The following is a 144,179-nucleotide window of genomic DNA, read 5'->3' as shown; positions in this document are numbered from 1 at the left end:
GTGGCCGTCAGCTGGGCAATCAGTTGGGGCTATTGCTGGGGGCCCACATCTTGTCCGTACGGGCTTCTCCATGGTACTGCCTTTACTTTCTCAACACATGGATGCAAAAGTAAGTGTTCAAGAGACAGAAAGTAGAAGTTGACAGTCTCTTATGGACCTAGCAATTGGTACACACCAACTTTTGGCATATTCCTATTGACCAAGCATTTCTGCACCCACTCAGATTCAAGAGGTAGGAACATTGATGCTACCACTGTTTGGGAAAGGTATAAAATATTTTTGACCTCCCTTAATCTATCACATATATATTTCTCACCTTGGTGTCTCAGAATGTTAAATGCTTCTGCCTGTAGATGAAGACACAGTAGGTGACCAACTATACTGTTATTTTTCTGCATTCAAGTTAATTTTCCCAACAGCTTCCTGAGGTCCCTACAGTCTGGTTACTTAATTTGAGAGCTGAAATTTGTCTTAGTATAATTCTCTCATTTTAATAGTAAGAAGAAAGGAAAAAATAATAGTTGTTTGATGGCAAAATTCAGATGGAACCTAGATTTCTAAGAGTTCCCTTTCCTCCATTTAGATTATGCATTTTCTTCAGAAAGTTTTCATTAACCTATACCTAGAAAACCTAGAATGTTTCAACATCATCACAATGTAAATTTACCAGATTGGCCAGCTGTCTCCCAACGAAGCTCTGAGTGAATCAAAGTATATGTACTTGGAAGGTTAAAGAGAAAGAGTGAACTGAATCCTAATCACTAGATCACCATGGGAAAAAGGTGAAATAAATCTTAGAATGATTGAAGACATATGTAAATAATTTGTGGCTAAGGATTGGAGTAGTTGGTGAATAGAATCAGTGAGGTAACAGTAGAAGGAAACATACAAACATTGGGTGATTTAAATGCATGGAGGGGAGAAGTGAAAAATGAATTTTGAGGGAAATTTCTGTTTTACCCTGAGGACAAAAAGAAAAGATTTAACAGGGCTTAGTTTAGTTTAATTCAAGCACTAACCAGAATGAAAGTATAATTATGATATTTTGATCTGTAAATATATAGGATTGAAAGCTCTTTTGCATATGAAATGAAAATGATATGCACTATGCTTTGTTGAAGAATCGTAAGAGATGTCTTAAGTATCACATAAGCCCATCTAAATGTCTTTTACGTAGTACCTTCCTTTATTCAATTCTAGAAGATTTTAAAAACTGCTTGAAATTGATTAGGCCATCTTGGTTCCCTAACCTAATAAAGCTTAGAAAATAGCTTTCACTGTGCTGCAGTATATTGTAATTTAAATTGAGTGATTTTCTAGCCACCACAGGTAAATTATGAGCCAAACCACAGTATGGCCTTAGGTGAACCTATTTGAGAAACGAGTAACTTACATGTTAACTTGTTTTAGCAGAGAAAGCACAGGAGATGCTATTTATTAACCTTGTTCTCTGCAGGTAGAGAATGTATGTTACAGTGCATCTGAGTGGTTGGACTGAACTGACCAATTTGGAAAAACTGACCAGTCACCTCAGAGCTAGGGATACACAAGCAGGTTTAATTATAATTTAGATGTCAATATCAGCCTTTTCCCCAGAATAGTAGAGGTGGTTTGTCGCTGTGTTATATTAAACTAGAATAAGAGTCAACTAAAGCATTCAGCTATTTTTTTTTTTCCTGTGAGTAGCACAAAAATAACCTACCTATAATAGTTGTATACTCACTGCAAGTAATAATATTTTAAAATTAGCAGCTGACATATGTCAGGATCTTTAGCTGAAAGCAGTAGACATTGTGGCTGATTTTAGAAAATGTTGGGGTTATGCAAAGGCAGGTCTGAAAAAATGCCAGACATCCAGGCTCAGGTGTTTGTGATAAAGCCCCAAACCTTACCATGGATCTGGTTCAGTGATGATACCAGGGGACTCACCTCTAAGCAGACACATCTTCCACAGCTTTTACCATGGGCACGCTAACGTGGAACTTGGAACTCTGCAGCTATGAAGGCTGCCATGGCTTCCCACATATCACCCGGATGAATGCTGATGGGTGCCAGCTTTTGTCTAGACTAGTACAAATCATGGGTGGAGCCAAAGTGTCTTGGTCAGCCAATGCTGCCATAGCAAAATGTCATAGACCAGGGGCTTAAACAACCAACATTTTTATTATCTCACAGTTCTGGAGGTTGAAATTTGGAAATTTGAGGACATAATCTTGGAGTGTTCTTGATGGAGACAATTCTTTATGCCAGTTAAGACTGGAATTCTCTCTGTGAGTGGTTTTGAAAAGTAACATAAGTATTTACAGCAATCAAGAGTTCAGCTCAGACATAAATAGACTGATACGAAACAACATTTTTGCAATCATTCTGTCCCATTGGCTTGGATCAGGCCTGTCACTCAGTAGGTAAACAATGGCAGGGGATCCAATGCCTGCTTGTGTACAGTAAAACTAATCCTTAGTTCATAATTGTGCCATGTAATCAGAAGTCACTTGACATTGGCACGAAATAGTGAAAGAAAATGATTTGAACCTAGAATTCTATAATTGGCTCTACTCACATTCTAACAAAAGGGATAAATGAGATTTTTCCAAACAGGTATACACCACAGAAAGAAGAAGTAAATCCATGGGGAAAAAAGTGTGAGTGAATCATTTAGTAAATCTTATATTCAACTCTAAACTTTTTTTGCTTTACGTTTAAAAATATTGTTGTCTATTTTCTACTAAAAACCTAAGACATAATCAAAATAAGAAGAAGCTTCAGTGAATGAATGCTTATATTTTTATTTTCTGGTTGGGAAATAATACAGTGTATCAATATTTATTAGGTCTTGTTTAATAAATGTGTTAGAAATGTGAAAGTAGTCACTAGATTACAATACTGTTTCTACATGTCAGATCATTAGAAGAAAATGTTAGAATTAAGAAAACACAGTTGGCCGGGTGCGGTGGCTCAAGCCTGTAATCCCAGCACTTTGGGAGGCCGAGACGGGCGGATCACGAGGTCAGGAGATCCAGACCATCCTGGCTAACACGGGGAAACCCCGTCTCTACTAAAAAAATACAAAAATCTAGCCGGGCGAGGTGGCGGGCGCCTGTATTCCCAGCTACTCCGGAGAGCTTGCAGTGAGCTGAGATCCGGCCACTGTACTCCAGCCAGGGCGACAGAGCGAGACTCCGTCTCAAAAAAAAAAAAAAAAAAAAAAAAAAAAAAAGAAAGAAAAAGAAAACAGAAAACACAGTCAAAGAAAAAGGCAGAAAGGTAAGAAAAGGAATAAGAAAATGGAGTGAAAAATGTAAGATATCAGAAATATGTAAAATATGTAAAATATCAGGAATAATGCAAAAAGAATCAATAATCACACTAAAGTAGGATGAATTACATCTTTCATTAAGAAGTAAATTCTCATTTGAATTTTGATTAAAAAATAAACACCACATGAAAGAGACAAAGGTTGACAATAACACAAAATTTGAATATAATGCAAGGTTAACAAGTTAGAAGGAAGATGTTAAATAAAATTACAGAGATGTAGCAATACTAAAATTAGATTGAACATTTCTCATTATGTAATATTCAAATGGAATTTTAAAGAAGGATAAAAAGAGGTAGTTAATAATAAATGTTATCTACTCAAAACATATTTGTCACAAATATTTATGTACCCAATAAAAATAGTATTGAAATATATTAATAGCTTTGATTTTTTTTTTTAAGACTGTGTCTTGCTTTGTCACCCAGGCTGGAGTGCAGTGGTGCCACCTTGGATCATTGCAACCTCTGCCTCCAGGGTTCAAGCGATTCTCCCACCTCAACATCCTGAGTAGCTGGGATTACAGGAGTGCAACACTACACTTGGCTAATTTTTGTAATTTTAGTAAAGATGGGGTTTCACCATGTTGGTCAGGTTGATCTGGAACTCCCCACCCCATGACCTGCCTGCCTAAGCCTCCCAAAGTGCTAGGATTACAGGCTTGAGTCCCTGCACCTGGCCAATAGCTTTGAATTTAAAACACCTAGTGAAACATGAAAATATTTGACATATCGCAATCATTGTGGCAGATTTCAACAAATTTTTCTCAGCAATTTTAAAATCAACAAACTATACTGAAGGTTGACTAATAGGAATAAAGTCTGATATGATAAAAAAATTTCCTTCATAGAGTGAAAATTTCTAAAACACAGCTCAATGTAGGAAGGATAGAGACAGTTCATAAAAGAATACAAGTTAAACAGTAAGCATTTAAATAGATATACAAAAGCATTAATAGCTAGGGAAATGCATGTGTAAACACTTTTTTAACTCTATCAGACTTTAAAGAGTGTGGCCGGGCGCACTGGCTCACGCCTGTAATCCCAGCACTTTGGGAGGCCAAGGTGGGCGGATCACGAGGTCAGGAGATCTAGACCATCCTGGCTAACACAGTGAAACCCCATCCTACCAAAAATACAAAAAATTATCCGGGAGCGGTGGCGGCGCCTGTAGTCCCAGCTACTCGGGAGGCTGAGGCAGGAGAATGGCGCGAACCTGGGAGGCGGAGCTTGCAGTGAGCCGAGATCGCGCCACTGCACTCCAGCCTGGGCGACAGAGCAAGACTCCGTCTCAAAAAAAAAGCAAAAACAAAAACAAAACAAAACAAAACAAAAACAGAAAAACAAAAAACTTTAAAGAGTGTGGTAATATCCAGTGTTGGCATGGATACAGAAAGAAGTGATCTCATAGAGTGAGATCATGATTGATTTAGCATGGGAGCAATTTGCCAGCACGAGTCAAAATTAAAAACCTAAAAGAAAACACCTAATCTTTGATCCAGCAATTTCAATGCTATGACTCTATCTTAATGAAATATTTGTGTGTTTAAGAATGCTACTGTAACATTGTTTATATGAATGAAAAATTGTAACTATTCTAAACATCTATCAATTAGGAAACCGGTTGAATAAAACTACAATATATTCACAAAGAATTACATATAGTAGCATGTAAATACTAGAAAAATTACTAGATATCTCTTGATGTCAAACTCTTTAGGAATTGCTGGGACAGGTGGTGGAAAGCAATAAGAAAAAGCATAAGGAGTAATGTTCATGTTTTTCTCGAAATATATATTTGAATTTTTTCAGAAAGGAAATATTAATGTGTCCTATATGTGAAATTAAAAATAACCACAGCAGGCTGAATAGATGTTTACCCCATATTACAATTAAGTGAATTGAATTATTAGGGTAGGTATTAAACCAGTAAGTTGAATGGCTGTGATATGAATTTAGGAAGGTTCTTTTCAAGACCAGTTTAACTGTCTTTTATTAAAAATAGTTAAAAGCCTTAAAGATATTAGTTTTTAGTCATTTATATTCTTTCTCACACTTTGTCATTAACTGGATGCCTGTGCTTTAGCAGATTCCAAAGTATCAATGCGCCTGATTGAAGTTTGACGAACTGGTACATGTCAGTGCATTTCCAGGGTTTTCTCTATGTTGAATTAAATATGATAGCAAGTTGTCATTCTGCCTTATGGTCCATGTCATTTGCATTTGGGGGAAATATAATTTTTCCTGGTAAGCGTAAGTTTAAAAGAAAACATTGAATTGTTTTTAGCTTCTTTCCTGTAAAATGCTACATGTTAAAATATGTCAATCATGTGCATTTTTTTTTTTAGCTTTACAAATGTTACATAATCTGAACAGTTTATTCTGCCAATAAGTTTAGGTAATGGGAATTTTATTGTATATTAGTTGAAATCAATCAAGTTTATAAGGCACATGATAAAAATGGAAAATAATCCAGTCATGTAACTGTAAAACGTAAATGCTGTTTTGCCTGCAGAATTGTTTGGAAATAGGTTTATTATTGCCTTATAAAAGTCAGGAGGTATCCATGATTGATGAAGAGAAAAAAAATCACTACCTTAGTTAGGGATATGTAACATAAACCTGAGGTTCTGACAGAACCTGAATAGTATTTATGGCATATAGCCTAGAGTCTTTTCCCTGGCAGTTTTACAGCTTGGGCTTTATTGTTGAACTACATCATTAGCTAACTATATCATTAGAATTGGGAGTATTTAGCAATTTAGCAAATCCTAGACTGATTGCTTAGGTGCAAACCTAGATTTGTCGCAAAAAGGAATTATTCATTTTTGAGTCACCTAAACAAATCCTGCCCATCATGGCAACTTTAGGTGTTATATCTGGATATAAAGAAAACTACAGACCATTATACCTAATGAAATTGATGCAAAAATCCTTAACAAAATACTAGCTAACTGAATCCAACAACATATCAAAAAGATCATCAAGTGGGTTTCATACCAGGTATGCAGGGATGGCTTAACACACTCAAGTCAATAAATGCAATACACTACATAAACGTAATTAAAAATAAAAATCACATGATCATCTCAATAGATGCAGAAAAAGCATTTGACAAAATCTAGCATCGCTTTATGATTAAAACCTTCAACAAAATCAGCATAGGAAGAACATATCTTAATGTAATAAAAGTCATTCATGACTAACCCACAGCCAATATAACACTCAACAGGGAAAAGTTGAAACATATCCCCCTGAGAAATGGAACAAGGAAGGGATGCCTACTCTCACCACTTCTATTTAACACAGCACTGGAATTTCTAGCCAGAGCAATCAGACAAGAGAAAGAAGTAAAGGGCATCCAAATCAATAAAGAAGTTTAACTTTCAGTGTTTGCTGATGATATAATCATCCATATACCTAGAAAACCCTAAAGACTCCTCAAAAAAGCTCCTAGAACTGATAAATGAATTCAGCAAAGTTTCAGGACAAAAAATTAACATACACAAATCAGTAGCTCTGCTATATGCCACCAGCAACCAAACTGAGAATCAAGCTAAGAACTCAACCACTTTTACAATGGCTGAAAAAAAAAAAAAAAAAAACCCTTAAGAACATACCTAACCAAGTACGTGAAAGACCCCTACAAGGAAAACTACAAAACATTGCTGAAAGAAGTCATAGACAACACAAACAATTGGAAACACATCCCATGTTCATGGATGTGTAACATCAATATTGTGAAAATGACCATACTGCCAAAAGCAATCTACAAATTCAATGTAATTCCCATCAAAATGCCACCATCATTCTTAACAGAACTAGAAGAAAACATTCCTAAAATTTATATGGAACCAGAAAAGACCCTACATAGCCAAAGCAAGAATAAGCAAAAGGAACAAATCTGAATGCATTATGTTACCTGATTTAAACTATACTATAAGACCATAGTCTCCAAAATAGCATGGTACTGGTATAAAAATAGGCACATAGACCAATGGAACGCAATAGATAACCCAGAAATAAAACAATTACAGTCAACTGATCTTTGCCAAAGCAAACAAAAACATAAAGTGGGGAAAGGACACCATATTCAACAAATGGTGCTGGGATAATTGGCAAGCCACATGTAGAAAAATGGAACTGAATCCTCATCTCTCGCCTTATAAAAAATCAACTCAAGATGGATCAAGGTGGGTGCAGCACACCAACATGGCACAAATATACATATGTAACAAACCCGCACGTTATGTACATGTACCCTAGAACTGAAAGTATAATAAAAAGAAAAAAAAGATGGATCAAGGACTTACATCCAAGACATGAAACCATTAAAATTCTAGAAAATAACATCAGGGAAACCTTTCTAAACATTGGCTTGGGTAAAGACTTCATGACCAAGAACCCAAAAGCAAATGCAACAAAAACAAAGATAAATAGATGGAACTGAATTGAACTAAAAAGCTTCTGCACAGCAAAAGAAACAATCAGTACAGTAAACAGACAACCCACTGAGTTAGAGAAAATCTGCACGATCTATGTATCCAGCAATGAACTAATATCCAAAATCTACAAGGAACTTAAACAAATCAGCAAGACATGATGGACATGAATAGACAATACTCAAAAGAAGATATAAAAATGGCCAATGGGGTCAGGCAGGGTGGCTCACCCCTGTAATCCCAGCACTTTGGGAGGCCAAGACCGGCCGATCGGTAGATCAGGAGACCGAGACCATCTTGGTTAACACGGTGAAGCCCCGTCTCTACTAAAAATATGAAAAATTAGCTGGGCATGGTGGCGGCGCCTGTAGTCCCAGCTACTTGGGAGGCTGAGGCAAGAGAATGACATGAACCCGGAAGAAGGAGCTTCCAGTGAGCCTAGATCATGCCACTGCACTCCAGTCTGGATGACAGAGCAAGATCCCATCTTAAAAAAAAAAAAATTAAAAAACGGCCAACGAACATATGAAAAAATGCTCAACATCGCTAATGATCAGGGAACTGCAGATCAAAACCACAATGCAATACCACCTTTTTCCTGCAACAATGGCCATAATCAAAAAGCAAAGAATAATAGATGCGGTGAAAAGAGAACACTATTATTCTTTACACAGAGGTAAGGAAGTCATAATACAAAAAATATATTTGCACACACATGTTTACAGCAGCACAATTTGGAATTGCAAAAATAAGGAAGCAGCCCAAATGCCCGTCAATCAACAAGTGGATAAATTAATTGTGATACACACACATACACACACACATGCACGCACACCATGGAATACTACTCAGCCCTAAAAAGAAATGAAATAATGGCATTCACAGCAACCTGGATGGAATTAGAGACCATTATTCTAAGTGAAGTAACTCAGGAATGGAAAACCAAACACTGTATGTTCTCACTCATAAGTGGGAGCTAAGCTACGAGGTTGCAAAGGCATAAGAATGATACAATAGACTTTGGGGACTCAGGAGAAAGAGTAGAAGGGTGATGAGGGATAAAAAAACTACACATTGGGTACAGTGTACACTGTTCATGTGATGGGTGCACCAAAAGTTCAGAAATCAACACTAGAGACCTTATTCAGGTAACCAAACACCACCTGTTCCCCAAAAATCTACTGGAAAAAAAAAAAAAGCAAAACAGTATAGGAATTAAGAGCCAAATTCTGGTGCCAGAGTCTGATGCAAATTCTAGGCTGTGTGACTTATCATCTGTGTGATCTTAGACATGTTATTAATTTTAAACCTATGTTTGTCCCAGTTTCTCTATGTGTAAAACAAGTATAACAGCACCTAATTCAAAGAAATGGTTATAGAATCAAATGTAATAACAGATACAAGATTCTTGAAAGTGTGTCTGGCACTTTGTATATAAGATGTAAGCATTGTGTGTAAGCCATTCTTATTCTTATTATTCTTCCCAGAGGCAGAAATGCAGCAAAGCTGCAGCAGAGTGTGGAGCTTGGACTGATGCTTTTAAATGGGCCAGATGCCTCTGCTCTAATGTGATTAGTAATTGGTCAGAACAGACATTTCTCTTCTCATTAATTCCCATTCCTGGGTGAACAGTTTGTTTCAGCAACTCCCATTCTGTGCTATTATACAATTCCTAAGCCTGGCTCACCTCTCTGGCTTTTGAAAACTGAACTGTTTTTCTTTTTATGGATTTTATTCAGTAGATTATACTTTTGGGATTGATCTATATTTTACTTTCTTGACCGTATCTACTAGACTTTTAAGCTCCATTAGGGCAGGAGCTACATCTGTCTTCACCAGTCTGTATTTAGTATTGAACAAAGCACCTGGAACATAGTTTAAAGAAAGAAGGACTTACCCTTACCACATGGACTTGGTATTTGATTCTTCTGCTTTGATAATAACTTTTGGCTTCCTTCTTTGACACCATTCATGACTCACATTTTTGCTGGCTCTATACTCACTTCTGTAGGTTAGTATCTTACTCCAATTCAGTCCTTAGAACTCAATCACCTATTAGAATTTCACCATTTGTGACCCCTGAATGAGTCCTGGGCCTGAGGAGTATTGACATGTCAGTATGAGAATCAAGGAAAGTTATTGCACCAATAACTTCAGAATGCACTGCATATGCAAAAAATAAATCACAATAACTTATCCCAGTATGCCAGTTTTGTGCATTGTGGTCATGTCAACATTCATCCCTACTAAAAAATAGTTATTTGGAAAACAATCTTGTCACAGAGTAATGGAATATGTAATAGACAATACCATCAAGCTATATCTAAATGACTTAAAGTCTTATTTTGTCTTCTTTCATTCTCACCAAGTATGTTTTACTCTCCCTAACCCATCTCAATAGTAACTACAAGGTTGAGAATATGCTATCACTGACTCATAATGATATGCTGCTAAGGGTGTTCTCTAAGATGATTTGGTAGGTATGAAAACTGGCCCTGTAAAGATGGTAACTTGCTCTAAGTCGTATTACAATATAGATATAGACTGTATTCCTTCTATTATATTAGAATTCCTCCCTGTGGACCTGCCATAATAAAATGAAAAATTAGTCATTGGAATATATAGTGTACATCTCCATCAGGGTATATTAGATATTATATAGTGATAATTGGCTACATACCTTGGCAATAAGCTTGTCCTTTCACGTGGGGTGCACCTTTATGCTTGGTGCTTCAGCTATTACTGATTATATTTGATCAATTTATTTTTTTTCTCCAAAGTAAGGGCACATAATTATTAGCACTGATGTCGGATGGTATTAAATTAGTTGCAGTTTTGAATTAAAAAATTGCTTTCCAAGCAGGATGGATTGTTTACTTATTTCATCAGGCAGTTGTAGCAGTGAAGATTGAGAAGGCTTTAATGACTTGGAATTTTCTTTTTATTATACTATTGAACAAATTACAGAACTAATGAGATTTACACTAAATGGAAAATCTCTGCATCACCTGCTGTTTTATGAGTCTTAGAAAAAATTATTGATAATTCTTCTCTTTCTACAATTAAACAAAGTTTTGTTTTTAAACAATATTTTCTCTGAATGTAAAATGTAAAATATAAGCTCACATTCTTTCCTTGTGGAAATTAAATTTGATATGAAAAATAAAACACAGAGTCCACATCAAGGATCTCTTTGTACACTAAAATACTTAATCAAAATAATGCAATCATAGGAACTAAGTTTGATATCATGAAACCTGAGTTCAACTCCCAGCTCTTATACATTTAGTTTTTAAATAGAAAAAATTACTATCTCAGCCTCAATTTTCTCAGGTAAAAAATGTCAGTATTTATGTGAACTACAAGTCAAAGTATACCTGTAAAGAATGAGACAAATTGCCTAAAACATTATAAAACCTCAGTAAATAGTAGTGTTGTTAAAGTTGTCATTGACATTGAAAACCATCACTATATATTATTTTTAGGACATTTTATTTCATTTATTTATTTATTATTATTATTATTTTGAGAAGGATTTTTGTTCTTGTTGCCCCAGCTGGAGTGCAGTGGCACTATCTTGGCTCACTGCAACTTCTGCCCCCAGGATCAAACGATTCTCCTGCCTCAGCCTCCCAAATAGCTGGGATTACATGTGTGCACTACCATGTACAGCTAATTTTGTATTTTAGTAGAGATGGGGTTTCACCATGTCGATCAGGCTGGTCTCGAACTCCTGACCTCAAGTGATTCACCCACCTCGGCCTCCCAAAGTGCTGGGATTACAAGTGTGAACCACCACATCTGGCCTACAGGACACTTTAAATAGTTGGTTTGGGTGGAGATGAGCAACTCTACAATATTGTAAGAAAATACACTAAATTACCTTTAATCTTTCATTAGTGACTATTACAAGACATGAAGGTTTAAGAAGAAAAGAAAATTAGAATTAAAAGGAAAATAGATTAGATGAAAACAGCAAATCAGAAACCATTACCATGACAGGTCAATACTTTCACAGGGACTTAATAAATAGGAATAGGACCTTTCTAAATTTGATTGGGCAATAGTCTAGAGCAAAGGAAAAGAAAGAGATTAAATTAGATGATGTTCATTGGTCATCATTCATATGGAGACTTTATTTTATGTGGAAGTTTATGGGGTTTTTTTTTCCTATTGTCTCTTACTTACCCAAGCCTTTTTGTTCCATGTTGCTAAAATACCTCTGCCGCCCTGAAAGAAATTAGCAAAGCAGGCCCACAATCCAACTCTGATCTCAAAAGAGATGACTCCCCCTCTATCCTAGGTACAGTGTTTTTTTGTTTGTTTGTTTGTTTGTTTTGTTTTTTTTTTTCAAGATTCTAAACAATAATGGAAACTACTTTCTTATTACCTTGATAGATATTTCTGTAGAGCTGTATGAGGGCACCCGGGTTGCCACTGAAATCTTGATAAATGGTTCAATAAAGATGCACAAGCATATAATAGAGGTTCATGTGGTCTGCAAAAGATAAGACACACCACATTAACCTTCTCCATGAGAAATAAGAAAACCGTACACATCTGTCTAAATACCTCTGGAATTGTGAGCTCAATACATTTATACTACTGACTGAAAAATATGTTTCTGTGGAAATATCCCCCTTGCTGGGACTTTTCTATCCAAAGCAAACCGCCAGTTTAAAGTAGTCCTCAGTCAAGCAGTCATAAAGCGGCAAAAGAAAATAAGTCTGTAATTTTAAAACCTGCTGTTTGGTACAGAAAATAAAAGACAGCATATTCCAAAGGAGCTGTGACTTTCTCCCATGAAGCGCCTCTCAGCTCCAGAGACTTGGGGTAGCAATTCTTCAAACCAAGTAACACTAACCCAGGCTTGCCTCAAATTCTCCTGAGAACAGGTCCCCCTGAACCCATCCTTTACCATGCACTTTCCTCCCCTGCTTCTTAATGTTTTAAATTCTTTTATAGAAGTACAATCTTATAATTTTAAGACTTAAATGTGTTTAATATGCAAATAACCCTTAGTAAGATATATGGTCTATCTTTTAAGCATTCATTCAACAATCACGTATCAAGCACCTACTCTATTTGCTGTCTGCCAGGTACTCTGCCAAGTCCTAGTGACAGAGATATCAATACTAAGAGGTCAGAAAGCACCTAAAGACTACTTAGTGGTGACTATAAAAAAGTAAATGAGCAGATAGAGAGAGTGAGATAGTGCTACTCTTCCAGTGGTGGTAAGAAAGGGGTGTCATGCCAGCTAATAAATTAGCACAGCCAGAACTGAACTCAAGCTTCTCTGTTCCCAAGGCTGAACTAGCCACCACTATGAAAAACTGACCCCATTAAAAATAAACACACATACACAAAACACAACTTAGTCTTTATATACAGACTGCATGCAAAGATGCCCAATAACTACAGAATACATGAAATTTTATTCTCTTTGTGAAGCATTCATTAAAAAAAAGATATGATAACTTTACCTACAACATCCTTAGATAAAAGACAGTAAAAAGTCAACATAAAACATTATGAGGTCAGGTGTGATAGCTCACTCCTGTAATCCCATCACTTTGGGAGGCTGAAGTGGGAGGATTGCTTGAGCCCTGGAGGTGGAGGCTGCAGTGAGCCCAGATCCTGCCACCGCACTCCAGCCTGGGTGGCAGAGTGTAACTCTGTCTCAAAAACAAACAAATAAATAAATAAATTTTATATTTTTATTTAAAAAAAAAAAGGAAAGGGGAGTCATGGGAATACAAAGGAGAGAAGCATAATCTTATATCAGAATATCGAGGAAAGCTTGAAGGAAGTGGCTTCTAACCTGAGACCTGAGAAAAATGAGGATTAGTTGAAAAGGAGAGGGGATGAATTTGAAGGGTAGTTCATACAGGGCAGGTGTGCTAGGAAGAAGCAGGATTATCCCTTCATGGAAAGCAAGAAATACAAAGACCAGAGGCCCTGCTTTGGATGCACTCTGTAAACTACTGTGGCTGGGACTTGAAGCATACCTGGGAAGGGCGCAGAGTGGCACAGATGAGGGTGGTGAAGGAAACAGGCTCTGTCACACAGGGCTTTGTAAACCAGAGCTTTTCAAAGCATAGGCTGAAGACTGTCATTTTCAGCTTGTTGTGGAAGCTAAGTAGAAATGCAGAGCCTGATTTAGGGGACACAGCATTGCGTTGAGCCTCAGGTTCTACAATTCTGCCAGGTTCTCATATGCCTATTTTTAGCAGCAAGCTATAAACCACATTAATATTTGGTTCTTCATCTTATGGACAATCTATGAATGGATATGATTTGTACTTAAAAAAATTACTCTAGTTGTATCAAGGAGGCCATATTTCCTGGCACAATGCATCATTCATTAATTGAATGCATCATCATTAATTGAATGAATTAATGAATTAATCAATATATGACTTAATTTATTCTAGTAAATCCTAATGTTTCGATCCTAATATTTTTAACTGAAAAAAATTTTCACTTAGAGCCTCTTTCTAGGAAGGTAGAGATGTTCAAATATGCAAACTGTAGAAAATACTATTGTGCTAGATTTATAGATAATGGAATTAATATTACTGGACATTTTCATTCTGATGCACCAGTGAAATATAGATCAAGGATTTCTTTTTTATTGAGTGCAGTTTCTAGTTGCTGCAAATTTTTAACATGCTTCTGATGAACTGAGATTGGAGTTGCTTGGGCCATTGCTGGGCAATCTTGGGGGCCACTGATTGGGAAAACAAGCTCATTAGAGAGAGAGGGAGTATCAATGCTCACCTGCACTTGGAAGTTTGACTTGGTAGATTAGCTTTAGGGGAATTGGCCCCACTTGTTTTATTTGCTCTGAGCCAGAGTTGTCATGAAAAGTAGAAAGTGAGTATTTTAAATTATTTTTTGTAGAGAGGGAGAGAAAATGAGGATGAGGGCACACAGCTGCCTATTTCTTAAGAATATTGCTCAGCTCAGAGGCTCAGAGTCAAAGAATTCCTCCCAGGCTGTTGTTGATTATGACTTATGAAAGGGCACCTGTCCAACCTGACAAGTGTACACAGTGCTGTAGGCTTCAACTTTCCATTAGTAACAAGAGCCCCAAAAGGTTAATTTGTTTTGGCACTTCCTGATTACTTTCTGTGTTCATCTCATTCTGAGACTTCACATTCACCACCTGATTTAGGGGCTCTACTTAGCAACATATTGTCATTTTTCCCGACTTATTGCTAGCTTTGGTCTTGTGATCTCTAAATGCAGGTAAATAGCTGAAATCAATTTTCTGTTTAGAGGGGTTGATGACACCTAGAGGAATTGGCAAATCTCTCTTCTTGGATGTGTTTGGGAGTCATGCTGAAGCATTATCCCAAATGAATGGAATTTGAGGCCTTCTCCTGTTCATGACCTTGGTGCAGGTCCCCTTAGTTTTGGCTTATTTGATTCCTTATAATGGTTTTCTCAAGTACTTCATCAGTTGCAAACTTTTTGAGGAACATTAATATTTTAATTCATTTCTTTTTGAAAAAAAATAATTTTAATAAATTTAGTAGACAAAAAATTCCACTCTGTCTGCTCATATTCAGGGTCTCTATAGTAACCCAACCCTCTTGCCTTACTTCTGTGAAAGTCCCCAGATGGGTTGGCCTGCCAAAGCAGATCACATCCATAATCTCTTGCTCAGCCATCAGGCCTTTCATTCAACTACTACCTGGGCTTCCATGAGCTATATATACAGGTTTCTATCCTACTTTCTTTCTCGCCTACCTCATTTCTTTAGACTTACTATCATGAGGTTATTGACCCATGTAGGATTTTGAAACAGATACCTGGAATCCAGGGACACACACACATACATATATACACACCACACACCTCACATGGCATTGGAGGAAAAAATGAACAAAAAGTGTTTGCTTTCAAAATCAGTGACAAAATTTAATTCTTAATATACAATGTTATAGAGAGGTACTGTGACTCATAAGGACAAGAAGAATAATACGATAAATTTGACAAAACAATAGTCAAAACACTAAAGCTAGCAGAGTACACAAATAGAAAAAGAAATAGCTGAAAAATGTATGAGAAGATAGTCAGCCTCACTAATTTCTATTGAAATGAAATAACATGAAGAGTTTGTTTTGACTACCATAGGGGTCAATATGAAAATGTTAAACTGTAAGATATATTTCTGCCTAGCAAACCATCCCAAAACATGGTGGCTTAAAACAACAACTACTTATTTTTTTCTCATGTCTGTACTTCAGAGATTTTTGCAATCAGTTTTTCACGCGATGTGCCACTGGTGGTCCTGGCTGGGGCCGCTCACACAGCTCAGTTCAGCTGGGTAGCTGGGCTGAATTGAAGATCTAGAAGGCTCCACTCACACATCTGATTCATCGTACTTTTTCATGTGGCCTATCTCTTTCTCTTCACGTCATCTTGGCATTTATTTGGTAATCTTGAACGTATTTACTTCTGTTGGCTGACATTCCCAAACAAAAGTGAAAGCTTCCAGTCCTCTTAGGGGGCTTGGCCTCCAACTGGCATAGGTAGGGTTACATCTGCTGTATTCTATTGGTGAGAGCAAGTCAAAATCAGTAAAGATTCAAAAAGAGGGGAAAGAGACTCCTCTTTTAATGGGAGAGGTGGGATACATAGAGAAGGATAACAGGAATCATAAGAGGACCTTTTTGAGGACTGCTGCAGTTGAAATTCAGAGTTATAAAGACTGGAAGGAAAGATGGAGAAAGGTCTCATCAGGTTTTTGTGGAAATGAACAATGAAACAGAATACTAAAAAGGCACTCAAAATTATGTTCAAATCTATATAAATCAATAAAATCATATTATTTTACCTAGAGATGTATTTACTAGGAATCTATCCTGTAGGGAACCTAAGCTTTACAAATACTTTTAAAAAATTGTTCAGTACAATATTTTTTTGTAAAACCTAGGGGGAAAAAACCAAATGCTTATCATTGGAAATTACATTAAACATAATGTGAGATGTTATACATAATTACATCCCATATTATGTTTACATCATTGCAAGTTAGGTTAAACATAATATGGGATATCTACATAATTAAATACTGTGAAATTCTTTTAAATGCCTGGGATTTTCACTAAAATGAAAAGGTGTCCAAATTGAAATTCTGTGCCAATTAATTCTTATTTATTCATTGACTTATTTTTAAAAAGCAACTAGTGTCTGCTGTACTAAAGCAGTGGAAGAAAGTTAATCAGAGTGACCTCTGATCAGGGTTTTCAGGACCTAGAATTACAATTATTACATTGAGAGTAATAAATCCGAAGTCAGATTTTAACTTAGGATCATTTTCAAACAAAAGTTTTAAAATTTAGCACTCTCTTTTCTGTACCCTGAAGCTTAATCTCTTTTGAAATAGGATTAGTAGAAAATTACAGCTAATTCATTTAACTACAACAAATCTGTATCCAACCTACAATTACTTTTATGGTAGGACTTATAGTTACTGCTCATTGGTGTATAGTTATAATGGACAAATTTTAACACAGAATAAAGTAAGACTGATATATTTGTTTCCTGATTTGTAAAATCTAACTGTTCAATCTTCCTAATGCAATATCAGCACTTAATTGATAGATGGTAAATATTTTGTAATTAGTATTGCTCAGGGACTAACATGGCATGTTAACTGTGGTAAGGGAAGCTAATAATGAACAAGAGAAGAAGTAGTGAACTCTTAATAATCTGCACTCATAGAAGGTAGGGTCTGGGTGTGTGGTCCAGTGCAGTGCAGAGCACCAAACATATACATTACAGTGCTAGTATCAGCTCAGAATGACATATTTAGTAAGAAATTAAGAACCACATTAGTGCTCTCCTTAACTTTAAATTTAACTTTATTGTTCTCTAGACTTGGGTCTTGTCTGTTGCTAGCTAACTTGACAACCATTGAAACTGCCTGGCTCTCCCAATGCCAGAATTCAATTAGAGAGTCTGCCTTGTAGATGCCCAGGTATAAGGCAAGGCTAAGGAATGAGCAGCTGTCTTCTATTCCTCTATCAATATCTCTTCACTGAATAGGGATGGCTGTTAATGCTGAGAGCGATTTTATGGACAACCAGAATGGCCCTTGGCACTTGTGAGTAACCTTGACCCATGGCCATTTCAGCCCATATCTTCCTGCTGATTGTGGCTTGTATTAGGCTTGGGATAGTCAGAAGTCTGGAGAGTGTCTGGGATGGTGGGAGGCAGGAAGAAAGTCTCAAAGATCTCAAGAAATATGTGATTTGTTTTCTTTTCTAGGAAGTGTGGTCTAAACTAGTACTCATCCCAATGCCTGAAGAATGGGGAACAGAAGGAAATTCTGAAACATTCTTTCTCTTTTCTGCAACAAGATTCAGAATAACACCTTCAAGACCTCAGCTGAAACCCTAGGTAACTCCAAAGATTCCAAACTTTGGGGGTTTGTGGATATGTTGTTACCGGGTAGAGAGGCCTAGCAGTGTCCATAATCTCTGGAGATACTGCATTACCACTGACATCACATGATGACTGGGGATGCCAGGCTGTTACTATTTTTAACATCACCATTTGATACTGCTGTGGTGAAACACACTGCATACCAGTGACCAGGTAGCAGCATCAGTCTATTTTTGCTCATTTCATTTGACACATCATTGAATAATAATGAGAGTTAATTTTAAACAGTCTAGCAGTCTGCCTTTTCATTGAATATGTCTATGCTGAGAATAGTTTCACAGTGGACTGAAAAATTTACTACTCCTGAGCATGCAACTAATTTTGGAAACAAGTTATTATGATTTAATTTAACCTTTATATTTGACTAGAAGGGACCTGGCATTTTTTTTTTCTATTATGGAAATGCTGAAACTTTCTTCCTGGAAGGAGGATGCCATAGATTAACTGGAGGAATATCAGGGCTCCTATCCGACTCACATACTGTCTTGAGGCAATTCAGAATGACCATTTAATTTGGCAGGAATCAGTCTAAGATAGCGATTCAGGTGAAGGTGCTGTAATTTATTTTTTAACCTCAATCACTCAGTGTCATTTTGGCAGTCCTCTATTGGTAAATATCTTTCGTCAGCTCTGAGTCCTCTTGCAAAAGCAAATCTAAACAAGTCTGTCAGAACTGAGTTGTCAGTGCTAATCACCATGGTTATATTTGGTAATGCATCTGTGGTAGCTGGAATGTAGGAATTCAGTTGACTCACAAAATCGTCAAGCCTAATGCACCCCTCACTTAAAATACTATGACATGGCTGACTGATTTAAGAACTACCTTTCCCTTCTCCACTCTACCCTCACACACTCCCCCCCACACAACCTGTCTGTATGTTATTTAGAAGAAATCTGTATTTCCTCAGTCTCTATTTCACTAGGGATGGTAGGGAGAGGTAGACAGAAAAAAAATATGTACACAAACACACACATACACACACACATACACACTTCTGCTTCTAAACTCAGGACTTTTGCACCTAGGCCTCTTTCTTCTCACAGAAAATTTCTCCCCTCAACCACATTTTTCTCTGACTACTTCTTTCCTTTATAGCCAAATTCCTTTAAAAGGGGGCTTATAGCTGCCACCACTGTCTCACCTCCTCTCAACACTTGATTCCACTGTGATCTACTTCCACTTTCGCAACTTCACTGAATTTACTCTTGTCAATTATAAACAATGTCCTTCTGCCTGGACGGGTGGCTCACGCCTGTAATCCCAGCACTTTAGGAGGCCAAGGCGGGCAGATCACAAGGTCAGGAGATGGACACCATACTGGCTAACACGGTGAAACCCCATCTCTACTAAAAATACAAAAAATTAGCTGAGCATGGTGGTGGGCACCTGTAGTCCCAGCTACTTGGGAGGCTGAGGCAGGAGAATGGTGTGAACCCAGGAGGCGGAGCTTGCAGTGAGCCAAGATCGTGCCACTGCACTCCAGTCTGGGCAACAGAGCTAGGTTCCATCTCAAAAAAATGAAATGAAATGAAATAAAATAAAATAAACAATATCCTTCTATGGGCTTAATGTAATGAAACTAGTAAGTCCTTTACTATTTGATCTCTTGCATTACTTTGCAATGTATTTTACCCACTCTGTTAAAATAAAAACAAAACAAAATATAGAAACCCTTTTCCAACCCTGACTTAGGATGTATTACTCCCAAGTGAGTTTCTAACTACCTTCTCCTGGCTATGGCTTCTTGCTGTTGTTTGAGACATTTCTTCCTGACACAGCATCTTGAGTGTTGATGTTTTCCAGAGTTTCATGTGTATCCCTTCCTTTTTCTCATTCAGCAAACTACATAGTTAATTTACTAATTATCATGACCTCAGTTTCCACAAATGTGAACATTTTGCCAAGTTGTCAATAGTTACGTATGGCCAATTCATACAATGTGAATGTTTCAGAGATAACTACCCAGTGGGTGACACTCAACATTCAATTCACTCATTCCAAAGGTCTTATTATGCCTTCTCAGTCCTGAATATACCCTTCTTACTAATCTGAATTAAGAAGATTGGTTCCCTTTTGACATTTGCCTTGCCAATAATATTGCCTGCCATTTAACCCAAGGTTTCCAATTCCTGGCAGGCAGTTTCTGTCACCACACTTAGCCCTGGTCACATAGTATATTCTCAATAATTGTGTGTTTAATGAAACTGAAAAGAATACATAGCAGGATATAAGAAGATGCTAAGCCACACAAAAGGATGGTAATAATGGCAGCTTAATGTACTGGTTGAAATGGTCAGCGACATGAGGGCTGGCACTAAGTAGTTGCATAGTCTTAGAGAAGGTTCTTAATCTGAGTTTCACTTTCTTCATCCACAATATAAAAGCATTGGACAACATGATCCCTGTTGTCTCTTCTAACACTAAATAGTGCTGTCTTAACCTATAGGGTGGATGGACCTCATTACAGACAGTCCTTGGGATGGTAGCAACATGGCATTAAGAATCCTGTGCAAGATAGATGCCCAAATATTTTCTTCCAAAATGCTTCAGTTGAAGGGGTACAACTGAGATGAGTCTGTCACAAGCTGATATTTCTCTCTTGATAAAATGTTTTCATTATTTTACTTTCTAACTGAGTGGTCCCAAGAGTTTAGGTGTTTGTTTTGAACAAGCTGCACAGATGCACAGTCACACATCTGAAGCTATATCTGTCTGCCTTCCCATGGAGCAGTTGAGCAAAAAGTAAATGATGTGTCTAAACAGCAACCCAATTCTTTCTATATATAGGAACTTAATTACTTCTCTTTTCATAATACATGGGGGAGGAAGAGTGTCCCTAGGTATTGAAATTCAAGTCACGGTTTCAAATAAGACAAGCATTTCCTAATTTAGCCAACTTTAAATAGAGTTACAACTTTATTTTTCTATAAAATGCTTGAAATCAAAGTGAAGAGATTGTGTGTGCATATATTATTATGTGACAATGGGGTATTTTTATGCACTATCTCAAATGAGCAATAGCATGACATAGATGTATATATATGGTGGTATGCTGTGGGAATATCTGCAGATGCTGCCTTTAATTTTTTGTAATTTTTAGGATTAAACAACTTAACGGATTAGTCTTGGATATCTGCTTTGCTAATCTTTTTTCAGTTCAACTATGACTTTCAGTAACACAAGCCCTTAACTCATCAGTATAGGCCTTATCTATGAACAGAAATATGGAATGAGAGAAATAATTTTGGACTTTGCTGAGATCAGAGGCAAGGCAAATCAAAACTCAACATATGTGACTCCATCATTTGTCTCCACCCACTCCCCCAAAATGTTTTCACTTGGAATAAACTATCATAGCCAAACCAAAAACAGCCAAAGGGTCAGCTTGTGTAATTTTTATTAACATTGTCAAGGAAAATGGTATGAAGTTACAAATTTCTCATTATTTCCCTGAGGTGCAAAACTAACATAATAATATGAAACTCAAGCTGTCATTGCTTTTTCATTGTAGACACATATTTCGATTTTTAAAACAAGCACAAATACAGAAGAAAAATTTATTAGCTTTTATCAGTCAGTGTCCTAACAAGAAACAGATGGTTCACTCAGAGTGTTTACTCAATAGAAGAGAACTTAGCAATGCGAATACTTACAGGAGTGTGAGGAGGGCAAAGAGAACTAAAAAGAACTCAGAGCCAGATATCAGTGAGAAATCATTACCATCGCTCTGATTAGATGGACAGAAGAAAAAAAAAAGAGGGCTACTGAAACTTAACTAGGATTTTAACCATGGGAGAATGGCCACCCAACAGGACATGAATTCATATGTGAACCAAAAACTACAGCCAGACTGGGAGAGGACAAGAGAAAAAATATCCCACCCTTCCTCTCCTCTATAAGTCACCTCTGGGATGGCTCAGAATTCATTGTCTGAACCCAGCAAACAAGAGAAGGTCAGAGAGCCTGATGATGGAGTCCGTAGCAGTCCACCTTCCCAGGGCCATTCATGGCAGAGAGGTCAGGAGAATGGATCTAGAGGAGCAGAGAATCACACGCACAGCTATGGGTCAATCATTTGGAAATAGGCACTGTTAAAATGCTGCTATAAATCTTTCCAAGCGTTACCTCTTATGATGGTCGTGACCACTTTTTTCCCCTTTCTGAGACTTGTATCAAATTGTAAGTGTGTTTGTCCCTGGCAATCTTTCAAAGGAAAATGACATCTGTTAGAAGAATCAGAAGAACCTTCTTGTCCTCTTCTTATAAGTAGAAAGTTGCCTTTCAGAAAAGTTCTCCCTGGAGTATCACTTTCTACATGTTGATTAGGTTTTATTGAATTACATTTTATAGAGCAAGGAAAAAGACATGGGTCTAAAATCCAGCTACCCTGAATTATCTTTTTTTTCCTTCTCAGAAGTGACTAAGCAAAAATGTTCATATGCAGTATCTAGTGCAGTTCCAGATATTCACAGCTGTTGACTGGGATGATAAAAAAAACAAAGTTTATAGCTTATAGTTTTTAAGTGTGGAAAGTACAGGATTGTCTTTTATCTCCCACCGTGACATTCATAATAATCATTTCATTTTACTGGTTTCTAATGATCAGGTGCTACCAAACAGTCTCTGTGATTTAGGGAGCATACCACTACATTGCTCTCGGGGAAGCCAGTCTTTCAGCAGTATCTTTTGTCTATGGAGGGCAAGACCGGCTTACTGAGGACAGCTCCACTGACTTTACTAACAATGTGGGTGCCCATCCTAGTAGCACATCCCTTAGCACTTTGGTAACTCAAACTGTCATTGCTTTGTACCGTAGACACACATTTTGATTTTTAAAACAAGTATAAATAACAGATGGTACACTCAAAGTGGTCTATTCAATAGAAGAGAACTTAGCATACTTACTCTGGCTCCCCCATGATAGTTAACTAGTTAGTTGTTTGGCTTTAGATAATATATCCACTTTATAATGCTTATTCATTTGAGGTATTTTATTCTTCTTCCCCCTTTTCAAGGTAGATTTGGTGTCTCTACTTCTCTTAGAGTGGACCATCTCTTTTTCTACAACCCAACCAGTGTATATAAGCACTGTATCCCAGGGTCCTTTCTAATAGGTTCTAGTTCTAGGATTTGAAATCTTGAGCTATATGTGAATGCTTCCATATTGGCACTTTCTCTTGTTTTACTTTGCATTCTGTCCCTCTCCCTCCTTGATTCATCATTCTCAGCATCTGGGCCCACACATATTCTCCATGTTCTTGCCCCTACAATGTTGCACCTCCTGGAGCAGTCCCTTCTCCAGGATTCCAGTATTAATTTCACCACTTGTAAAGGGTTTGCAGTTGCCCTCAGAATACCCCAAGTGCTATCCATCCACCATCTACGACCAGCATGTTGGCTGGGTCCAGCAGCTCCTTTTGTGCACTGCCTCATTTTCTTCCTTAGCCCACCCAGCACTTCTTGGCAGGGCACGGTTATGCTGTGAAATGACCCTTTTATTGGTCCAATAGGAAGATAAATGAGGGCAGATTATGAGGAGAGCACATGTTATCTAACAAAGAAGACTCTTTTCTTTATATTTAAGCAAGGGGAGAAAGCTTCCACTTTGATTCTATTGGAGAGGCAGTTTAGGCTATTACATGCCTAAAGTGTTCAAAATGATCTGGGTATTCAAGAATTCCAGCTTCCTTGTCCCACATGTAACCATTTCAGGTGTCTGAGTCTTATTCCTTCATAATCAAGGACTTGACCCAGGACAGCATATCTGCTAAGGTTGGTAATGCAGCTCTCTCTAGAGTTCTACTAATCTTATGATTAAGTCCTAGAACAAGAACATCGGGTTGTTTTGTCCTCTGACTATTCTGGAAGAGACTCTTTATATGCTGCTAAGAAGACCTTCTGGCTTAAAACATTTACCTTATATTGTTGATTAACTAGTACATTGACGGCTCCCATCCATCCGATTCCATAATCCTCAAGTTGTCCTTGGATCTCCCAAATGCCTACAATGTTGCACCTCCTGGTACAGTCCCTTCTCCAGGATTCCAGTATTAGTTTCACCACTTGTAAGAGGTTTGCAATTGCCCTCAGACTACCCCAAGTGCTATCCATCCACCATCTACCACCAGAGATAGGGGCTCCATGGCCAGTTGGTTAGTGAGCCACTCCTCTGCTAGAATCACTTCTAGTACCAACTCTACTAAGTGAGGTTCTTCAGGGAACAGTTTCTGGGATAAGTGTGCAGGAAGTTTATTGCTGAGAAATTACAGGAATAACACTTGTGAAGGGTGAGGAAAGCAGGATTGAGCAGAGGGTGGTGTTCATCTGTAATGCAGCTGTAACAGAAGCCTCCATTGATCCAAAGGGAAGCTCTGGAATTGGGATGGTTTTTCAGAGTTGTCCTGAATTGTTAAGGCATTTGTCCTCCATCAGTCATTGTGTGTGGGCTGCACTCTGGGAGGAGGACAGAGCAATTCCTGGCAAGGGGCTTAGCTCTGTGTAACTGGCAACTAACCCTCCTGGCCACTGGAGGTGTCAATCCATTGCTTTTGCCAGAAGTACTTCCTACATGGGTGGTAAAAGAAACATGATGTCAATGACTTTATTGCACCTGAATTTTCTTAGCTAAATGAAATGAGTGATTTAATAATTTAATAGACTACATATCTGATATCAATCATGTCAGGTAAGATTAGTTAAAGGATTTGGAAAACACTGGAATTTCCACATCATTTTCTGGGTAACATTTATGTCATTATGTGATCTATAGTATAAGCTCATTTCTTTGGTTAATCATAGAATTTTCATGTCTTATACCTTGTAATTTAATTGACAATGGCTTTTTATGTGGGGCTCTTGCTCACAAGGAGTCTAATCAATATTCTCAATTTGCACATGTAGTCTAAGTATAACTTTAAAATGACTCCAGATCCATGAACAGTTGAAAGCTTTTGTGACAAAAATAACACAAAATATGCATACTTATGAGCTAAATATTAAAAATCACAAATACTTCAAATAAACTACTAAAAGAACACCTTTGAAAAGACCCCCTGCTCCAAAGTTCAGTATACAGCAAGAGACAATTAAGAAAACTGGACTTGATTGTGACAAATGTGTAAGTGTCCAGGAGAAGAAATAACAGTTATACAAAGGAAGCAAAGCTGGTCCTATCAGGGCTAACACTGGTGCCTTTATACAAATTACATCAAACAGAAAAATCAGTATTTTTTCTAGGTGGACTTGCCTCCAGGAATACACTGCTTAGGAAATAGCTAGTTCTTATTTATATCAGTTAAGAAAAGGACCCCCATATTGTAGATCAACGAAGCCCTATCCTAGGGAGTGCGCTTGGCAAACAGAATGTATTCTGGGTTCCAATGCCTACCTGCTCTTTCAGCTTATGCTTTCTTGCAGTGAAAAACCTGTGCAACTGCACGTTGGCCTTGTAAGCCTTGGGTCCATAATGGGTAGCGAAGGCAATCATTCCAATAGTATGTCTAGAGATCCCAAAGAATGACATACAAGCCCAACATATGGCTTTCATTTTTCAAGACTGAGTCAGTATTAAATTATTGATTCACATTAATAATTATTTTTGTTATCAAGAATTGGTTTTAATATGCTTTTAGCCATTACCACTTTAGTTCTAATTAAATTGTCATTTCAATTTACTGAATAAATAATGCTTACAAAAAGCAATGGTTAACTATGGGAGAAGAAAACTCTGGCTCAGGAAATAATGATTGGAGCAGCCAGAGCAACTGCTTACGAGTATATGGGAAGTAGGGACCTAGAAGAGGGCAGCCCTGGAATATTTTGGTGCAAAACACTAGCCAATAAGGAGCTGTCCTAAAAGTACAGGGAGTAGAGAGTAGCATTGATACTTTTACTTTCTGAAAACAAGTACCTTTTGAAGTCTTAGGAATGACTACATTAGAATCAGTTATAGCAATCATGCTAGAACATGTGGAGGAAAAACATAATTGACTTACATAAAGATGCAGCTCAGGGACACCTCACAAGATGGAAACGAAAGGGAGAGGCATTTCCTTTCTAATTTAGTGCCGTGTCACTTTTCCGTAAACATTTCTAATCAAATCATCATACTTACGTAATAACCTTGATCTTGCCACTGATTTAAGTACATTTTCTGAGCAGTTTTCTGTCCAATATTTTTTGAAAACAACAAACAAATATTGGTTAAAAAAAAAAAAAGTGACATGATGTAGGTAATCTTGTTCAGAGTTTGTAAGGGGCTTTTTAAAACTTTATAATTTGGGGGCGGAGCAAGATGGCCGAATAGGAACAGCTCCAGTCTCCAACTCCCAGTGTGAGCGACACAGAAGACCGGTGATTTCTGCATTTTCAACTGAGGTACTGGGGTCATCTCACTAGGGAGTGCCGGACAATCGGTGCTGGTCAGCTGCTGCAGCCTGAGCAGCGAGAGCTGAAGCAGGGCGAGGCATCGCCTCACCTGGGAAGCGCAAGGGGGAAGGGAATCCCTTTTCCTAGCCAGGGGAACTGAGACACACAACACCTGGAAAATCGGGTGACTCCCACCCCAATACTGCGCATTAAGCAAACGGGCACACCAAGAGAATATATCCCACACCTGGCCAGGAGGGTCCCACGCCCACGGAGCCTCCCTCATTGCTAACACAGCAAACTGCGATCTAACCACAAGGCAGCAACGAGGCTGGGGGAGGGGTGCCCGCCATTGCTGAGGCTTAAGTAGGTAAACAAAGCCGCTGGGAAGCTCAAACTGGGTGGAGCTCACAGCAGCTCAAGGAAACCTGCCTGTCTCTGTAGACTCTACCTCTGGGGACAGGGCACAGTTAACAGCAACAACAACAAAAGCAGCAGGAACCTCTGCAGACGCAAACGACTCTGTCTGACAGCTTTGAAGAGAGCAGTGGATCTCCCAACACGGAGGTTGAGATCTGAGAAGGGACAGACTGCCTGCTCAAGTGGGTCCCTGACCCCTGAGTAGCCTAACTGGGAGACATCCCCCTCTAGGGGCAGTCTGACACCCCACACCGCACAGGGTGGAGTACACCCCTGAGAGGAAGCTTCCAAAGTAAGAATCAGATAAGTACATTCGCTGTTCAACAGTATTCTATCTTCTGCAACCTCTGCTGCTGATACTCAGGCAAACAGGGTCTGGAGTGGACCTCAAGCAATCTCCAACAGACCTACAGCTGAGGGTCCTGAATGTTAGAAGGAAAACTATCAAATAGGAAGGACACTATACCAAAACCCCACCAGTACGTCACCATCATCAAAGGCCAGAGGCAGATAAAACCACAAAGATGGGGAAAAAGCAGGGCAGAAAAGCTGGAAATTCAAAAAATAAGAGCGCATCTCCCCCTGCAAAGGAGCGCAGCCCATCGCCAGCAACGGATCAAAGCTGGTCAGAGAATGACTTTGACAAGATGAGAGAAGAAGGCTTCAGTGCATCAAACTTCTCAGAGTTAAAGGAGGAATTACGTACCCAGCGCAAAGAAACTAAAAATCTTGAAAAAAGAGTGGAAGAATTGACAGCTAGACTAATTAATGCAGAGAAGATCATAAACGAAATGACAGAGATGAAAAACATGACACGAGAAATACGTGACAAATGCTCAAGCTTCAGTAACCGACTCAATCAACTGGAAGAAAGAGTATCAGCGATTGAAGATCAAATGAATGAAATGAAGCGAGAAGAGAAACCAAAAGAAAAAAGAAGAAAAAGAAATGAACAAAGCCTGCAAGAAGTATGGGATTATGTAAAAAGACCAAATCTATGTCTGATTGGGGTGCCTGAAAGTGAGGGGGAAAATGGAACCAAGTTGGAAAACAGTCTTCAGGATATCATCCAGGAGAACTTCCCCAACCTAGTAGGGCAGGCCAACATTCAAATTCAGGAAATACAGAGAATGCGACAAAGATACTCCTCGAGAAGAGCAACTCCAAGACAAATAATTGCCAGATTCACCAAAGTTGAAATGAAGGAAAGCATCTTAAGGGCAGCCAGAGAGAAAGGTCGGGTTACCCACAAAGGGAAGCCCATCAGACTAACAGAAGATCTCTCAGCAGAAACTCTACAAGCCAGAAGAGAGTGTGGGCCAATATTCAACGTTCTTAAAGAAAAGAATTTTAAACCCAGAATTTCATATCCAGCCAAACTAAGTTTCATAAGTGAAGGAGAAATAAAATCCTTTACAGATAAGCAAATGCTTAGAGATTTTGTCACCACCCGGCCTGCCTTACAAGAGACCCTGAAGGAAGCACTAAACATGGAAAGGAACAACCAGTACCAGCCATTGCAAAAACATGAGAAAAATGTAAAGACGATCAAGACTAGGAAGAAACTGCATCAACTAATGAGCAAAATAACCAGTTAATATCATAATGACAGGATCAAGTTCACACATAACAATATTAACCTTAAATGTAAATGGACTAAATGCTCCAATTAAAAGACACAGACTGGCAAACTGGATAAAGAGTCAAGACCCATCAGTCTGCTGTATTCAGGAGACCCATCTCACATGCAGAGACATACATAGGCTCAAAATAAAGGGATGGAGGAAGATCTACCAAGCAAATGGAGAACAAAAAAAAGCAGGGGTTGCAATCCTAGTCTCTGATAAAACAGACTTTAAACCATCAAAGATCAAAAGAGACAAAGAAGGCCATTACATAATGGTAAAGGGATCAATTCAACAGGAAGAGCTAACTCTCCTAAATATATATGCACCCAATACAGGAGCACCCAGATTCATAAAGCAAGTCCTTAGAGACTTACAAAGAGACTTAGACTCCCATACAATAATAATGGGAGACTTCAACACTCCACTGTCAACATTAGACAGATCAACGAGACAGAAAGTTAACAAGGATATCCAGGAATTGAACTCATCTCTGCACCAAGCGGACCTAATAGACATCTATAGAACTCTCCACCCCAAATCAACAGAATATACATTTTTCTCAGCACCACATCACACTTATTCCAAAATTGACCACATAATTGGAAGTAAAGCACTCCTCAGCAAATGTAAAAGAACAGAAATTATAACAAACTGTCTCTCAGACCACAGTGCAATCAAACTAGAATTCAGGACTAAGAAAGTCAATCAAAACCACTCAACTACATGGAAACTGAACAACCTGCTCCTGAATGACTACTGGGTACATAACGAAATGAAGGCAGAAATAAAGATGTTCTTTGAAACCAATGAGAGCAAAGATACAACATACCAGAATCGCTGGGACACATTTAAAGCAGTGTGTAGAGGGAAATTTATAGCACTAAATGCCCACAAGAGGAAGCTGGAAAGATCTAAAATTGACACTCTAACATCACAATTAAAAGAACCAGAGAGGCAAGAGCAAACACATTCAACAGCTAGCAGAAGGCAAGAAATAACTAAGATCAGAGCCGAAATGAAGGAGATAGAGACACAAAAAACCCTCCAAAAAATCAATGAATCCAGGAGTTGGTTTTTTGAAAAGATCAACAAAATTGACAGACCGCTAGCAAGACTAATAAAGAAGAAAAGACAGAGAAATCAAATAGACGCAATAAAAAATGATAAAGGGGATATCACCACTGACCCCACAGAAATACAAACTACCATCAGAGAATACTATAAACACCTCTATGCAAGTCAGCTAGAAAATCTAGAAGAAATGAATAATTTCCTGAACACTTACACTCTTCCAAGACTAAACCAGGAAGAAGTTGAATCCCTGAATAGACCAATAGCAGGCTCTGAAATTGAGGCAATGATTAATAGCCTACCAACCAAAAAAAGTCCAGGACCAGATGGATTCACAGCTGAATTCTACCAGAGGTACAAGGAGGAGCTGGTACCATTCCTTCTGAAACTATTCCAATCAATAGAAAAAGAGGAAATCCTCCCTAACTCTTTTAATGAGGCCAAAATCATTCTGATACCAAAGCCTGGCAGAGACACAACAAAAAAAGAGAAATTTAGACCAATATCCCTGATGAACATCGATGCAAAAACCCTCAATAATATACTGGCAAACCGGATTCAGCAGCACATCAAAAAGCTTATCCACCATGATCAAGTGGGCTTCATCCCTGGGATGCAAGGCTGGTTCAACATTCACAAATCAATAAACGTAATCCAGCATATAAACAGAACCAAAGACAAGAACCACATGATTATCTCAATAGATGCAGAAAAGGCTTTTGACAAAATTCAACAACGCTTCATGCTAAAAACGCTCAAGAAATTCGGTATTGATGGAACGTACCTCAAAATAATAAGAGCTATTTATGACAAACCCACAGCTAATATCATACTGAATGGGCAAAAACTAGAAAAATTCCCTTTGAAACCTGGCACAAGACAGGGATGCCCTCTCTCACCACTCCTATTCAACATAGTGTTGGAAGTTCTGGCTAGGGCAATCAAGCAAGAGAAAGAAATAAAGGGTGTCCAGTTAGGAAAAGAAGAAGTCAAATTGTCCCTGTTTGCAGATGACATGATTGTATATTTAGAAAACCCCATTGTCTCAGCCCAAAATCTCCTTAAGCTGATAAGCAACTTCAGCAAAGTCTCAGGATACAAAATTAATGTGCAAAAATCACAAGCATTCTTATACACCAGTAACAGACAAACAGAGAGCCAAATCATGAATGAACTTCCATTCATAATTGCTTCAAAGAGAATAAAATACCTAGGAATCCAACTTACAAGGGATGTAAAAGACCTCTTCAAGGAGAACTACAAACCACTGCTCAGTGAAATCAAAGAGGACACAAACAAATGGAGGAACATACCATGCTAATGGATAGGAAGAGTCAATATCATGAAAATGGCCATAATGCCCAAGGTTATTTATAGATTCAATGCCATCCCCATCAAACTACCAATGAGTTTCCTCACAGAATTGGAAAAAACTGCTTTAAAGTTCATATGGAACTAAAAAAGAGCCCGCATTGCCAAGACAATCCTAAGTCAAAAGGACAAAGCTGGAGGCGTCACACTACCTGACTTCAAACTATACTACAAGGCTACAGTAACCAAAACAGCACGGTACTGGTACCAAAACAGAGATACAGACCAATGGAACAGAACAGAGTCCTCAGAAATAATACCACACATCTACAGCCATCTGATCTTTGGCAAACCTGAGAGAAACAAGAAATGGGGAAAGGATTCCCTATTTAATAAATGGTGCTGGGAAAATTGGCTAGCCATAAGTAGAAAGCTGAAACTGGATCCTTTCCTTACTCCTTATACGAAGATTAATTCAAGATGGATTAGAGACTTAAATGTTAGACCTAATACCATAAAAAACCCTAGAAGAAAACCTAGGTAGTACCATTCAGGACATAGGCATGGGCAAGGACTTCATGTCTAAAACACCAAAAGCAATGGCAACAAAAGCCAAAATTGACAAATGGGATCTAATTAAACTAAAGAGCTTCTGCACAGCAATAGAAACTACCATCAGAGTGAACAGACAACCTACAGAATGGGAGAAAATTTTTGCAGTCTACTCATCTGACAAAGGGCTAATATCCAGAATCTACAAGGAACTCAAACAGATATACAAGAAAAAACAAACAACCCCATCGAAAAGTGAGCAAAGGATATGAACAGACATTTCTCAAAGGAAGACATTCATACAGCCAACAGATACATGAAAAAATGCTCATCATCACTCGCCATCAGAGAAATGCAAATCAAAACCACAATGAGATACCATCTCACACCAGTTAGAACGGCAATCATAAAAAAGTCAGGAAACAACAGGTGTTGGAGAGGATATGGAGAAATAGGAACACTTTTACACTGTTGGTGGGATTGTAAACTAGTTCAACCATTATGGAAAACAGTATGGCAATTCCTCAAGGATCTAGAACCAGATGTACCATATGACCCAGCCATCCCACTACTGGGTATATCCCAAAGGATTATAAATCATGCTGCTATAAAGACACATGCACACGTATGTTTATTGCAGCACTATTCACGATAGCAAAGACTTGGAATCAACCCAAATGTCCATCTGTGACAGACTGGATTAAGAAAATGTGGCACATATACACCATGGAATACTATGCAGCCATAAAAAAGGATAAGTTTGCATCCTTTGTAGGGACATCGATGCAGCTGGAAACCATCATTCTTAGCAAACTATCACAAGAACAAAAACCAAACACCGCATGTTCTCACTCATAGGTGGGAACTGAACAATGAGATCACTTGGACTCAGGAAGGGGAACATCACACACCGGGGCCTATCATGGGGAGGGGGGAGGGGGGAGGGATTGCATTGGGAGTTATACCTGATATAAATGATGAATTGATGGGCGCTGACGAGTTGATGGGTGCAGCACACCAACATGGCACAAGTATACATATGTAACAAACCTACATATTGTGCACATGTACCCTAGAACTTGAAGTATAATAAAAAAAAATTAAAAAAAACTTTATAATTGTTTGTATAATTTTTGCCAGTTATGCTGCAAAGACACAAAAATAAAAGTAAATAAAGTAAATGAATAAGAAAATGAAGCCACCCAAATGTGTACTCAATCAAATTATAAGGGGATTGAAACAAATAAGCCTATCATATCTAAGAGACACAGTTTATATTAGCAACTTACTCCAACTTTCATTCATAGGATCCCTAGATTCAGCACTGAAATGTGTCTATGTGACATCTTTCAGCTTGTCACATGAGCAAACCTCAATTACTGACAAGACAGCATTTTGTAACAATCAAAGAAGTATTCAGTACATTATTGATGCCTCATTATTAAACTCAATTTGAAAAGGACTGGTTGTTTGGGTTCTAGAACCCTTTTAATACTGCAGTACAGAATTAAATATTGAAATACTTTAAATACTAAGAGCATCTCTCTTTATTGCCAACTGGCTAATGACACTTCTATATTTGAAATAAAAAAGAAATAGAAGGTTGACTCAAGAGATCTTTGTCAAATGCTTCATCTAGTTTCAATTAGGCTATTTCTTTAGACTGGGTCTATGCCCCATGTACCTCCTTTATGCTGAAAGACGTAGATGGAAATCACAGGAGCTCAGCACGGTTAAGGTGTAGGTGGGCAAAAAGTTCATGGGCAAATTTCAAGATCTGTATCAGAGCAAAAGACACAGATATGGCCTGAAGGAAGAAAGCAAGGCTCAATGAATGCCCTGAAAACCAATAGATCAAGACTGAATGTCTTAGGAGTTTCATACCTCTGTTAGCAGCAAAAAAGAAGTCTGAGAACTAGGAAGTCAAGCTGAGGGGCAAGGGACTCCAAAGTGAATTAAACATTCACTTAACGCACATTTACTGAGTCTAGGAATAAGCGTAACCTGCCTTCAAAGCCTAGGCTAGTGTCTCTATTATCTGTCAGATGCAGGTCAAACATTTAAAATTTCACAGGAGAAGAGGAGATTGATGGTCTCAAAAATGTCTTCAAATTTAGTATGTTAAAAATTTAGAATAATAAAACAATGATTAGAATAAATGACTATAATATTATATAACCAGAAACGTCTAAGTTAAGAATAAATGGTCCTTTCTTGTCCTTCATATTACTTGTACCTAATCTACATTCACTTATACTTGAGAAGTAAGAACACGAGGTATTCCTGAGACTAGAACTTTGATTGTAATTTTTATCCTAGTTTCTTAGGCTTAAACAGTCATTTGGTACCATGTTGCTCTTGTGTAATTTCATGGTGCATATATCTTAGCTCCTTAAGTAGCCAACGGTTTTAAAATTCAATATGTAATTGTTCAGGAATTTATAAAGGTTGGGTTGTATTGCTTATAAACAAAGCACTTTTCTTCCACCTTATCACTGTATTTTACTGAAGACTTCATCTTCATTAATAAATATTTATGTCACACTGGAAGAAAAAAAGGTCCCTGCTTTATATGTCCATCTTGAGAATTAATCAGTACTTTCATTTTACTCATTCATTAAAAGTTGATATTATGGACAGCCTATTTGTAATGGATTCTGTTCATGAACTCTTGGCAATAGAGGATCATAAGGAGACAACAGGTATGTATGAAGTAAATAAAAAAGAGATGTTAGATTGCAATATATGCTATGAAATAAATAAACAATGTCATATGATAGAGAGTAAAGAGGAGAGGTACTCAGGGAAAAAAAAAGAAGAAAAACCTGGGAAAAAGATAAAAGTAAGAGAAACAACAACAGGGAGAAGAGAGGAAGTTACATGGCAGGTTGAATCACAGAATGGTAATTCATCCTGTGACTATGTGAACGGGTCAGAGAAAGTTCTTAGAGAATATACAAAGAATGTTCTCATGAAAGAGGCAAATAACCCAAAAGGTGAGTGCTTCTTACAATGGACTCTCTAGGGGTTCATGCTTATTCTTCTTAAGTTCCAAGTATTTGGAATCTATTTACAACAAATTGCAGTAGGTTGTGGGTGGATTTCTAGAAGATTGAGACATAAGCACAGAGCCGTGGGTGAGATTTCACTGATACATTACTGAACCTGCCCTAAAGTAACATCATGAATATTTTAGTCATCTCCTTGCTCAGTGTACATAAAACTTCTCTATGATTATTAAAACATCGAGATGCATTCCTATGTCCTTCAGTAGTATTCTTGTTTGTCACCTCCATAAGTTATAGAATGAAACAGAAGAAATATCCAGAATTTAGAATATGTTTATAAAGATGCTCAGACAGGTAAGCATTTATTAAAATTAAAACAAAATAGCAGTATCTTATTCTGTCCTTTTTGTTTAATTGATTTTTATTTAATTGATTAGTATTTTAGCAGCTGTTTTAACACATTATTACAAAGATTATAATAATGCCTTTCATTTGAAAATAGCTTTTTGGGAGCTGGGAATTATAATTTAAACAAGTAATTAATAAATGTTGATTCCCAGAAACATTTTTGTGGCACAATATAAACATGCTCAAGGAAAGCATAAATACTTCTAACACTAATCCTGAAAAATAATGTATACACTATTAGATCACAGAAAATAAATAATGTGTAATAAGCTAGAATTGAAGTCTTCCTGGTTTAGCTATCAGACTACACCAAGCTACCGGGAAGGAGACTCCCTCCTTTGTTACAACTCTATTCTGGCTTGTGTACACTGGACACCTATCACATGCAATTCCCTGATGAGAATTAATTGTAGGTGAAAGAAATGATAGTTCATTTTAATTGACATACACTGGAATTCAAAGGCAAGGATTCAACATGAAGTAGAAGACAATTGTCATTCACCATTACTTCAAAGCCCCAGAGTGCATGAAACTTATACTTACCAACAGGTAAAGCCTCCTGGAATTTTCTCACTTTGTCAGGAGAATCTTAGTTTATCCTAGAGCTAATTATTTGGTGGTGGTAGCGGAAAAAGAGAGCAGCATGACAAGACTCTTATAAAACCCTATTTTGACAAAGTTAAAAAATGTGTAAATGTATAAATACATTTTTTCTCTTTAAAAGTAATCCTTTGTGTTTTATTAATTATACTATCTATTTGTGTATGTGTGCATTCACAATGTGCCAAACACTGTTTTAAGTATTTTATTTGCAATTTTTATGCAACCTTATTAGTTTGATACCACTACACTCATTTATACAGATAAGGAAACTATGGCACAGATAATTTAAGTCATTTATCCATGATTTGCTAAGTAGTTAAGTGGTGAAGCTGGGATTTAAGTCCACTAGTCTGATTCTAGAATTTTTACACTTAACATGATAGGTATATAGCAGAAGTAGTTCCCACTTGTTTCTCCATTACAGAGTAAATCTACTCTGAATACATACCTTTGCCTATTATCCCATTTTTTTTTAACATGAAGGATATTACTAGGCTATAACTAATTCTAATTTCTATTTTACATTTTTGTATTTTGTAGTGAAATCATTGTCTTGCTATATACAGTAGCATGTAGATTTCCTTTGCCCTTGACATTAACGTTTTAAGATAAAATCCTATAAAGGTCAGAAGACATTAAAAAGTTTCCTAGGAGGTTTGGATTATTCTTTACAAATTTGATCATTGTTATGTCTTTTGAGACAGCACTGAAGTTATTTCCAACTCTGCAGTGTAGCATGAGTTCAGTAATGAGATATACTGAGTCGTTCACCCCTAGGCAACTGGTTTAGATATAGCCTGAGGTGAGAGAAGCAGAGAACCCTTTTTGTCAGACAGACAGTTTCTTGTTAGTGCAGATGAGATGAGTTGGTGGTGTCATACCAGTTCCTGTAGTCAGATATTCACATTGTAATTGGCACCAGACATTACAATCTCTTCAGTGAGTTCTTGGAAGACAAGTAGAATTACCCTCTCGTTAACTCTGAGGGAGTCAACCAGGTGAATTTTTAATGTCACAGTAAAAGAGGTAACTACTTGCCTACCCCTGCTATTGAAATTCGATGTACAAATATAGTTGCTGCATTTTATTCAAATATGATCATTAAGTTAATGGAAAACCCAGGGATTAAAAATATCAAATTGTTTTAATGTCTTTTAAAAAGGACTTGTTTCCTCTCTTCCTCTTTCCTTCTTCTTTTTTTCTCTGTCTGCCTCTGTCTCTGTGTCACCATCTCTCTGTCTCCTTTGTTTCTCTCTTACACACACTCACGCACGCGTGTGTGTGCACACACACACAAGAAATGTCAAGAGATAATATGCAAAAAACAAAACTCTAAATAATGCATATATTAAAAACCTAGTTCTATAGTAGTAAAGGTCTTTGCATAATGCCTTATACTATTTTTTTTAAAAAAGAGAGATAGTATGTATGCTCTTTTACCGTATTTTTTCCTCACCAAAAGATGTAAACACCTTCCATTTCACATGGGCATCTAGAGTTTTTAAATGGACAGCCAGAGGGCTAAGAAAGTGAAACTAGCTGCTTTGGATTTATCTCCCTTTCCCTTGTGTCTTGATAACCTAAAACCCAGAGGAATTTCATCCTGGATTGCATAGTAATTTCTGAGTGATTTGTTACATGTTCTTTGGTTCTCTAAATACTCACCAGAGACCATTTCAATTTGTTTCTCTTTCCTGAAGTTGCCCTGTTACTTAGGCTTTATTTCAAGTTCTTATTTTTGGACAGAGAGTAATGGAAGAACAGGCCACCAAATTATCTTTACAAAATGAGGCAATTTAAATTTGATCAGTTACCAAGTTATGACTTAACAATCATTTTTATATATGTTCTCTAGACATACCCCACTTAGTTTGCCTGATGTAAGAGTCAGGATAGGAGCATTTGAAATATTTCCATTCCCTTCTACTGCAATGTTTACGATCATGTCAAAGACTGCAATCTAGTCTTACTATAGCAAATAAGAATATGAGAATGGTGTTCCTTCTACCAAAAGTATAATAGATTGTTATTTTGCAAAATTGAGTAGAGACATATTTATGTTCCATATGCATACTGAATCAAAGAATATTAGGAACGGAGGGATCTTTAGACACCTTCACATTTTGCAGAAGTGAAAATTGAGTACCAGATAGATAAAGAAACTTCTGTAAGATTTTGTTGTTGTTGTTATTGATATATTTGAAAGTTACCTCTCAAATAAGAGCAGTGCTCTACCTTTTATCTCCATGGCAGAAATCACCTTTCACAGTAACTGTACAATGACAAGCAGAACCTATATTCCACAAATATAAAGGTCAGTTCTAATACAGAATTCAACACAGCCTGTGTGAATTCAATGCCAAATTCCTCTCCTTCTCTGAATAATAAATAATAGTAACAGTAACAAATACACAAAAACACCATAAGGTATGTGCTTTTTTCTTATTATATAAGACCCTTTTTAATATAGAAGCAGTTGGGTGGAATGTGTAATGCCATGACATTAGTCATTAATAGCAAGTAGTCTTGTGGGTCTTCCACACAGAATTGATAGATGGCATTAATGTTCTTCTTGCCAAATTCCTCTTCAGGTTTAAAAGGTGAATTTTCTCACTTTTCATCCTTTTTTTTAAACCCCTTTCCAAAGAAGTAAACTTAAAGTTGTTTGGGAGCATAATGTAGTCTTTCCAGTTTTCTCTAAAAATTTAATAGGAAAAAATCGTGACACATATATGTCATTTATTGAAAGTGCTTACTTTTGAAATGCAGTATATTTGGAAGCACATTTGGTACATGTTTCATTTAAATAGTTAAATGAAATCATTAAGCTAAAGTATTTGCTCCAGTACATTCTTCCTTGGGATTCAGAATATCAGTCTGCGTATCAGTGAAAGTCCTTTTCTCTTATTCAGTTTATGGGATGCTTTGGTTCCTTTTAAGTACATACTTTTTAAAAAAGTAAATTTGAACAAATGCTTTAAGTCTTAGTGTTCTTTCCCTAACTAGTTCCACTAATTCTACCATGGAAGTGGTAGTGAAAACTAATTCATTAACAGAAAAATTCCTTCAATATTAGGAATCCACGTCATACCATATTAGAACTATGCTATCATTGGACAAACATAGCAGCTCATTCAAGACTCACGAAAAGACAACAGAGGGAGAGAGAGGACACTCTGAAAGTATCACTGCACTGCTCACCTCCCTCCAAATTCCAAATGCAAACTCTGAATTTAAAAGCAGATTAATGAGCCTTTAACAGGTTCCACAACAGTGTTCTTTCCAAAAGCAATCAATAGTTCCTCCTTTCTTTCCCCCACTATATATATATAGTGAAATATATATATAGTTTCTATGTTCTTACAGATATGTATTTGACTGCTATGCTGGATAACATACATTTACTAGGAAATAGCTGAAGCCCTAGCTTTTAAGACAGTAATGATTTATTACAGATAATGGAAATTGCATTGAAGCAAATAGCACGATAAACAGGTTGTTCTGTGTGGTATGTTTATTTATTTATTTTTAATTTAATATTCACGGCCAATTCCACATTGGATCTTTTCTAGACATAGTACTTATTAGCCTACTGAAGTAGAAAAAGTGTGAACTTTAGAGTGGACTCTCAGGAGAACAGCAATTTGGCTCAGGACCCAATCCAACATTACGCAGAGAGTACTGGTGGCTGACAGGATTTCTGTACTAATGGGCTCCTGGAATGCCTCAAACCCTATAGAAATGACTTTAAATTGTTACCATGTTAGGGCTGAACACAATGCCAGACAATGTGCTTATATTTTCCCAGATGACAAAGAGCACTCCATTATAACTAAGTCTGCACCCGTAAACCTCGTTATGTTAATCAAAATGCCTTTTTTATTGTGTGTGTTTTGTTTTGTTTTGTTTTGTTTTGTTTTACCTGACAAGAGAGTTCCAGACTTGAAGGGAGATGAAAGTCAGGATCCAGAAGAGGTAAGATGTAAATGTGTAAACATAATTTCTGTTTATTTTCTGTGTTTATCTTCTATTACTACAAGGGAAAATACTGTGTGTGGTTCTTAAGAATGGTATTGAGCTGAGTGAGGGTTACCAGGGGAGCTGTAGAGCACTTGGGGATATGAAATTAAGTTTAGAGGAATTAAAGCATTCCCTAGCTAAATACACAAAATGACAGAATAATATTTGTGAAAGATTAACCAATATTTTTCCTATATCCTTTGTCCACATTTGGATACATAGGAAATTTGTGTTTTTACTGATTCTGCATATGTATGTAACAAAATAATGCAGAAAAAAAAGGAAGACTCTTCCTTGCTTTTGAGTCTCAAAAGCTAAGAGGCCACACAAGTTATAAATAAAAGATTTGGAAAAAACCTCATGTCTAAGAGCAAGACCTTCACCACTTCTTCAACTTGAATAACACAACAACAACAGCAAAAATTCCTTACAGACTTTTGAGTAAAGAGTGTAATAGGAGTTGAGATTATCAGTAGATCCCAGACGTCCAAGTAGGTTCAGAACATGAAGCAGTGCCTGAAGGGAAATAAATAGAGGAGCATCAGCATAGAAGCCTGGGGTAGATAGGAGGCAGCAGAAGGATACACGAGAACTGCTACAACAACGTGGACAAAATAAGGGCCAGGTCAAATAATTGGAGAAGCAGGGTTCTGATGCCACATTCCTCTAGATGTCCAGACTAACCTGCACTAAATCACATATTTACCTATTGTCTCCTTAAACTATTTGGTCATAAATTTGTTTACTCTTAACTTGAGAGTGGAGTAACCATCCTTCTGGAGATAACTAGAATTCACACAACAACTTCTAAACAGTAATATTTAAGAAATATCTGAGTTTGGCTAGTCATGGTGGCTCACACCTGTAATCCCAGCACTTTGGAAGACCAAGGCAGGTGGATCACTTGAGGCCAGGCGTTTGAGACCAGCCAGGCCAACACGGCGAAACCCCGTCTCTACTAAAAATACAAAAATTAGCCAGGCATGGTTGTAATCCCAGCTACTCAGGAGGCTGAGGCAGGAGAATCACTTGAACCCAGGAGGCAGAGGTTGCAGTGAGCTGAGATGGTGCCACTGCACTCCAGCCTGGATGACAGAGTGAAACTATCTCAACAAAAAAAAAAAAAAAAAGAAAAGGAAATATCAGAGTTTTTCTAGAATCATGTTTTATATCACTATAAAACTTTATAGGCCAGGTCCAGTGGCTCATGCCTCTAATCTGAGCACTTTGTGAGGCCAAGACATGAGACTGCTTGAAGCCAGGAACTCAAGACCAGCCTGGGCCATATCATAATACTCTGACTTTATGAAAAGAAATATTTTTTTTAATTAGTAGAGTGTAATAGCACGCACCTGTGTTCCCAGCTACTCATGGGAGGGTGAGTCAGGGGGATCACGAGCTCAGGAGTTTGAAGTTGCAGTGAACTATGATTGCACTACTGAACTCCAGCCTGGGCAATAAAGTGAGACCATGTCTCAAAAAAATATGTATATAGAACCAATACTGAAAAATTACAGGATATGCCAAAACCTAGTGGACAAAACATAATGATTAGAAAGGTAAATTAACGCAGGAGTAACTGATACTCAGTGCAAGCAGCTTTGATGCTTTACAATTATAATTGTAACATTTTTCTTGAATTCCATAAATTAATATATGAGAATATGTTCAAGTATTCTTTTAAATATTTCTCCTTAGTCACAATTACTTACTAATAAAAAAGTGACCATAAAACATTCTTTTTTTTCTTTGCCTGTCCTTTCATCTCAAGCTATTGCTTGAAAAATTGCGGGATATGCCAAAATCTAGTGGACAAAAAATAAGGATTTGAAAGGTAAATTAACGCAGGAGTGACTGACACTCAGTGTAGGCGACTTTGATACTTTGCAATTATAGTTGTAACACTTTTCTTGAATTGAATTCCATAAATTACCTTAATATATGAGAATATGTTCAAGTAGTCTCTTAAATGTTCCCTTAGTCACAATTACTTACTAATAAAACAGTGACCATAAAACACTCTTTTTTTTTCTTTTTTCCTGTCCTTTTATCTCAAGCTGTTGCCTTGTTTTTTTCTATTCTGATCTTTTCTGTTCTGGAAGGTTCTTCTCTAACCACAGCTTTTTGAGCAGACAGGTTAGCAGGCGGATGAAGAATAGGACTCAGGTGAGAGACAAGAAGCCTGAAGTCTGATTGGCCTGCACTTAATATTTTCTGGGTTCTTATGCTCTGCTGCAGCTCATTCAGTTGTTGCCATTATTTAAGTTGCATCTCAAACACGGTAGAAACAGAAGAGAGACAAAGAAGAATACATTTACTTTGAAATGTGATAACTAAATTCAGTGAACTATGATTGCACTACTGAACTCCAGCCCGGGCACTAAAGTGAGACCATGTCTCAAAAAAATATGTGTATAGAACCCACACTGAAAAATTACAGGATATGCCAAAATCTAGTGGACTAAATAAAACTAAATTGGACTGAATAAAAACTAAATTCAGTTTTTATTAGATTTTAGCTGCTGGACAAAAATGTGGTATTCAATGGAAAAGAAGGCGTTTGCTCAAGATTAATTGATTATGACCTGCTAACACCACTTGGTCAATTTCACCATCAGATTCTCAAGTTTTGTATAATTTCTGATGGTGAATTTGCTGTTCCCTGGATGATTTCTGGGCACTTGTCTCCTGAAATGCACCTGCATTTATCTTGGTTTTTCTCTCTTTTTTAAGCACCAGCATTTAGTTCTTTAAGGATTTTCTTTTAATTTCTTATTTTTCAATAACCTTAAGGTTCTCCTCTGGGTGGGTATTTTTTTATTTGATTTTTTTTCAGATAAGTTTTTAAACAGTTTCCCTCCTTTCCAGAGCTTTTACTTACTTCTCCCTTGCTGTTAACTTTCTTTTAGTTTGGTGGGGACAATGGTGAATAGGAGAGGTCTGGGGCCACTAACATTGTTATGGAGGTAAAAAGAAAGAAAACTTGGCTTAGAAAGCAATTTGTTTGAATGGCAGGGAAAATATTCAAGTTGAAACCTCACAGTATCTGCTTTGCCCTCCTCCCTACTGGGTTCCAGTTAGTTCACTTAGTTCACAGCACCTTTTTTTTTTTTTTTTTTTTTTTTTTTTTGTAGCACTGTTTATAAGGCATCAGGGAAATGATGTTAGATCTCTGCCAGTAACAACAATGTTTAAATACATGTGCAACCAGAATGAGCCGGTTTCTACCCCCGGAAAAAGGCTTCTTTGCATGTGCTCTACATAATAATATGTCCTTAGTGCTGTCATAATTTATTTCATTATTGCTTCACGCATACTTACATTGTAATTATCAAAAAAGTTTACGTTGAGAAAGTCACCGATGGCTTTACTATTGCATGCCAGTTCTTTAAAATGCACTTCCATTGCACGATTCATTTTAAAATAAGTTTTTGTACTTTCTTACAGTGAAAAAGGATGAAACTTTCCAAGTTGCAGGTCCAAAGAAGAAAGTCCAGTTATCAAGCTTGAGAAACCTATTCTCCTCTCCTCACTAAGATTTTTCCAGGGGCAGAGAAAATCTGGAAGGGATACAGTGTCTTTGAAATGCTACTTAAATCTTCATTGCTGAGAAGCTTACCAAAGCAATAGGGTACACAGTGATAAAACAGGTATAGGCAGTGCTTTTCAACAGGTAGTTATGAACTGATGGTTTAATTAAGACTCATACACTTAATTCTACCATACATGACTTGTGGAAATTTATCAAATTTGTTTAGATGTTAATTTTATTCGGTAATCCTATGTGACCCCAAGAAGGTAGCACACTAAAAGTAAGGGTAGATGCTCTCCAACTAGTTTAACTTAACTCTGTCCATGTTGAAAAAAACAAAGACTTCCTCTAAAACCTTCGTGTAGCCATAAACTTTTGTGAAGGGAACAGCGTACTGAAGGAGTTAAGTACAAAGTCATTGGAATCTAATAACCTTCACGCTGAACTCCAGCACCTCTACTTATTAAAAATGGAAACTTGGACAAGTGGTTTCATCTTTTTTTAACCTCAATTTCTGTGGCCACATAGATGCTATAAGGATTAAATAAAAAATTTTTAGGTGCATAACACTTTATTTGTATCCATTAAAACGAAATTATTTTAATTCCTCCTATTATGATTATTCTGATAATGTGGGTTTTTTTTTTTTTTAGTATTATTGTGTGCATGATATAAAATGGTTTTGTTGCCTTGTGTCTTTTTTTGTCTGAGCATTGCTAAAAATAAATAGGGCAGGAACTTGGCAAAATCATAACATTAACATAAAATGTTCATCACATTGTATGTTATTGTATTGTATCTTCTATTTTTCAATCACTCCTACCACTACAATACAAACATTAAAAATTATCTAAAATTATTTGCACAAGTTTATTTCGTTTAAAAGCGAAGATAAGACCCACTTCCTACTCTCCCACTCATGTGTTTATTCTATGGCTTCCATTGTTTCTTAATTTCTTTTTTTTTTTTTTTTTTGGAGACGGAGTCTCGCTCTGTCGCCCAGGCTGGAGTGCAGTGGCCGGATCTCAGCTCACTGCAAGCTCCTCCTCCCGGGTTCACGCCATTCTCCTGCCTCAGCCTCCCTCCCGAGTAGCTGGGACTCCAGGTGCCCGCCACCTCGCCCGGCTAGTTTTTTGTATTTTTTAGTAGAGGCGGGGTTTCACTGTGTTAGCCAGGATGGTCTCGATCTCCTGACCTCGTGATCCGCCCGTCTCGGCCTCCCAAAGTGCTGGGATTACAGGCTTGAGCCACCGCGCCCAGCTTTTCTTAATTTCAAAGCAGTCTTTAATTATATGGTTAGACAGATGGCCTCAAGGTAAGTTTTGGGGCCTTACATTCAAGGTATCTTGGCAATCAAAGACCCTTTCCTGTTTTCCTGAAAGAATGGAGTGAAAAGGAAAGTGTACACAGAGATAGATTTTTTTCTCACAAATTCTCTACTCTGAAGTACCCTGGCCCTCTACTCAGTACCATTAAAAGTGAAAGTGATTGCGATGGAATTCCCTAAGTTTGATACCATGGTTATTTGCTTCTAAATTAAAGCTAATATTGGTCTAGAAGTGATCCAGTCATAACTGTGATGTGGATCACTTTTAATGGTTCCTTTCTTCTCTCCTGTGAGCCACTCTTTCTATTTACTTCTCACCAACAATCCTCATCCTCTCCCTTTACCCAAGGTGCCCAAGCCTCCCACTTACATGTGCTATTCACCTCTCATAGTACCTAAAGTCCTAATTTGTCTTTTCTCTTCTCCTGTATCTTATGCAATCCAAGGAGGGTACATTCCCTCAGGGATACATTTTAGTTTGTACCAAAGTGTTAATGAATCAATAACTAATATGTCCCATTTCAAGACAACTTTGTAATCCTAGCAGTGTCTCTCAGTGAGAATTTCAAATATATGGGAGAAGAATTAAGATCTGGGATACATACTTTTCAGCAATATTTATTTATCCAATAATTTATGTTTCAAATACATTGTAATTGATCATCTAAGGTTTAGCATTGCCAGTAGAACAATAATATAGAATCACTGAAATCAAGCTCTGGCAATGCAGTGAGCGAACACTAGAGAGGGAAACAGTTTTTATGTTGATCAAAGAGATCCATAGAGGGAGATTTTAGTCAAGCAGAAAAATCTAGCCCACTGAAAAGAATCACCAAAATCTTTATATATAGATAGATAGATAGATGTGTGTGTGTGTGTGTGCTTTTGTGTGTAGTTTTGTTCATTACTTCTAAAGAAAAAAATATGAAAATATATTGACCCTGAAATATCTTTGGAAATGTGTTCATACTGCAAAAGCAGGAAACTACATGCCTAAACATTTGACCCTTGGATGAATATCTTCATAACTTTTTAGGAAATAGTTATCTTTTCATTCAGTCAAATGCCTTGCAGACATCTTTAAGGCCTTATTAAAGCCAATTTAAAAGGAAAAATACACACATTACAGAAATTAAGGGAAACGCTTGGAGGTATTCATTCTATATTAGAATATCATTGTCATACTTTGTAAGTATCAAGAACAGTTTATCTTCATGATCCTTTCAGAATTACCCACACTCCTCAGGCAATGACATTTTAAAGAGGATTTGGCTGAGAATAAAAGGCTTTTGATGAAAGAAATTAATTTATGTCAGAACTGCACATTCCAAAAGGTAGCCATCTGGGAAGTTAACACTGTTTTGTCGTTGATACTAGCCCTGGCTCAAGTGGAAGCTTGCCCTTGGGGCCTTTATATCCCAACAACATTCTAGGCCAACATAAAATTACAAGTTTTGTTCCAATAAAAGTCTGGATAATTATTATAATTCATTATACATAAACAATGGATTATATTATCATTTTTTATTTTTATTTTTAAAGGGCAGACTATTTGAGATGAGAAAAAACTTTAGTTACCACCTAGTCCAGTACTTCTCTTTACAGATTGGGACCACAAAAGATACCAGACTACTCTCTTATCTCGGATCCAAAATTAAGACTCAATTTTTTTTTTGAGACGGAGTTTCCCTTTTGTTGCCCAGGCTGAGTGCAGTGGTGCCATCTCGGCTCACGGCAACCTCTGCCTCCCAGGTTCAAGAGACTCTCCTGCCTCAGCCTCCCGATTAGCTGGGATTACAGCCATGCGTCACCACGCCTGGCTAATTTTTTTTGTGCTTTTAGTAGAGACGGTGTTTCTCCAAGTTGGTCAGGCTGGTCTTGCGCTCTCGACCTCAGGTGATCTGCCCGCCTCGGCCTCCATTATAGGCGTGAGTCATCACTCCCGGCCTAATTAAGACTCTTAATTTTCTCCTTCTACTGTCCATGGTACAAACCTCACTGGTTTTGATTTATTTTTTCATATTACCGTATCAGTATTACAGCAAAATGAATATAGATAATAACAAAAATAATAAAATACCATAGTATTACTTCTAGAATTATATTATTAAATAATATATTGTTTATAATGTTATTATACTATAATATATTAATAATAATTTAAAAATAAAACAAATAATGAAAGGGAAATTGAAAAGATTATCATGTTAATGTCTGAAGGAAGATCCGATAAAGAGAAATTTGTAGTTAAGGATTATATTTCCCATATTTATTTTTAATGTTTTACCAGTTATTGCTTTTTAACTTGCAAATCTACTGATAAATAATTATCCTACAAGAAAGTTGGTGCTCCACATTTTTAAATACCTCACTTCAAGATTCATGGCTTCAACAAATGCTAATTTATTTTGCACACAATCTGAAGATTGGTCAGGTCTCAAGCCAGACAGTTGATCACTTTTCATGGTTATATTTTACCTTCTGTATACCTTTTTATAGTAAACATGCATGAAATAAGAATCTAACAGTATAAAAAAGTTCGGATTTAATATATTAATTAATTAATTAATTAATGTCGTGTCCAGGAAATCACAGAAGGGATTACCTAATTCCTTCGAAGGCCTCCTAAGTTATTTTCTGTAATTACTTATTTTGTCAGACCAAAATGGAACCACAAGTCAGAAAAAGAAATGTGTAGACTTATTCCATTCCTGGCATATTACCTGCTGCATTGGCACGATCTTGGAAATGTATAGGGCATTCAATAGTTTTTCTTTGATTAACAAGAGACTACAGACTTTAAGTTAGGTCTTCTTTCATTGGTACAGTGGAGGGTACCTCTTATATAGTACAGCGACAGGAGATGAACAGGCTGAGAACAACTGCAATACCGAACAGAATTTGCTAATGAGCTGCTATGACTTAAAACTTCAAAGTTTTCTGTTAATTTGATTAACAGAGTGGAGTAGGATGGGATTTGTGGATGTCCAAAGCTTCAGAATGTTGGGATGGCTTTTCAAGAAACCATCGTTACTATCTAAATAATATGGGAACCATAGTATACGTCAAATTCTCCAAATGAGTATTGTCCACTCTTCCTGAGTGCTGTCTTCATACACTCTTGATTCAGGGGTCAACAAAACAACAGAAGCAGCAACAGCAGCAGCAGCAAAAGCAGCAGTAATAACAACAACTACAAAACCAGTATCAAAAACTATCCACTTCTCAGTCACCTTTCTGCCAATAAACAAATGTAAAACATTGATCACAATGGAAACCTTTTGTAAACAGCAATTCTCAAGTCTTGCGTCTGGCAAAAACATGTGTTATTAACATTTGAAAGTTAAAAATATTTGTGCTTTTTGGTACTTAAAACTCTTATTTTCCTTAATCTTTTATCTGGAAGTGACGTTCTTAAGAAAATAAATTCAACTTCATTTTCCTCTACCATCAGGTGCATGATTTCAGTATGATGGCCAGGCCGTCTGGCTTCTATTTTCACAGGACACTAATACTGTCTTCTTACTTCATTCCATATATTTAGTTTAATTCTCATAATAGTCTACTACATGTCATCTCTAGAATTCTACAGAAATTTCTATTTGAGATTGCAGGTTTAATTGAGGTAAAATTGAGATAGATAATTACTGCTAAATTTTGACTAGATATTAGCATTAATTTCAATTGACATTTTGTCTAACAAAAATGATATAAAACAAAAACTTTGATGAATGTTTCAAACACTTAATATTTTCTCTAAGTGCCAGGTAATTGCCTTTTCATTATTTTTGTTGTTGTTTTTATTTGTTATGCTTGTGTGCATGTTTGTATCAACTAAATGGGCTAGTCAGTCTGGTGAAAAGGGTAAAGTTACTTACATGTGCATTTCCAGGCACAAACTCAATTTACCTTCAGGGACATAAAACATCAAAGGAGGGAAGTGTGAAATGTACATATATAAATGTGACAAGTTGACCAAAGGCCATTTATCATCCTGGGAAATGAAGTCCCATGATTTGTAATGCAGTAAGAATTTTCAAAATGTGAATTGCAATTATCTTAAAATAAAAAATATATTCTATTCTGATTCCATTAATTTGAAAGCAAATCAAAATATGACAAGTTTGTTTTCTAATAATTATACTTATGCAGGATTTGAAATTTAAATTTGGAAGTAAAGAAAAAGGTATTCCAGAGAATTGTAATTGAAAAGGATGCTTACTACTATCATTTTTTATTGTAAGTTCAAGCATTCTTCTAACACCAAGTTTTATGAGATAGAGTGTAAACGTTGATATCTTGAGAGATAAATAGCCCTATATTAAAAATCAGAAACAAACAACTTCATACATGAGACTGGATAACCCCATTTATTTTATTTTCAAAAAGGTTGCATATCTGCAAATCAAATGTCGTCTGAAGAGGAAAAAATGCATTATTCACCACAGTTTTTTTTCTTTAATGGCTTTTCTTCAGAAGCCTTAAGGTTTCAGATTTCGCATGTAAATAGTAATAAACATTAGCAATGACAATGAATAAAAATGAATGTAAATGGGTTTAATCTGACAGGTGTGATCCTGTTCAATCCTGGCTAACCAAATTCCAAAAGGAAATTTTGAAAACAAATGTGGAGTCTGAGAAATAAAAATAGTGGACCTCTGTATCTACTAGTCTGCCATACAAATGGATAAACCTATGGAATGATGAGAAAGGGAAGTTTGAAGAGGCTATCTGATGTGTCACTCATTTCTCTACTCACAGATGATGGAAAAACGAAGCCTTGAGAAGAAAAACTATGTCTGCTTTTCCTCTTTGTATGAAGATACTAGAGTCAACTTTATTTGAACTATTTTCTCAACTTCATACTCCATTCTATTGCAGTGTGTACTCATCAAAGAGAAATGACAGATCCTCCTTCATCAACATGTTTTCCTTAGGAATGGTGCCAGGACATAGGGCATAAGTGAGAGGACAGTCCTCTTGGTTATGAGGTAACTAAAGATAGCCACCTTTGAAAGCCATCAGAGGTGAGTGTGAAGTTTGAAATCAGTTCTCCTCTTTGCCAATGTCAATCTTCTATTTCTAAAATAAACATTTTAGGAGACAAGAAATCATGAGAGAGTTTGATCTTCATTCAATCTAGATGATTGAAAGATTCTAGTGAAGGACAGCAATAATCAAAGGCTAAATGAGAAATACACAGCAGAAGATAAGCATGGTTTATGGACAAGGATAAAAAGACGAATGTCCATCTAACATTTATTATAGCAAAACCTCAAAAATGTACACATAGATGTTTCATGGAGCCCTGGATGATTCAATATCTATATTTTCTAGAAGGCCATCTTCTTGAACATCTGTATTAGAAAAGGTCCTGAGAATTCTGTAATAATATCTCAAACCACCTGAACTTTGTAAGGTGAACTTCTGAAATAGCTTTACTTTTCTCACATCATTAGTTTTCAAACAGGCTCTTTTGAGTTTCTCTTTCTTGAACCTGGCAGAACCAGAATATCTTCTTACTCACTTTTATTCAATAATAGTCTCATGGTGAGGTAAGAGTCAGACAAGTCTGATATAAATCGAAACATTATTTTCATATTCAATTTAAAGTCAGATCATTTTAGGCTTAGCTTGGGCTAAGAAACCTAAAGTGGAGAATGGCAGCATGGTCAGATTCATTACTATTAATTGAACTCTTCTGTCCCTCTCCTTTACTTACCTATTGTCTCCAACTCAACCAGTATAGAAGTAAAAGAAGTAAAGAAATATCAATTTCTTAGTTGACTGATGTGTCATGTGCTAAAATGTTCTTTTGGTGTGTTAAATGGTGAAATACTCTTTCTTATCTCTTGGAGTGCTTTTGTGGGGTCATCAGTGACCACCATCTGGTGTCCTCCTGGAGGTCTTTCCACTTTGCTGTGTTCTGTGGTTGATCTGCCTCTCAATCAGCTGCTAACTACCTCTGCCTTAGCTCCAATTGCTTGCAGGACATCTCTACAGGCTCTTTCTGTTGTGGTCATCCAGCTCTGGGGCGGAAAACCTGTAGCCAGGATTGTTCCCAGATGTTTTAAGTTTGGCTTTTTGAGAGGTTCTCACTGCCTACCAGAAATTGCTATACTTGTGCCATGAGTAGAAGTGAATTGCACTCTTCTCTCCTTGCTTTGCCATATCAGGCAATTCTATCCAAACTTTTGCCAATAAAGCTTGCCAGGTCAGAGTAAAGCACTAGCTTCTGCATTGTCTGAACCCCAGAACTACTGATACAGTCCTCCTCCCCAAATTTGATCTGAAATAGATGAGTTGTCCAATACTCACTGACTTCTCTCCAAAGAAATTCTTACTATCATGTGAATCCTCAGCCTTCTCTTTAATGATCTGGTGGTGGGTGATATGTTAAAGGTGTCTTTCTCAGCTTTACCATCTTTTCATGTGTTCTATATGGCTATAAGCTGAATATTTATATTCTCTTAAATTCATATGCTGAAGTTTTTGTTTTTTATCATTTTTGTTAGACAAAATGTCAATTGAAATTAATGCTAATATCTAGTCAAGATTATGGTATTATCAAATGGAGATTTGATGTGGTGATTAGGGAAAGAGGTGGAACCCTCAGGAATGAGATTAGTGCCCATATAAAATAGCCAACTTCCATCATTTGAGGACAGAACAAGAAGTCATTTTATATCAGTCTGAAATGAGGCCCTCACCAGACACCAAGTCTACCAGTGACTTGATATTGTACTTGCAGGCCTCCAGAGCCATGAAAAATACATGGACACCCAGTTTATGGTTTTTTGTTATATAGCAGCATGGATGAGCTAATACAATATGGATGGTCCAGCACCAATAGGAAAACTTTAAGGCCTCTGTCAAAGCAGATAATTGGCTTAGTTTCAACTTTACGTTATGTAATACATAGGTAAGACATTTTGCATTGTGACACAGTAAGTGATAACTATTTGGAATTAGAATTATCTCTTTGAAAGGGATACCAATCTTAATTTTAAAATAATTTTCCCATGTATTTAGTTCAATCTCACATTCCATATTCCTCTCTTCTTCCTTCCCTACACACCCATACTCACTCTAAACTTATTATCCATGGATAATAATGCAACACAGGAACGCGTATCTCAACAAGGTTCACTTGATTTCAAACAGAAATGGCAGGCAGGAATTGGGGAGAAGCTAATAAATAGATTCAGAAGTACCTTGAGGCATTTAAGGCCTGAGGTATAAAAACTATGTATTAAAAAACAATAGCACAAATAAGAGAAAAGTCAAAGGTAAAAGTCACTCACTTCATCTGCTTCAGTCTTCTCAGTCTCTTGGGTTATCTTTATCTGAAGTTATGTCTCATTGTTTTAGATAGCTACTTGCTCATTCTGCAACATGTACATGTCTCAAATGTGCTTGTTCATGGCTTCTGGCAATTCTGTCGGAAGAGGATTTCCTAGCAGCATCTCTAGCGTATGTGAGCTAAAAATCCAATAATGTATTATAACTCCTTTTATAAAATACTGATAAGATGCAGACAGCAGGTATAACTTAGAGTGGTTATAGGTCCTGTTATCACTAGTATATTCAATTAAATTATGACAGATCTCATTCTTTGATATTATACCATGATTGACACGGCTTTAAGGCCAAACATTTTCATGGAGTCCTGAAATATGCTAAAGAAAGGGAAAAAAATTAGTAAGGATGCCTACAGTGAGACAAAGTTCTATCTGATACAGTAAAAACATGGCAAACAATAGATCATAATTCAACCATTAGCAAACTAAAAATTTGTTTCCCAGTTAGCCTTCTATTATTACAACTATTTGCTTTCAGTCAAATATTCTTTCCTGACTGTATATAAAAATATATTTTTTGAGTTTTGCTCATGTAAAATGCAACTTCAGTAACACTGTGAAATCTGCATATACATTAATTATCTTGATAGGTATAGTCAAGGCAGAAATCTGCAGTTTAACATGTGGACTTTTAACCTTCATTAAGGAGAAATAATTTTTGGCTTGAAACTTTTCTCTTCTTCTATTGACATTACTTTTTTGGCATGTGTAGCCATGTGCTGATCTGTCAGTCAATCCATTCGTAGCATTTTCGTGTCCGAGTGTTGGCTGACCCAAAAAGTTGACAATAGTAGTATATCCTGATGATGATGTTGTTTGAGATCTTGGTGATTTTTATATCTCATTAAGGGACAAGACCTCATCTTTACCTGAATGTCCTGCAGTCACCTCAAATTTAAAAACTTTTTTTTTTTAAGCACCACTATTGACAAGGCACGGTGTCTCACGCCTGTAATCCCAGCACTTTGGGAGGCTGAGGCAGGCGGATCACGAGGTCAGGAGATGGAGACCATCCTGGTTAACACAGTGAAACCCCATCTCTACTAAAAATACAAAAAATTAGACGGGCGTGGTGGTGGATGCTTGTAGTCCCAGCTACTCAGGAGGCTGAGGCAGGAGAAAGGCGTGAACCCGGGAGGTGGAGCTTGCAGTGAGGGCCAAGATGGCACCACTACACTCCAGCCTGGGCGACAAAGTGAGACACAGAAAAAAAAAAAAAAAGGGCACCATCATTTCCTCTATAATCTATTATTCCTTCAACTGATGTTTCCTTAGTAAATTTGTACCTCTCAAACAAATAAACGCTAAGGCATTCTTATATGATACAAAATTTTCAATCTTGTTAACAAGCTACATTTGTTTTCAAAAATAAAATTTCTCCAAGAAAGCTAATGATGTCAGCTATGTTGCAATGAATAAGAACACCTGGAATGATTTGACGAAAACCATACTCGTGTGTCATGAGTTTGCTGTGTACTTTGAGTTTCACTTCAGTATTATTGCCATGTTTTATTTAATGAATCCATATTTGTAAAACTGTATGGAAAAATAGCTGATACCTAAAAAGAGCTAGGTGAATGTTAAGTTAGTAAAAAATAAAGCCTCAAACATGAAAGGCTGAAAGGGAGGAGAAAGATGTCTACAAATATTGATATAAAATAACATTATGTTAAGACTACCTTTTTATTTTCTTACAGGTACTCTGTTTAGAAAGATGACACAGTCTTTAAAAAAGTCCAGGCATAGGTGTAGAGTGTTTAGTCTATAAGAAAGGCAAAAGAACAAAGAGCTGCCCTCTGGGAAAAATTTTTTTTTTAAATGTTACAAAGTTTATGTTTCACAATTGATATATACACCAGTAGACATTATATATATGTTTGGATATGGTCTTTTTATCTAGCAGAACACATAAGCAATGATTAATGACTAAATTGTAGCAAAAATGCATGGCAAGTAAGATGGATTAAAAATTCATGAATTTTTCTCTTGTTTAATGACAAATAATCTTTACTTAAAGATAAAGATGTTTATACTTTTTGGTTAATGAAGTTGTCTCAATCATAGAGGTAGTTTGATTGAATATTAGTATACTACTTTTAAAAATAGGAGATCTCAGGCATAAGGACCTACTTTAATGAAAAAATAATTAGGTTTAAGAATGCAAGTGCAAATGGAAGCAAATTCACAATATTATTTTAATATTAAAAATTGTTTAGCTGCCTACCAGTTGCCTGCACTCATTCTAGGACTCACGATACATTGCATATATAATACAACTCTAGTCCCATCTTATGAACTTTAAAATCTTTTGTAATCTGGCCTCTGTCTGCCTCTTTGACTTTGGGTCTTGACACTCTCCCACTTATTGACCGTGCCTCAGCCTCACTTGACTTCCTTCAGTTCTTTGAACATTTAGAGCATCTTTTCACCTTAGGCCATTGCATTGCCCATCTTGCTAACTAACGTGCTCATTTGCCTACTGTCTTAAAATATCTTTCTCTATCCTATATATACAGCCACCTTCCCAACCATGAAGACCTTTTTTGTCATATAATCCTATTTAGTATTCTTCATAGTATCTATTCCTATCTGAAAATATTTTTATTAAAATAAGCATAGAAATTAATATTCATGAGAGCAAAACCTTGTCTAGCTTTTTACACCACTGTATCTCTGGACCCTAGTATTGTACCTGGCTCCAAGAGAGTATCTAATTAATATTCTTAAGTAAATTGAAAAATAAATAGACCCATTTCTTGTATTTAAAAAATACGAAAATTATTTTTGCCCCCTCCTAAATATTTTCTGTTGACCATGCACAGACCCTAAAACTACCAAATAAATAAAAATCCAGATAAATCTCAATTAGATAAAATCTATGATCATTTTTATAAGGGCAAGCAATGTGGAAAATTTTGCAAACTGATTTTCCTGGGAAAGTTGTTTTTTCTTCCCCTTAATCTATAAATTCATTGCCTTTATATCCATGTAGGAATCCATGTGTGTCTCTCTCCAAAGCACAAGAGAGAAAATATTTCCTCTTGGGATTCTCTATTTTCTGCTTATACCAATCTTAACTTGGTGAGATCAGGAAGCTGTCTTTCCTTCCCAGGCCATATTTTTAGAAGACTTCAGGCTAAAATGATAAAATAATAATAATAATAATAAAAACAAAAAATGATAAAAATATATTATTTCTATGAGAAGATTTTTCAGGGAGCTTGTACAGTTTGTTTTATACCCCTTGTTCTTTATTTTCTATGGATAATGAGACTGTGGAGTCTTCACCTCTCGACATATGAATACTTGGGAATATTATATTACTCTTGGGAGCTGGATAATTCTCCATGGTTCATCTTTATTTATCTCAATATCTCTAGATATATTCTTCATAGTCATTCCTCGTTTTCAAAATTCAACACACAAACTTGTCCTCCAGGGCTCCTGAGATTTTTCAGAAACAAAGTATCTTCCCTTGTTGGGTAGATACCAGTGGTTTTTATTTCCTTGAAGGAAATCCAATACATGTAAAACAAAATATATCTCTCCTTTAGCATTATAGAAAACTTAAAATGCTGTAGAGCATATAAATATTAATAATTACAACATAATCACTGTCTTGATAATAGGGTGGTTTTCAAATGTGTTTCTATATTACATCCTTCTATATGGAAATGTGTGAAGAATTACTACTCCTATAGGTTGATATATGTATTCAGTGTATATGTATTTAATATACATTTTTAGTGCAAATATGGGCACACATTATTTACACTTGAAAGGAACTGAGAAAGATAGAAATCTGAGTATTTTACAGAATTTATGCAAATAAAAGAGATGACTGCTGGAAGCCAAATTAGCATCTGACTTTTAAGAAGAAGCCCTCTTAAAGACAGTTTGGGGACAATCTAGAGAGTCCATATTAATTATTGCTGCTGGCAAAAGTCTAAATATAAATTATAGTCTGTTGATGTGTACATTAAGTATTTATGGACACATGATATATCCCTAAGACATGATACGTAACAGGAAAATAGAGCATTGAATCTCATCTGTAAGAAATTTGGATAATATTTTTATCCCTAGTATTCATAGTAGCAAATTCACTTACTTACCTTTCAATAAAATCTCCCAAACAAACAGAAAGATTGAAAAAGAGAAACAAGAGCACTGCATAATGGTAAAGAAGTCAATTCAACAAGATCTAACCATTTTAAATGTGTATGCACTCAACACAGGAACACCCAGATGCACAAAGCAAGTTCTTAGGGATCTATGAAGAGACTTAGATAAGTGCACAATAATATCAAGAGTCTTCAACACCCAAATGAAATTATTAGACAGATCATGGAGGCAAAAAATTAACAAATATATTCAGGACCTGAACTCAATAGTTGACCAAATGGACATAATAAACATCTATAGAACTCTCCACCTTGAAACTGACCACAGAATGAGACATAAAATACTACTCAGCAAATTCAAAAGACTGGAAGTCATACCAACCACATTCTCAAAACACAGCATTATTAAAATAGAAATATATACTAAGAAAGTTGCTCAGGACCATACAATTACATGAAAATGAACAACCTGCTTCTCAATGACATTTAGGCAAATAAATAAATTAAGGCAGAAATCAATAAGTTCTTTGAAACTAATGAGAACAAAGATACAACATACCAGAATCTCTAGGACATAGCTAAAGCAGTGTTAAGAGGAATGTTGATAGCAGTAAATGCCCATATCAAAAAGATAGAAATACCCCAAATTAACAGCCTCGCATCACACATGGAGTAACCAAAAAAACAAGAGCAAACTGACCCCAAAGTTAGCAGGAAAAAAGAAATAACCAAAATCAGAGGAGAATTGAAAAAAAATATGGAGAAAATGTACAAAATTTTAACAAATCCAAAATTTGATATTTAAAAAAAAAAAAAAAAGACATACCATTAGCTAGATTAATGCAGAAAAAAGAAAGAGGATCCAAATAAACACAATCACAAATGACAAAGGAGACGTTATTACCAACCCCACAGAAACAAAAGAGACCCTCAGAAAGTACTATGAATACCTCTGATCACACAAACTAAAAAAAAAAAAAAAATAGAAAAAATGGATAAATTCTTGGAAACATATAACCTCCCAAGATTTAGCCACGAAGAAATTGAATCTGTGAACAGACCAATAACAAGCTCCTGATCTGAATCAATAATAAAAAGCCTACCAACTAGAAAAAGCCCAGTACCTGATGGATTCACAGCCAAACTCTACCGGAAGTAGAAAAATACTGAACGTCATTAATCATTAGATAAATGTAAATCACAACCCCAATGATACCATCTCACACCAGTCAGAATGGCTATTATTAAAAAGTCAAAAAATAACAGATTCTGGTGAGGTTGCAGAGAAAAAGGTATGCTTATACACTGTTCATGAGAATGCAAATTGGTTCAGCCATTGTGGAAAGCCATTTGATGATTTCTCAAAGAACTCAAAGCAGAATTACCATTTGACCCAGCAATCCCATTATTGGGTATATATATCCAGAGGAATATAAAGCATTCCACCACGAAGACACATGCTTGTTTATGTTCTCTCACAACGTTGCACAAAGTATCAAAGACATGTAATCAACCTAAAAACCTATTTATAATAGAAATAGAGAAAGTGTGGTTTATATATACCATGGAATACTACACAGCCATAAAAAGAACAGAATCACGTCCTTTGCAGCAAAATGAATGGAGCTAGAGGCCATTATCCTGAGCACACTAAGACAGTAACAGCAAACCAAATACCACATGTTCTCACTTAAAAATGTGGGTTAAACATTAAGCACCTATGGACACAAAGACGGGAATAACAGACATGAGGTCCTACTTGAGGGTGGAGAGGAGAAAGGGGAGAATTGAAAAACTACCTATCACGTACTATGTTTATTACTTGAGTGATGAAATAATCTGTACATCAAGCCCCTCCCCTTAATGGCATGCAGTTTACCTATATAGCAAACCTGCACATGCACAGCTGAACTTAAAATAAAAGTTAAAAAAAGATAAATGAAATGATACCTATGAAAAATTTGAAATAAATCACTACTTAAAATTTAAAAAATTTGAAAAACCAAACCAACATCTCTCTCTCTCTCTCTCTCTCTCTCTCTCTCTCTCTCTCTCTCTCTCTCTCTCTCTCTGTGTGTGTGTGTGTGTGTGTGTGTGTATGTGTGTATATATATATATCCTGAAACTAATAAGCAATTATAGCAGAGTTGCAGGATACAAAGTTAATACACAAAAGCCAACTGCTTTTCTATATACTAACAATGAATAAGTAGAATAAGAATTTTAAAACATCTTATCACTTAACAGTAGCATCCTCCAAAATAAAATACTTATGTATATAAACCTGACTAAATCTTCACAAGATCTATTTTCAGAAAGCTACAAAATTCTGATGAATAATATCAAAGAACAACTAAATTAATGGAGATATGTTCCATGTTCATGATAGAAAGACTCAATATTGTGAAGATGTCAGTTATTCCCTGCTTGACCTATGCAATCTCAATCAAAATCTCAGTAAGTTATTTTGTGGATACTGACAAGCTGATTCTAAAGTTTATATTGAGAGGCAAAAGACTCAGCCAACACGTATTAAAAGAAAATAACAGAGGCGGAGGACTGATACTATTCAACTTAAAGATTTATTATAAATTCACAGGAATCAAGATGGTGTGGTATTGGTGAAAGTATAGGAAAATGAATCGATGGAACAGAACAATGAGCCTAGAGGTAGACCATATAGTCAACTGGCATTTGACAGGGAAGCAAAGGCAATACAGTGAAGTATTTTTTTTTTTTAAATAGTGCTAGGACCATAACATAGATAATGTAGAAATGACAAAGAAGAAAATCTCTGTGACCTTCAATTTGACAATGACATTTTACAAGTAAGAACAAAGGCACGATCCATGAAAAATATTTACTAAACTGGAGTTCAATAAAATTAAAGTTTGGCAGAAAAAAAAAAAGTCAAGGGAATGAGAAGACAAGCCATACTGGGAGAAGGTATTTGCAAAAGACATAGCTAGTAAGCACATGAAAAGATCTTTAACCTCATATGTCATTAGAGAATTGCCAATTAAAATAATAATGAGATACTATACACCAGTTAAAATGGCCAGAATCTAAACCACTGGTGACACCACACACTGTCAAAGATGTGGAGCAACAGAAATTCATTCATTGCTGCTGGTATTACAAAATGGAGCAGCTACTTTGGATGACAGTTTGATGGTATCATATAAAACTAAACATTCTTATCACATGATCCAGTAATTGTGCTTCTTGGTATTTACTCAAAGGACTTAAAAATTTTGTCCATACAAAAACTTGCATATGGATGTTTATAATATCTTTATTCATAATCGCCAAAACTTGGAAGCAACAGAGATGCCTTTCAATAGGGGTGGATAAACTGTAGTACATCTAGACAATGGAATATTATTCAGCACTAAAAAGAAATGAGCTATGAAGCCATGAAAAGACAAGGAGGAAACTTAAATGTGTATTACTAAGTATAATAAAAGAAACCAATCTGTAAAAACTACATACTATAAGATTCCAACTCTATGACATTCTGGAAAAGACAAAACTATGGAGACAGTTTAAGTAAAGAACAGTGGGGGGGGGGAGAGAGAGAGAGAGAGAGAGAGATGAATAGACGTAGCACAGAGTGTTTTTAGGGCAATGAAACTATTCTGTAGGAAACTAAGGTAGTAGATACATGTCATCGTACATTTGTCAAATCCATAGAATGTACAACACCAAGAGTGAACCCAAAGATAAAACTCTAGACTTTGGGTTATAATGATGAATCAATATAACAATAATGTTATGTTTATGGACAATGATGTTCTTTGAATTGTAACAAATGTATCATTCTTGTGGGAGATATTGATAGTCAGGGAGTTGTACCTGTATAGAGAGGGGAGTATATGGGAACTCTGTACTTTCCACTCAGTTTTGCTGTGAACCTAAAATTGCTCAAAAAATAAAGTTTTAATTGTAATTAAATTAATAATTTTTAAATTGTAAGCTTCTATGAGTTACATTTTGTAACTGTCTATGTGCTAAACCACACTCACAATTTTATTTGTGAAATACCTGTCTCTAGACTGCTAATTTTGTTGTAATCAAAGTTCTCTGAGACCATACTTCTAAGATCCCAGAAATCCACTTTGTCCAACTCAGCATGACTGTTAGGCATGGCCATAATCTTTCAGAGTTTTATAGTCACCCTCTTGCTTTGATTGTCACCCTGAGAACATGTCTTACTTTCAGTATGTCTGTGGGCTTGGTAGTCTAGCTGACAGTTTTATTTTACAAGCTAACAAGTATGTTCCCTCTACTCCCCTCTAGTTTGGCTTGCAAACTGGCCCTTTTTCTCCTCTTTCTTTCCTTCTTTTCTTTCTTTCTTTCTTTCTTCTTTCTTTCTTTCTTTCTTTCTTTCTTTCTTTCTTTCTTTCTTTCTTTCTTTCTTTCTCCTTTCTTTCTTTTCTTTCTTTCTTTCTCTTTCTTTCCCTCCCTCCCTCTTTCTCTTTCTTTTTTCCTTCCTTCCTTCCTTCCTTCCTTCCTTCCTTCCTTCCTTCCTTCCTTCCTTCCTTCCTTCCTTCCTTCCTTCCTTCCTTCCTTTCTTCCTTTCTTTCTTTCTTTCTTTCTTTTCTTTCTTTCTTTCTTTCTTTCTTTCTTTCTCTTTCTTCTTTCTTTCTTTCTTTCTTTCTTTCTTCTTTCTTTCTTTCTTTCTTTTCTTTCTTTCTCTTTCTTTCTTTCTCTCCTTCCTTCCTTCCTTCCTTCCTTCCTTCCTTCCTTCCTTCCTTCCTTCCTTCCTTTCTTCCTTCCTTGCTTTTTCCTTGCTTTTTTTCTTTCTTCCTTCCTTCCTTCCTCCTTCCTTCCTTCCTTCCTTCCTTCTTTCTTTCTTTCTTCTTTTCTTTCTTTCTTTCTTTTTCTTTCTTTCTTTCTTTCTTTGTCTTTCTTCCTTTCTTCCTCTTTCTTTCTTTTTCTTCTTTCTTTCTTTCTTTCTTTCCTTTCTTTCTTTCTTTTCTTTCTTCTTCTTCTTTCTTTCTTTTCCTTCCTTCCTTCCTTCCTTCCTTCCTTCCTTCTTCCTTCCTTCCTTCCTTCCTTCCTTCCTTCCTTCCTGCCTTCCTTTTCCTTATTCTTCCTTCTTTCTTTTCTTTCTTCTTTCTTTCTTTCTTTTTTTTTCTTTCTTCTTTCTTTTTTCTTTCATTTTAGGATGTTTCCTTGTAGTATATATTTATTCATAGACAAAGAAAACAACTTAGTAAAATGTTATCAAAATTTTACCCAAAAATATCTTCTCCTAAGTCGAAAATTTCATGAAGGAGATGTTTTATCTTTCAAGGTACCACAGGTAACAATTTTACCAAAATTTTTGCCACTACAAAATATGAGTTGCCATTTATTCTATCCTTACAGTAATAGCTTTCTTGCCATGTTTGTTTCTTCTCCTAACAGTTTCTTTGTCCCATGCTGTCTAAACTCAAAGCAAGTCCAAAGGGTTCTAGGTTTTGTTACAATATTCACTTCTAAGTAAAATATTTCACTTCTAAGTAAAAATTTCTTTGTATAATAGTCATTTATTGCTCCAATAGTGCTGCTCAACAAATCACAACAAATTCAGTGGAATAAAACAATAAACTTTTATTTAGCTCACAAACTCATAGGTTAACTATTTTAGTTGGGCTCAGCTGAGAATTCTGCTGCTCTAAAGTGAGCTGGAGTTACATGCACACTCTTCATTTGGCTGTTGGCTAAACGTGGAGGTCCCCAGTTGGAACAGCTAGTACAACTCAGCTGTAATTCACATGTGTTTTTTGCTCCAGCAGACAACCCTGAGCATGTCTAGCATTGGCAGAGATTCAAGAATGGCAAAACATAAATGTCCAAGTGCTTTTTCCTACGTCTGCATGTGACAAGTATCTTTACATTTGTGGCAAGTATGATTTGCCAGAGCAAGTTATATGGCTGAGACTAGAGTTACAGACAGATAGTACTACCGTGTTACAACATAAACGGCTTGGATACAGAGAGGGTAATTTGAACCGTTTTTTGCAATATATCATAGCTGCTATTCTAGAGATTACCTAAACATTTATTAATATATGTTTGTAGAAACAATGATCTTTCAAAACATGAATGCAATGAAATGATAATTAGAATATGTATTATGATGTTACTGATTATCCCTATGTAGAGATACAGAGACTCAAAAGCCTACAGGTTTATATTAAATGTGCTAGATACAATAAAACCAATAGCTCAAGTGAGATGATTAAGTTATATCTGATCCTTGGTTTTAAGATGAAAACCAATAGGGAGTAAACAAAATCTAAATGTCGACCAATCATGGTGACTCAAACCTGTAATCCCAGCACTTTGGGAGGCCAAGGCAGGCAGATGACTTGAGGTCAGGAGTTCGAGACCAGGCTGACCAACATGGTGAAACGCTGTCTCTACTAAAAACATGAAAATTAGTCAGGTGTGGTGGCAGGCACCTGTAGTCCCAGCTACCCTGGAGGCTGAGGCAGGAGAATTGCTTGAACCCAGGAAGTGGAGGTTACAGTAAGCCGACATTGCACCGGTGCACTCTAGTCTAAGCGATGACAGAGTGAGACTTCACCAAAAATAAAAATAGAAATAAAATAATAATAAATAAGAAAAGATAAATATCCACGTTTTAATGTGAATTTTCCTGATTTTTAAAGTGTTGTAATTTAAATGAAAGTACATAGGGCACAAAAACAAAAGCACAAACATAGAGCAGGCAAATTACAACCACATTAAAATAGAATTGATCAGTAAGACTGAAATAATTCCTGAAAATTTTAATGTCTATTCTTGTGCAGCTTTCTCTGTGCTGGTATTGCTGGCCTACCAACTTAAAACCACCCAGCATTCTAAATTTGTCTTAAAACAGAAGATCTGCCCTAAAATGTAGCCTAGTTTGTAAAAGTTCTAACATATCACCTGTTTTTCTAGAAAAATTATCCAGGCTTCCCATATTTTTATCCACTGGCTTGGGTAATTGCCACTGGGCCTTAGGAACCACAACTACTTGTCTTCAAAAGTTTTGTGATTTGTTGACATACGTCAGCCATTAGGTGCCTCACTGATCCTTTCTGAATGAATCTCCTACTATATTAAGCCCTAATTTGCTGCGTATCTTTGGACAGTTTGTTTAAAACTCCTGGCTACCCCTCTCTGATGGCAGTTGTATGGTGGTGTCATTTTTTAACAACTTTTCTTGTTCAACTCAAGCTTTTATTTTATATTTTATTTTATTTTATTTTATTTTATTTTTGAAACAGAGTCTCCCTCTGTCACCCAGGCTGGAGTGCAGTGGCCAATCTTGGCTTACTACAACTTCTGCCTCCTGAGTTCAAGCAATTCTCTTGTATCAGCTTCCTGAGTAGCTGGGATTACAGGCACATACCACCAAGCCTGGCTAATTTTTGTATTTTAATAGAGGTAGGGTTTCATCATGTTGGTCAGGCTGGTCTTGAACTCCTGACCTCGTGATCCATCCTCCTTGGCCTCCCAAAGTGCTGGGATTACAGGTGTAAGCCACCACGCCCGGCCCAACTAAAGCTTATTTTGGTATTTCATTGGCTTACTCAATATATGAGACCTAAATTTATTGTTTACAGAATTAGATAATTAAACTAAATCACATTCAAGATGCCTTCTAGCTAAGCAATTTTATAAGTATTTAAAACACTCAGTATTTACCTGTTATTCTCATTCTGCTCTTCTAATTTACCTGATTTGCTGCTTTGTCTTTGAGTCTGTTTCATAGGTTTGTACTCAAGAATATGCTACCTATTTCAGGAGAAGGAAGGTGGGCGAATCTCCAGATCGGAATCTTGTGCCTTTGAGCTGCTGCAGCTTTTGAGTAACTACATGACTGGTAGTGCTGTCAATGAGCAGGCAGGAGCAAGTGAGCCCATGTTGGTAATTTGAAGCTGAAGTTTAGAAACAATGTAACCTCTTCAAAATGAGGCTGGCCTGCAGAGAAATACTTCAAAATTGTTGAAAATATATAATATTGTATTAATTAACTAACATAACATAAACAAAAACACATTTTTTCTGTGTGTTATCTTGACTGTTAGTGTAGGGCCCTCTTCTCGGAAACCCTGAAGAATGAAGCATAATACAATAATCTAACATGCAATATAAAATTTTCTAGCACAACCCAGAATATTTACATGAAAAATGCTCTAATCATGAAAAAAAAAAAAAAAAAAAAAAAAAAAAAAAAAAAAAAACTTTATACTTCGTACTGATAGCTCACATTCAAATCCATTTAGTAGTACATTCAAGCATACAGATAACATATGAGCAAAATGAGAAATAATACTGTGATTTCAAGCTTCACCGAACTAGGGTATAGAAATTCTGAACTAAACAATTGTTAAATGCCTGCCAGATAAATGACTGTGGATGAATTGTTTTTATTCACTGTCTCTTCTTAGAAGCAACAAATGAAAATGTACATTTCTGTGTGATGTAGTCACCATATTTAAACTCACATGATACTTACTTTAGCCATCCTACTGACTTAGAAGAAGAAGAATCAATAAATTCCTTGTCTGGATATGTTCCAACTGGATAGCAAGAGTCTTTTGAACTAGCTCCTACCTAGTTCTTATGTGCGTGAGCTCAGGATGATGACACAAAAGAAAGAAGACATCTCTCACTGTTGCACGAAAGAAATCCGACAATGACCATTTCAATCACCTTTCTGTTGTTCGCAATGCTATTTTATGGCTCAAACTTCACTATGACTGAACTACTGAACACCCTCCACTTAACTTAAGGATTGGGTAAATGACACTTCAGAGTGCAAAAATACTAAATAATTCATACCTATATGTCAACATATATAATACGCAATTTAATCATCTTTTTGATCTTATTAAGGTCATTGTGATTTTCAAACACTGTAATGGACGTTGAATGTTGGGGGAATCATGGATAAAAGATTAAGGAATAGTTGTAATGGGAAACATTTACAATGACCTGTAGAGACAAAAACTGAAAATAACTCAATTATGGTTTTGCTTAACCTATTAGATAATGTTATAAATAAAAACTACATTTGGAGCCAGCTTCTTGGTGATGACTTCTTTGGGTTGATTTCTCACTTAGGTCAAGTGCTGTGCTGTACTGATTGATAGGTTGTCTCCAGCAGGAAGTTTGACAATGGAAAACCTAGAAGCAGATGTGCCTGGTACATATCAGGGGTGACGGAGGTTTCAGGATTATGTTGACTAAAATATGGAGGGTCTATAGTCTTTTGCTGTAGTTCTTAGCCTCCCCGAAGTCCTGGCATACTATCCAGAGAAATGTATAACAATACTCAAATTTCCAGTATCTATGAAAAAAATGTTCCTTTAAATCAGAGTACACTCAATTCCATATTTCCTTCAGCATGTTGTTATCAAAGCCCATCAAAGCCCAGTCATTTTGAGGGTGGTAGGCGAGAGAGACAGAGTGGGAGAGAGAGAGAGAGGAGAGAAGGTGGTGGGGGGGGGCGGGGGAGAGAGAGGAGTGAAGAGAGAGAGGAGAGACAGGAAGAGAGAGAGGAGAAAGACAGGAAAGATGGGGGGAGATAGAGAGACGGGGGAGAGAGAGAGAGAGAAGAGGGGGCAAGGGGAGGGGGGAGAGAGATTATTTCCAGAGGCATTTTAATCAATTTTAAATTAAATTGATCAATTTACCTATATAGGTCTGGTATATTTACGAGGCAAGTTGTCTTCTACTTCTTCTGTTAACCTGGTACACTGTTGCTTGCACTGATAAATTTGTCAAATGCAAGTGGCTTGATTCAAATGATGTATAAATCGATCACTTCTTATGTATATTTTGTCCTTTGTGCTGAGGCCTTTATATTTGAATTGAAAGGCACTATGTAATGTATTAATAATATGTTGGGGTTTTCTTGGGGCCTTTGCAGATTGTTTTTTTTTTTTTTCTGAGATTTATAGCCCTCATTAATCTCCTTCTTGACTTACAATAACATAACATTTTTTTTCTAAACAATCTGTTTTTAAAATGCCAGAGTATTTGAGAGGTACTTTGGTACTTTAAATTGTGAATAATAAAAATACATTTATGTACTTTGTATATCTGAGTACCCTCCCCGAACTGTTCATTAAACTTTGTCAAGCTACCATTAAAATCCACATATTCGGTGGATAAAACTTAGAGAGCTTTTAAAACTTAAGTATTTAATGGACTTGATTTGGTCTTTCAGGCCCAGGAGGGGGTTAGCTAAGTGCCTGAGATGTTCAAAGTTACCATCATAACAGCTAAGTCCCTTTCTCCCCTCCCTAGGGAGCTGGTAGGAGCTCAATCTTTGAAAAGGGATTTTTAATCTTTTATTCATTATTCTTCACAAAGCACTTGCGTGATAACAGGGTACAACCTGACAGTAGGATGTCCTTTTTCCCAACTTCAATAATCTTTTTTTTTTTTTTTTTTCTCTACCTTCTGCCTTTTTTTTTCATTTAATGTGACCTCCTCTTTCTCAAACACTGCATACTTTAATTTGGTCATTTTTTTTTTTTTTTTTTTTTTTTTTTTTTTGTCTTCTACTGTGGGGACTCAGAGTGTTCAAAACCCTATTTCCAACATCATTGTTTTTCCATTTGTTAGAGCTAAGGTAAACTGACATTACATCTTGAGGTGACCATGTCTACATCTTTTGCTTATAGAATTTACTGAAATAGATTAAGTTTTTTTTCTGGATTGGCCAGGCTACCTAGACATGAGAAGGGCTAAGTGCTGAATGGTGTTTACTGAGTATTTGCATTGTATCATTAGCTAAATCAAAGAATCTTAGAACGGAAACACAACTTGTCTGTCTTCTGTCAGTTTCTATCATGATTCCTTCTCCAATAATTCTATGGAAATGTTTAAATCTTTGCTTTAAGCCTTTCTAAGATTTTAGAGCTCAGTACTATCTACTGAAGCCTTTTTGGACAATTGTAATTTTATAAAGATCTTTCTCATATTAAGCAGAAATCTCATGAGCCACATTTTCCCATTCCTATATTCAGGCAATTCTAATAAATCTAAATGCCTTTGTAAGGCATGACTTAAAAACTGTCCTCACATAACATTTTATTAATTGATGTATTTATATAGTTTAATAGTATGGGCAATTCATAGTATGGATTAGGTATCTGTATATAGTCTCATTTTAACTCACTAGTATATTGAGTGAGAGAAACAGACATACTTTATGAGTAATACAAATATAAGAAAATCTTGAGGGAATAGGTAGCTCCTATCATGTTGTAAGTAAATTAGTGCAAACCAAAATATTAGTGTTCTGTTGTAATTTTAAAATCTAGTTCCCGGAGTTTTTATAACTTATACAAACGAGAATAAACACAAAGATTGCTACAGTCCAGAGTTTTGGGTTAATTTCATCTAAAATAAGTACTGTGATGTTGAATTTTAACAGCTTGCTAAGAGTGAAGAATTCTTGTTGTGGTTATTTAATCACCTCCAAATGTTATTTATTGAGTCCCTGAAAGTATTTTCTCACAGTATCTAGATTTTCCTCAGAGATCTCATTTGTGCACAAGCCCTACTTGTCTCAGCTTATGAGAGCTGATATGATCTCATCTGAAAGTAATACTGCAGGGAGTCATTTGTTTCATAGGAATAAGTAATATCATCATAGAATACTGTGGAGCCAGGATGTGATTTTAGGGGAAAAAGCATTTTTTCTTGAGTACAAACAAAAAATGAAATACGTTATACATATAAAACATCAAATGTATTTAAAAAGTTACATCCTGAAAATTAAACCAAATAAAATCTCAAAGAAGAGGGTAAATTACTAATAGATGAAATGTAGAATTTCATTTTTTTCACATTTGCTCATTTCATTTTCCACTGTTTATCTTTTATTCATTATCTTTCCATTTCTACTGCAATTTCAATTTTCATAGAAAAGCTCAGATGTGAAAAAAATGGAAACATTATAGTATCAATATTAGAAGCTCTTGAGCTAAGCAGATCAGGGTCTAAATCTCAGTAGCACCATTTTCCAACTATATAATCTTGGCTTAGAGTCACAATTTGGTAACTCCAAATGCATGCAAGTGAAATCATTTTGACAGCTATTAGTGCTCTTTACCAAATATTTACAATATCTGCTTTCTAGGCAGAGGGTAGGATTGCCTTGCCTTGCCACTTCATGTTTGGATAGGGGCAAATGATTAGTTCTGATCAATTGCTTATGAACAGAAGTGACTTGCGTCAATTTCAGATCAGAACATTTAATTGTCTGCAAAGACTTCACAGAACACCCATGTTTTTCTCTCAAGATAAATGTAAATGTAAATGTAGTTTCTTTGTGGCCCTTCAGCCAGGAAGTGAAGAAGCCTGGTGCAGAGCCTCCACTTGACCTATGATAGATATGCTGCTGGAGAAGAAATCAACTTCCTGGTGTGATATGCCATTTAACTTTGGGTGCTGTTTTTTAATGAAATATAATTTAGCCTACTAGTTATGAAATAGTCATTAGCATTGTGTCTAATCCATAGCAAGAGCCTAGTAAATTTAATATTGAAGCAGTGTGTCTACAAAGCATACTTTTAATGGTTGTTGTTTTTGTTTTTGTTTAAGATGGAGTCTCTCTCTGTTGCCAGGCTGGAGTACAGTGGTGCAATTTCAGCTCACTGCAATCTCTGCCTCCCGGATTCAAGCCATTCTCCATCCTCCATCTCTCAAGTAGCTGGGATTACAGGCAGGTGCCACCACACCCAGCTAATTTTTTTGTATTTTTAGTAGAGACAGGGTTTTATCATGTTGGCCAGGATGGTCTCGATCTCCTAACCTCATGATCAGACCCCCCTCAGCCACCCAAAGTATTGGGATTACAGGCGTGAGCCACCGCACCCGACCATGGATTATTTTTTAATACAACAAAGAGAAAAGACGTGCAGAAACCTCTCTTCCTTGGTTTAGGTTTGTTGATCTATTGAATCTTTAATATTGTCAACACCATGCAATGTCAAAAAAGGTCCTGATACATTTTAATAGGTCTAACTAGAGTTGAGTGTTCATTTTTATGCAACCTCAGAAGATTTTATGGAGTTCTTTAGGAAATCTTTCTGAGTCAAATTTAGACTGACAACTAGCCCGTTTTTAAAAGTTTCGTATATATTTTTAGTTTCTCAAAAGGTACCATTTATTCATTCATAAGTCTGTATTTCAATAACTTCCTGTCTGCCAAAGATCTAGTTTAATGCCTTAACATGATCCTACAAATCACAACCCATCTGTGTTTCCCAGAGATATCATAACAAAACATCGCAAACTGCATGGCTTAAACAGCAGAAATTTATTGTCTCCCACTCCTGGAGATTATAAATTTGAAATGAAGGTGTCAAAAAGGCTGGTTCCTTCTGACAACTTTTGAGAGATGACCTGGCATGTGCCTCTCTTCTAGCTTCTGGTGGTTTGCTGGCAATCTTTGGTGCTCCTTTCTTTGTAGATGCGTCATTCCAATCTGCCTTCTCCTTCATATGATGTTCTCCCTGTGTGTCTTCACATTATCTTGCCTGTTTATCTCTAGTCCAAATTTTATCTTTTTAAGGATATCAGTTAAACTGGATTAGGGCCAATCCTGACGAGCTCGTTTTTATTGAATTACTTGTGTAAAGACTGTTTTTAAATAAGATCACATTCAGTGGTACTAGGAGTTAAAACTTCAAAGTATCTTTTGTGGTGGGACAAAAGTCAACCCATAACACCACTATATTAATTGGCAATACTAGTTGAAGTGTTTAATGAATAGCGCTGTATGTGCATGCCAACAAGCAGTGAGTGAGTGAAACAAATGTAACTGAATTATTACTAAAGGTAACTCCACACTGTGCACCCTGTGGATTATAACCTATGGTGCAAATCCCCTTTCTCTTCCTCATTTTACTGAATCATATGAGAGATAAAAACACAGAGAAAGTGAAGTAGGTGGCTGGGATTTTCATAATTCTCAATATTGAGTGTGTGTGTGTATGTGGGTGTGTGCGCACACACACCCACAGGATTGCATTTCCTAGTCACCTCATGTTTACATGAAGACTTTTTTATCTTGTCTTCATATTTGAATTAGGATGAATAAATAATTGCATTCTTTGAGAGACTCAGAGTATCAAATTATCTTTCATTTTCTTAACAAAAATAGTTTTCTTTTCTTAATGTTAAAAGTTAAGGTCCATTTTCAAAATTAGTTTGCTGAGCCAAAGCAATCTTTCCGTAAAAGATAACATTGACCTGCAATTTTACTATCAACCAAAAAAGTAATACCTTTTTTCATAGCTCTTCCTCAATGCCGAATAAACTGTGGGTTAAGAAAGTTTCAAGTAGGCCGGGCAAGGTGGCTCATGCCTATAATCCCAGCACTTTGGGAGGCTGAGATGGGTGGATCATTTGAGATGAGGAGTTCAAGACCAACCTGGTCATCATGGTGAAACCCTGTCTCTACTAAAAATACAAAAATTAGCCAGGCAGTAGTGGCATGTGCCTGTAATCCCAGTTACTCTGGAGGCTGAGGCAGGAGAATCTCTTGAGTCTGGGAGGTGAAGGTTGCGGTGAGCTGAGATCAAGCCACTGCTCTTCAGTCTGGGCAAGAGAGTGAGACCCTGTCTCAAAAAAAAAAAAAAAAAAAAAAATTCAAGTAGAGAAAATGTGAGAGTAATGAGAAGTATTCTGCCTGCTGGTACAAGTAGATGATAACAGAGAAGAGAAGATTTACTGTGCCTGCAAGGTCAAAATGTCAGCTTTCCAGCTGGCTCCTAGACAATTCCTGATGAGGTGGCATCCATATGCCGCAATCATGTTTGGCTACTTAGAGGATTTTCTTTTCTTTTTTTCTTTTTCTTTTTTTTTTTTTTGTTTTTGTTTGTTTTTTGAGACAAAGTCTTGCTCTGTTGACCAGGCTGGAGTGCAGTGGTGCAATCTCAGCTCACTGCAACCTCTGCTCCCAGGTTCAAGCAATTCTGTGCCCCAGCCTGGCTGGGATTACAGTTGCCTGCCACCACGCTTGGCTTGGGGTTTCACAATGTTGGCCAGGCTGGTCTCAAACTCCTGAGCTCAAGTGATCCGCCCATCTCAGTCTCCCATAGTGCTGGGATTACAGGCATAAGCCACCACACCCAGCCTACTTAGAGGATTTTCTAAAAGGTATAATTACATGAATATGGATTGTCTTCAATGAATTTACTTTTTATTAGATAGTCTCCTCTCAGTATGACAAGAAGATTGAGGTTCGTTTTCTAATACAGTATACATAACACACCAATAAGAAGAGGTATGTCTATGCAAGAGTAAAGAGGTGAGTTTGTGGGCCATCTTTATTCACTTTGAGACATTTCTTATGCATGTGACCTTAAGCACTATGCTGGGAAATGGGGGCTCATAGAGGAAAATAGCATGCTAAAAATGTTTAATGACATAAAATGGTACATTTGCAAATTTAATCCTAAATAGTAACACTTGATCGATGAGGTGATTATTTACCTAGAATTGAGCACTTCTCCAGTGAACGTTTAAAATAAGACAGGATATTCGGCTTTTAAAGGAAATATTCAAGAGTTTCTTGTATTTAATATCGAAAGAATGTGTTTCAGAAGTACCTGAAAATATTTTTCTGCAGAGGATTTAAAAATTTTATGCACAAAATTACCCTAAAAGAATCAGAACTGAGAAAGTATACTAAGAGTTCCATTTTAGGCTTATAAACTGACTAATGAATAAAAAGCATTTATTTCATCAGTGATCTGAACTCATATTTACCAAGAATATTTAATTTTATCTACAATGCTTGGGAAATACTTTTTCTTAAAGCCCATAGTCTTGTGGAGTGCTCAGCTTAAATTGTTTTGTGTAAATGAAAGCTGAACTTTCAACCCTTTCCCACTCCCTCAAGGAAAGGAAGAAATTGAAATCCATTATGTGAATGCAGCCATTTAAAACGACACAGAGTTTCAAGCTAACACGGGTGATCCTAAGAATGCAGGGCTGGACCACAACTAAGAGGTCATGCAGTCCATTCCTTTTACTTTTGGAAAGAGTGTGCTTAAACCACACCAGAAAGGTAAAGAAACAATTCTGAAATTTTGAAGCAATGAAGATTCCATAAGTTCTACAATGTTTCATTTCTCAAGTCTATATGTGTGTATATATGTATATATATATGTATATACCTTATATATATAAGTATATGTATATGTGTATATATTTTATAAATATATATATTTACTTTAAGTTCTGGGATACATGTGCAGAACTTGCAGGTTTGTTACATAGGTATAATGTGCCAGGGTGGTTTGCTGCACCCATCAACCCATCATCTACATTAGGCTTTTCTCCTAATGCTATCCCTCCGCTTTCCTCCCACCCCCCCCGACAGGCCCCAGTGTGTGATGTTCCCCAACCTGTGCCCATATGTTCTCATTGATCAACTCCCAATTACAAATGAGAACATGCAGTGTTTGGTTTTCTGATCCTGTGTTAGTTTGCTGAGAATGATGATTTCCAGCTTCATCCATGCCCCTGCAAAGGACATGAACTCATTATTTCTTATGGTTGCATAGTATTCCATGCTGTATATGTGCCACATATTCTTTATCCAGTCTAACATTGATGCACATTTGGGTTGGTTCCAAGTCTTTGCTATTGTGAATAGTGATGCAATAAACATACATGTATGTGCATGTGTCTTTAGAGTAGAATGATTTATAATCCTTTGGGTATATACCCAGTAATGTGATTGCTGGATCAAATGGTATTTCTAGTTCTAGATCCTTGAGAATCACCCCACTGTCTTCCACAATTGTTGAATTAATTTACACTCCCATCAACGTGTAAAAGCATTCCTATTTCTCCACATCCTCTCCAGCATCTGTTGTTTCCTGACTTTTTGATGATCATCATTCTAACTGGCATGAGATGCTATCTCATTGTGGTTTTGATTGCATTTCTTTAACGACCAGTGACGATGAGCTTTTTTTTTCATATGTTTGTTGGTCATATAAATGTCTTCTTTCGAGAAGTGTCTGTTCATATCCTTTGCACACTTTTTGATGGGGTTGTTTGTTTTGTTCTTGTAAAATTGTTTAAGTTCTTTGTACATTCTGGATATTAGCCCTTTGTCAGATGGATAGATTTCAAACATTTTTTCCCATTGTGTAGGTTGCCTGTTCACTCTGATGATAGTTTCTTTTGCTGTGCAGAAGTTCTTTAGTTTAATTAGATCCCATTTGTCAATTTTGGCTTTTGTTGCCACTGCTTTTGGTGTTGTAGTCATTAAGTCTTTGCCCATGCCTATGTCCTGAATGGTATTGCCTAGGTTTTTTTCTAGGGTTTTTATGATTTTAGGACTTACATTTAAATCTTTAATCCATCTTGAGCTAATTTTTTATAAGGTGTAAGGAAGGGGTTCAGTTTCAGTTTTCTGCATATGGCTAGCCAGTTTTGCCAACACTATTTATTAAATAGGGAATTCTTTCCCCATTGCTTGTTTTTGTCAGGTTTGTCAAAGATCAGATGGTTTTAGACATGTGCTGTTATTTCTGAGGCCTTGGTTCTGTTACAGTGGTCTAAAAATCTGTTTTCGTACCAGTACCATGCTGTTTTGGTTACTGTAGCATTGTAGTATAGTTTGAAGTCAGGTAGCATCATGCCTCCTGACACTTAGGATTTTTTTGCTTAGGATTGTCTTGGCTATATGGACTCTTTTTTGGTTCCATATGAAATTTAAAGTAGTTTTTTTCTAATTCTGTAAAAAAAAAGTCAATGGTAGCTTGATGGGAATAGCATTGAATCTGTAAATTACTTTGGGCAGTATACCCATTTTCATGATATTGATTCTTCCTGTCTATGATAATGGAATGTTTTTCCATTTCTTTGTATCCTCTCTTATTTCCTTGAGCAGGGTTTTGTAGTTGCCCTTGAACAGGTCCTTCACCTCCCTTGTAAGTTGTATTCCTAGGTATTTTATTCTCTTTTTAGCAATTGTGATTGGGAGTCCACTCATGATTTGACTCTCTGCTTGTCTATTATTGGTGTATAGGAATGTTTGTGATTTTTGCACATTGCTTTTGTATCCTGAGACTTTGCTTATCAACTTAAAGAGTTTTGGGGCTGAGATGATCTAGTTATCTAGATATACGCTCATGTCATCTGCAAACAGATAATTTGGCTGTCTTCTGGTTTGAATATGCTTCATTTCTTTCTCTTGCCTGAATGCCCTGGCCAGAACTTCCAAGAATATGTTTAATAGGAGTGGTAAGAGAGGACATACTTGTTTTATGCCTGTTTTCAAAGGGAATAGTTCCAGCTTTTTCCCATTCAATATGATTTTGGCTATGTGTTTGTCATAAATAGCTCTTATTATTTTGAGATATGTTCCAGCAATACCTAGTTTATTGAGTATTTTTACCATGAAGGGGTGTTGAATTTTATCGAAGATGTTTTTTGCATCTATTGAGATAATTATGTGGCTTTTGTCATTGGTTCTGTTTATATGATGGATTACATTTATTGATTTGCATATGTTGAACCAGCCTTGCATCCCAGGGATGAAGCCAAGTTGATCATGGTGGATAAGCTTTTTAATGTGCTGCAAGATTTGGTTTGCCAGTAATTTATTGAGGATTTTTACATTGATGTTCATCAGGGATACTGGCCTGAAATTTCCTTTTTTTGTTGTGTCTTTGCCAGGTTTTGGTATTAGGGTGATGCTGGCCTCATAAAATGAGTTAGGAAGGAGTCCCTCTTTTTCTATTGTTTGTAATACTTTCAGAAGGAATAGTCTCAGCTCCAATTTGTACCTCTGGTAGAATTGAGCTGTGCCTCTATCTGGCCCTGGACTTTCTTTATTGGTAGGCTATTAATTACTGCCTCAGTTTCAGAACTTGTTATTGGTCTATTCAGAGATTTAACTTTTTCATGGTTTAGTCTTGGGAGGGTGTATGTATCCAGGAATTTATCCACTTCTTCTAGATTTTCTCATTTATTCACATAGAGATGTCTATAGTATTCTCTGATGATAGTTTGTATTTCTGTGGGATCAGTGGTGATATCCCTTTTATCATTTTTATTGTGTCTATTTATTCTTCTGGCATTTCTTCTTTATTAGTCTGGCTAGTGGTCTATCTATTTTGTTAATCTTTTCAAAAAACCATCTCCTGGATTCATTGATTGTTTGAAGGGTTTTTTGTATGCCTCTGTCTCCTTCAGTTCTGCTCTGATCTTAGTTATTTATTGTCTTCTTCTGGCTTTTAAGTTTGTTTGCTCTTGCTTCTCTAGTACTTTTAATTGTGATGTTAGGGTGTCGATTTTAGAGCTGTCTCACTTTCTACTGTGGACCTTTAGCGCTATAATTTTCCCTCTTAATGCTTCTTTAACTGTGTCCCAGAGGTTCTCGTATATTGTGTCTTTGTTCTTATTGGTTTCAGATAACGTATTTGTTTCTGCCTTAATTTTGTTATTTACCCAGTGGTCATTCAGGAGCAGGTTATTCAGTTTCCATTTAGTTGTGCAGTTCTGAGTGAGTTTCTTAATCCTGAGTTCTAATTTGATTGCACTATGGTCTGAGGTGCTTTGTTATGATTTCCGTTCTTTTGCATTTGCTGAGGAGTATTCTTCTTCCAATTATGTGATCGATTTTAGAAGAAGTGCTATATGGTGCCATCATCACTATGAAGAAATTGCATTAACTAATGGGCCAAATAACCAGCTAGCATCATAATAACAGGATCAAATTCACACATAACAATATTAACCTTAAATGTAAATAGGCTAAATGCCCCAATTAAAAGACACAGAATGGTAAATTTGATAAAGAATCAAGATCCATTCGTGTGCTGTGTTCAGGAGACCCAACTCACATGCAAAGACACATATAGGCTCAAAATAAAGGGATGGAGGAATATTTACTAAGCAAATGAAAAGCACAAAAAAAAAAAAAAAAAAAAAAAAAAACAGGGGTTGCAATCTTAGTCTCTGATAAAATGGACTTTAAACCAACAAAGATCAAAGATCAAATGACAAAGAGGGCATTACATAATGGTGAAGGGATCAGTGCAACAAGAAGAGCTAACTGTCCTAAGCATATATGCACCCAATACAGGAGCACTCGGATTCATAAAGCAAGTTCTTAGAGACCTACAAAGAGACTTAGACTCCCACACAATAATAGTGGGAAACTTTAACACCCCACTGTCAATATTAGGCAGATCAACAACAGAAAATTAACAAGGATATTCAAGACTTGAAATCAGTTCTGGACCAAGCAGAGCTAGTAGACATCTATAGAACTCTCCATCCCAAATCAACAGAATATACGTTTTTCTCAATTCTTTACACAAATATGAAAAGATAATTTATTTCTCAGCAGGTTAACTATGTTTTTTTTTTTTTTTTTTTTTTTTTTTTTTTTTTTTTTTTAATGCAGAGTCTCAGTCTGTTGCCCAGGCTGGAAAGCAGTGGCATAATCTTGGCTTACTGCAACTTCTTCCTACCAGTTTCAAGCAATTCTCATGCCTCAGTCTCCCAAGTAGCTTTGATTACAGGCTCCTGCCACCACGCCTGGCTAATTTGTGTAATTTTAGTAGAGATAGGGTTTTGCCATGTTGGCCAGGCTGATCTTGAACTGCTGACCTCAGGTGATCTGCACACCTTGGGCCTCTCAAAGTGCTGGGATTACAGGCATGAGCCACCATGCCTGGTCAAATGCAATTTTTATATCACATCTTTTAGTATAAGGCTTCTCAAATTTTAAAATTTCATAAAAATTACCTGGATATCTTGTTAAAAAGCAGTTTCTGATTCAGGTGGTCTATGGTGGCAGGTTTTTCAGGTTTTTCATTTCTAACAAGTTCCCAGTGATGATGCTGCCACCTGGTCCAGGGACCACATCTGGAGTAGCAATACTCTAGAAATAGGAAATGTAGATCTAGAAGTACTCTAAGATGACACTTAGCCTGACATATTTGTTTTATTAAAGGATTTCAGCCACTTTGGTAGACAGGTTTCTTTTTCTGTTTCATGTATTCATTAAAAAAATTATAAACTATTCAATAGCAAATAGAATTCTAGTATTTTGTATTTTTGTATGTAGCACAGAGGCTATACAACCACTAGACAAAGTGTTATAGAGCAGTGCAAGGATTTGGCCAACAATTTATATGAAAATGTCATATTGAATAATATTAGGCAAAACATACAGATTTGAATTAGCCAATAGTCATATCATTTGTTATTTTATTATACACAACCATTATATATGTTTATATATTGCTGTCACTTGTTAACTATTGAGATACTGGATTTCAAATCCCTGTTGATGACTGGACATTAAGTTTAGATTCCTTTTTCAACTTTAACATTCTATCATGTGGCATGGCAGTATTAAAGAACTTGCTCACATTCACGTAACTCTCTTGCCTCAAAGATGGGAACATAGCAGCTTTCAGTTTAAGTTAAGTGCATTATGCAGCCTCTAAACTTTCAGTGATTCAAATGGTCCTTTCCTTACCAAGAGACATAAACATATATATCAAAACTGGGTCTTACATTTGATTTTTGAAAACAACTTTTTAAATTTTCTTATTTTGTGTCAAGTGGACCAAACACTTTGATAAATAATTAACGTTTCACTTTGTGAATGTGTCATGATCTAGGCAGAACTATTAAAAATGCATTTTATCTAGGCAGGTTTTGGATAGTCACATTGTGGAAAATGTCCCTTAATACATGAGAATTTTTAAAGAAAAATGTGCTTTGTTGGTGTAAATCCCTTATCTGGTAGCATGTTCTTGTATTTCCCGTTGGATTTTTCTTAATGCCCATTTTCTCTATAGTATGAGACTTCTTACCACTATTTGATACAAATCATATTATACATACATGCTATTACAATCCCCAATTTTTCAAACAGTTATTGTTTTCATTGGGAGAAATTGGGTTTATATTCTGCTGAATTTTTAAAATTACTTGAGTATGTCTTCAAGAAGTGGGGCACAGAATGTGGATATGTTCTAAGACTGCCTGCTACCTAATCCTTCCATTCATCTTACATTTTGTTATGTCCAGGAAATATGGATGCCATTTCCAGATCATGGAACAAAATGATTTAAATTAAATGTCCATTTTTTTCAAACAGATGTCACTACTGATACTCATCTGTATTTTGTTCTATTAAATATTGTCTATTCTCTTCTTTTACATCTTATAGATTAAATATACATAATAATAAAATCTAGTTAACAAAAAGGTACTTGATGATACTAAAATAATCAGAGACTTTAAAAATCTATCATTTTTAATATGCATTGATTTTCTATTTAAAAGCACCAAGCTAATTATGTTACCGTGAATCTATTCATCTGAAAGTGTACAGTCAATGGAAATTGAATGTAAGAGAATATCAAATATATATCATAAGACTGAAAGGTTACATATTCAGTAATGGATATGGTTTAGCCGTGTCTTCACCCAAATCTCATCTTGAATTCCTATGTGTTGTGGGAGAGACCTGGTGAGGTAATTGAATCATGGGGGCAGGTCATTCCTCTGCTGTTCTTGTGACAGTGAATAAGTTTCGTGAGATCTGATGGTTTTAAAAATGGGAGTTTCCCTGCACAAGCTCTCTCTTTGCCTGCTGCCATCCATGTAAGATATGGCTTGCTCCTCCTTGCCTTCTGCCATGTGGAACAGTAAGTCCATTAAACCTCTCTTCCTTTTGTATATTGCCCAGTCTTGGGTATCTATTAATCAGCAGTGTGAACGTGGACTAATATAGTAAATTGGTACCAGTAGAGTGGAGTGTTGCTGAAAAGATACCCAAAAATGTAAAAGTGACTTTGGAACTGGGTAAAGGCAGAGGTTGGAAGAGTTTGGAGGGCTCAGAAGAAGACAGGAAAATGTGCAAAAGTTTGGAGCTCCCTAGAGACTTGTTGAATGACTTTGACCAAAATGCTGATAATGATAGAGACAATGAAATCCAGACTGAGGTGGTATCAGACAGAAATGAGGAACTTGTTGGGAACTGGAATAAAGGTGACTGTTGTTATGTTTTAGCAAAGAGACTGGTAGCATTTTGCCCCTGCCTTAGAGATTTGTGGAACTTTGAAACTGAGAGAGATGATTTAGGGTATCTCACAGAAGAACTTTCTAAGCAGCAAAGCATTCAAGAGGTGACTTGTTTGCTGTTAGAAGCATTCAGTTTTATAAAGGAAGGCGTGCATAAGAGTTTGGAAAATTTGCAGCCTGACAATGTGATAGAAAAGAAAATTCCATTTTCTGAGGAGAAATTCAAGCTGGCTGCAGAAATTTGCGTAAGTAATGACAAGCCAAAAGTAAATCTCCAAAACAGTGGAGAAAATGTCTCTAGGGCATGTCGGAGGTCTTCACAGCAGCCCCTCCCATCACAGGCCTGGAGGCCTAGAAAGAAAAGAATGGTTCTGTGGGCCAGGTCCAGGGTCCCCATGCTGTGTGTAGCCTAAGGATTCCGTGCCCTGCATCCCAGCAACTCCAGCTATGGCTGAAACTGGCCAAGGTACAGCTCGGCCCATGGCTTCAGAAGGTGCAAGCCCCAAGCCTTGTCAGCTCCCATGTGCATTTAGCCTGTGAGTATGCAGAAGTCAAGAATTGAGGTTTGGCAACCTCCAATTAGATTTCACAGGATGTATGGAAATGCCTGGATGCCCAGGCAAAGTTTGCTGCATGGGCGGGTCCCTCATGAAAAACCTCTGCGAGGACCGTGTGAAAGAAAAATGTGGGGTTGGAGACCCCACACAAAGTCCGTACTGGGGCACCACCGAGTGGAGTTGTGAGAAGAGCAACACCATCCTCTAGACCCCAGAGGGTAGATCCACTGACAGATTGCACTGTGTGTCTGGAAAAACAGCAGATGCTCAACATCAGCCCGAAATGCAGCCAGGAGGGAGGCTGTACCCAGGACAGGCACAGGGCCAGAGCTGCCCAAGACCATGGGAAACTACCTCTTGCATGAGCGTGACCTGGATGTGAGACCTGGAGTCAAAGGATATCATTTTGGAGCTTTAAGATTTGACGGCCCCACTGGATTTCATACCTGCATGGAGCCTGTAGCCCCTTTGTTTTGGCCATTTTCTCCAATTTAGAACAGCTGTATTTATCCAATGCCTGCACCCCCTTTGTATCTAGGAAGTAACTAACTTGCTTTTGATTTTACAGGCTCATAGGCAGAAGGGACTTGCCTTGTCTCAGATGAGACTTTGGACTGTGGACTTTTGAATTAATACTGTAGTGAGTTAAGACTTTGGGGGACTGTTGGGAAGGCATGATTGGTTTTGAAATGTGTGGACATGAGATTTGGGAGAGGCCAGGCCAGGGGCAGAATAATATGGAAGAGGCAAGGAACAGATTTTCCTCCTGAGTCTCTGTAGGGAGTATGGCCCTGCTGACACCTTGATTTTGGCTGGCCTCCAGAACTGTAAGAGGATAAGTTTCTGTTACTTTAAGCTACAAGGTTTGTGGTTCTTTGTTATGGGAGCCCTAGGAAACTAATACAAATGGTATTCAAAGCAGTAAAGAAGTGCTTATGAACATTAGTAATGAGCAGAAAGTGTCTAGGAAAGAGGGTGGGCAGAGAGTGGAGGGAACAGCATTGCCAAGCCCTAGAAGTGGGAAGGGATAATGGCATGTTTAAGATAGAGTGGTGAGAGAAGTTCGGTACAGCAGATCCCAACAGTTCTGAACTGATTCTTTTGTCCTTCCTGGCCAGTGTTCCAGAAATTATACTTTACTCTTTACATAATAAACAATATCAACAAACTATGCAACAGAAACTTCACAGTCATTTTTCTACACCAATGAGAAGTATAAAAATTCACTGCTTTTTTGACTGTTTTAGAGCTCAGTCTCCAGCTCTTTCAGAAGAGAACAACGTAGGAGGTGACAGTGAAATCAGTAAGTATTGTGTTTTCTCTGAAATTGAGCAAATTGAAAGCAAACTCAACCGAGTTCCTGGATCACAACTCCCAGAAAATAATTGACTAGGTAACTGGAGCTCAGCAGAGGGTCCCTTCTCAGCCAATCAAAGGAGAGAGCTTCAGGGAGACTTACGACAGCCTCCAAATCCAGGTGGAGCACAAAAACCCCTGCAACTTACTCTTAGAGAACAAACCCAGAAATTCCAATCTTTGCTTTGGGAGCAGAGTATCCTCAGAAGCAGGGGATGCACACCCACAGCACTTATGGCTGAAGGACTACATTTTATTTTCACTTGAGGGCTTTCCTGGTTGGAACACTGCTGTCATGTTATACCTCCCCCTTATGGATACCACTGTGCTTATAATACTCTCTACTAATGAAAAAAATACTTGTTCATTCGGCATATTGAAGAGAGGGAGGGCATAAATATAAACACTTTGCAAAATATTAAGAAGGAAGTGAAGTGAATTTAAGAAGTTAATAACAATCTTGCTGATAAAGTACAACAAATGGGTTATAACTAGGGTTTGCAAGCCTATTAATATTCTACGGATGTTCAGGAAAGGGAGATAGCTGCAATGGGCTAGTTATATTTCACATCTCACAGCAATTCCTTCTTTTTTAATATCTGGGCTGCAAACCCACATGTACTGTACAAGACTTCATTTCTTGATCAAAAGTAAGGTTGATTTCTGTTCCAAGATTGTATTTGCTTACTCAATGATTGCTAGGGCTTTATTGATGATCTTTTAGAGAAACTCATTCCATTCATTCTCTCTGTCCAGAATGTGGCTTATTTAATTTCTTAATAATATAGCAATAGCTGAACCATGCCAATTCCTATAACAATCACAAAACACACACACACGCCCACACACACACACACACACAGTATCCAATTACCAATTTTAAAACAAAAACTGTCCTCCCCACAATATCTTCACTATCATCTTTCTCCTGTATTTTCAATTCCTAGCAGTAGATGTACTCCTAAAGGAATCACTGAGAATGGAGTTTTAAAATGCATTAAATGTTTTTCGAATCCTGAAATTTAGTTCTTTTCTAATTGTCACACATTGTGAAATGAGAGAAAGAAGCTTTGAGCAAATGAAATAAGGGAAGGGCTAATTTTGATTAAGGAAAATTATATGATTCCTTAAGTCTGTAATATGAGGCCTCCAGGGGATATCACCTGGTAGAGTTTTATAGCAAGCACTGGGTAATTTTATGGCTACCTGAACATACTGAAAGCTGAAAATAACGTTGAGCTGTCACTAGGGTGCTGAAAAGATGAATAAGAAGCAAAAAATTAAATTAAACTTACATAATTTACTAAGATGACTAGTTTCCATATACATCCAGTGGATTAGTTTTTTTTTTTTTTTTTTTTTTTTTTTTTTTTTTTAACAAAGGTTTATCTACTTTGTGTTTGGAAAATCATGGGAAGAACCTTTTCAGTTTCTAGCTGAAAATCATGACTGAGGTTCTAAAAATATCACAGCTATATTAAGAAGTCACAATAAGAGAGGGAATTTATAGGCTAGTACGTAGAATACACTAAATGTAATTCTACTATAGAATTCTTATTTTTACTAAAAATCACAAGTGAATATATTCTAAGTTCATGTAGTATCACAAATAACCTTAAGTTGCCATCATTTAACTTAGTGTCTGACATTTGTATTAGAGACACCAACACAAACATTACCCTCTCTTTCTATATCATTGTTCTAATTTGTCAAATTTCCCTTTGCGCTTTGATTTCTTAGTGGAGGAAAAAATATAGCAAGATGCTATTCTGTCCACTGTATAAAAACCTCTCGACTTAAGGCTCAAAATAAGAAATTGAAAGGAAACTGATTGAGGGAGGCATACAAAGACCCATATCTTTTCTATACAGTTAGCATATCATATACTTTGTTTGTGGGATTTGGTCTGTTGGTTTAAAATCACAGTGTCAAAGCATGCACAGCTGTTCTGTTTTGTTTTTCAGAAGCCTGGGAGTCTCTTTTATATTTCCTTCTCTTATGACCTATGTTAAGTAAATATTTCAGTTATCAAAAGGGTTGTCTAAAATATAACTGGTCTCACCAGCACGGTGTCTCACGTGTGTAACGGCAGCACTTTGGGAGACTGAGGTGGGAGGATCAGGAGGTCAGGAGTTCAAGACCAGCCTGGCCAAGAAGGTGAAACCCTGTCTCTACTAAAAATACAAAAATTAGCTAAGTACAGTGGTGTGCACCTGTAATTTCAGCTACTCAGGAGGCTGAGGCAGGAGAATTGCTTGAACCCAGGAGGCAGTAGTTGCAGTGAGCCAAGATTGTACCACTGCACTCTGGTCTGGGTGACGGAGCAATACTCTCCATCTCAGGGGAAAAAAATAAAGAAAAAGAAAACATACATATATACATATATAGTGGTCTCTACACAGCCATGTCACCAACTTTCCACATAGAGATAGTGATCTTTTTGAAAGTTAAGTTTCACATTGCAGATGTCCTGTGTGTGATCCTTCGACGTGTTTTCTCCAGCTGTTAGGGTCAAGTCCAAAAATCCTCACATAATTTATAAGCCCAAAAGAATATCAACCCAGGCCGGGCGTGGTGGCTCAAGCCTGTAATCCCAGCACTTTGGGAGGCCGAGGCGGGCGGATCACAAGGTCAGGAGATCGAGACCATCCTGGCTAACACGGTGAAACCCCGTCTCTACTAAAAAATACAAAAATCTAGCCGGGCGAGGTGGCGGGCGCCTGTAGTCCCAGCTACTCGGGAGGCTGAGGCAGGAGAATGGCATGAACCCAGGAGGCGGAGCTTGCAGTGAGCTGAGATCTGGCCAGTGCACTCCAGCTTGGGTGACAGAGCGAGACTCCGTCTCAAAAAAAAAAAAAAAAAAAAAAAAAATGTCAACCCGAAATTCAACTTTATGTACTCCTTGTACTGCTCACAGTGATACCTGGGCAAAGTGTTGTGGTCATTGATTAAGAGATGGAACTATTACCAGAAGAATATTGGATGTGGAATTAGGTCTGCTGGAACAAAATGAGCATGAATGGTTACACAGCACAGGTGGCAGTTATAGGTCACATCAGTTTACATACATATATATTTTACTGACATGAACCCAGTTCTTATAACTTTGCCTGGCAAAAGGAGTTGGAAAAAAGGAAGCTTCTACAAAAAGAATTGAAAGTGCTTCCCTGAATTTTAAGGTAACAAATGGAAATGAAGCATGATTCAATACAACGTGTGGTTGGTAGTTCTTATCCTGGCAAGTTTTTGGTAATAGAACTTGGTTCTGTGCTCTGCCCCTCTCTGTGAGTTCCCTTGGGTAGTCATTCCAGATTAACTTGCTCATTTATAATGCTGTGGATAATAATGCTTGCTTTCACCAAGCCATTGTAGAAGACGAATATGTACTGTGAGTTTAAGAATAGAAGGTAAAAAGTGGTGTGCAGTCAGAAATGGTGTGTTGAAAGGTTATTAATGATGCTCAAAGCTAAGAGGAGAGAGACCGGCAATTCTCATTAGGGCTCAATAGCATTTAATGCCAGGCAAGAACACACTTATTTTTAGATATACATTTCCCTGTTTGTTGAAGACAGGATTCATAAAGAAAAACAATATTTTGGCATGTAATAGGATTACAATTTTTTAGAAATTGGGTTAAAATCGTCAAGAAAAAGTAACATCTGAATAAAGGTCAGATGCGGGGGCTCACACCTACAATCCAAGCAATTTGGGAGGCCAAGGCAGGAGGATCTCTTGAGCCCAGGGATTCAAGACAAGCCCGGGCAATATGGCACAACCCCATCTCTACAACAATATATAAAAAGCAGCCAGGTACGTTGGTGCATGCCTGTAGTATCAACGACTGGGGAGGCTGAAATAAGAGAATCGATTGAATCAGGGCTGCAGTGAGTGCTGAGGCACTGTACTCCAGCCTGGATGACACAGTGAGACTCTGAGAAAGAAAGAAAGAAAGAAAGAAAAGAAAGAAAGAAAGAAAGAAAGAAAGAAAGAAAGAAAGAAAGAAAGAAAGAAAGAAAGAAAGAAAGAAAGAAAGAAAGAAAGAAAGAAAGAAAGAAAGAAAGAAAGAAAGAAAGAAAGGAAGAAAGAAAGAAAGAAGAAAGAAAAGAAAGAAAAGAAAGAAAAGAAAGAAAAGAAAGAAAAGAAAGAAAAGAAAGAAAAGAAAGAAAAGAAAGAAAAGAAAGAAAAGAAAGAAGGAAAGAAAGAAAGACAAGAAAGGAAGAGAGAGAAAGAAAGAAAAGAAAGAAATCCATTGAGCAATAAAAAATTGTCTGTGTGATCAATAAAAAGGTATTTTAGTTAAAATATGCATAACACGGAGGGCGGAGCAAGATGGCCGAATAGGAACAGCTGCAGTCTCCAAATCCCAGGGTGAGCGACCCAGAAGACCGGTGATTTCTGCATTTTCAACTGAGGTACTGGGGTCATCTCAGTAGGGAGTGCCGGACAATCGGTGCTGGTCAGCTGCTGCAGCCTGACCAGAGAGAGCTGAAGCAGGGCGAGGCATCGCCTCACCTGGAAGCACAAGGGGGAAGGGAATCCGTTTTCCTAGCCAGGGTAACTGAGACACACAACACCTGGAAAATCGGGTAACTCCCACCCCAATACGGCGCTTTAAGCAAACAGGCACACCAGGAGAATATACCCCACACTTGGCCGGGAGGGTCCCATGCTCACGGAGCCTCTCTCACTGCTAACACAGCAGTCTGCGGCGATCTATCCGCAAGGCAGCAGCGAGGCTGGGGGAGGGGCGCCCGCCATTGCTGAGGCTTAAGTAGGTAAACAAAGCCGCTGGGAAGCTCGAACTGGGTGGAGCTCACAGCAGCTCAAGGAAGCCTACCTGTCTCTGTAGACTCCACCTCTGGGGACAGCGCACAGCTGAAGACCAACAGGGGAAGCAGTGGGGGCCTGTGCAGACGCAAACGACTCTGTCTGACAGCTTTGGGGAGAGCCGTGGATCTCCCAACGCAGAGGTTGAGATCTGAGAACGGACAGACTGCCTGCTCAGGTGGGTCCCTGACCCCTGAATAGCCTCACTGGGAGACATCCCCCACTAGGGGCAGTCTGACACCCCACACCTCACAGGGTGGAGTACACCCCTGAGAGGAAACTTCCAAAGTAAGAATCAGACAGGTACATTCGCTGTTCAGCAATATTTCATCTTTGGCAACCTCTGCTGCTGATACCCAGGCAAACAGGGTCTGCAGTGGACCTCAAGCAATCTCCAACAGACCAACAGACAGTCCTTCTGACTGTCAGAAGGAAAACTATCAAACAGGAAGGACACCTATACCAAAACCCCATCAGTACGTCACCATCACCAAAGACCAGAGACAGATAAAACCACAAAGATGGGGAAGAAGCAGGGCAGAAAAGCTGGAAATTCAAAAAATAAGAGCGCATCTCCCCCTGTGAAGGAGCGCAGCCCATCGCCAGCAATGGATCAAAGCTGGTCAGAGAATGAATTTGACGAGATGAGAGAAGAAGGCTTCAGTCCATCAAACTTCTCAGAGCTAAAGGAGGAGTTACGTACCCAGCGCAAAGAAACTAAAAATCTTGAAAAAAGAGTGGAAGAATTGACAGCTAGACTAATTAATGCAGAGAAGATCATAAACGAAATGACAGAGATGAAAAACATGACACGAGAAATACGTGACAAATGCTCAAGCTTCAGTAACCGACTCGATCAACTGGAAGAAAGAGTATCAGCGATTGAAGATCAAATGAATGAAATGAAGCGAGAAGAGAAACCAAAAGAAAAAAGAAGAAAAAGAAATGAACAAAGCCTGCAAGAAGTATGGGATTATGTAAAAAGACCAAATCTACGTCTGATTGGGGTGCCTGAAAGTGAGGGGGAAAATGGAACCAAGTTGGAAAACACTCTTCAGGATATCACCCAGGAGAACTTCCCCAACCTAGTAGGGCAGGCCAACATTCAAATTCAGGAAATACAGAGAACGCCACAAAGATACTCCTCCAGAAGAGCAACTCCAAGACACATAATTGCCAGATTCACCGAAGTTGAAATGAAGGAAAAAATCTTAAGGGCAGCCAGAGAGAAAGGTCGGGTTACCCACAAAGGGAAGCCCATCAGACTAACAGCAGATCTCTCGGCAGAAACTCTACAAGCCAGAAGAGAGTGGGGGCCAATATTCAACGTTCTTAAAGAAAAGAATTTTAAACCCAGAATTTCATATCCAGCCAAACTAAGTTTCATAAGTGAAGGGGAAATAAAATCCTTTACAGATAAGCAAATGCTTAGAGATTTTGTCACCACCAGGCCTGCCTTACAAGAGACCCTGAAGGAAGCACTAAACATGGAAAGGAACAACCGGTACCAGCCATTGCAAAAACATGCCAAAATGTAAAGACCATCGAGGCTAGGAAGAAACTGCATCAACTAACGAGCAAAATACCCAGTTAATATGATACTGGCAGGATCAAGTTCACACATAACAATATTAACCTTAAATGTAAATGGACTAAATGCTCCAATTAAAAGACACAGACTGGCAAACTGGATAAAGAGTCAAGACCCATCAGTCTGCTGTATTCAGGAGACCCATCTCACAGGCAGAGACATACATAGGCTCAAAATAAAGGGATGGAGGAAGATCTACCAAGCAAATGGAGAACAAAAAAAAGCAGGGGTTGCAATCCTAGTCTCTGATAAAACAGACTTTAAACCCTCAAAGATTAAAAGAGACAAAGAAGGCCATTACATAATGCTAAAGGGATCAATTCAACAGGAAGAGCTAACTATCCTAAATATATATGCACCCAATACAGGAGCACCCAGATTCATAAAGCAAGTCCTTAGAGACTTACAAAGAGACTTAGACTCCCATACAATAATAATGGGAGACTTCAACACTCCACTGTCAACATTAGACAGATCAACGAGACAGAAAGTTCACAAGGATATCCAGGAATTGAACTCTTCTCTGCACCAAGCGGACCTAATAGACATCTACAGAACTCTCCACCCCAAATCAACAGAATATACATTCTTCTCAGCACCACATTGCACTTCTTCCAAAATTGACCACATAATTGGAAGTAAAGCACTCCTCAGCAAATGTACAAGAACAGAAATTATAACAAACTGTCTCTCAGACCACAGTGCAATCAAACTAGAACTCAGGACTAAGAAACTCAATCAAAACCGCTCAACTACATGGAAACTGAACAACCTGCTCCTGAATGACTACTGGGTACATAACGAAATGAAAGCAGAAATAAAGATGTTCTTTGAAAACAATGAGAACAAAGATAGAACATACCAGAATCTCTGGGACACATTTAAAGCAGTGTGGAGAGGGAAATTTATAGCACTAAATGCCCACAAGAGAAAGCTGGAAAGATCTAAAATTGACACTCTAACATCACAATTAAAAGAACTAGAGAGGCAAGAGCAAACACATTCAACAGCTAGCAGAAGGCAAGAAATAACTAAGATCAGAGCTGAACTGAAGGAGATGGAGACACAAAAAAACCTCCAAAAAATCAATGAATCCAGGAGTTGGTTTTTTGAAAAGATCAACAAAATTGACAGACCGCTAGCAAGGCTAATAAAGAAGAAAAGAGAGAGGAATCAAATAGATGCAATAAAAAATGATAAAGGGGATATCACCACCGATCCCACAGAAATACAAACAACCATCAGAGAATACTATAAACGCCTCTACGCAAATCAACTAGAAAATCTAGAAGAAATCGATAATTTCCTGGACACTTACACTCTCCCAAGGCTAAACCAGGAAGAAGTTGAATCCCTGAATAGACCAATAGCAGGCTCTGAAATTGAGGCAACAATTCATAGCCTACCCACTATTGCGGCACTATTCACAATAGCAAAGACTTGGAATCAACCCAAATGTCCATCTGTGACAGACTGGATTAAGAAAATGTGGCACATATACACCATGGAATACTATGCAGCCATAAAAAAGGATGAGTTTGCGTCCTTTGTAGGGACATGGATGCAGCTGGAAACCATCATTCTTAGCAAACTATCACAAGAAGAGAAAACCAAACACCGCATGTTCTCACTCAAAGGTGGGAACTGAACAATGAGATCACTTGGACTCGGGAAGGGGAACATCACACACTGGGGCCTATCATGGGGAGGGGGAGGAGGGAGGGATTGCATTGGGGAGTTATACATGATATAAATGATGAATTGATGGGTGCTGACGAGTTGATGGGTGCAGCACACCAACATGGCACAAGTATACATATGTAACAAACCTGCACGTTATGCACATGTACCCTAGAACTTAAAGTATAATAAAAAAATGCATAACACATTAGAGTTATAAATAAATTATGTATGTATATATATATGTTATACACACACATGAATTTACTTATTTCCATAAGAAAGAAGTATGCCGATTAGGTAACTTTACCTTTTTTCCCCATCCCCCATTTTCCTAAATCATTTTTGTACAGATTCTTGGCTAATCAGTGTCCCCAAATAATTCTTGTAGAATCTAAGTGGAATTATATCTATGTAATTCCATGTAGCTTCACCTGTTTCAACCCTAGTCCATATTGCTGCACTGAGAGAACCAAGTCTGGCAAAAATCGGGGCTCACACTCTGGCTGCCATTTAAGAAGGCTCAGGATTGCAGACATCTAGGATGTTGCTATTTAAAATGTTCACTTTGGTATATTCAGGGCTTTGGAGGACTATACATGTCCAACCTTCAGAGAATAGAATAGACTTAATCGCAATCTAAGAGAGAAGCAACAGACCTGCCTTATTCCAAAGCTCTCAAACACAGATGCTCAATTTTACACATTCCTGTGAATCACTGGAACCCCACTCTCTTTGCTTCTCTTTTGATTGTCCAGGTTCCCACCCATATCTTGCTTTGGTTGGTCACAACCAGAATCTTCGCAACCACAATCAGAATCTTCCCACGGCCCTACCTACATCTCCTGCTTGTCTCTGCCATTACAATATAAGGTATGGTTTGATTCTTTTATATTCTGTGTTTTGTGCCCATGCAGTCCCTCATGAGGACCAGCTGATTTTCTTCCATGTGTGTATAAACAATATCATGTTCCTTTAATTCAAATAATAAAAAGATATATAATCTTCACTGTATCTTTGAGTCACAAGGTTTAAAATTGACTTATCTGAATTATTACACACCCTTGTGACTTGGGAGGAGGACTTGTTTATTATTTTTTCTTTTATAGCTTGAAAATATTCTTTCCAAGTGTTCATTTTGTCCTGTGCAGCAATCTCTAACTCACTCCATACCCAAAGTTGATGAGAATACTTTAATCTATCATGATTAATATCACGGATTCTATAATTAAACTACCTCATTTTGGTTTCCTCACTTCCTGTCTGTGACATTGGGCAAGTTATTTAACCTCTCTAAGCTTATCGCATGCACCAAAAAGCTATTATATTATGGTTGTTGCTTCTACTCTAGCTCAGCATAGCTCTGAAGACTGTTAAACATTTCACTTTTTAAAATACTGTTTCTTAGACTTTGTTTGAATAAAAATAGTTTATACCTTCATTAGAAACATTGTTAGATCAGTTTATCAATCCGCTTGGGCCGCCATTAAAAAAAATGCCATAGACTAGGTGGATTAAACAACAGAACTTTATTTCCTTACAGTTCTGGAGGCTGGAAGTTCAAGATTAGGATGTCAGTAGGATTGATTTCCTCTGATGCCTCCCTCCTTAGCATGTAAAGACTGCCTTTTTGTGGTGTCTTCATGTGGTCTTTCCTGTGTGCGTCTGTGTCTTAATCCGCTCTTGTTATATGAAGACCAGCCATATTGGAATAAGGCCGGTCCTAATTACCACATTTAAAGGTAATTACCTCTTTTAGGGCCCAGTCTCCAAATACAGTCACATTCTGAGGTATTGGGGGTTAGGACTTCAACATATGAATTTTAGGGGAACAAAATTCAGCCCAAAACAATCAGTATCTCTGAAATGCCTAAATTCAGGAATTTAAGATTTTTTTTCATTGAACAGAAAAAAATAAAACTATCCATCCATGACAAAGAGAGGCAGAGAGAATAACTACTAATGTAAATGTAATTTTTTTTTCTGCATTGGCTTCCCTTGTCTATTCTTTTCAGTGAAGTAAATGAGGCCGTTGCCCTACATTTACTTTTATTTCACCACAGAAAACCGTCCCTTTGAAGCCTAGAGCTTATATCAAGGCTAGTTTAACTTGAATATTACTAATTTACCATGTCTCTTAACAGTAGCTTTTACAATCTGGCACCTGACCCAGAACCTATTTCTGGAAGATTTTAACCTATGTGTAAACAACACGTAACAGAGGCTTTCTCTAAGGCATATGAAGGAATATATAAATTGTTCTATATTAATAATGATGATAATAGCAAATCCTTCTACAGTGCTTTCTACATGCCAGTCACTATTCTAAGCACTTAACAGGTATTTGCTGTTTATTCCTTTTGTGGGCTTTAAAGTTCCTATTCTGGAGAAATGCAACATTAATTTTTGTACTGTCAAGAAATTCCAGGAAGAGTAATTTTAAAATGCTGTGACTTTTGTTGAATGTATGACCAACCTCCTATCAACTTAAGAATATCTTGAGGAAAAATGTGAGGTTTCATAATTTATTCATGCGTTTTTAGTCATTTTAAATTAGAGACAATGAAGTAGTTATACCAAATGAAAGGCCTACAAATTAAATTGATGTTTTTCTAGATGTTGTACTAATATATACTTATCAAGTGCTGAACTTTTTATATAGTCTACAGTAAAATGCTTAGAGAGAGGAGGGTGATAGTACTAAAATTGGTTGAAAAACTGACATATCTTAGACATTGAGGTAATAGACTTGTCCAAGGTCACAGAACTAAAACATGCTCCCTAATTCCATGTTACAATTTTAAGCTATTCATAATATCCGCAATAGGCAAAATCCAAAATAAAATGGATTTTATTACATATAAATCCAAACAGACACATTAGAGAAATTGATTAAAAGACAAATGGTTGAGCTTAATCAAACAGTACTGTTGAAAGACTGTTTTATTTTATTTGCAGAACATTTTATGTTAGCCACTATCCTGTCATAAGGACTTGTTCATTGTGAGTATGCTGCACTATAGTAACTGGTTATAAAGAAGAACGCAGAATAGCAGGTGTACAACAGAAATTGCTCTTTGTAGTTTAAATAAACTTCTAAGAGCTACCGCATATTTAATTCTTATTCTGTGATAGGTACAATGATAGAACTTTACTTACTTATATTTCTTATATCTCATGCAAATAAGTACTTTTAAAACCAATTTTCAGGCTGGACGCAGTGGCACATGCCTGTAATTCCAGAACTTTGGGAGACCGAAGTGGGAGGATCACCTGATGTCAGGTGTTCAAGACCAGCCTGGCCAACATGGTGAAACCTTATGTCTTCTAAAAATACAAAACTTAGCTGGGTGTGTTGGTATGCATCTGTAATCTCAGCTACTCGGGAGACTGAGGCAGGAGAATCGCTTGAACCTGGGAGGTGGAGGTTGCAGTGAGCCAAGAATGTGCCACTGCACTCCAGCCTGGGCAACTGAGTGAGACTGTCTCAAATTCAGAAACAAAAACCAAAAAAAACCACAAAAAAACAAAAAAAGCAATTTTCTATGTGTATGTTGGATAAATTTAAATTTATTTACTTTCATATCAAAACAAACACCTTAATTCTGGACTAGTGTAATAGTTTGTAATTGGTTTTAATCTCCTCTGAAAGATACTATAAGAATAATTCATATATTAATCATCCTAAAATATAAATTGTGGTGTCACTTTCCAGTTAAGATTTCGTAGTCCTAGGAATTCAAGTCCAGGCAGCACTGAATGCCTCTTAACCTTAGTCCACTTATCTTTCATGGCCTTGGGGCCCACTGTTTCACTTGGTTTCAAAAAAATAACCTGGCTCAGAGCATGTTATTGTAGATTCCTTAGAGATATCTATCTGCTCTTTCCTCTCTTTTTTCTTACATGATTGTCTTGCCTCACAGACCCTTCCGTCATCTTCCAAGTGAGGAAACCTATTGAGGTATCAAGGGCTAACTTCAATGAAAACTTCCCTGACTTCCTCTGAATGGATTTGAGCTCCTCTTCTAAATTCAGCTAGCTCTTAGTTGTTACATGCTAATAATACTGATCACATACTAAAGCGTCTCATTACATTTCAGTGCAGAAATTATCCTGCTTATTGTCATATACATCTTATCATATAGATCTATAGATTATTAAGTACTGTGTTTGTCACACAAAGGAAATTTTTGGTAAATATTTCTGGGGAAAAGGCAATCAGGAAATGGGAAGTAATAAAAGAATGACATTTGGTATTCTGTCCTTCGTCTTATTTCTAAAATAAAATACATAAAAATTTGTTTTTTGCTAACATAACCATCTGAAGTGATATGACAGGCCTTTGGCTATCTAATGGTATACTAGCGATTCACAAAAATTTGGGGAAAGTGAGTATATATTCACTAATTCACAAGTAGTCACACATGCTAGATTAGAAGATAAAGAATTGAGTAAAAATTGGACCCTTATTTTAATTATGTTACAGCCTACTGATAAAAAAATAATCCCAGTATGGAGTGGTAAGTTCCATAATAAATATCTACAGAGAGCTCTCTGGAAGCACAGGGAAGAAGCACCTGGGTTTGACAGGGGGCAGTAGAAGAAGTTTCAAAGAACACATGACATTTGTTCAGAATTCTGAAGGATGGAGATGAATTTGCCAAGCAGAAAAGAATAAAACATTATTTTATCACTTGAGAAAGTGCTTGCCCCTAGTTGGTAAATGCAGGATGTGATATTTGGAGAGAGAGGATATCATGGAGTGAGAAAGGAAGGGAGTAGCCATGTTGAGGAGGAATCGTAGAGCCATGCTAACAAATTTAACTTTTATTGTATCCAAGATGGAGAGCCATATAAAGGTTTTAGGCAGGAAAGTGATGCGATCAGATTTGCAGTATGCTGAAGAATAAATTAAGGTGATCAGCCAAAATCAGAGGCAGTGAGGTTAGGGGACTGCAGCAAAGCTTAAGGGAAAGGCAGTAGTAATGGATGCACAGGGAAAACTAATGCAGATTGCAGAAACTTAAAATGGGTGAAAGAAAGAGAGAGAGAGGCAAAAGATTGACTGTGGCTTATAGTTTTTGATAAATAGTAATGCCGAAGATCAAGATTTGGATTAAGAGGGAGGTCTAGTGTGAGGAAGAAAGAAAATCAGTTAGCATTGCTGGTTTTTATCTGGTTCTGTAAAATCAGTAACTGTCCAGTAAGCAGTTATAAATATTTTTCTGGCATCAGCTGAGACTCAGCTGAAGACATATATTCCAAAACCAATAGTTTAAGCGTGGAGGTAAAAACTTCCATGCATAGGGGTATATGAAATTTGCTACGGACATTTCTGAGAGAGAAAAGGGCGAAGTATAGAGTCCACAAGAAGACTAAAGGGAAGGTTTTGAACTCAGATGAAAACTAAGGAAAAAATATTGTCATGAGAAAAAGAGTGAAGACAGTTTTAAAGAGAGTGTGCCATGGTTTGGATGTGGTTTGTCCTCATCAAAATTCATGTTGCAATTTGATCCCCAAAATGTGGGTGTTGGGAGTCAGGACCTAATGGGAGGTATTCGGTTCATGTGGTGGATCCCTCATGAAGAGATTAATGCTGTCTCCCAGGAGTGAGTTCTCCCTTTCAAGGGAATAGATTAGTTGCCACAAGAGCAGGTTGTTAAGAAGAGTTTGCTTCATCTGTTTCTCTCTTACTTTCTCTCTTGTCTTGCAATATCCATGCCTGTCCCTCTTCCATTATCTTCCATGAGTGGAATCAGCCTGAGGCCCTCAACAGACTCACCTGCCCAGTCTTAAACTTTTCAGCAATCTGAATTGTGAGCCAAATAATTTTCTTTGTAAATTATCCAGCTTCAAGTATTATAGCAACAAAAAACAGGTAAGCAAGAAAAAACGAAGTAAGATGAAAAGCCTCCATAGTGCTTGATACTGTGAAAGATACAAAGAAAGAATTAGGAAGAAACAAAGGGAAGACAAGGGCTTCAAAGACACTTTTAGAGGCAATAAATACCTTTAGACTCTCAACTGTGATTATGATTTTATGGGTATATGCATATGCTCAAACTAATCTAATCGTATACATACACTTAGTTTTATATGTTTAATATGTGAAGTTTCTGAATATCAATCATACATTGATTTGAAGCTGTTTAAAAAATTAAAAATAGAAGCATGCAACAAGTCAACTGGCACTTAAATTAGATAGTGTAATTCTGTGTGTCACTTAATCTTTATCACTTATTTTAAATTTAAAGTCAGATTATTGTCTATATCTAGATCAAGAACTTTTCATAAGACAAGAGGTACTGTTATGCATATTCTCCTATAATGTATATATAAAAATTCAGCAAAGAACATTTATCATACATCTATTGCCTATAGACTTGTGGATGTTTGGAGATATTTTGGAAAAAATAATCACCAACTCTATTCAAAAGAAGTTATTATTCATTAAAAAAACTCACCTCTTTTTTCCATGTGGCATGGTAATTTAATTTGTATCAAGAAGCTCTGATATAGGGCCCGTTTACTTCATACAACAAGCGTCTAACTAGCATCTAAAAACGGATGCTTTCTGTCCTTCACACAATTGAACTTATCTGTGGCGACCGTCAATCTTTCTAAGGTGGCTCCCAGGAGATTACCAATTGTCACACAAAGCAGAGCCCCAGAAGTCTTTGTGTGCTACTAACGGATCAGATTATGTTATTTATTCCTGTCATTTTCCATTTCTTTCACTGCTACAGACCGTATAATAGGCTGGCAGACAGTTCTGCATTTATCACTCCTCCATCTGTAAGAAAAAGGATCATAATTTAGACTAACTCATGTAACTGCTATGATGAATGTCACAGGGGTTTGCTGGACTCCATTTTACTGATTCCAACATTCATATTGGTCTAAACCACCCCTCTATTCCCAGGAACTTTTCAGTGCATATGGAGGATCTTCATATTTTATTATGCAACACAAGCCAAGTCTCCACAATGTACATGAAAAACTATATCTCTATTATTGTTACTTTTTGTGTTTACCTCAGTGAGCTATATAAATGTTTTTCATTTGAAGATAATTTTCTCTTTATTTAAGCTGAAGAAGCTTCAAACTACAACATGTGAAATGTTATTACTTCAGTGAAACTCATTTACTCTTATTATTCCACATTATTTTTTTTGAAACCGAGTCTAGCTCTGACGCCAGGCTGGAGTGAAGTGGTGTGATCTCGGCTCACTACAACCTCCGCCTCCTGGGTTCAAGTGATTCTCCTGCCTCAGCCTCACGAGTAGCTGGGATTACAGGTGCACACCACCACACCAAGCTAATTTTTGTATTTTTAGTAGAGATGAGGTTTCACCATGTTGGCCAGGATGGTCTCAATCTCTTGACATCATGACCCAACTGCCTCGGCCTCCTGAGGTGCTGGGATTATAGGCATGAGCCACGAGCCCAGCCCACATTAATTTTTATATCATAATTGCTCTTCAGAGCTTTATACAAGGTGTGCATAATTACCCACTATGTGTACTTCTCCTGTTATAATTTTTATGGCCAACATGATCAACACGTACAAATTGCATGTACCAGTCTGATTCCTTAACTGCAGTGATTGGATTCTCCATGTAATTAATTACAGCTAGCAATGATATTTTGAGCACCTTATATGGGTGCTGGAGAGTTTTGTTTTGTTTTCTAAATATGAAATAGCATTAGGAAATTCTAAGTTCTTGCAGTCACGTCAGATTATAGGGGTGCCTTTCAGCAGTAAATAGCAGTTTTCATTGTCACGCCAACCACCTCAGGACAAGGAAATCCCCAGAGGAGATTCAATGTCTTTAACCTTACAAGCCAAGAAATTAAACACCTCTTTATTACTAAGTAATGTTCATTGGTGTTGGATTAGAATGTGATACAGTTTGAGTAGTATATATACTCTGGGGTATCATGAACAGTGACTGCCCAACAGCAAAAAAAAAAAAAAAAAAAAAAAAAGATTTTAATACATTCTATATGATCAGGTGATCAGGAATCAGAATCTGCATGCTTAAAGCCAAAATATGCCTTCCAAATATGTGCGTGTGTGTGTGTGTGTCAGTGAGTGAGTATGTGAGACACTTTTGAGCAAAGTGGCGGACTGGATGGTTGATCTACTTATCCACTTATAACCACATTAATTATGCTTCAGCCTCTTGTTTTGTTCATGTGTGCTAGGAAATGCAATCAGTCAATGTACTTACTGAGATTGCAGAGCAGACTGAACACTGTGCTAGGCTCTGCAGAGAAACATGAAAAAGAAAAAAGGTGTGATTTACCTTGATAAAGAATGGTGACAATTGTATATAGTTTTTGCTAAAAATTAAATGGCAGAATACATGTACAGCACTAATACCACACCTACCAAATACCAGGCAGTTGATAATGACAGGAGCTGGTGTTATTAAGGAAAATGACATAGAGGAGATAGACGCAGATGTTGGTGTTTGCATACCAACAAAAAACAATGTGCAGCTTAGTACCATGAAAACAGGTATGCAATATAGTAAGGAAATGGCATAGAAAAAGACCAACCACATGTATACATTGAGAATTCTTTAATTTGTTGAGGGTGCAGTGACAAATGTGAAGGATAGTCATTTAACTCAATTTTAACTTGGAATTCAGAGTGCAATCTTGGCTAGGCTCATTTCTTAAAGTAATGGGAAAATACACACCCAGCTTGTAATGCCCTTTTGATTCATTACTTATGTATCTTTATCCCTCTGGTAAATGTCAGATAGTAAAATCGAAAATACAGTTTGTTTGGTGTGTAAGATACAGCCAGGCATGATTCTGTGTGTCTGAGGGAGGCACTGCTGGTCTTTAGTTCGCTCTGTCCCTTTTTCACACATTTTCAACAGGTCCAATTCCCAGTGCAGGTAATATTGGCCGTCCTTGTCTGAGGGTGGTCATGCAATCCCTTGACAGAAGTGAGATTAAGGAATATTTGACCTGCATGCCGGGGAACTGATGGTATTTCTGTCAACATACTCATCTTTTATGGGAGAACTTCAATTCCCCAATCAATGACTGTTCTTGTCTTACGCTTTTCATAACAAGAAAGGTTAGGAGAAAACGAGAGACCTGTAAGAGTTAGTCATTTTCACAGAATTCCTATGATACAGTGGGTATGATAAAAGCAGATACAGAAGCAATACTAATTGTTGTTTTCTGCATTTCAACAAAGATTGAATTACGGCATTGAGACAATGATACATTACTTGGTTTCATCTTTAAATGTTTCTGTCTTTTGAAAGACTGAGATTTCTGGTTCTGTTTTTCAGAGCATACTTGAAAGGTGATTATTAAAGCTGCAGGCATCGTTAGATATTAGTAGTCTACTCATCTACTAGTCTGCAGATGTCCTTAGTATTACACTACACAAAAATGAGATCAGTGAGCAATAATAATTCTCTGGCTTATAATTTGCAATGTAAAGGCGACTTCTATACTTACTATTTGTGCCCAAATGAAACAAGTGGCCAAATAATTTATTGCAGTGTCTCTGGTCTTTTTCTTTCTACAGTACTCCTGAGTATATGACTACAGCTAGCACTGAGGCAAGTACGAACTCTAGGCATGAGGCTTTTGGTCTCACTCTTAGGGAATTTGAACACTGGCTTTTTTATTGGGTTTTCATTCTTCTCTCAGCACAAGAATACCAATGTTCATGACCCAGGAAGCACCAACTTGTACTTGACAGAGCTAAGGTAAGGATACATTTAGTCAATATAGTCCTCACATCTGCCAAATCAGTTAAACTGTGTTCTGCAGATGAAACAACCAATCCATTGTCTTTTGTACTTGTCCACCATGAAAACTTTTTCATGTCAGTTAATTATCTTGTACAGCATGATGTGGCCCTGATGACATACTGACCCAGACACTGCTCCCTATGAGAAGCAGTGACATATAATGCAATTGATTAAGAAGTATCGACATTATGCTTAGCCTCTTGCTGGACACTAGGAGGGTATGAGAAATATAAGACGTGAATCTTGCCCCCCAAAAGTTTTTAATTTCATTAAGAACTCTGACCCTAATGAAGTAACTACAGATAATCCAGGCTGCATTTTTAAAAAGGTGGTTCATACACTAGAGTTACACGGGGATAAAGTACTTTCAGAGTTCAAGGAATGAACAAATAACAGTCCATGGGGCTTAAGTAATGATGTGAACAGATGAACACAGAAAATGAAGATTTGGAAGAAAAAATAAGTACATCTTGATAGCAAAGATAGGGACCAATTATAGAGGTCTCTGAATGCTCTCTCGTGTCTTAGATTTAATACAGCACATAATCTGAGCTTGTGAAGATTTCTGAGCCAGAAAGTATAATGTTCAGATTGGTGTGCAGTGACTTTGAATATAGAGTATATTGTTTGAATGAGGAAAACTTCACTCCAGTTTATGTTTGAAATCAGATAAATCAGGCTTGACCTCTACCTACAAAAGGTAGCAATAAGTGCTATCTCAGTTACAGTGACACTGGGGGAAAGGGTGCTTCGGACTCCCTTTGATTCACATAAAAATTTCTGAGTGGAGAGAAAGCTTCTAGTCTTTAGTCCATGATGGTGGTTCCCTATTCACTCTCATTCAAGCTTGTGTGGTCCTTTTAAAACAGCCTGCTACATTCTGTTCTTCAATATGATGACATGCTCTTTCTCCATGGCTCCACCACCATGGCCTTTTTGTGTTCTGTCACCTTGGTGGAGATCTGTATTCTATTATGAACCTTTTGCCATTTGGGGCACTGTGTGAGAGGGGACAACAGTTCAATTCACTCTAGAAAACTGTCAACTCTGATCCCTCCATCACCTTGCTAAACGACGTCTCCACTATAGAGCCAGTTCTGCTTTCCTCACCCTAAGTATTATCATTCCCCCATTAGCTTATTTCTTACAAAAGCTTGGATGTGGAGCAATATTTCCTGGACTTCTCCACATTTCTACCTATGGCCTTGCTTCACAGAAATCATTGCTAACCTAACAGGCCAGGATCAGAACAAAAGACTTTCAGGGCTGCGCATAGAATCTACCTTCAATTAATTTCCATCTTCAGTATCAAGCAGAATAGTGTAAAATTAACATCTCAATAATTACCAGTCACAGGTGTTTAAGCAAGTTAATTTTTGTCAACAGGATGCCCTGGATGAGGGTCTAGCGGGAAAGGAGAAAGGGATTTTAAAGGCTGTGCCATATCCATATCCATAGGTGTCTGCTGAGACACCCGTCTAGGATGATGAGAAAGTCTACTCACTGAAAAATAAATTGATGAGCTACAGTAATAGGAAGAGAGGGCCATATTGCAAGTCGGTAAAAGATGTGGGTCAAACTTTTAATCTTCTACATTAGATAATAAATATCCTTATTAGGAGATCTTATATTAAAAAGAGTTTGACATCCAAGCTCCTTGTTATTTCACTTTCCTACTCTCCCCACAGCGATTCCTCCTGTGAGATTGTCAAACAAACTTGTAAGACCTAGTGACGCACTTGTAGCCTGGAGCAGTAGAGAGCAGTTTCTAACAATCTTTGCAGCTTCCATATGGGAGTTGCAACAATTAGTTTTTTTTTTTTTTTTTTTTTCCTCTGACAAGCTGTATTTAGCATAGACAAAAAAGTGGCACTATGTTGAAATAGCTGAGAGGAGACAACTTGGATAACAGGGAGAATGGCATTAGGTTCGGGAGATGCAAGGAATGTAGATAATGTAAAAAACTGTAAGTATAATCAACGTCAGTTGAGTTTAGATGTGGGGATGGTAGGAATCAGGAAGTTACTAACCACGTGATTGCAAAAATAATCATAAAGAGTTCGGAATAGATACCTGGAAGGGTGTAAAGCGAACAAGAAAAGATGTTTTTTCTACTTAGCAAAGTGTCTTGGATAGGATTATAAAATATACTTTTTATTTTTGAGATGGGGTCTTGCCCTCTTGGACCTCCAGGCTGGAGTGCAATAGTATGATCACAGCTCACTGCAGCATTGAACTCCTGGGTTCAAGTGATCCTCCCACCTCAGCCTCTCGAGTAGCTGGGATTACAGTCTCACGCCACCACACCTGGATAATTTTGTGTTTTTAAATTTTTGGTAGATACAGGGTCCAGCTATGTTTCCCAGGTTGGTGTCAAACTTCTGTGCTCATGCCATCCTCCTACCTTGGCCTCTCAAAGTGCTGGTATTACAGGTGTGAGCCACCATGCCTAGCCTAAATATACTTTATTTTTACCCCAGACCTATACATGATAAGTAATGAAAAATTAAACCATAAGTGATATAGAAACAGAATATTTACTCTTTGATTGAGCTAATATACTTTAAATTCATACTGTATATGACTCATATACTCATTTGTATATGAGTCTTAATATACACATGTGATAGTTATTACTTTCCTCTCTGTGGATAGCACTCAGCAGAAAGAGAAACCTGGAAAGTGCTACCATGTGTATTCTGAAGCATCGGTCTACTGAGAGCCAGAATGAGGAAGTGGAGTATTCCAAGGGGAGATAGCCATTAGCACTCTTCACAGACATTCTAATTCTCCTTTTTCTGAGCTCATGCAGCATTGTACTTCCCCACCCACTTTGAAGTTAGCTATGGCCTTATTTTGACCAACAAAATATGAGCAGAAGTGCTAGAAATTTCCTGCCTCTCACTCCAAGAACCAGCATTTAATTGGCCCTGTGAGGCAATGTAATACTCTGTTCTCCCTACCCAGGTGATGGAAGTCTGTGTTAAGATGAAGCCTATGTCAAGCTGGGTCTACAATGAGAAGAGGCCCATTGGCCCATATTGGATATACAATTAGAGTGAGAAGTAAACATTCTGTTTTTAGACATGGTAAGATTTGGGGGTTATACTGCAGCATGAAATATTCCACCTTGATTTTTATAGGTGGTCTGCAAAATTTGCCTTCACGTTTGGAAGACTCAAAATTTATTTTTTGAAGAGGTAGAAATTTGAAATTGGAGCAAAATCAAAATGATATCAAAACAAGGCAGGTCCAGAATGTGTGAGCAGTTCCAAGACAGCATCCTTGAAAGACCCAAACATCCCACTAGGAACTCTCAGAGAAACAGAAGAGTTTCACCAAATATTTTGGCTCACTTTTAATGTTAAAAGCATCAGAATTTGTGTTAGGCTTCAAATATATACATCATTTTTGCTTCACATATTATCTGCAAGTTAGAAGCATTTCAGAGAAAAAAATAAGAACTTACTTTAACATTCTATTGGCCACATGACTTTTCCAAGAAGATTACATTGATTTGGGTATGACATCAAGATGGTGAGACATACTGAGAAAGTATCTAGATGTTACTGAGTTTATCATCCCTCATAGAATCAAACAGGAAGCTGAATTCTTGTGTAACTTTTTAAAAAAATTTTTAATGAACTTTACTATATGCTGTGAGAATTGTAATAAGAAACTTAGAAATGTATTTCTCCCAGAATTGTGAGTCTCTGACTCTTTTGTAAAAGCCAAAATATATCAAGAGTAAGGTGACACTTTCTTGATCTTGGAACTTCAGAATGGGAAATTGAGATACCTATAATTTAGGTTGAATTGAATTTCAGAACAAAGTGAACTTCCTTCGGATGAGCAATTCTCATTTAAAATGTTAAGCAGCCAATAAACATTCAAAAGGCAAGGAAATTCTCACAGATTCAGTATTGCAATAGCTCTGCTATTTAAAGTAGAAACAAATCTCCATGAATAATGTTTGAAAGACCGAGAAGACAATCTCTGAACATGAAGCCACTTAGCTGTTGTTTGAGATTTGAGATTCCTTGGAAATACTGAGCAAACAGATATCAGTCTCTGTGCCTAGTGAGTTGGGTCCAGCAAGATTTGATATATGACTGATGTTTATAATACCTAAAGCACTGGTGAACTAAAAAATGTTCCACAAAACATAGAATATATCCAATGTTCCTGGAAAAAAAAAAAAAAGCTACCAACACCAAATCCAAACTAATGCCAAATAAAAACAAAACCATCCCAAGACAATCTTACTCATTCTTTGAATAAGTTTACAACTTGTCTATTCAATTGAAATATCTGATCCAGGTTTCTCATGGCTCACTGCCACATTGCTTAGTTCCAAGCATATCTTATAGGAAGAGGTAGATGGATTATCTTTTTTAAAAAATATATATAATGAACATGTAAAGGAAGATTATATGACTAAAGAATGTCATGTATGTGTGGAGTGAGTGTGCACTGGTGATTTTGGTCTTGGCTCATGGATTATATTTTTTATAGCTTAATAGGTAAGCACATTTGGACTAACAAAAGAAGATGCTTTAGTTTATAGTAATTGATGAACCATCTTTGGCTTTCTTTCCTGAGGGCCAGGGCCTGCATAGGACGATTGCACAGTGCAACTTGCGCATATAAATCACAGCCTACCACCTATTATTTAATAGCTAGCACTGCTGACTCAATAACAGTAAGATTCTGTAAAATTGTTCCCTCCAGCCCTGGGTGTTCCCCATAGAGGTAATTGTCTAGAAAATAAATTTCCTGGACAAAGAACAAGAAGTTACAGACCTAGGAACATCTTTTAATGTCTCAGAAGTTAACTTTCAACTATGCTGATGTGTCTGGTTCCTCATTCTTTAGAGTTATTGTAAATTTTCAATACACATAAGTTAATTTACATAATTTGTTTTCAATTAGAGGACTCTGAAATACCCACAGGGCATCTATAATGATTGCAGAGGCTACTGATTACTTAGACCTTCATTTTTGTTTTCCTTTCCAGCAGGTTTGTCAGCATCCAAGTAATATATCAGATACAAGAAAAACACCATTGCAAAACCAATTTGCTAAGGGGCTTGTAAAATTCAGCTTTAAAAAGTTACTGAGGCATCAAAGTAAAGGACCAAAGAGTCAGATATTTTGATCAGTTTCTCAAGGTCAAACACATTACTAATTCATCAAATATTTCTTTCTGCTAAAGTTATTTGAAAAGCAAACAACCTGTTCAGTGCAGATGTTGCACTTAATAACTCTAATGCTTTAAGAAAAAAGGCAGTGAGAGAACAAACGGAATTTTCTACTGCTATAAGAAATACCTTCCTTGGTTTGCAAAACACTTGCATCATTACTAAATATGTTGGATACTCTTAATAATAGAACCTGAGAAATTTTGATTATCGTAGTTTTAGCTGATTATCTCTAATGTCTGTTACATGTGCCAACTTAGAGGACAAACCATTACAAATTAATTATAATTATAGACTCAATTGAACCCTCTTTCTGTTTAAGATATCTTGATTGTCTTTGTCTTGGAAATATAAGTTGCCCAATGTATGCCTTTGTATAGATGAGTCATGACTGATCTGGCCTCTAAAATGGAAAAATAACTCAGCAATGAAGTCTGGACACCTATTACTACTTTTACAGTAACAAGTTTCTCAGACCCTGGCCATGGGACTTCTCTTTGGCCTTACAAAATGTGACCTTAGGAATTGAGGATGCAAATATCTCCTTTGGTTCTAAAGTTTATCTTTTTCTCTAAATTTATTTAGAAATATTGCATAACAGTTTTACACTCTATATGTAATAGAAAAACTGTGGTAGGTATTCTGCTCAAGAAATGACTTCCAAAGGGAGGTTAGCATAAATTATTGGGTAGATGCCACCATTTTGCATGCCAAAATCCAAGGAGGCCTTAACGTGGGAAACAAATATCATGATGTGAGACAACAGTGAGTCACAAGTATTAATCTTCTGCAGCTTAATCTACTCACATATTGATGTGGGCTTACTCTACCACCAACCTACATAGACAAATTCCAGTTGTCTAATCAACAGGTGGAAAATATGCATGAGAATAAAGGATAAGTACAGAAGCCTAAGGAAAGAAGAAGGAAAAAAAGGAGGAGAAGGAAGAAGAACTAGTAGAAATAGCAATAAAAGTAGTAGCAGCGGTGGTGGTGGTGGTGGTGGTGTGAATGGTCCCTCCTGATGTCTAGAAAGTATGAAAGTTACAAGCTATGGTAGAGCTCTTGTATCCCTAGTAGGAATAAGAGGAGCGTCATTGCCTGTCTTATTCTAAGTGTTGTTGCAATCATATGAAAGTGGCACTGGGCTATGCCTGTAAGAACACTTGGCAAGAAAAAGACTCATGGTTACCCATAAGTCATTACATGAAGTGTACTTTTAGTGCAAGGTCCAACCCTATAAGAAAAGTGAGAGAAACTAATCACTTAATAGGACTGACTCCATTGAATTTTTGCATCACAGTATAAGGCAAATCGATAAATTATTCCTCATGTTAGTCTATACTGGAGAGTTGACCATTTGCAGTGATGCCCGTGTCTAAATGGCAGATGCTCAGCAGGTCCTCTCAATACCTTGGCTGTAGCCTAATGCAGTTAAAATCCAATTCTAAATCAATTTTAGTGAGGTGAGGCTATCTGGTAGTGTAGTCCCCCTGGAGCAGGTGTCAGGCGAGGATGCCAGCAGGTGGCTATATGGGCATTGAGACAACAAGACTGGATTTGAAGTCAAGCAGATACTGATATTCAGTCTTCTCAGATTCAAACACCATGAAACTCCAATGTAATTGGTTCCCTTCTGGTCAGGCTTTTCTTCAGGTAAAATCTAAGGAGACACCAAAAACAATTTTCTGGCCCAATTAGTTTTTGATCATGTATTAGTCTATACTCATGCTGCTAATAAAGATATACCCAAGACTGGGTAATTTATAAAGAAAAAGAACTTTAATGGATTTACAGTTCCACATGGCTGGGGACGGCTCACAATCAAGGCAGAAGGTGAAGGGGGAGCAAAGATACATCTTACACAGGCTAGAGTGCATGTGCAGGGGATGCCCTTTATAAAATCATCAGATCTCATGAGACTTATTCACTATCGTGAGAACAGCACAGAAAAAACCCGCCCCCATGATTCCTTTACCTCCCACTGGGTCCCTCCCATGACACGTGGGGATTATGGAAGCTACCATTCAAGATGAGATTTGGGTGGGGACACAGCTAAACCATGTCAGATCACATATAGAATAATATCATGAATGGTAGAACTGGAAAGAAAAATGTGCATATACTAAAAATGTTGCTGATCATTTCTCTTGTTTTTTTTCACCACTTCACCCCCAAAACAAGAGATGTGGACATGCTGATTGAAAGAGCCAGTGGGAGGGTAGGCAGTGCCCAGGGATTAGACACTGAACAAATATCTACAAACTCTGCTCTATTAGTTAGGGTTCTCCAGAGGGACAGAACTAATAGGATACATGTGTATATGGTAGTGAGTTTATTAAGCAGAATTGGCTCACATGATTACAAGGTAAACTCCCATGATAGGCCATCTGCAAGCTGAGGAAGAAAAAAGCCAGTAGTGGCTCAGTCTAAGTCCAGAACCCTCAAATGTAAGGAAACAAACAGTGCAGACTTTGGTCTGTGGTTGAAGGCCTGAGAGCTCTGGCAAACCACTGGTGTAAGTCCAAGAGTCCAAAGGCTGAAGAACCTGGAACCTGATGTCCAAGGACAGAAGGAACAGATGGAAGCATCAAACACAGGAGAAAGACGAAAGCCAGAAGACGCAGCAAGCCAGCTTATCCCACCTTCTTCCTCCTACTTCGTTCTAGCTGTGCTGGCAGCCGATTGAATGGTGCCCACCCATATTGAGGGTGGGTTTTCCTCTCCCAGTCCACTGACTCGAATGTTAATCTCCTCTGGCAACACCGTCACAGACACACCCAGAGACAATACTTTACCACCCACCTATGCATCCTTCAATCCAATCAAGTTGACACCTAATATTAAGCATCACATCTGCCCACTGGAGAAACTGATACCTCCAATTTTGTTTTTCTTCACAAAAACAGATATTTTTCACTTAAATTCTGTGTAAAAAAACCCATAAAAAACAAAAACAAAATCTTACTTTAAGCTGCTTTATTAGGCTATTGTCTGCAAATCAGTGCTCATCTTTGTATTTGTATGAAGGATCCTCAAGGGCATGGATTATGGATGCATCTTGTTTTGTGTATCACCTGTCACCTTGCTACGTGAAAATAGGACATACATTTTTAATAATGACAATAATAAAGCCACCTAGACCCAGCAGGCAGAAATTTTGACTGCATACCTTAAGCAGAATTCAGGAGAGTAGTTTCCAGATTGCTATGCCTGAAGTTTTACTGTGCAAAGGGTAAATATTCACAGGTGCCATGGAATTCAATACAAGGTAAATGATCATAATCCATTCAGCTTCAAATCTCTCTGGGTTTACTGTCTCTGATGAACCTGACAGAATCAAGAATTTGTGTGTGTTGCAGACTTAATCTACATTCAGGGTTATCTTTCTTTGTGTTTGGCTAAGGCAGGTATCTATTTTCAACAGACTCTGGCCAGCATTGCCCATTATTTCGTATAACAGATTCCATTTACTGTCAGTGACATTCGAATGTAACATCTAGATAGGGGCTGCCGAAGTGTAATCCATATTATCCTAATGGCAGTCCTGAAACTGCAGAAGAGGAGTGTGATAAGTGTTACAATACAGAGATGAGAGACAGCACGTACTCTGAGTGACACTGACAGGTATTCAGGCATTCTTCTTCTTAGTGTTCCTTCCCAAAAGGTGGCTGTCCTGAGTCTTTTTGTTTTTTTTGTTTTGAGATAGAGCTTTGCTCTGTAGCCCAAGCTGGAGTACAGTGGCATGATCAGAGCTCACTGCAGCCTTGATCTCCTGAGCTCAATAGATCCTTCCTCTGCAGCTTCCCAAGTAGCTGAAACTACAGACACATGCCCACCACGTCTAGCTAATTTTTGTATTTTTTTGTAGGAATAGCATTTCGCCATGTCACGCAGGCTGGTCTTCAACTCCTGGACTCAAGCTATCCACAGTCCTCGGCCTCCCAAAGGATTACAGGCATGAGCCACTGTGTCCACACTGAAGTTTTTAGTCTCATCAAACAAACTCACCCAAATGTCCCCTGGTGACAAAAAGTTTTCTGAACGATTAAGTAGTTTGTTTCTCAAGCCTGACAAAATAAAAAGTTTTCTGTCTGTCCCTCTCTCTCTTTTGCATTGTTTCTCTTAAGTCTTGTTAGAATATAGAAATATAGACATTTAGAACCAAGGTCATTGTCTTGACTGGCCCACTGACCAGATTAGTAATTCTTTAAGTAGAGTCTCTAGACCAGCACCACAGGCATCAGTGGGCTTCTTAGAAATGCACATCCTTGGACGACACCCCAAAACTACTGACTCGAATATTTTGAGGGTGGGCCCAATAATCTGTGTTTTGAGAAGAACCCCAGGTAAATCTGATGCACAGTAATTTTTGAGAAGCACTGAATAAACATGTACCATTAGCCTATTTTTAAAAATCATCTGAGCCATTCCTTTACTATATAAGAGATGACCATTAAAATCTCACTCAGTTTTATCATGTAATGATACATTTGGTTATTGCATAAAACTCTATTTTGATGGCTCAGTTTTTATGATTTCGTTTGATATAATTGTTTCTTTAAGAAGGAGCCAATTTTGCAAAGGAAACTGTTTTGTTCCCTTTTGTATAGCACAGGCTAAGAAACTATGATGGAATGATAATCAATCTACAAACGATAATTATGTTGTCAATTCTGTCTGTATGTGGGGCACACCAGATTCATCTGCTACTTGATTTCCCACATGACCATCACCAGACACCAAGCAGCAGAACAAGACCATGGACTACAGAGTCCTGGAAATGTCCACCTCCTGAGCTGAGCCACCACCAGGAATAGTGTCAGTAAATGCATGAGCACCAGAGCATTTTGAATTAAAGGAAAAAAAAGTGCAATTCAGGATATGACTCCCTGCCCCACCCTATAAGCAGATCCCAAATGTTTTCATAATCCAGTGAAATATAACACCTCTACTAAGTTGTGAGGCACTGAGAAACCATTGCAGGTGACAGCCAACTGTGTGTTCCCAACTCTGAGCAGCTCTACCTGTCAGGATCTTCCCATCTTAGTCCCCACACACCTCTTCAGCCTCATGTTCCCTCAAGCCCTTCTTCAGATTGACCACACTTCACTTCTGCCTCTAGGAGGATTTGCCTTGTCACTAAAATTGTCATGTTACAATAGTGCCCCATAGACATTAGTTAATTGGCTTTGTCATTGTCTTCACTTCTAGTTACTTCCTTGGAATGTTAAATGAAACATTCTTGCCTTAATAGTAACATCAGTTCCTACTTATCTTCTTTGTGTTTTTTGGTTGGCTGATTGTCACTTTCTACTCTGAATGTTGAATCACCTTCTTGCTTTGCCCTCTACTCGTATTTTCTTGTCTACTTACCTGTCCACTTATCTTTTGACAGATAATCACTCTGCCTCCCCTTCTTTGGGCATCCCTGTCCTCCAGCTTGCCTGGATATGACTTCTAACCTTGTGTGATCTTGGATACCCGTGTGTAGCCCAAATGTATACCATTCAACAGACTCCAGTGGTATTAAAGGGATCTTGTTCAACCATGTATTTTTCTGCCTTTTCCCCTAAATCACTGAAATTTTTGGCCTGTTAACATTTCTGTCTCTGTATACACATCACAGCCCTTTAATGTACTTTACTACATGCAGAAGCTCTATTGATTTGAATTCAAGTTTTCTTATTTGGTATTGCTTTGCCTTTCACTTGCTTTGTTATGGACCCATCTTGACGGTTCTCAAGAAGAATAGTGAAACAAGCCTGGCTATGGGTTTGGGGTGCAATTCTTTTTCTCTCCTTGATAAATCTTCGTAGCTCTGTAGTCAAAACTGCATGCAGAGTTGTCTGACCAGCTGCTGTCTATGTTCATGGATAGAGCAAGGCACCAGACTGACCTCATACCTAAGAAGCAATCATTCAGAAGTTGTAGATGATTATTAAAGATGGAATTTATCTCTACCTGGTGCTAAATGTTTAGGCAGTTCTGTCCTGATTACTTTTTTTCAGTTGCATCAAATTCATCCTCATACAGAACAAAAAAAAAATATGTTTTTTGTGTGGCTGTCTTGCTTTGGGAAGTGAAGAAATGAGAGTAAGTATCATCTTATCTATGAAGAGCAAATACTATGATTAAAAATCAATATTGAGAACCCCACACTGTTCAGAACAACTGGCTCACAAGAATATTTTGGTTTCGAGTATCACTACATTTTATTAACCTCTCTAAGAAAACTTTACACAAGTAATAACTAAGCCTTGGATTTGCTGAATGGATGTTGGAAAATAGTAAGGTAATGAGAGGCCAGCAATCTCTTTTGAACTACCAGCCTTGCGGATCAGTGTGACTCTGCCTTTGATGAGGAGTAGAGGAGGAGAAAGACCTTTAAGAAGATTGAGCACTTGTCGTAAAACAAGACTGCTAGGCACATACATAGCATGGTTGAAAAAATGACTTTTGGAGTCTCGCTATGGTCTGTACTAGCACTAACAACAAAGGAAAATACAACGTGGGCCAATTTGTAATATTTAGTGTTCTAACAGCCACATTAAAATATGTGAATAATCTGATAAAATTAATTTCAACAATATATTTACCCAAATATAGATAAAATTATTATCCAATATATAATCAATGTAAAATGTTTTTAATGAAATACTTATATTTTTAAAAATTTGAACTAAGTTTTTGCAATCCAGTATGCATTTTAAACTTGCAGTACATCTCAGTTCAGACTAGCTATAACTCAAGTACTCAATAGCACATGTGACCAGGGGTTCTCCTATTGAACAGTGTAATTTTGGTTCCATAGCATCCTCCATTGACCAAGCAATGAAGAAGAAAGTCCAGCTATGGTCCAGGAAAAATATCCAGTGCTGGCTGTGTCTTTTCTAATAGTGAATGGATAAATCGTCATGCATAGTGCATGATAAGCACTATGAATTGGGAAGACAATAGTTAATGTCACACCTCTATTTTGCAATAGAACTCTATAAACAGACATCTTGATGTTATAAATTTTCTATGTGGTTGACAATATAGTTACGTTAGGAAAAGTAGAGCCAAGCAGTGCCTCCAGAGATAATTCTTCTAATTAACTTGATCCTCTGGAAAAACATTCTCTATGATGAAAAGTTCAAATGGTTCTTGCCCATGTCTAATACATTGTGAGGTTTGCCTCTATGTCCCCACCCAATCTCATGTGGAATTGTAATCCCTATGTATTGGAGGAAGGGCCTGGTGGGAGGTGATTGGATCATGGGAGCGGATTTCCCTCTTACTGATCTTGTGATAGTGAGTGAGTTCTCATCAGATCTGATGGTTTAAAAATGTGTGGCACTTCCCTGTTTGCTCCCTCTCTCTCCTGCAACCATGTGAAGAATGGGCCTTGCTTTCCCTTTGCCTTCTGCCATGATTGTAAGTTTCCTCACGCCTTCCAGCCATGCTTCCTGTTAAGCCTGTGGAACTGTGACTCAATTAAACCTCTTTTATTCATAAATTACCCAGTCTCGGGTAGTTCTTTATAGCAGTGTGAAAACAAACTAATACGAACATCAAATGTAGAACTCACTAGTGAATTAAATTAATCCAATTCAACTCTAAAGATGGTTTAGCTTTAAACCATCTTTCAAGTTTCTGAAATTAAAATTTTCAGTCCATTGGTTATTTCATCATCCACTCATGGAATTCAACCAATATTTTCATCTGATAGCTGTTCCAGTTATTGTTTATATCTATAATATTCTTGTATGAGAACTTTAGATCTACCCGCTTCAAAATATTTGGCTTGGCAGATTAGCTCTCCTCTAGTTTCAATGATTTCTTTGAAAACTAATAGTGCTTCATTCATTCAGGGACAGAATTGAAAAATTCTGGGGGACTTAAGGTGGAATGATTCCTAAAGATGTCATCATCCAGTTGTTTTCAAATGGGGTAGGGGTATGTGAGTAGGGAATGCTCAAATACTGGATGATAGGCAAAGATTTCCAGGGCACTGTTTTAAGACATTTAATGTCACAATCCTGAAAAATAGATGTATCCAACTGAAAATTAATTCTTCTGGTAAATTGATTGTTTCATAACTTTTTTTTTCACAGAAGAAAGATTATTAATGTTACTATGGTACATTGCTTTCATGCATTAAACTTCCGGGGCACTAAACAGAGGAAATTTCTCCTTTCATGGTCAACCTGAGTCTCTTAAACTCATAGGAGTTTCCCGTGAGTTCTAGAGTATAAACTTATTTTAAGAATAAAACAGGGTCCTAGAATTTGGCTGGCAGAATGACCTGGGTGTATGTAGTCGAAAGGGCCTTAGCCCTCCTGATCTTTGCTCTTACTATTACTCCCAGGTATGTTCTATTACACAACAAAAGGAACTTTGAAAAAGGAATTATGATTAAGGGTCTGAAGACAGAAAGATTATCCTGGATTATCTGGATGAACTCAGTGTAATCACAAGAGCCCTTAAAAATAGAAGAGGAAGGCAGAAGAGTCTGTCAGAGAGATGCAATGGCTGAAGAACAGGTAGGAGAGATTTTAAGAGTGAGAGGCACTCCATCTATCATTACTGGCTCTAAGATGCAGGAGCCACAAGCCAGTGAACACAGGTGGCTTCTAGAAGCTGAGAATGACTCCCAGCTCACAGCCAATAAAGAAATGGACTTCAGTCCTTCAATTGCATACAAATAAATTCTGTCAACCACCTGAATGAACAAAGAGATGGATTCTCCTCTAGCTCCAGAAAGGAACGTAGTCCTGTTGACTCCTTTATTTCAGCCTTGTAATACTCAAGCACAGACTACGGTGCCTACTGGAATTCTAACCTACAGAAACTGGGCAATAATAAATGGCAGTTGTTTTAAGCCACTAAGTTTGTGTTATTTTTTACAGCAGCGATAGAAAACTCATACAGGATGGAAATAAAAATTTCTTTAAATACTTGGCCTGTTTTATTTCCTGACCTTTCTTAAGGAATAAAATTCCCTTGAGGGACAGTCCTGTGAAAGAAGAGCCAAAAAAATAAAAAATAAAAAAATTGATAGGAAATAATGACCACTAAAATGCTTTGTTTTTTTCACATAAAAACCTAAGCAGTTATTTCCAACTGTCTTTAAGAGAACAATTTAGTCTTTAGTCAGTAATTTGAAAGAAAAGCACCCATGAAAAGCTGAATGGGTCAGTGATTCTGAATCTTTTATATAATACTTGAATGTTTTCTAGGACTACCAACATTTTCAAGATAAAATTTTTCAGTCGTGCCGAAATATGTTTCGTTTAATGTTTGAGCAGCATCCCAACACTGAGGGCTTTTGACTTTGAAATAGTGCCATAGCTGATCCTTTAACATGCCATTCCACATTTTGAATTAGGCAGCTTTTATGAATGATGATGTGTTGGGGGCAAGATGAGGTAAGATCCACATAGCAAGGCCAGTGGATCCTATGAGACCTTCCTTCACACCTCTGTGGCTATAAAATGGTTCTGTTGCCCTAAGGCAATATATTGTACATGATACCATGCCAATAAGTCAGGAAATCCTATAAGTCCTTTGAAGATTGTTCCTGTTCTGGCAATGATAGGATGGAATAAGACACACCATAATTATAGTAGATATCAGTTTTGGTGTGAAAAGTCACTGTCATATTTTTGGGGGGTTGGGTGGTGCTACATTAGAGTGGCCCAATACATTGAAATTACTAGCATGTGGCTGGTCTCCTTGAAGAATGGTGATGCTTACAAAGTTTATTATTGGTCTCTGCTGCTAGAAAGTTGGACACTCAGCAATGGTAGCAGCTCCATTAGTCTTGGTGAGAGGAAGACCATATTGTTGGGCATGTGTGTAACCTTAAACCACATCACCATGCTCACTCTTCTCATGGGCTCATTGCATTACCACTCAGATGAACAGGAAGAAAGTCTTTCCGGCTTTCACAAAATGAATCATCTTATCGTCTCATTGTAAAGAGACTTCTACACAATAGAAATTATTTATTTATTTATTTATTTATTTATTTATTTTGAGGTGGAGTCTTGCTGTGTCGCCCAGGCTGGAGTGAAGTGGCATGATCCCGACTCACTGTAGGCTTTGCCCCCCAGGTTCATGCCATTCTCCTGCCTCAGACTCCCAAGTAGCTGGGATTACAGGAGCCCGCCACCATGCCCAGCTAATTTTTTGTGTTTTTAGTAATTTTTAGAGATCGGGTTTCACAGTGTTAGCCAGGATGGTCTTGATCTCCTGACCTCGTGATCTGCCCACCTTGGCCTCCAAAAGTACTAGGATTACAGGCGTGAGCCATCGTGCCCAACCCACAGTAGACATTTTTTAAAGGATATTAATTTAAGATACAAAAACAGACATACTTTGTGTTCACTAAATAGGTCAATTCATATACTTCTTTTATTTTTCTTTGTTTCTATTCTCTGAATCTCATTCCATCCAGTTCCCTGGGTAACCCACCAAACTATGCTACTTCCCAAGAGCTCATGTATATATGCAATTCACACCACTTAGATGACTAAGGGATTCTTCACAGCTCTGTCCACTAGGAGGATCTCCCTTCACTACACTCCTTTATGGTTTTTCCATGAGTGTGGTTAAGATGTCCTAGTAGTCCATCTGGGTCAAGCTTCAACATCAATGAACTAGGCTGAGTTTTTCCTCCTCCAATATCTGGTTAATGTTAATAACCAATAAAATTATAACAATAAATTGAAGAGAGACAATGACGCCATATGGGCTTCTGAACTTTTTTTTTTTTTTTTTTTTTTTTTTTTTTTGTATAATTTAATCCCGGTTTTGGAACTGCATAGACCCATTCCCAAATATACCATTTTCTCTATGTTTATAGACCATGACTGTGTCTGCCCTACCTACGACACAATGAAATCTATAATACTCAGCCAAAGATGGGCAGAGCCACTTCCACTATCACTGGATGTTCCAAGGTCAGGCGATCAGCTCTCCTCCCACAACTGAGGACCCAGTAGCATACCAGGACCAGTTTTCAAACACAGAGAGGTTCCCTGTCCCAGAATGTATAGCCTTGCTGAAGAAGCTTAGGAGCCTTCACTCTAACTCTCATACTATGGCTTGACAGAAACTACCTCTAGCAATATTGACTTAGCTGAAATGTCCTGAGTGGTAGAACCACTTGTAATGCAGACTAGATTTACTGCAGAATTTTAACTGTCTGAGTCCCTTAACTATGGAAGCCTCCCATATCACCCCAAAATGGATCAGAGCTGTATTACCAACAGCAGTCTATGCTACCATCAAAATCTAAAGAGGCCACTTTCTTAGCGGTGGGTAGTATGAGGGGCAACAATTTATCCTTTCTTCTATGGAAGATAACCAAAAGGATTACCTTTGATAGCTGCATCCTAAAAAATACTCACAATAATGCAAGCTTCTGAATCTTCATAGAGTTTAGATCCCTTTTCTAACATGTGTGTCTTGCTGGGACATCTAGAGTACCACCACTTATTGCTCACTGAGACCTAAGAGTATGATTCATCACTTAGTGGACTAGCACCATATTGTGAAACTCCAAGATGACCAAGTTCTCTGCAGATAACTACAGTGACAGAAAGCAAGAGTGTTAACAATGCCCTGGAGCAAATGAGTGCACATGTACTGCATCACTGCCGTGTGAAGGTATGTGGCTCCCACCTTCCTTACCCATGCAATCAAGAACATATTTGCCAACTCTCTAGTTATAAACCAAGAGCCGGAAGCTGTGTTGATCTGCTTCTGTGAAATTACTGTATCCAGTAGAACAGGTTTATTTCCTGACATAATTCATCATTTCCTTGTTTTTGTTTTGTTTTGTTTTTGTTTTTGAGGCACGATGAAATCTCTTTGTGATTTTGATGGAAGTGCTACCCTTTGCAGTCCTTCCTAGGATATGGTATTTTTTAAATTTCTCTCTTAACTGGGGAAAGCCTCAGGAACTTCCATTTAGGCTTTTCTGGCATGAGTCTTACCTCAGAGGTTAAAAAAACAACAAAATAGTTATGATAGCTGATAAGTATATCTATCTTGGTCACACATATGGACAATGGGAACCACTCGGGCTCTGTTGAGATGTACATAGACCAAAAATTCATTCATCACCTGGTTTCCACAAGTTTCTCTCTACCTAGTGAAACATGATGACATTTTCAGCTTTCTGGAACCAGTATGAGCGCAAACCTTGCATCTATCAAACCTCAAAAAATCTAAATATTCCCCCTTTCCCAATGCACGATTATTTTAACAAATGGTTTCAGATTTCTTTAGGGAAGGTTTGAAGGAATATTTACCATATTTCCTGGTAGTGGTGTTACAAAGTGCTTTCTCAAAGACTTTTGACTTCAAGTTCAATCTGCATCTGAAAAACTTAGATCTAGAATCTGAATAGATCTAGAACATGGATGAAATGCTCCAGTTCTCAGCATTTGATTTTTCAAAACTAATATTATTATACAACTCAAGCAACCCCCAGATTGACTACCCGTTTGTCTCACTATTGGGAATATAATGGTCTACTATTCACTGCCACAGACCTCTATGGATCAAATATCCCTCTTTGCTACTCTGCTTTGCTGACCATTATGGAAATTGCATTTACCTTACCTCTGATGGTTATACACAGCCACCAGATCACCACCATTCTAGAATCTGCTACTCCCTTTATTACTAGGGAGATAGTACCAAGGAAGTATCTCTCATTATTGTGCTACAAAAGACAGACACTTTCCAGCTTTTCAATGATCATCTATTTTCTTAGTAATAAGAGTATCACTGGACCTACTAAGGAACATAGCTAGGTGGTGGATTCTCGAGTCTAAGATAGTGATTTCATTATAACGCTCCCACTTCTCTTGACCCCACTGACCACTTTCTTAGTAAATTTCAGGAAGTATTTTTTCTATTGACCATCCTCAGAGCATGTTTCAAGAAGTTATTGTCAAAAAAAATGCCCCTGTTAGGACATTGAAGCTCCAGTGGTGGGTGAGTGGCCCATGTAAATAACTGACTCTATAACCCACGTGTAGTCTAGCCCTATTTTCTAACCCACAAGATTTACTCTTACATTTGCTTCCAGTCACCAGCAGTGCACACAGGCAGAGTCTAATTCCTTCAACATGTGAGTGACTTCTTTCATTAACTAGAGTTGTACTTACCCACTGGGCTTGTCTGGGATGTGATGTCGAATGCCAGCCTGAAGGCAATAGGAGTGGCATGTGAGGATTGTGAGAAGAACAAGTGCATTTTGTGAGTTGCTGTCACAGGATTTCTGTCTTCCAGAGTTTGCCTTTAGTTGGAAGCTGACTTTCAGAGCCTATTTTTGTAAAATTGGTGCTTTCAAGGTAGTTAAACACAAAAGTCAAAAAATATACTTTGCAATTCTTAACTTTCCTATTGCTGTCATGTAGTTCACATGCCACATCCCCATACTAGATGTTATGTTCCTTATAGCAATTAGTCTCAGGGACAAGCTTTAGTCATTATAATATCACCAGCAATGGGGAGCTTTCGCTGTACTATTGGTGACTAGTCTTTCTGCAAAATCCCATCCTGAGGTTTTTTATTACTGTTCCTCTTACCAACTGTTTTTGCCTGGGTGCCCCAGAAGGAAGAGACTATATTAAGGGCTCAGAAATTACAATCCCAGGAAGTGAGAGAAAAGGAAAGGTATTAGTCAGGGTTCTCCAGAGAAACAAAAACAAAAGGATATATACACATGTAGATACAGGAGATTTATTTTGGGAATTGGCTCCTGCAATTATGGAGCCCAAGGAGTCCACATACGCCATCTGTAAACTGGAAAACCAGGAAAGCCAGTGGTAGACGTCAGAGTCCAGAGGCCTGAGAACTGGGGAGTCAATGGCATCCTTCTCAGTCCTAGGCTGAAGGCCTGAGAATTTGAGGTGCTGCTGTGCCCGGAAATACGATGTTCTGAAGTGTCAAGGCAAGAAAAGATGAATGTTCCACCTCCAGAAGAGAGAAATAATTCACCTCTTCTCTGCCTTTTTGTTCTTTACAGCCCCTCAATGGACTCATAATATCGGCCCACCTTGGCGAGAGTGGATCATCCTTACTCATTCTACTGACTCAACTGCTAATCTCTTCATGAAACACCCTGGCACATACACCCAGAAATGTTTTACTGGGATCCCTCAATCCAGTCAAGTTGACAGACAAAGTTAACCATCACAGAAAATGAACTAGGAACCTATGAAGAGACAATATGAGATGCATTATCAAGCTGGACACTGCCAAGTACAGTTGATTTCTCAATCCATTGTGAGAGATTTTCAGTAAATGATATAAACTGTATCTCAGGTCTGCGCATGGAAGGAAAGAAGAAAGAATGTATCCATCATATTCCATTTCCCATTGGTCAAAACGTTTCTGGGAGTTAATAACTGCCTGCCTCTTCCATCTGCACATGTGCAATCTCTGATCAGGGCCAGCATCTATTGGAAGCACCATGACACCAGTGAGAAGTATGCAGCATGGGTATGAGGCACTATCCAGCATTCCTGCCTGAAATTAGGTGGAGCCCACACAGAGGTAACTGAAAAAAGGACAGGTGGGAAAATAAACTGTGAAGTGAAATAAATATGTCCGGCATATTCACCAAAATCTATTTTTAGATTTTGGGAAACTGAGGCCTATAGAAGAAAAATTAGTTGCTCAAGTCCTCACATACAGAAAAAATAGAGAAATCTGATCCATTGTACTGGCTCAACAGAAACTAAATTTTGGGCTATTCCCTCTGATGTTAGGGCTTTAGAGTACTTGTGTTTTTTAATAGCCTGCATTTGTGTGTACACATATGTCTTGCTTTATTTTTTAATAGACTTGTGTCTATATTTGTATTTGTGGTTTTTTAATAGTCTGTCAAATATTAGCCAGATTTGATGATGGTAAAAGAAAACTGCTAGACTCCATATCCTATAGTAGAATGATAGTAAAATTATACTTTAAAAATGGATAGGGGAAAAGCGCTATGGACTTATTTGTAACATTGTGATCAATTATGTTGATTCCTGGCTCAAGATTCTTTGAAGGGCAATGAGAAGGTGTGAGTCTAAAATGAGGTAGTTGGTTTTACCTTAATCTGAGATTTCTAAGTGGAACATTATCAGTTCATTTAGGCAATGAATCTGGTATAATTTATCATCACAAGCAGGTGAGAGTATACGTTCTTTTATGAGGACTTTCTGAAGATATTTTATTCATTAATGGGAAAGAAACTTAGCAACTATCGAGTGTTTAATATATGCTAAGCAGAGACTTTCACCCTTTAAAATACCTCGCCAAAAGGAGTTGTTACACTTAAATTTCAGTTACTTCAAAGGTGGAAAAAATCACTAATTTGCCTTGAATGATTTTTTCCTTCAGCAAATTGTAAGTGGATTAGAGTCCTTGATACAAGACTGGAACCGCTGTAGACCTGTGACCCTCGGGACTGGAAGGGAGCCTAAAGAAGCACTGTGTGTACAGTGAACTAGCCCAGGAAATGCTGGTCTCATTTTAGAGCCTTGGGATATGGGATTGCAATTGACTGCCTGTATTGATGTCTGTACAGTGAGTTCACTAGTCTAATAACTGCCTAATGAGCTGAGGCATCTCTCTTTAGCCAAAAACAACAACAAAAAAAATCAGACTTTTTCAGCACCTGGACAAACAATCTAAAATTGAAAGATCAAAAAAAGCATTTTAGTTGAAATATAGTTACGTTATATTTACCATTTACATTTACTATGGTTTTTGGAAAACCTGAAACCATACCATTTTGTCTTAAACATTTAAAATAAATATATTTAATTAAATGTTTCATTTTTAGATCATTGCTGCCTCCCATGTAGTGATAAAATGATACAGAGTGATTATAGATACATTTTCTAAGTTTTCTCCAAAGACAACAACTTGGAAAATTACACTGCATTGTAACAAACAGGACATTGGCCTTGAGACAGTCAAGATACAGAACATTGCCATTGCCACAAAATTCCCTCACACTGCTCTCTATAGTCACCCACACTTCACTGTCTGCCACTCCCAGGCCCTGGCAATCCCTTACCTGTGCTCCATTCCTATGATTTTGTCATTTCAAAAATGTTAAGTAAATGAAATCACACAGTATGTGACTTTTGGCAATTGGCATTTTTTTCACTTAGTATAATTCTCTAGAGATTTGTCCAGCTTGTTACAGTTCTTTTGTTTTTATTGCGGAGAAGTAGTTGGCAGTGTGAATGCAGCACAGTTCGTTACTTGTTCACCTGTTGAAGGCCATCTGGAGTTATTTCCAGTTTTTGTCTATTATAAATAAATCTGCTATAAATAATTTTGTGCAGATTTTTCTGCGAGCATTTACTCCTCTGGGATAACTGTGCAAGAATACAGTTGCTGAGTAGTGTGTTGTTGTGTTTAGTTTTTTAAAGAAGCCTCCAAACTGTTTCCCAAAGTGACTGTACCATTTTCTATTCCCAATAGCAATATGTGAGTGGTCCAGTTTCTCTGCATCTTTGCCAGCATTTGAAATTGCCACCAATATATATAATATATATTATAAATTAGTATATATAATATATATTATATATACACATATATACACACACACTAGTGGCAATATATATAGCAGTAGTATATATATACTAATGTGTGTATATATATTACACTAGTGACAATGTATATGCTAGTAGTATATATGTATTAGTTATTTCATATGAGTGTATAAATATATCTTCGTGGTTTTTAATTTGCATTTTCCCAATGATAATGATGTTGAATATATTTTTATGTACATTTTTGCCATTCATATGTGCTTTCAGTAAAGTATCTCTTCATGTCTTTTCCCATTTTATTACTGATTTTTTTAAACTATTTAGTTTGGAGAGTATGTATATATTCTAGATACTCATCCTTTGTCATACATGTGGTTAACAAATATTTTTTCCCACTCCAGAGCTTATCTTTTCATTCTCTTAACAGGGGATTTGTGTATTTTTTTTTTTTTTACAGGCAGAGAAAAATATTTTAATTTTGATAAAGGACAATTGATAGAGTTTCACTTATATAGATTGTGCTTTTGGTGTGCCTTTTTTCTAGCCTTAGACTCTGAAATTTTTCTCCTATTTTGTTTTGGCTTATAGTTTTACATCTTGAATATGAGTCTATTCTCCATTTTCAGTTAATTTTTGCTTGAAATGTGAGACTAGACCAAGTTTCTTTTTTTTTTTTTTTCTTCTTTGTCTATGGATATCCACTTACTCTAGCACTATTTGTTGAAATCTACCTTTCCTCAATTGAATTGTACTTCTGTCAAATTTGTTTTGGGCATGTTTGTATTGGTCTATTTCTGGTTCCTGTGTGCTGTTCAATTTATCTGTGTGTTTGTCTCTGCACAAATATCCTGCAGTCTTGACTGTTGTAGCTATATTATATCTCTTGAAATTAGGTAGACAGAGTCTTCCTATTTTATTCCTCTTTTTCAAATTTGTTGGCTTTTCTATTTTGTATATTTCCATATAAATTTTAAAACAATCTTGTCCATATCCAAAGGAATTTGATAGGAGTTATGTTAAAACTGAATATCAATTTGGGTAGAATGCTTATCTTTATTAATTTTTGGTCTTCCAATTCATGAATACCATGTCTCTCCATTTATTTAGATTTTAGGTGATTTCTGTCATAAGCATTGTGTAGTTTTCAGCATACCAGTCCTCTACCTCTTTGGTAAATTTACAGTTAAATTTTTTTTGAGTGATGTAAATATTACCGTATTTTTAATTTTAATGTCTACGTATTCAATATAGTATATAGAAATGCAACTAATTTTTTCAATGTTTACATGTATGTGTTTAATGCATCAATAATTATGATAGTAATCCTATGTATTATGTATTTCTATTTCTCTCGTTTTGGAAACTCTTTTATTCAGATCTAGAAACTGAGCCTAAGAATGATTGAGATACATGCTGTATCAGTTATGACTGCTGCATAGCAAACAACTTCAAAATTTCAATGGCTTAAAACATTTATTTTTCATCATGCATTTGTCAGTTAGCTAGGGATTACCTGAGAAGCAACTGCTCTAGGCTGGACTTGGTTAAGCTGCAGGCTGAATCCAGCTCTATTCCATAGCATCTTTCTTTGGACAGTGGACTAGGAGAGGAATATTCTTCTCATGGTGGTAACAGAAGCATGAAAAGGCAAGCCCAACCATCTCAAACATGTAAGCACATGTCAAACTTCTGCTTATATCACCAATGTTAATATCCATCAGCCAATGACACACACATGCTATAGGCCAACATCAGTGGAACAGAGTGATATATTTCATCTCTACTGGGAGAAAAGGCAGCTTGGCACAGGGTATAGATACATACAGATAAATTATTGGTGCAAATAATTCAACCCTCTACATGTACCCAAGGTCCAGCTATTATTAGTATGAGGTAGAGCTAGAGCAGAAGTCCAGGTCTGTCTGAATTCAAAGTACATGTATTATAAGTGAGTAACATTATTCCCATTCAATAAAATGATCACAGGGTAGGCAATATCTGTGAATAAATGATTGAATGAAATATTCAATTCTGCCCCTTGCTAAAACATACTTTGGATATGTAGACATGAACTTCATTTTTCTGGCAGTGGTGTAAAATTTTTCGTCAGGTAAGCAGACTCAGTAATGACTCTGTTTTATTTCCTGTTCCTTCAATATCCAAATGTCCTCTGATCACACTGGGTTATGGAACCTAAAAATGAAACTTTCTCACTGTGGCAATGAAGTTGTTTTCCGATTTCAGTAAATAATGTTCTCTCCGACATTGTCCTGACTTCTATTTCATACCTTTCTCAAGCAAACATTATTATCATCAAAGATCCCCTGCATTTTCATTACCTCCTCATCTCTTGATATTTTCAGAAGACCTTTTCAAATGTCCTTTTAGGAAGTTAAGTTATCTTTAATGTGTACATTGCTTTTACAAGCCACTTGCGTGTTTTTAACAAGTTTCGTAATTGCTCTCATGAGGAGGAAGTCTCTATTTACTATTCAAGGAGTGAAATTAGTAGGAAAGAACATCAGAAAGAAGAAATTGAACATTTCTTCGACAAACTTTCAATTGTGAATTTTTCCAAAATGAATGAGAATTCTAGAGGATTATTGTTTTTGTTTATTTTTTAAGAGGAAGTTGGCAGCTTCTGAGGATAACACTTGTGATAGAATCTTTAATGTTGTGGAAGAAACTGTCATTGCAGACAGTAGAAATCATGCGTGCATGGTCTCATGAGGCTAAACTCTCATATTTTGTCTTTAGAATTCTAGAATAATTAACAGCTTATTTTATGCAGGAAAATCATGAAACCCATATATGATTTACGATGTATTTTTCTATCTCAATCATCTTAATCAAGGATGTCGTCACTAAATGTAACACCCAATGAGGTGGGAATGCAATCCCCTAGCCTGTGGAGGTCTTTAGGACTATTGATGATTGATTATAGCAAGAGAGCCACTGAGCTTATTCAAATTGATGTGGAAAGACATACTCTTGGCCTCATACCTGTCTTGCTGGCATCAGATTCCAATACATTATCAGCAGCTGAAGAAACAAAATTTTGCGAGTTAAATTTCTGTACAAATACTTGATGGGAAACAAAAATCCTTATCTAATGCTTCAATGGCAAAAACAGATGCTTGGCTACTTTTGCTAAGTATTTTGAACATTACTGTTAGCACTCCTGTCACTTATTAATAGTTTTCAAATGAGGTGAGTATCTGACAGGAAGAGAAACACAGCCTGTTTTGAATTCCTTTTAAAATAAACATGTTTCCTTTGAGGGTTTCTCTTAGGTAGGTGGTGCTTTGAAGCTGTCCCTGTGGCTCCGATTCACCCACAGTTTCTTTGTCAAGGAAATTGGTTCTTTCATATTAACTGTTAAATCTGTCTTCCCACTCAGTTTCCATCTGTTTGAAAATAGCTTTCATTTTCAAACTTCACCAGTTACCAGAGTCATGCTCAAAGTTATTAACCAAGCACCCACTTGGGCCATGATCTGAGCGTGCTCGAAACTAAGGGTCCCTGCCGTCTGGTAGTTTATCTTGTAAAATTGGAAAGAGTATTGCAGAAAAATATATTAAATGTAGGGAAAAGCAAACAAGCAAAGCAAATGCATTTATGAGATCAACAATGCAGACTGACAGAAAGAAAATTAAATCTGCTCGATCATGATATCAAAAAGAAACATTTTTGTTTGTGAAACAAAGTGACACAGGTGCTCATGTTTGTTCTTTGATCGCTGGCTTAGCTAAAATGCAAAAACCTTAGCTAAACATCAAATGGACATTATTTTCTTGTTTGTCGTTTTTAGTTTGCACTTGGGTAGACATAGAAATAGATTGAGAGTCATGATGAATTATAAAGTATAATAATTTCTTAATTTTTCTTTTGTGGATGATTGTTATAATCCCAGGACTTTGGGAGGCCAAGGTGCGTGGATCACCTGAGGTCAGGAGTTCGAGACCAGCCTGACCAATATTATGAAATCCTGTCTCTACTAAAAATACAAAAATTGGCCGGGTGTGGTGGCATGCACCTGTAATCCCAGCTACTCGGGAGGCTGAGAAAAGAGAATCGCTTGAACCTCGGAGGCGGAGGTTGCTGTGAGGCAAGATCACGCCATTGCATTCCAGCCTGGGCAATAAGAGTGAAACTCCGTCTCAAAACAAAACAAAACAGTACAAAATAAAACACAAAAAAAGAATTAAACACAGAAAATGTTTCCTTTGCTTATCTTGGGGACATTTTTCTCACATTTGTTTCTGAACTCTGAGAATTATAAGCTAATTTCATTAGCCACAAGGTACAATGCAATAATAAATATTTAATAAAAGAAAAGCCACACACTGAATTAAATTTAACATAAATTATTTGTGCATAATTTTGTGTTTAAGATTACCTACACTTCCATTATCACAACTTATGGAATGAAAAGTTGCTTCACACTTATTGATTTCAAGTTTCTGCCCTTGTTTTATATTAAATATATCAGGTAAATTTAAACAAAACACATATTAATATTTACTGAGAACAAAACACATATTAATATTTACTGAAATACATACATAAGTAAAATTTCAAGATTGAGGAAAACAAAAGCAAAAATCTTATAGCACTAAAGAAGAATATAGTTTTTGATTGTTCTCATTTTTGTCTGAGCTCCAAGTGAGATCTCTTCAAAATGCTGTAATCAGTTATACAGTTTTTGTATTCATTTGCTTAACATATTTGTATATAATACCTACTATGTGCATTATTCAAAAGTAGAAAGCATAATAATTCTGTTGAAGAAAGACTTTTTCTAACATTGAATTCTTAAAGTAATTCATCATGGAAGTTATTACAAAAAGGACATGAAAGAAACAGAATCAGCAATATCTTTAACAAAATCTTTATTACAAATGTAATGATCAATGTATATGGCAGTTCTTTGTATGACCTTTGAGAAAAGCTAGAAGCAATAATCAAACTATGATTATATTTAGAGTGCATTATGTTAATATTGTGTATAATATAATAACATGAAAGTAAGCAAAAATAATTGATCCTTTGTCAAAGCAGCTGAGGGAGGGTTGTAATCAAAATGAAAATCACTTCAATAAACACTTATTGACTGTCTACTGTGTACCTGAACCTGAGATAGGTGCTGATGTTTTAAAATTAATAAATTAGAGCAATTTCACCTCTTTTGCTTGGTTAGACTTCATATTGGCCAATTACTTTACAGAAGTGGTCATTTTAATTTTATTGAAAAGCAAACATTTTTTTTACACTGTTAGTGATAATTTTCAAAACATTACATTGAAGAATTAAGTATAGGTTACTTTCCCAAATGTAGATTATATCTATACTATTTTTTCTTTTTTGAGATAGGGTCTTGATCTGTCATCCAGGCTAGAGTATAGTAGCACAGTCTCGGCTCACTGCAACCTTTAATTCCCAGGCTCAAGTGATCCTCCCACCTCAGCCTCCCAAACAGCTGGGACTACTAGCATGCACCATCATGCCCAGCTGATTTTTGTATTTTTTGTAGAGATCAGGTCTCATCATATTGCCAAGGCTATATGGATAGTCTTAACAAAAATAAAACAAACTAATAAAATTGATAACAACAAAACCTATTTATTTTGAGTATATGAGGCCATGAATTTTAGAGTTGTTCGTATAAATATCCTTATAAATCTAAGAGCACTTTCTGAGACGTCCCAGAAGTATGTCCCACTAGCCCTTCCTCGAACATTATCACAGGGAAAATGTGCTACTTTGGAGTATTCTTTATGTTGTCAAAAATGGTCTTCCTCTTTGAATCAATTAGGAAAATTTCAGTTGTGAGTAACACTGTAACACTGGCTTAAATGAGACTGAGTGGTAGACAGTGGATGGTAGATAGATGGATGGACTTCATTAAAGATCTAAGTTTATTTTTTTATATTCTGTCATTCTTGGAATGTTGGATTCCATTCTCATGCTTCTGTATTGGCAGTCAAAATGGCTATGTCAGCTCCAAGCATCTTTTCCAAAAGGAGAAGAAGGGTTTTTTTTTTTTTGTTATTTTCTGCATGAAAGTCATTTATATATATAAAAAAAAAAAAAAGTATTTGTTGAATGTTCTCTAAATAGGTTAAAAAAAACTTCTGATCCAAGGTTGATAAGCATCACAGATAGGCAGGGAAGGGAAACCAACACTAGAGAAGCTTCCAGCATCAATTCACACTCCCATTCCTTTTAATGGCAGTCACATACTATGCGACTGATACAAGGCAGCAAGTAATTGCTCAGACTCACCCTTAATATTTTCAGAATCTAGTACAAGAGTACAGAGTCCACATTCCTCATGTCTAAATATTTTAAATAATGAATTAAGCTACCAAAGTGTTGAATAAAATACGTACTGTTCTACTTTCCTCCCATGCCAAGGACCTCTCTTTCCTCTGGTCTTGTTGTAGGCTCTGTGCTTCCTGGCCTAACTCAAACTGGTGGTGAAAAAAAAACTGTTGAATTAAACTCCCTGTCCTGGCCTGTTCTTATTACTCCAATCAGATTGCTGCATCCGTAGGACCTGTGAAACAGGAACTCAGAAATGAGGACAGATGATGACTGCTTGCTAGTTCTACAATTGTTATAGCTACCTTACAAAAGTCTGTATTTCTTATCAGAATCCCCTGGATTTCAGAATGGTAATATTTGCATAAACTGTAAACTGTGTTTTCCATAATACTGCCTGTAGGATGTAGACAGCAGCCTAAAATCAAACACAATATTTCTCTAGTAAAAATATGAATATTGAAGATGGCCGATTAGAAACAGTTACAGCCTGCGGCTCCCACTGAAAAGAATGAAAACGGTGAGTGAATCCTGCACCAGCAACTGAGGGATTCAGGTTCTCTCACTGGGACTCATTAGGTTATTGGTGTGACCCACAGAGGGCAAGGAAAAGCAGGGTAGTGCAACGGCCCACCAGGAAGCCACACAGGGAAAGGGGAGCTCCGACTTCTAGCCAAGGGAGGCAGAGAGTGATCACGCTACCTCACCTGGGAACTACGCTTTTTCCGTTTATCTGTGCAATCAGCGGATCTGGAGAACCCCTTCATGAGCTCGTGCCAACAGGTTGGGTTCCAAGCCCAGAGCTGTTCAGATTCGCAGCAGCCACTCAGCTGAGGACTGCCTAAGACCAGTGAGATCCCGGGAGGAGAGCTAGCAGTCATCACTGTGGCTGCCTGGGGCCTAAGATGTCTGAGCTCCCAGTGGGAGGAAAAGTAGCCATCATTGCAGCTCCAGTCTGCCATTTTTTCCCCTGGTGTGGTGATTATTAAGACTATCAATTCCCCTGGACGGTTCGGACGCAGGAGGAATACTCCACAGCACAGCACGACACAGCACAGCACAGCACAACTGTTGTCGCAGATCTTGGCCAGACTGTCCCTTTAGGGTAGACCCTGACCCATCCCTTCTCACATGGTGGGGCCTCCCCGCAGGGATTTCAGCAATGTAGCCAGAGGTTTAGGGATAGAACTCTGATCTCCCTGGGACTGAGAGCCTGGGGGCAGGGACAGCCATGGTCTCCATGGATCGGCAGATTTAGTCTTTCTCCCTACTGCTTCTGAGGAATCCAGGCAGTCCAGATGAGTGGGATTCCCCCCAGGGCAGCAAAACCCCATCCAAAGACCAGCAACCTCAAAGACTGAAGCTAAATAAACTAATGAAGATGAGAAAGAATCAACAAAAAAAACCTGAAAACTCAAAAAGCCAGAGTGTCTCTTCTCCAAATGATTGCAACACCTCTCCAGCAAGAGCACAGAATTTGGCAGAGGCTGAGATGAATGAATTGACAGAAATAGACTTCAGAAGGTAGGTATCAGAAACTTTTCTGAGCTAAAGAAGCATGTTCTAATCCAATGCAAAGAAGCAAATGACCATCATTAAACATTACAGAAGCTGTTAACCAGAATAACTAGTTTAGAGAGGAACATAAATGACCTGATAGAGTTGAAAAACACAACACAAAAACTTCACAATGTAACCATAAGTATCAATACTTGAATTGACCAAGCAGAGGAAAGAATTTCAGAGCTTGAAGACTATCTCGCTGAAATAAGACAGGCAGACAAGACTACAAAAAAATAAAAAAAGAATTAAAAGGAACAAACAAAATCTCCAAGAACTGTGGAATTATGTAAAAAGACTGAACCTATGACTGACTGGGATACCTGAAAGAGACAATAGGAATGGAAGCAAGTTGGAAAGCATATTTCAAGATACCATCCAGGAGAGCTTCCCCAATCTAACAAGATACGCCAACATTCAAATTCAGGAAATTCAAAGAATCCCATTAATATACTCTATGAGAAGATTAACCTAAACACACATAATCATCAGATTCTCCAAGGTTGAAATGAAGGAAAAAATGTTAAGGGCAGCCAGAAAGGCCAGGTCTCCTACAAAGGGAAACTCATCAGCCTAACAATGACCCTCTCAGCAGAAACTCTACAAGTCAGAAGAGAACGGGGCACAATATTCAACATTCTTAAAGCAAAGAATTTCCAACCCAGAATTTCATATCCAGCCATACTAAGCTTCATAAGTGAAGGAAAATTAAATTATTTTCAGACAAGCACATTCTGAGGGAATTCACCACCACCAGGCAAGACTTGCAAGATCTCCTGAAGGAAGCACTAAATATGGGAAGAAAAAAACTGTTACCAGCCAGTGCAAAAATACGCTGAATTGCAAAGACCAATGACGCTACGAAGCAACTACATCAACAAGTCTGGAAAATAACCAGCTAGCATCACAATGACAGGATCAAATTCATATATAACAATAATAACCTTAAATGTAAATGGGCTAAATGCCCCAATAAAAAGACAAAGAATGGCAAGCTGGATAAAGACTCATTGGTGAGCTGTATTCAAGAGACTCATCTCACATGCAAAGACACACATAGGCTCAAAATAATGGGATGAAGAAAAATTTTGCAAGAAAATGGAAAGCAGAAAAAAGCAGGGACTGCAATCCTAGTTTCTGACAAAACAGACTTTAAACTAACAAAGATAAAAAAAGACAAAGAAGGGCATTACATAATGGTAAAGGGATCAATTTAACAAGAAGAGCTAACTATCCTAAATATATATGCACCCAATACAGTAGCATCTAGATTCATAAAACAAGTTATCAGAGACCTACAAAGGGACTTACTCCCACACAATAATAGTGGAAGACTTTAACACCCCACTGTTAATGTTAGATCATTGAGACAGAAAATTAAGGACATTCAGGACTTGAACTCAGCTCTGGATCAAGTGGACCTGTTAGATATCTACAGAATGCTATGCAAAATGACAGAATATACATTCTTCTTGACAATACATGGCACTTACTCTAAAATTGATCACATAATAGAAAGTAAAACACGCCTCAGCAACTGCAAAATAAATTAATTAATTAAAAAAACCTTAAAATATTAAACAGTCTCCAAGACCACAGCAAAATCAAATTGGAACTCAAGATTAAGAAACTCACTCAAAACCACACAACTACATAGAAATTGAACAACCTGCCTCTAAACGACTCCTGGGTAAAAAAATGAAATTAAGACAGAAATCAAGAAGGCCTTTGAAACCAAGGAGAACAAAGAGGAAATGTACCAGAATCTCTGGGACATAGCTAAAGCAGTATTAAGAGGGAAATTTATAACACTAAATACCTACATCAAAAAGCTAGAAAGATCTCAAATCGACATCCTAACATCACAACTAAAAGAACTAGAGAACTAAGAGAAAACAAACCCAAAGCTAACAGAAGACAAAAAATAACCAAGATCAGAGTGGAACTAAAGGAGATAGAGACACGAAAAACCCTTCAAAGAAATCAATGAATTCAAGAGCAGTTTTTTTAAAAAAATTAATAAAATAGATAGACTACTAACTATACTAATTAAGAAGAAAAGAGAGAATAATCAAATAGACACAATAAAAAATGATAAGGGGGATATCACCACTGTTCCCACAGAAATACAAACTACCATTAGAGAATATTATAAACACCTCTATGCAAATAAACCAGAAAATCTGGAAGAAATGAATACATTCCTGGACACATGCACCAACCTAAGACTGAACCAGGAAGAAGTTGAATCCCTGAATAGACCAATAACAAGTTCTGAAATTGAGTCAGTAAAAAAAACAAAAACAAACAAACAAACAAAAAAAAAAACCCAGGATCAGCCAAATTTACAGCTGAATTGTACCAGAGGTACACAGAGGAGCTGGTACCATTTCTTCTGAAACTACTCCAAATAATTGAAAATAAGGGACTTCTCCCCAACTCATTATGAGGCCAGAATCATCCTGATACCAAAACCTGGCAGAGATACAACAAAAGAAAACTTCAGGCCAATATCCCTGATGAATGACAATGCAAAAATCCTCAATAAAATGCTGGCAAATCAAATCCAGCAGCACATCAAAAAGCTTATCCATCATGATCAACTTGGCTTTAACCCTGGGATTCAAGGCTGGTTTGACACATGCAAATCAATAAATGTAACCCATCACATAAAAAGAACTAAAAACAAAAGCTACATGATTATCTCAATAGATGCAGAAAAGGCCTTTGATAAAATTTAACATCCCTTCATGTTAAAACAAACAAACAAAAAAAACTCTTAATAAACTAGATATTGATGGAACATATCTCCAAATAATTAGAGCCATTTGTGACAAACCTACAGCCAATATCATATTGAATACTGAATAGGAAAAGGCAAAAGCTGGAAGCATTCCCCTTGAAAACCAGCAGAAGACAAGGATGTCCTCTCTTACCACTCCTATTTGACATAGTGTTGGAAGTTCTGGCCAGCGCAATCAGGCAAGAGAAAGAAGTAAAGCGTATTCAAATAGGAAGAGAGGAAGTCAAACTGTCTCTGTTTGCAGATGACATGATCCTATATCTAGAAAACCCCATCATCTCAGCCCCAAAGTTTCTTAAGCTGATAAGCAACTTCAGCAAAGTCTTAGGATACAAACTCAATGTGCAAAAATTCCAAGCATTCTTATACACCACCAACAAACAAGCAGAAAGCCAAATCATGAATGAACTCCCATTCATAATTGCTACAAAGAGAATAAAATAACTAGGAATACAGCTAACAAGCGAAGTGAAGGATCTCATCAAGGAAAACTATAAACCATTGCTCAAGGAAATCAGAGAGGACACAAACAAATGAAAAAACATTCCACACTCATGGATAGAAAGAATCAATATCATGAAAATGGCCATACTGCCCAAAATAATTTAGAGATTCAATGCTATTCCCATGAAACTACTGGTGACATTCTTTACAGAATTAGAAAAAAACTACTTTAAAATTCATATGGAAGCAAAAAAGAGCCCATATAGCCAAGACAATCCTAATCAAAAGAACAAAGTTGGAGGCATCATGCTGCCTAACTTCAAACTATACTACAAAGTAACAGTAACCAAAACAGTGTAGTACTGGTACAAAAACACACACAGACCAATGGAACAGAATAGAGATCTCAGAATAAGACCACACATCTACAACCATCGAATCTTTGACAAACTTGACCAAACAAGCAATAGGGAAAGGATTTCCTATTTAATAAATGGTGCTAGGAAAACTGGCTAGCCATATGCAGAAAATTGAAACTGAATCCTTTCTTTACACCTTATACAAAAGTTAACTCAAGGTGGACTAAAGACTTAAAATCCAAAACTATAATACCCTAGAAGAATATCTAGGCAATACTATTCAGGACATAAGCACAGGGAAATATTTCATGATAAAATATCAAAAGCAATTGCAACAAAAGCAAAAATTGACAAATGGGATTTAATTGAACTAAAGAGCTTCTGCACACACACACAAAAACTATCATCAGGGTGAACAGACATGCTGCAGATCCAGAATCTATAAGGAACTTAAACAAATTTACAAGAAAAAAACAACCCCATTAAAAAGCTGGCAAAGGACATGAACAGACGCTTCTCAAAACGGCTGGAGTACAGTGGTCTAATCATGGCTCAGCACAGCCTCAAACTCCTGGTCTCAAGTCATCCTCCCACCTCAGCCTCTGCAGTGGCTACGAATATGAATGTTTGCTACCACACCCAGCTAATCTCTTTTTAAATTATTTATTTAGAGACAGGGTCTCACTATGTTGCCTAGGCTGTTCTCAAACTCCTGGCTTTAAGTGCTCCTCCTGCCTCAGCCTCCCAAAGTTCTGGAGTTACAGGTGTGAGTCATTGCTGATAGCCTAAAATTAGTTTTCACTTTTCATGCCATCACCAACAAAAGGATAAAGAGAAGACAGCTCCAAAAGTTTGGGCACTAGGGAAAATCATTTTGGTATTAAGAATTTTCCACAAATAAAACATGGAGCTGAAACTGTGAAAAAACAAGACTTGATTCCATGTGTGTTTCAGTTATTTGTTTCCATGAATCTGTAGCATTCATTCAAAATGATTACTGAAGAGAGAAAACATTTTAAACTAATAAAGTCCATTTTATTAGAATATAATCCTGATTAAGGCTAAGGATCTCCTTTGATCCATATTGTTCTTGCAAGATATTGATAAAGCTTAAGAACATTTAAAGAAGAAAATCCTAGAGAAAATTTATTTTTTCAGTTTTTCCCATAATTGAGGCCACATTAAGTTTGGTATTTCTCCCTAAATTTATTATTCTTCTGTGAATAATTTTTGTTTCATCTTGTCTTTTTCAGAGGAAAAATTATCCCACTTTTTTGCTCTCAGATATTTACATTGAAGTTTAAAGGTTTTAAATAAAGATACACAATAGAGATAAATTTTTCTTTTAACTGTGGCATTTGAAGTAATTTTTCTCTCAAAAATGAGTGCTTTGGGTTCAGTTCAATTATTTATACATTATGTATTGCTCCAGTGTGCTGTCTCAAAGATACTTCTCCCTGGAAATGTATATAAAATGATTATAATTTAATTGCTTTTAAATGTTACATGATGAAGTATGAAATTATAATCTTGCTTTTTGCATTTGGATTGCTAATGATGGCTGCTTTTGATGTAAATATGTGTGTATATACTTTTCAAACAAGTGCTGGTAATGATTTACTTCTAAGAATTATTTGGCTGGGATCAGTGGCTCACGCCTATAATCCCAGCACTTTAAGAGACTGAGGCTGGAGGATCACGAGGTCAGGAATTCGAGACCAGCCTGACCAACATGGTGAAATCCCGTCTCTACTAAAAATACAAAAATTAGCCGGGCGTGGTGGTGTGCGCCTGTAATCCCAGCTACTCAGGAGGCTGGGGCAGGAGAATCACTTGAATCTGGGAGGTAGGGGTTGTAGTGAGCTGAGATCACGCCATTGCACTCCAACCTGGGCGACAGAGCAAGACTCCCTCTCAGAAAAAAAAAAAAAAAAAAAAAAAAAAAAAAAAAAAATTCTTTGACCATGCTATGGAATAACATAATCATGTTTTGTTTCATTTACCCAATCACTTACACACAGCTCTAGGCACTGACCAACGAAAAAGAACAAATGAACATATAATGAGGAAAATGTTACAACAAAACTTTGACTGTATTTATGGTCCTTGGCTGTGTGACGATCTGGGGAATTCTGTGTCCTAGTAAGATTTCTCTTCTCTATACATTCTTTAAATTAGGAAGAAAAAAGATAAGAGCTGAGAAAAATAAAAATAGGTATACCTCTGCCTAATGTAACGCTGTAGTTTTTTATTATTATTTTAAATATTTTTCATATATATTCATCCATCAAACATCTTGTCTAGTTTCAATACATGGGTGGCCAGTTGATTTTATGTTTGTTTGTTTGTTTATTGATAATATATTATGTCTGCTTACTCCTTTTCAAATTTGTACTACTGATATAAATGAATTTGTCTGACATATGGATGATCGGCCCCAAAATATCCAAAATCCTAGAAAAGTAATTTATATATAATACCTTCCCATTGAATGGATAATCTGTCAGCAGGTCAATCTTTATAGACTAATAGGAACTCACTATTCCCCTAGTTAGAATGTGGTCTTTTTATATTAAAAAGCTAAATATATTATCTCTTCATAGGCATATCTTAAAATATTGTTTTTAAATATATAATATGAAATATATATATTACATATATAATATAAGTTTATTTTTCTCAGTAGTCCCAGAATAAGCCAGACATTTTGCTACTGAAAATAAGATGCTATGTAAAGTTAATACTAAAATAAAATAAATTTCTTCACAAATTGTTCTTAATTTATCTTTATGTTATTATCTCTCTAATGGCTATAATTGTTGCCATCTACATCCATGAATATTACTGAGTTCTAAACCTCCATTTTATGACTTTGGTCATGCTTGTTTTTTTGTTTTTTTTTTTTTTTTTTTTTTTTTTCTGCCCTGAATTCTTCCTCTTCTCCTTTATTTTCTTTCTAAGACTCTGTGTTTTTAATTCCAAATGATAGTCTCAAATGACCGATGAAGTAAACTAAAAATACTTCAGCCTGCATCAACATTTCTTTTTCTTTGCATTTTATGGTACTTATACTTTATACCTGATTTATTCATCCATTGGTTCTTTCAATAAGTATGTCTTAAATTTTACGAGCTACACTATAGTCTGGGAACATAACAATGAATAAAGCTCAATCCCTGTCCTCAGCAATCTAACAACCTAATGTCTCAACTGATAAAAACATGCCATGAACTTTCCAAGTAAACAGAAGTTTGAGTTCAATTATCTTCTTTTTCTTCTTTACTCATCATGGTATCATAGTACGTATAACTCTGAAAAGCACACAGTAGGTTCTCAATTAATATTTGACAAAATGAATATATGAAAACATTAATGCATAAAATTGTGTGACGGTGCAAGTGCTATAGAAGTTTACAGGAAAGTGTACAGAGAACTTTGCAGGAAAAGGAACCCAGCTGCTTCAAAAGCACCTGAAGAAGAGATGTTGGACTTTCGAGTTGATACTTAAACAGCAAGGGATAGCTACTAGGTGTAAAAAAAGAAGAAAGATGTCACAAGAAATGGCGAAAAGACATGAAAAAAATATGGTATATGGCACTTTAGAGAAGTGTGAGGAATTTGATATAATTCACCCCAAGCTTCAAGCCCTTCTATATTTCTCTTGACAAACTCCCACATCTTTTCAATACAGAAAGGTTGGTTGGTTTTTAATTTAAAGAAGATCCAATTTCTTTGATTAAAACTCATGCTGATGTCAAACAATAAGTAGTGAATAAACCTTGGATTAAAACTCAGAACATGCTAGTTATAAAAAATACAACTTTAACTCACTATAGGGCCTTTGAAAGTTAACTTTCCCTCTCTAAGCCACAATTTATACACAAATATAATGAAAATGTTGCAATAGTCTCTCTAGTCCTTCCCACCACAGAATATTCTAGGATCCTTGACTCTGAACTCCTAAAATTTCCCATTTTCAATAGGCTGAGCAAGAGAAGTAAAATACAAAGGGAAGGACACTACAAAAATATCACAGAGATAACATATTAGGAAGAGTGCAGCACTGCTTTCCCAGAAATATTGAAGGGAAATGATGGCTATATATCTGATTATGAAGAGTATAGTCATTTTTTTGGAAGCAAGAGAGGTCAGATCAGAGGACTCTGAGTGTTATGCTATCACAAGGCCATTGTCTTTTATGAAATTTAGAAGCAGCAGAGTCTCAACAAAAAGGAAAGAACTGGTACAGTTAATTAAAAATCAAAAGACTATAGTAATTGTGGTGCTTAGAAATATCACAACAAATGCAGTCAGGAATTTAGTCTATGCTACACACATCTTTCTAACTTTACTACTTTCTAACAATACTATGTTGACAGACAAGCACCTTCATTAACACAGTGAGGAACCTGGACTTGAAGAAAGGAGGCAGTTCAGGACATGTGAAAACATTCATTCAGTGCCATAAGCAAGCTTCCACCACTGTGGTTACTGTGTGTGTATGAATTCTTATGATGTGTTCAGCTCTGTCTTAGAGCTGCTTCTATGGCAACGGACATGGATAAAAAAGGATAAACATTTGATAAAAGCAAACAGGAAACAATCCCTACCTCTGGGGTGTAATAAATATGGTGAGTTTTGTAATGAGAAGCTTTCACAGCATGATGTTTTGGAAGGAAAATCCATTTTAGGCAACCTGCTCATGGACAGTCTAGCAACTTACCAGAATGGCTGTGGGCTTACAATACAGTCAGCTCATTTACTCATCTACACAAGCATGGGAGCAAACCCTATATGTCATATACTGTGCTTGGCTCTGTAAAGAAAGCTGAGGCACATGCTACTAAATGTTGCATCTTAAGTGGAAAAACAAATATAAAAATCCAGACAGTTCATTAAATTACAGGGATGTATGTAATATCATAAAAGCTGTAATAAAACAAATTTTAGAGATTTCAAAGGAGCAAAACATCACTTCAACTGAGTACATTAGGAGAAAAAGCAGAGAGGAAGTGGTGTTTGAGTCAATAAAATAACACATACATTAAAAGTCACAGATATTCATTGAATATTATTTCAAATACACAGAAAAATAATAATAAAAAATTATTTGGAATCACCAAAATGTAATCACTGTTTAGCAAGGTGGTATATTTTTTTCAAGTCTTTTTACATATAAAAGAGAGAAAAATAAAGTAATATTTTATTTAATGCATTTTTTCTGATTTTTCTCCTTGTCCGTATTCTATAAGTATTTTCCCACGTTTTCCCCTAGCCTTAACGGATGTGACTTCTTACAAACACATTGTGATTACTCCTTGGAGTCTTTCCTTTAATGGTTGAGGTCTCCTGGGGGATCCAGGGTGATCAAGAGAAGATAGAGACCAGTCAGTCTTGTAGAACCTAAGGAAACTTTATTGAATTCATAATGCCTAGTGGCATGATATAAACAGATAGTCGGGCAATGTGATTTCCAAAACCAAGCTAAATGGGGTAAAACGTTTTTCCTAATAATATTTCAAATGGAGTAAAACATTTTTCTAATAATACATCATTTGAGTTTCAATCAACTTTATTTCTTTCTTTATCAATGTGACTTCACCCCATTATAAAAATCTACCTCCCACATTATTTAGGAAGGGTATTAAAGGAGAGGCAGAAGAAAAGAAGCTTTACATTTTCTTTGGGTTTCTCATCTGGCTTTTTTGTAGTAGTTTGTGGGTCATGAAAATATGGGATACATTTCAGGGCTTCTGATAACTAGGTACCCAGTATACTGTGATAGACTATTTTGCCTTGTTATAAAGAAATATCTGAGGCTGGGTAACTTAAAAAGCAAAGAGATTTAATTGCCTGCTGGTTATTTGGGCTGTACAAGAAGCATGGTGCCAGCACCTGCTTCTGGTGAGGACCTCAGGAAGCTTCAAATCATGGCAGTAGTAGCAGATTTCTCATATGGTAGAGAGAGGGAGCAAAAGAGAGAAAGAAGGGAGGACATTCCTGGCATTTAAACAACCAGATACGTAAACTAACTGAGAACTCACTCGTCACCAAGATAATGGTGCCAAACCATATATGAAGGATCCAACCTCATGATCTAATCACCTCCCACCAGGCCTCATCTTCAAAATTGAAATCGCGTTTCTTTTTTTTTTTTTGGAGATGGAGTCTCGCTTTGTGTCACCCAGGCTAGAGTGCAGTGGCATGATCTCAGCTCACCACAACCTCTGCCTCCCAGGTTCAAGAGATTCTCCTGCTTCAGCCTCCTGAGTAGCTGGGATTGCAGGTGTCTGCCACCACGCCCAGCTAATTTTTGTAATGTTGTAGACATAGGGTTTCACCATGTTGGCCAGGCTGGTCTTGAACTTCTGACCTCAGGTGAGCCACCCACCTCGGCCTCCCAAAGTGCTGGGATTACAGGCATAAGCCACTGTACCTGCCTAAAATCACATTTCAGCATAAGATTTGGAGAAGACAAATATCCAAATCATATTATTGATGCATTATGTTTACTGGGTCCATGTGAGCATCTTGGAGTCAGCATCTACATGTCTAAATATGATTATGCCAACTTTTGGATTCAAGATGGCAGTGTAAAGGATATGCCACACCTCTCTTCCCCCAAACCACGCCTCTATATATTACACACAAACAAGAAATAGAAGCTTCACCACTGATGAAAACAAGAAGTCATTTGTAACTTGCACCAGATGTAGCGAGCAAATGATAGATAGGTAAATGACTTAGCAGAGAATCCAACCCAGGTGCTTGCAGGGGAAGTACCAGTAGGATCCTGATTTCTCCACCGGAATCCATTTTGAAGTTAGGTGATAAAGAGTCAGGAATTGCTGGTACTGCAGAAAGTAGGAATGCCATAGGGAGTGAAAACTAAGCAACAGTGTGATTGTTGTAGAAAGGAGTGCTTGGGCCCCATCTTTGTTTCCTATCCCTTTAGACATGATTTTCTTTTCTTTTCTTTTTTTGTTTTTTGAGACGGAGTCTCACTCTGTTGCCCAGGCTGGAGTGCAGTGGCATGATCTCAGCTCACTGTAACCTCCGCCTCCCGAATTCAAGTGGTTTTCCAGACTTAGCCTTCTGAGTAGCTGGGATTACAGGCACGTGCTACCACACCTGGCTAATTGTTGTATTTTTAGTAGAGATGGAGTTTCTCCATGTTGGTCAGGCTGGTCTCAAACTCCTGACCTCAGGTGATCTGCCCGCCTGTACCTTCCAAAGTACTGGGATTAAAGGCATGAGTCACCGCGCCCGGCCTATTTTTCTCTGAAAAACAGATTCAGAGGGACTTCTGGCATGGATTATCAGGCATTAGAGGAGGACAAATTGACAGCTCCTATTGGGAACTGAATCCCTAAATAAAACTCTGCCTCTGATACTGAGGCCCCTTAGCACTTTTTCCCTATGCAACTCCAGAAAATCAACTGCTATGTTAATAAATATAAAGAAAAAGGAAGGAAGGACCTTCTCTGATTAAGAAACAAAAAATGACTGGCCATCTATTTGCTCTGCATTGAAACCTCCCTGTTTATAAGAACTACCTAATCACAGAGATTTCAATTCCAGCTTATGTTTTTCTTTTTTAGTGACTCTTTATTGCATATTAATGGACAGTTCACTTCCAGAAAGAGATAAAAGTGTCCTTGTGCCTCTTTGTGAAGTCTTCTCTTACCAAGGGTACTGTCATGGGCTATGTCCTAGAGACTGCAAAGTCATACCTCCCATCTGGAAACATCCTGCTCTAATCTCCTAATTTGTGAGACCATATTTATAAATTCCCACTAGAAAACTAATTGTCTTCTGTGTTAACATTTCTCAAACAAATATATCATGATTCTGTTTTGAAAGTCTCATAGCAATATGCTCTTATTACTTAGAGCTATTAATGTAAACATCTGAAAAAAGTACTAAAAGAATGTGATTGCATCTGGAGAGTGGGATGAAGTAGGAGTAAAAGGAAGGACAATTGTTGCCTGTAAAAATTCTGGTCACTTGGTGGCTCACACCTGTAATCCTAGCACTTTGGGAGGCTGAGGTGGACAGATCGCTTGAGGTCAGGAGTTTGAAATCAGCCTGGCCAACATGGTGAAACACGGTCTCTATGACAAATACAAAAAAATTTAGCCGTGCATGGTGGCAGGAGCCTGTAATTCCAGCTACTCAGGAAGCTGAGGCAGGAGAATCACTTGAACCTGAGAGGTGGAGGTTGCAGTGAGCCAAGATCAGGCCACTGCACTCCAGCCTGGGAGACAGAGTGAGACTATCTCAAAACCAGAAAAAAAAAAAAAAATCTTTTAAACTTTCTGATTTTGAAAAATAGCTTACCTAATACCTTAATACCTTTATATGAGAGAGAAGAAAAATGGATGTTAGAAATAAGGCATTACCAAATTTAAAGGTTTTTTTTTTTTTTTTTTTTTTTTTTTTTGATACAGGGTCTCACTCTGTTACCCAGGCTGGAGTACAGTGGCGGGATCTCAGCTCACTGCAACCTCCACCTCCCAGGCTCAAGGGATCATCCCACCTCAGCCTCCTGAGTAGCTGGGACAACAGATGTGCACCATCACGCCCAGACAATGTTTTGTATTTTTGCTAGAGATGGGGGGTCTCGCCATGTAACCCAGGCTGATGTTGAACTCCTGAGCTCAAGCAGTCTCCTCGCCTCAACCTCCCAAAGTGCTAGGATTACAGGCATGAACCACCATATCTGGCCCCAATTTACAGTATTTTTAAATCGGATGGCAATAGACATTTAAGTTTTATATCAATTTGCCCAGTTTTGGGAATTATTGTATTGTAAAAAGTTCCAATAAAAAATAATTAATATAAAAATATTTTAATTGTGTGTTTGGCCTAAACATCCTTCTTTCTTTCTAATATATGTAGAATTATTTTTCCCTGCTAGATTCCAAAAAATAATTCTGGTCTAAAAAGAAGGAAAATTTTGCAACCTCTTGAAACTTGTCAAATTACTTTTTGAGATATTTATAACAGTAGTCACACTTACCAGGTAACAACTGAGAGGTACCCTCAAAATAGGAAAATTCTATGATTTGGGGGACCTACAAATAGCCCATTGTGGATTATACACATAATGGAAAACGGCAGGAAAAATAATTAGAAAGTTGTATTTGGACCAGTTAAGAAAGGTTTGACTGAGACATACTATATTAATATATTATTTTGGCAATAGGGAGTCATTGTTCTTCTTTTTAAACAAGAATCAAAAAAGAGCATAATTTAACATGAGTTTCCTCATGGATTTCCTTTGTTTTTTCTTTTCAGAACAGAAAAAGAGAGAAGAAGAAACTCATGTCAAATTATCTTGATATAAATGAATTAGAAAGTAAGATTAATAAAGTTATTGGGTTATTGGCTTATCTATTGATATTAAGAGGTTAAAGCAATAAGTGAAGGTATTGGTATCGAGATCAAGACAGTAAGTGAATGCTTGAAGGAATATCTACAAATGGAGCATTAAAAAAAGATTTAAAATATTTCACCTTTTTAGCAGGGAGGGTGTAACTAAAAGGTAGAAAGAGTGATATGTAGAGATCTAAATCAGAAAAAGATCAGTTAAATTTAGGAACAGAAAAATATATAATATGAGGGCTACTCTGCATGTACACAGTATTATTGTCTTCGGGTAGAATATTGACAAACTAAGATGTCATTGATTGCATCATTAAATTATCTTAATATGGAGTTCAGGCGAAGTAGAGAAACTGATAACCCAAGAAAATAGAGCGACATTATAAAGATAAGAAGCCATAGTGAGGCAAAATTTGGTTTGGTGAAAAAAAAAATCATGTGGAAGGTGTAGAAAGAACATATAGTCAGAGAAGAAATTGTTTCTTGACCATTTGTAAGCACTTATCTAGACTTTCTAGGACATTTCAACAACAGTACTGAGAACAGGCTAGAAGTGCAGAGGCCCCATGCTGAGCAGGCTGTGTGCAGCCTCAGAGCCAGAAAAGCTCTGCTCTCTCTCAAATGGGCCAGGCACATCCAGTCCCAGGCATTCTCCTCAAGCAGCTGGCTGAGAGGTATAGTATCCTTCCTTCACGATGCCCAAAAACCTCAAGAAATGTTAAAATTAATAGTCAGGTACATAAAAGTAGATATAAAATAAAATTTTTGAGTACCTCTGCAATATCCCTGGTCCCTTTATTTGGTCCTTTTGTGTCATAATCACATTCCTTTATGATCTGCTTTGGCAATGAAAAAGTAAGTGTAGGATGCTTTGGAAATTTTAAAAATAGATTCTTTATCCTCTTTCTTCACACACATTTGAAATATATTTCTCTTAAAAACTCTAAGCATCTGGGTAGGAAACGGACAGTTTGAATTTACATGTAATAAAAGGTAACATTTGAATTTACATGTAATAAAAGGTAACATTTGAATTTACATGCAATAAAAGGTAACAGTTATAAGTGCACAGCTTGATGAGTTTTGACAAATGTAAATATCAACCACTATGCTAGACAAAATACAGGAAATCTTCACAACCTCAGGAAGTTCTCTTGTGTCTCCTTTGAGTCACTTCCTTTCCGTGCCTTCCTCCCACCCTTGCCATCTGAGGCAACCACAACTCAAATTTCTATCATAATGTTTTAAATTACTACTTCTAGAAATTCATGTAAATGAAATCAACCAGAATGTGATGTTTTCAGGTAAGGCTTCTTTTACTCTGCATAATATTTTTGTTTCTGTTTTAGAAGATTAATTCATGTTGTGTGTGTATCATTAGTCCATTTTATTTTATTTTATTTTATTTCTGAATGCAGGTTGAGTATTCCTTATCCTAAATGCTTGGGACACAAAATGTTTTAAATTTGGGATTTTTTTGGAATATTTGCATATACATAATGAGAAATCTTGGGGATGGGACCCAAGTCTAAACACAAAATTTGTTTATGTTTCATATATATCTTATATGCATAGTTTGAATGTAATTTTATGCACTATTTTAAAATAATGTTTTGCATTAAAGAAAGTATTGACTGTGACCCATGACATGAAGTCAGGTGTGGAGTTTTCCACTTGTGGTATCATGTCAGTGCTCAAACAGTTTTGGATTTTAGAATAGATTTTCAGATGAGGCATGCTCAGCTCTGCAGTGTGTTTTATTATGAATTTATCACAATCCATTTTTACGCTCATCTGATGATAGACATTTATGTTGTTTGCAGTTTGGGCCTATTATAAATAAAGATTTTATGAACATTTTTGGACAAAACTTTTATACACATATGCTTTTGTTTTTCTTGACCAAATATGAGTGGAATTCCTGAATTATAAGGGAGGTACTTGCTGAAGTTAATGAGACAGTCTAAGATAACATTTTACAATCTATGGCAGAGGGAATCAGGGTCCTCTAAAGATATCCTAATCCCCAGAATTTGAAAATGTTACCTTATATGACAAAAGGGATTTTGCAGATGTGATTAAATTAAGAATCTTGAGATGGGGGATTATCCTGGGTTATCCTTATAGGGCCTAATTTAATTACAAGTAATTCCTTACAAGGAGGAAAGAAAGTCAAAATCAGAGAGAGGAGATATGATAATGGGAGAAAAGGCTGGAAAAATACACTTTAAAGATGGAAGAAGGAGCCATGAGTCAAAGAATGCAGGCAGCTTTTAGAACCTAGGGAAGTCAGATAAATTGAGTCTCACTCTGTTGCCCAGGGTGGAGTGCAGTGGTGCAATCTCGGCTCACTGCAACCTCCACCTCTTTGGTGCAAGCGATTCTTCTGCCTCAGCCTCCCAAGTAGCTGGGACAACAGGTGTGCACCACCATGCTGGGCTAATTTTTGTATTTTTAGTAGATATGGGGTTTCACCATATTGGCCAGGCTGGTCTCAAACTCCTGACCTCATGGTCTGCCCGCCTCAGCTTCCCAAAGTGCTGGGATTACAGGCGTGAACCACCACACCCAGCCTAATGCTGTTTGAGTTCTAAGAAATATTTATCACTTCAGTATAAAGTGATCTACTTTTTATGTTGAATTTTTTTATAGTTTTAGCTTAAATGTTTAGGGATATGATATAATTAATGAAATGTTGTTCATGATTTGATGT

This window comes from Rhinopithecus roxellana, chromosome 14 (genome assembly GCF_007565055.1).
Source record: "Rhinopithecus roxellana isolate Shanxi Qingling chromosome 14, ASM756505v1, whole genome shotgun sequence".
Taxonomy (NCBI): Eukaryota; Metazoa; Chordata; class Mammalia; order Primates; family Cercopithecidae; genus Rhinopithecus; species Rhinopithecus roxellana.
The sequence above is the reverse complement of the archived record's forward strand: the minus strand, read 5'-3'. Positions refer to the sequence as shown.